This window comes from Microtus pennsylvanicus, chromosome 3, assembly GCF_037038515.1.
Source record: "Microtus pennsylvanicus isolate mMicPen1 chromosome 3, mMicPen1.hap1, whole genome shotgun sequence".
Lineage (NCBI taxonomy): Eukaryota > Metazoa > Chordata > Mammalia > Rodentia > Cricetidae > Microtus > Microtus pennsylvanicus.
The window spans coordinates 62,493,687-62,607,764 of NC_134581.1; the positions used below are offsets into that span (position 1 = coordinate 62,493,687).

The following is a 114,078-nucleotide window of genomic DNA, read 5'->3' on the forward strand; positions in this document are numbered from 1 at the left end:
AGCATCATAGAGTCATGTAGTATGTAGCATCATAGAGTCATGTAGTATGTAGCATCAGGCAGTCATGTAGTATGTAGCGTCAGGCAGTCATGTAGTATGTAGCATCAGGCAGTCATGTAGTATGTAGCGTCAGGCAGTCATGTAGTGTGTAGCGTCAGGCAGTCATGTAGTATGTAGCGTCAGGCAGTCATGTAGTATGTAGCATCAGGCAGTCATGTAGTATGTAGCGTCAGGCAGTCATGTAGTGTGTAGCGTCAGGCAGTCATGTAGTATGTAGCGTCAGGCAGTCATGTAGTGTGTAGCGTCAGGCAGTCATGTAGTATGTAGCATCAGGCAGTCATGTAGTATGTAGCGTCAGGCAGTCATGTAGTATGTAGCGTCAGGCAGTCATGTAGTGTGTAGCGTCAGGCAGTCATGTAGTATGTAGCGTCAGGCAGTCATGTAGTATGTAGCATCAGGCAGTCATGTAGTATGTAGCGTCAGGCAGTCATGTAGTGTGTAGCGTCAGGCAGTCATGTAGTATGTAGCGTCAGGCAGTCATGTAGTGTGTAGCGTCAGGCAGTCATGTAGTATGTAGCATCAGGCAGTCATGTAGTGTGTAGCGTCAGGCAGTCATGTAGTATGTAGCATCAGGCAGTCATGTAGTGTGTAGCGTCAGGCAGTCATGTAGTATGTAGCGTCAGGCAGTCATGTAGTATGTAGCGTCAGGCAGTCATGTAGTGTGTAGCGTCAGGCAGTCATGTAGTATGTAGCGTCAGGCAGTCATGTAGTATGTAGCATCAGGCAGTCATGTAGTATGTAGCGTCAGGCAGTCATGTAGTATGTAGCATCAGGCAGTCATGTAGTATGTAGCATCAGGCAGTCATGTAGTGTGTAGCGTCAGGCAGTCATGTAGTGTGTAGCGTCAGGCAGTCATGTAGTATTAGCGTTAGGCAGTCACATAGTATGTAGCATCATGTAGTATGTAGTGTCATGTAGTTTTGTAGTATGTAGCAACATGTAGTATGTAGCATCATGTAGTATATAGCCTCTTGTTTCTAGCTTCTTTCACAAAGTATGTTTTGTAGTTTAATTTTTATTTTTGCATTATAAGTTAAAATGTTACTGTATTTTTATGGGGTACAAGGTGAGGTTATAATTATGAACATGACACAATAATTAAATCAAGCTCATCAACATAGCCATCATCTCAAATACTAATCTTTTTGTGATAAGAACACGCAAAATGCACTTTCTTGGTGACTTTTATTTGCTTTTTTAGTCAACGCCTCTAGCCTAGGATAGCCCTGAACTTGCCATGTAGTCAAGGATGACAGAACTCCTATTCCTCCTGCCTCCACCTCCCAAGTGCAGGAAGCAGAGGCATGTGCCTCCCCGCCCTGCTTACGCAATGCTGGGAACTGAACTTAGGTCTTTCTGGATGCTAGGTAAGCCCACCACCAACCAAGCCACAGTTCTTCGGGATTCTCTATATCTGTTGTGCCATGTAATCATCACAGGGAAAACCATATTCCTTCTCGACAGGGTGCTTTTGAGACTCATCCATACTGCCGTGTGGATGAACATGTAGATCCTTCTTCCCCTTGCAGTCCTGGGAATGGGACCCATGGCTTCCCCCATGCTAGCTGGGCCCTCCTCCCAGCCCGATACTTTTCTCATATTCTATTTCAGAGCTGGACCATGGTTTTCATGGACACACCACAATAGTTCTTCCCCTGACTAGTGAATTCATTTTTGGTCTTTTGGATTTGTTTCTCTGTAGATTAGGGACATTATGGGAAAACTGCTCTAAATATTCTCACACAAACTTCTGTAGTGGACATACTTTTTTCCCCATTTTTTTTTTGGTTAAATAGTTAACAATGAGGTCACCGAGTCACATGACGGGGGTAGATTTCACTGTTCTAAAACCACTAAGCTTTCCCCAGAGACTGCTATTCTACAGCTAGCTAGCATGCCGCCTCTTTGTTCTAAAGCCATTCTAGAAGGTAGAATGCAGTGTCTCACTGAAGTTTTAAGTTTCTGCATCCCCGCTGACTGATATTATCAGGCATCTGTTTGTACTCTTTTGGGCCATCATATCTCTTCTTCACTGAAGTCTCTGTATATCCATTTTATTTTAGTTGGTTTATTTGTTGTGTATTGTGCTAGTATATTCCTCTGTGACTTGTCTTTTCATTTTCTGACTATAATTCTTGGAGAGCAATGGTTTTAATTTTAGCAAAATGAGATATAACAGGATATTTTTTGTGATGTGGATTACGCTTTATGTCCTATCAAGGAAATATTTATTTAAGCAAAACCACGGATACGTTCTTTTATTTATAATTTTTTTATGTGCATGTGTGTCTCGCCTGAATGTAATGCACCATGTGTGTGCAGTGCCTGAGGAGGCCAGAGGAGGGCAACAGAGGCTCTGGAACTCCAGTTAGGGATGGTTGTGACTGGCCATGTGCATGTGCACTTGCACAAGAGGAGCAAGTGATCCTATGCGCTGAGCCATCTCTCCAGCCTCCTTCTCTATTTAAAAACTGTTTTCTTGAGCACTATTGTAAATGGTGTTCTGCACATTTTGACAAACTATGTTTTCATTTTCACTTAATTAAAATATTTCTAATTATTCTCCTAATTTCTACTTAGAACCATCAGTTATTTTAGAAGCCTGTTGTTTGATTTCCAAACATTTGGAGAGTTTCCAGATATTTTTCTGTTATTGATTTATAGCTTAAGCTATCATGACAGACCATATTTTGAATGATTTCAATTATTTTTTAATTTATCAAGCTTTGATTTATGGCTCAGAACATGGTCTTCGGGAAGTTACACATTCACTTGGAAAGAATGTGGATTTTGCTGTTGCTGGGTGGAACATCTCATAAATAAATTGGTCAGTGTTCTTCAAACTCCCCGTAACCATTCACCCTTTGTGTGCTTGTGCTGTGCTGAAAGAAGAGGGGGCTCTCCGCTCCTTCCTTTAGCTCTGCACATCTTCATTGCCTGTTCCCTGGGAGCCTGTTCTCCAGGGCACAGCCCTCGGGAACTGGTGTTACCTCTTTCTTAGCCTGCTTGTTTATGTTTTTCCTGTCTCTCTCCAAAGTCTACTTCCTCTGACATAGAACTTTTTTTTTCTTTTGACTATTTGTTTACATAAATTTATCTTTCAAGATAGGATCTCCCCACAACCCAAAATGACCTAAAATTTCCAATCTTCCTGCTGGAGTTTGAGGTCACTTTGAGTTAGAGAAGTCATTCATTCTCTCTGTCTGGTGTGTGTGTGTGTGTGTGTGTGTGTGTGTGTGTATCTGTCTGTCTCTGTCTGTCTCTGTCTCTCTCCTGTTGTTCTCCCACGGTGGTGAGTGTTGCTAACTCTTACCCTCTGCGATGGATGTAGAAGCAGAGAATGGATATAGGTCAGTGTGTTTGGAGCCAGTAGGATGCTGCTGGGTTCTTCAGGCCCAGCCTCTTCAGAGATTGTGTCCTTGGTCTCAGAAGGTGGGGTCCCCAGTGTTTCTGCCCCATCCTCCTCCAGTGTGCCTGGGACAGCATTCCTGCCTCCCCTATAGGACAAAGGTCTTAAAAATTTGATCTTGCCTCCAGAGTAGAGAGTCTTGATTCCGGCCTCCTCTGCAGCAGTCTTGGGGCCAGGGAGCACACTGTTTGAGCGACTATGCTAGGGGACCAGTGAGGTGTGGTGCCGACCTTGCTGCAGCAGGCAGCAGCTGGCCAATGTGTGTGCTGCCACCAAGGGCTGCTTCCTGCTTCCCAGCCTTTCTCCTCACACCCGGGAAAGGCCCTCACAGGGAGAGCACAGCAGAACAACTGGCCCCATCTTTCTCAGGCAGAGCCTCTGACCTCAACTCTGACAGCGTTAGTAAATTATGGTTTCGTATGTTATCTGGCTCTTCCTGTTAGAATGTACGTAACTGATAATTCTCCTGTGGTTTTCTACAGGCTAAGAACCATTTTTAACATATGCAAATAATCAAAGGGGTTTTCACACACCACGTGCCCCTTGTGGGTTTTCGTTTCTCGGCAGCCTGAATCATAGTTGCTGTCTCTGGTGTGGTCGGCTCTCACCACCTCCGTACGCTGCTGCAGTACCATGTAGGTGTGTCCTTCGTCCTTGGTAACCATCCTAACTTTTCTCCTTCCTATCCTGCCTTCATCCCAACTACCATGTTTGGCTTGAGCTTCAGAACAAAACCAGTTCTTTCTAAAACTAAAAATGCCAGAAATTCCAGCATCTCGCATTTAACCCAGAGAAAATGACATTTATTTTCCCAATGGGACCTGAACACAAATGTTCATAGCAGCTTTATTTGTAATAGTCCCCAATAAATAAAACTTCTTCCCAAGTATAAATAGTGAAACACCCTGGTTCACCCGCATCCCAGGTTGCTACTTGACACCAACGAATGGGCTAAAGCTACATCTAGCAACTTGGCTTGGGTGGGTGGACCTTCTGAGAGGATGTTGAGTGAAATTGCCAATCCCAACAGGATTCAGTCAGCAAGAGTCTGATTATACACCACTGGGGTGAAATGGCAGGCTCACAGACACAGGTGAGTGAGTTGCTCTCAGCCTGTAGGAATGGGGGAGACTGTGGTGACCCTAAAGGGGCAGCAACTGTAACTGCCCAGCGAGTCAGTTAGTCTAGGAATATGAGTGAAAAGTAGGGCCTCCTGAGTCCCTTCCCCTCCATGACAGGGCATTTTTGAAACTAGTATTATTTTATTAATGCATGTTTGCGAATCCATACAGACCCCAGAACAAAGGCTTTGTCTGCATTTATCCCTTATCTCTAACTGCACCAGTATGACTTTGGTTTTTTCTGTTCTTCTCTCTTTTCTGTAACTCTCACCTGAAACACCCTCCCCTCTGAACAACTCAAGTTCTTTTTCACCCTGCAGTATCCAGAGCCATTTCCCACCCAGTGCTGTTTTTACAGTGAGGACATCTAGGGCTGATGGAGGGGCTCAGCCGCTGAGTGAACCATGCTGAAATGTTTCTTGCTTTTTCTTTTACTTTACAGATACGGGACCTATTCTCTTTGTTTTTTAAAATTATTTTTATTGCACTATACATTTTTCTCTGTTCCCCTCCTTTCCTTCCCTCTCCTCTTCTACCCTTTTCCGTGACCCCCCATACTCCCAATTTACTCAGAAGATCTTGTCTTTTTCTCCTTCCTATGTAGAACCATGCATGTCTCTCTTAGGTTAGGGTCCTCTTTGTTGTCTATGTTCTCTGGGGTTGTAGACTGTAACCTGTTTTGTTTTGTTTTATGTCACTTATGAGTAAGTACATACTGTCTTTCTGGATCTGGGTTACTTTACACAATATGTTTTTTTCTAGATCCATTCATTTGCCTGCAAATTTCAAGATGTCGTTATTTTTTTTAACTGCTAAGTAGTACTCCATTGTGTAAATGTACCACATTTTCTTTATCCATTCTTCAATTGAGGGGAACCTAGGTTGTTTTCAGGTTCTGGCTATGAAAAACAATAATGCTATGAACATAGTTGAGCATATGTCCTTGTGGTATGATCGAGCATCCCATGGGTATATATCCAAAAGTGATATTGCTGGGTCTTGAGGTAGATTGTTTGCTAATTTTCTGAGAAATCATCATACTGATTTTCAAAGTGGCTGCACAAGTTTGCATTCCAACCAGCAATGGAGGAGTGTTCTCCTTAAACCACATCCTCTCCAGCACAAGCTGTTATCAGAATGTTGGCCATTCTGACAGATGTAAGATGGAATCTCAGAGTTGTTTTGATTTGCATTTCTCTAATGGCTAAAGATGTTGAGCATTTCCTTAAGTGTCTTTCAGTCATTTGAGATTTGTCTGTTGAGAGTTCTCTGTTTAGGTCTGTACCTCATTTTTTATTGGATTATTTGTTTGTTTGGGTTTTTTTGATGTCAAGTTTCTTGAGTTCTTTGTATATTTTGGAGATCAGTCATCTGTCTGATTTGGGGTTGGTGAAGATCTTTTCCCATTCTGTAGGCTGTCATTTTGTCTTGCTGACCATGTCCTTTGTTTTACAGAAGCTCTTCAGTCTCAGGAGGTTCCATTTATTAATTGTTGCTCTCAGTGTCTGTGCTACTGGGGTTATATTTAGGAAGTGGTTTCTTGTGACAATGCTTTCAAGTAAACTTCCCTCTTTCTCTTCTATGAGGTTCATTGCGGTTAGTTTTATGTTGAGGTCTTTGATCCATTTGGACTTGAGTTTTGTGCATAGTGATAGATATGGGTCTATTTGCATTCTTCTACATGTTGGTATCATTATGCCAGCACCACTTGTTGAATATGCTTTCTTTTCTCCATTTTATATTTTTAGCTTCTTTGCATGACCGGGTGTTGACAGGCCCAATTTTGCCCAGGTTTTGTGCAGGTGTTGTGTGTTCAAGCATGCAAGAAGCCACGCCATACCTAGAAATGATCATTTCACACCTCCCTTTACCCTTTCTCTAGCACTTACATCATTCCCACCCCTTCTTCCACTACGGTCCCTGAGTTTTGAGGGGGTGATACTAACGTTCCATGACCAGTCATGAGTCCCTGCAGTCATTCCTGACCACTACAGCAAGCATGCTTTCTGACCAAGTCGACAGCAACACAAGTCTGTGGGCATAAGCAGTTAGTTCACTGGACAGGCTCGTCATGTCCTATTAGCAAAACAGCTTCCCCAGACACTGACATTTCTAATGCAGCTTATGAATGAATGAACGTGTGTGCACTGAATATGTTTAAGAACATCAACTGCTTTTTATGGGGTGCTTAAGAGTGTGCCAGGTCCTGTGCTGTCTTTCATCTGTGATGCAGTCTTATTCTTTTTTATTGTTACCTTTTACAGATTTATTTTCATTCATGCTTATGTGTGGGAGACTGTGTGAGAATGTGGGCACCAGGTGCATGCAGAACCCACAGAGGCCAGAAGAGGGCATCAGAACCCCAGCAATACAAGGCAGTTCACAGTTGTGGGTGATGGGAACCAAACCCAGATCCTGCACAAGGGCAGTAAGCACTCTTTAACTTCTGAGTCACTTTCATTCCGGCCTTTTATTTAGAAAGGGTTTCACTATATAACGATGACTGGCCTGGAACTTGCTATGTAGACCAAGGTGGCCTCAAGCTCACAGAGATCAACCTGACTCTGCCTCCCAAGAGTGTTGGAATCAAAGACGTGTATCACCATAACCTGCCTCATTTTTATTTTTTATGGCTTTGCCATGGGGAGGTCATCAGGACCACATATTTACGATCAGTTAAGGAGGTCCCCTCCATGGGCATGCAAAGAGCCCCTGACTGTCTCACGGACCCACATAAATGCTTAAAACCTAAGATAAATGCTTGGTTGTAAAGAGGAAAAACTAAAGAATAACACAAATTCATCAATATTTAATCAAATGTTTATAAGATGTCTCCATTATTAATGGATGTCATTAATTTCATGTCAGCTTCTTCCATTATTAAATGCGGCAGTCATAGGAGTTGCATTATATTTGAAAATGATTTGTAGGGTTAGAAGATACTTAACTCTGTGAATACATCAGGAATGAAAGCAGTATTTGAGGAGGCTGAGACCAGCTCTTAGCTGGATCATCCCCATGGGAAAACCTACAAAACTCACACTGTATTATCTCAAAATGTGTTACACTTGATGTAGAAATCCTCATTTTTAATGTTCATAAAACATGGGGAAATGATCTTTGATATAATTAGCCCACCTCACAAATTTAATCCAAAAACCTGACTAACTAAAGTCAGTTTCTCCTGACTAACTCCTCGCTTCTCCTTCTGCCCTCAGCCCCAGCAAACCCACCCAGGCCCAGGTATAGCAGGGATGTTTGTTCGTTATGAAGATGGGGAGTGGCCAGGCCAGGTGAACTCTCCTGGCTACCCACATTTTCCCTCACTATCCTCAGAACCTTTCCCGCCCTGCAAGCATTGCCTGGAAGAAAATCCTTTTGATCTTCAAGCACCACCAGATGGCGCCGCACACTGCAGACTGCTTACTTCAGGTTTCCTTTGTCATCAGATCAGGAGGCAGAAGGCAGGGAGACCTCTGGGAGTCTTTTCCTAGTTTTTCCTCTTCTAGGTGACTCTGGCCTCTCTGGGGTGACTAGCAGGCTTTGTTTTCATCTTGGTGGCAAGCCTAGTGGTTTGGATACTACAGGGTCTAAAGTCAGCTTAGATGCTACAAGGCCAGTTTTCTTATTCTCAGCTCCAAGGTCAAAGCTAGGATACAGTCTAGGTGCAGACAGAAACCTGTGACCCTGGAGGAGTGGTTCTCAACCTGTGGATCACATACCCTTTGGGGGTCTAACGACCCTTTCAGGGGATCACATAACATATATCCTGTTTATCAGATATTTACATCATGATTATTAATAGTAGCAAAATTACAGTTATGGAGAAAATAATGTTATGGTTGGGGGTCACAACATGAAGAACTGTATTAAGCATCGCAGCACTGGGCACTATCTTCTCTTCTCTGTCTGTTCCCGTCATCTTCCTCCTCCATTGTTCTTCTGTGCTACCTCAGTATTTCTGTCTCCCTTGCTTCTTTCCTCAACAAACCAAATCAACTCTCTTGCATGCATGTACACTGGGGGGCACATTTGTGAGGGTGCACATGCAGTGAAGTGGACACCGGCTCTCTTCCTAAATCTGTCTCCACTGTGTTTACTGAGGCAGGTATTTCACTGAGCTGAGTTCGTCAGTCCAGGCTTGTCTAGGGATCCTGTTTCTGGAGTAACAGATCTTCTCCACCCACACACGCCCTGTTTCTTCATGAGCCCTGGAGACTCAAATTCCAGTCCTCATGATTGTCTGGCAGAAACCATCCACTAGGCCATCCCTCCAGTCACAAGATTGCATCTTATTCAGTCAGCTGACTTTCAAAGCCATTAAATGACAGGCACGACCTGTCTGGAATGCAATGAAGAATTAGGAATAAAGGAGGCAGTCAGGTGTGGTGGCACATGCCGATATATCCAGCATTTGAGATGGTGAGACAGATCCACGAGGCCAAGGCCAGCTTGGGCTACATAGGAAGACCCTGTCTCAAACAAAGCTGGGGGGTGATGTGGGATGTTCTTCTGAGTATGTGTTGCTTTTATTGGTTGATGAATAAAGGTGTTTCAGCCAATGGCTTAGCAGAGTAAAGCCAGAAGGGAAATTTGAACAGAGATACAGAAAAAGAGTAGCCAGAGTCAAGGAGATGCCATGTAAGCTGACGAAGGAGACAGATGCCAGAACCTGACCAGTAGGTCACAGCCTCGTGGTGATACACAGATTAATAGAAATGGGTTAAGATGCAAGAGTTACTTAATAAGAAGCGTGAGCTAATTGGCCAAACAGTGTTGTAATTAATACGGTTTCTGTGTGATTATTCGGGTCTAGGTGGTTGGGAACGAACTAGCAGCCTCCTACTCCAGGGCGGGGTAACACTTGGGCTTGGTGGTGAACACCTATAGTACTCTGCAGTGGGAATGAACCTATAAACTTGAGGCAGCTTAGGCTACAGGGCAAGGCCTACAACAATAATAATCACCACCATCATGTAACAACCCTCTGGGAGCATGACAAGGCCATGTGGAGGAAGATGAAGGAGACACTTCAATGGGGTGGAGCACATTAGGGACAATCTTCACAGCATTTCCCCTCAATCTTTAACAAATTTACTATAATATGACTTTAAGTGTATAGGCTTTTTGCTTTGTTTGCAAGTATGTCTGTGTGCCATATGCATGCTTGGTGCCTGATGCCATAACAGAGTGTCAGATCCACAAGCTTGGAGTTACAGTTGTGAGCAGCCATGTAGGTGCTGAGTATTGGGTCCTCTGGAAGAGTAGCCATGGCTCTTAAGCTCTGGGCCTTCTCTCCAGCCCCCACTTTTTTTTGTTTTGTTTTGAGCCATGTGAATATATCAGCTATCGTGATGGTTTGAATGAGAACACCCCATAGGCTCATATATTTGACTACTTAGTCCCCATTTAGTGGAACTGTTTGGGAAGGGTTAGAAGTGGCCTTGGTGGAGAAGGTGTGCCACTGTGGGCAGGCCATCATGCCTCATGTCTCTCTCTGCCTCTTACTTGCTGATAAGATACTCAACTGCTGGGAAGCATATTGAGTTATAAGCCGGGTGGGGCTATGAGCCCAGTCTTGTCACAACACACACACACACACACACACACACACACACACACACACACACACTGAGCCCAGTCTTGTCACAACACACACACACACACACACACACACAGATTTTTAAATGACACCCAAATACCACATTAGGCACACAATAATAGCTACTCTTTCTAGCTCAGCACAGGGATACAGTAGGCACATAATAATAGCTACTCTTTCTAGCTCAGCACGGGGATACAGTAGGCACATAATAATAGCTACTCTTTCTGGCTCCTCAAAAATCCCTCACAGAGCCCTCATATGTCAGTTCCACCTCATCAGATTGGAGGTGTCAGCCTGTTTCTTCCTTTTGTGCTCTAACAGGGGTGCCCTCTTGTCCTGTCTCTCCCTCTTTTAGTGATCTACTCAAGGAAGGTTCTGTCAGATTCTGCCAGACCCTTTAGGTGTTTCTGTATCCCCTCCCCTGTGGACTGCCCAGTTTGCCTTGTCTTCTGACCCAGGGGCACACTCAGGATACACAAAGACAGCCACAGAAGTTCCCATTTCCTGGAACACGATGTTAATCAGAAGTTCATTTTAAAAAAAAAGGCATTTCAGTTTCAGTTCTCCTTAAGCCATGATCGTCTTTCCTGGAACTGACTGCTCTTCCTGGGAGGCAGTGCTGGCTGCCAAGGTTCTGTGGATGAGGGAGCATGGAAGGAGGCCTGGGTTCCTGTGTGAGCAGCCCTTCAGGGCACTGGCAAGTGAATGCTCACAGGTAGCTAATGGTCCAGTGGGTATAGCGGAATGGAAAAGAAGGGTTCCCTGTTCACTGCTGCTCTAGTCATAAAACCACGAATCGGAAACAACCTAGATGTCCCTCAGCAGAGGAATCGATAAAGAAAGCGTGGTACATTTATACAATGGAGTATTACTCAGTTTTTTTTTTAAAAATGACATCAAGATATTTGCAGGCAAACAGATGGAACTAGAAAAAATAAATAATTCTGAGTAAAGTAACCCAAACCCAGAAAGATAAATATGGTATGTACTCACTTATATCTGGACATTAGCTTAAATAAATAATAACCAAGCTACAATCCAGAGAGGAAAGGCATACAGGGACTTGGGGTGGGAATATATGGATCTCCCTGGTAGGGGGAGGGACTGAAGCAGTAGGTGGGGGGGGGGAGAAAACAGGAGGACCAGGTGAGACGGGAGGGGGATGGGGTTGAGAGAGGGAAGGAGGGAAAAGACAGCTAGAACTGAAGGGCATTTGAGGGGTGGTATGGAAACTGCGGGGGAACTTCCTATAATATATGAAGGAGACCCTAAGGAAGTCTAAATAACGAGGGGTATAGAACTCCCATTGGCCATCTTGTGTCACCAAACAAAGCTTGCAGTGCCAGGGCTGGGTTTCATCCAACTGAGTTGTTGACAAAGAGGGTCCCATGGAAATCCCCGAGAAATCCAGGCTATTGCCAAGACAATAGGTTGCTCTCCATAAACTGGCAGCAAGGCCCCACAAAGACAACGCAACTCGCTGAACAAGGAAGGGTTGAGCTAGTGCCTACAACTCCCGAAGTTCTGAGGTCTATGACCTAGAAAGGTACTAACCCAACTACAAAACCTTGATCTACAAACGTCGCATACATAGGGCAACGGTGACACTAACTGTGTGGGTCTAACAGCTGATGTCTGATGTGACCTGAGGCCTACTCCATGAGATGGAACACTGCTTGGGTAGCCAGGAACCCGAGTCCAGATAACTTAGAGACCTATGGTAAAACCAAATACTACTGGTCTAAAAAAAAAAAAGTAACAATAAAATAACTCCTAATGGCACTCTGCTGTACTCACATGTCAGTGTCTTGCTCGGCCATCATCAGAGAGGCTTCCTCCTGCAGCAGATGGGAATACAGAGACCCACAGCTGGACAGTGTGCAGAGACAGACCTTGGAACACACAGCTCTAAGTGAGATGTCTCTACCAAATCATCCCCCTCAGAGCTAAGGGGACCCTACAGAAAGGGCAGGAGTGGGGGAGACAGAGGACGCCAGGAGAACAAGGCCCTCGAAAACAACTGAGCAAAGCTCACAGGCACTCAGGCTGAAGCAGGAGGCACACGGGGCCCCGGTTTATGCTACGGCTTTCTGTCTAGGACTTGCATAGGACTCCTGAGTGTGGGAACAAGCGGGTCTCTGATTCTTTTGCCTTTTCTTGGGGTTCTTTTATTTTTTTTTCTGTTGGCTTGGATTATCCAACTTAGATATGATGATTTTGTTTTACCTTAAACATATTTTATTTTGTTAAAAGAAAAATTCTAATAAAAACATAAAGTGACATTAGCTGCTTTCTTGGGGATAAAAAAGAAAATGGTTCCTCAATAGCTGAGGGAGCTCAGCAGGAGGGAAAGACTCTAAGGGGCACTGGGTAGCTAGCAGGGCCTAGAGAGGGGCTTTGGAACACAGCCTCAGTGAGAAAGTCTCAAGATGGTCCCTACTGTCTGTGGGACCCACACTAGCTCTGAGGGAATGCCCAGGCCAGGTGGAGAACCTATAGCAATACAAGACAGCATCTGGCACCAGAAAAGACAGAGGGACACACTGTAGGGCCTGGTACCAGTCCAAGGGCCCAGGAGGAAGGACTGGCACTGGCAGCAGACAAGCTGAGGGCTATGGGCTTGGTGTGCGATTTGGTTTTCTCTACAATCCCCTCCAGAACGTTACATTCACTTTTTAGTCATGAGCTGAGGCAGTGGAGCAGAAGCCAGATGAGCCAACAGCCAGGCTGCAAGCTGTATCTCCCTCATCAGCCAGGGAAGCAACCCCGTCTGCTCACAGTGGCTCCGGCTCCGCCCCTGAACATGTTAAGAGCCCCTCACCTTGCTCTCCAGTTAGTTTTTGTACTCATGCCCTACTTCCCTGGTAAATCTGTTCCCTCGCTATAAAAAGAGACAGAGAGCAACCCACAGTCACCTCCTCCTGATGTTCAGGGCTCTTCCCAGAAGGAAGAGCTTCAAATGCCCCGAGAGCCTGTGTCAGTCTCTAGCCTTGGCTCTTGGCGATGCATAGGGCCTTATAGACCTTACTTGCCCCACCGCGCCCCACAGCCAGCTGCACTTCTCCAATGCACGCTGTAAATGCCACATTTATTTGTCAGAGGCTCTCAAGCCTCTAGTAAGCACAGAATAGCAGGGCTCTCCCACATGCTGCCCTGAGCCAGCTCCTCAAGCATGCACGATGGAGCTGGTGGACAAGACCAGGTGTCCTCGGGAGCAGGCCCCCTGAAGAAACAACTCTCCTCTGTCCATGCCCTCCCCTCCTAGCCTGCTCTGGCTTGTCAATAGAAAAGAGGGGCAGCCTGGCTCCACTGCAGCAACCCCTTCTTGGGGGGCTGCCCTCCCCACTTTTCCCTACTCTCTGATCTCCCTGGATGTCAGAGCCACGATCCATGTGCTCTGGTCCTTCCCATGGGTGACATACAGGCTGCTCCTGTGCCTCGTCTGTCCAGTCAAGTTACCAGCTGGGCAGGGCAGGCCGGGCTCTGTCTTCACTCCGTAGCAAGCTCAGGACTAGGCACTTGGCTGGGGATCGAGGGAGCACAGGCCTGTCCAGAGAACCACACAGGTTCAAGTGCAGGACAGCTGACTCAGCACTGACCAGCAACAGTTGTCTTCCAGCCTTCTGGGCTCCTGGCTGGGCTGGAAACACCTTCGGGCTTCAATTTTCTGCAGCCCAGACCAATGCCTCCTTTCCCAAGAGGCTTCTCTGGCTTGGCACCAGGTTCACGGTTAGGCCATGGGTGACAACCAACACTGCTACTTCAAGGCCCTAAGGACAGCCTCCAGCTTCATGACCACAGCTAGGTCACCCTTCACCTTCAGCCGCCCACTCATGTAGGCCCCCAGGGGCCGCAGTTCCCTGCAGAGCAAGGCCTGCAGGTCCGCCTCAGCCATCTCCACCACCACATCAGGGATGCCATCAGGTGCTCCATGTCCCACTCTGCCTTGTCCTGTGGGGAGGTAGCACTGGCATCAGTAAGAGGATACTATGTGGGGAGGAGAGGTAGCACATCCCACTGGGAACAGCAAGCGCTGGTTAGCTCAAGTTCTAGAGCTGGGGGTGTGGCCTAGACTCAACCCCACCCTCCAGACATACAGTTGGAGTAGGCAGGCTCTAATACAGTGGCTTCAGACTTTACTGACTGTAACTGCTTGTTGCTTCTGTTTGCAAATTTATGAAGAGAATGATAATCTTGACAAGTAGGGCGCTCAGTGTAGAGCCTGGGATGCAGCAGGCCTGCTGTGTGTGAGGCTCCTGGCTACCCGACTGAATTGTTCTGCCAATCACAGGGAAACCAAAGCCCCAGCTGTCATTATGGGTTCATTCCAATCAGGGGGGAGGAGCAGCGGATGGTCTTTAAAGGACCAAGGGAGAGGACACAAGCATCTGAGTGGGAAGGGAAGGATGGAGGGGATGGCCACACCTGTAGTGAGGTCCAGGAAGTAGATACTCTGGGTGCCGCTAGGCAAGATGACGTTGAACTGATAGCAGGCCCCAACCTGGCTAACCAGTGCCTCTGACAGGAAGGGTTGCAGGGCAGTGAGAAGCCCCTCAGCCACGGGCTGCTTTGAGCTGGGCTCATCCCCAGCCCCGGCATGAGAGGCAGGCGGCTCCACTTCACTTATCATTTCCAAGGTGTCTACTGGGTCGGGAGGGAGACAGAACAGGTCAGTGTACTGTGAAGGTAGGCATCACCCCGCCCCTTTGTGAAGCTGCTTCTTCCAGCCCCTCATGCTCTGTACAGTTGTATCCTCTCCTAAGCTGCTTCTAGGTTCCCAGCCAACATCCCCAGCCACACCACAGCGACTCTGGCCTGCAGCACCACCTCCTTCCAGCTCATGCAGGACTACAGCTCCTTCCCAGAGGTACTAGGGCCTCTACACACTTGCACACTTGGGCTCTTCTCCAGCCCCCCCCCACTCCAGTCAGCAAAAGGGACTAGAAGAAAAACTGCTATTAAGATAGCGGGTGAGCACTCGACTCCTTACCTGGTCCTGGGGATGGAGCACCTTCTACCACTGAGCTCATGCTTCCCCCCAGCAAGTGGAAGGCCAGCTGCTGGAGGGTGCTGTCCAGGTTGGGCACAGCTGGGCTGTCTTGGGGTGGCTGCAGCACAGCCTCCACTGCCAGCTCTACACGGTCTACCTCCAGGCCCCAAGCTCTGGTCACATCATTGATCTCCAGCTGAGGGCGGTGAGGGAAGAGATGGGAGTCATTTGATAAGGCTTCCCTGAACATCTCTGGACAACTCACTATAGCCACATATGGACATGGATGGAGGTCCCATATCCATACTGGAGAAGCTCCCAGATGGGAATCCAGCAAGAAAAGCCAGCTGCATGGTTAGACAAGAGCTGAGTCGGGGAGGGAGGTGTGACCTCTAAGTAGAAGCAGAGGAGACCTTCTCAGCAAACCCCAAATGGAAGAGTCTAGAAAGTTCCACTTAGATTCTCAAGTATGGAGTGGGCACTGAAAAGAACTCAGGGTTCCAGGCAGCCTCTTCCTGCTCTGCTGGATTTGCTCACAGGTGACAAGGAATCCCAGAGAGGAGTTTATAGACAGGAGGAGGCCAACCAAGCAGACTCCCTTTTGGAAAAGGTACTCTTGGTGCTCTGTAGGCACTGCGCTGAGGGTTGGGAGTGGAGGAGTGGTTTCATACTGCAGGTGAGAGATGAGGGGGGCTTGGCAGGGGTGTGGTGAGGTGAGGGGTTGGGGCAGGGGGTATGGTGAGGGGGGTTAGGAGGGCTGGACAGGGGTGTGGTGAAGAGATTAGGAGGGCTGGACAGGGGTGTGGTTGAGGGATTAGGAGGGCTTGGCAGGGGTGTGGTGAGGGGATTAGGAGGGCTGGTCATGGGTGTGGTAAGGGGATTAGGGGTCTGGGCAGGGTGTGGTGAGGGGATTAGGGGTCTGGGCAGGGTGTGGTGAGGGGATTAGGGGTCTGGGCAGGGTGTGGTGAGGGGATTAGGGGTCTGGGCAGGGTGTGGTGAGGGGATTAGGGGTCTGGGCAGGGGTGTGGAGAGGGGACGAGGAGGGCTGGGGGGCAGTGGTAAGACAGAAGCAGAAGGAGGCCTGCCTTGCAAACCCTGCCAGGTCCCAGCAGGCACAAGAGAGGGAAACAGACTGTGCAATGCATACGGATGGCCCAGGGGTGGGGAAGGCAGGCTCCTGGGATCATGATGGCATTCATGTAGAGAGGACACGCAAGGGATGAAGGGGAGGGATAACAACTATTCTCGTACTGTTAGCTCAAGGTGTCTGTGGATGATTTTGTAAGTTTCCAAAGGATAAAGGGGAGCAGGGTGCACAAACATAAGATTGGAGCATACTACTGTGAGCCCTGGAGCTCTGCCCGGAGGCGGGAGGCAGAAAGAAATGAGAAGGCCCACGAAAGAATCCTGGACTCTGTAGGGCAGGAGATCATGCAGGGCTGGGGGCTGTGAGGGGCTCTGGTGGAAAGATCCAAAGGAGACTGTAGCTAATAGGTGCAATAGGGGAAGGGCTGAGAAACACCTACTGGTCAGACCAGAAAGAGGTCACTGGTGACAGCCAGAGCTATCGCCTAAATCTGAGCGAAGTTCACACTAAGGATGGAGGGAGAGGAACAGAACCTTCTGGAAGGAAGTGAAGAAGGGATGAGAGCTTGAGGAAGGAACCCTTGGGAGAGAGATGGGATCAGGCAGGGCCCAGTATAGGGAAGAACCTCCAGCAGGGAAGCAGGAAGCACAGTGAAGCAGAGATGCAGAGGGTATGAAGGTTCTGCCTGCAGTCTCTCCTGAGAGTAAAGAGGCAGGGTGGGCAGAGAGCAAGGGGTGGGGGCCGCAGGAGGGCAGTGGAGGGTTAAGAAGCTGTTGGCCAAAATGCAACTGGGGAAGAGGCCGAGAAGTAGCAGTTAAGGAAGAGGTGGGAGGGGAATTCACAACCCTGCAGAGGGGAAAGGGAAGTGGAAAATGCACACTTGTTTGAACAGGACTGGAGAGACACAAGGCAGCTCCAGAGAGTTCCTTTGAGCTCGACTCTACCAGGAGATGTAGACAGGCTCTGGGCAATGGACCCTAAGAGACTCTCACATCTGACATGAACTTCTTCCAAACTGCCCCTCTCATGTCAAAGCAGTACAACTTTAAGATCAATCTTATCTTCCCAAAGATGAATTATAACAGGATGTGCTTGCATGAAGAAAGTCTGGTAGCAGCGTACTACCTGAGTTGTGTAGAATGAACACTGCATTGTGGGTAGGAGCAGATGGCCTAGTTCTGGCCCAGAAGTGCCCTTTACCATGAATGGTTCTCAGAACCAACTGGAATAATTTCTGGGCCTTAATGCCCCTCCTCTATTAAAACGGCAAATACTGGCCTCTCACAGTGAAAATGAGAAGCTGAGATGCTGTTGGGCAGGGACAAGTACTCTGTAAGCCATAAAATGCTGCGCCTGGGGCCAGGGCTCGGTGTTAGAATGTTTGTCTAGCATGCCCACAGCCCTGGGTTCCATCCTCAACTGGCATTGCCACAAAACAACCAAACAACCACTGTGCGATGAGGGCCGCTGTTTGGTAGGAATTTCATTCTGCCCCAGTTGGGGGTCGTGGTGATGTTGGGCAAACACTAGGCCACACAGGAGGAGAGGAAGCACAAGTTGGGTATGGGAGGGACAGACCACTGCACATGTAATAGACAGGAAAGAAGACAAATTCTAGTGTACATAATTTTTCATACATGTAGAGCTGGAGACAGGAGACAGACTCAGGAGCCCCGAGTCTCTGTTCTGTTCTAAACAAGAAGATAAGCTCTAAATGAAAATGCTTGTGCAGGAGTCCCAAGCACGTGGCTGCACCCAGAGAGCCCTGCTCCCCTCACCCACCAGATCAGAAACTGCAGAGGGCCCAAGGTGCAGGGCTGTGGTCAAAGAAGCAGTGGAGGGGAAAGCCTCAGCAGCCAGAGGCAGGGCCAAGGATTTCCACTAGGGCACTTCTTTTCAGGACACGTGTGCTCGAGTGTGGGCCCCGGGTCACGTGGGGCCTCACCCAATTCTTTTCAGGTGGTAATAATGTTGGGACATATAGTGAGCCAAGACCCAGAGTAACTCTGTCCTTGTTCAAAGTGAGCTGGCAGAGAGGGCCAGGCCCCGCTGCCAGACCCAGAGCCGCACCTCGTGAGAAGCCACGTACCAGGAGTTGGTCACCAATCTTGAGCCTCTCCATCTGGATCTCTTGCAGCGGCCTCCTGAGTAGGGCCTTGGTCATGGCATTGTGGGCTGTCATTCGAGTAGCTGTGTTTAAGTCCTTCACAGCCATCACGGAGAGCACTGGGTCCCAGATGCGAAACTGGACATCAGCTCCCACAGATAACACAGCCCCATCCTTAGAGGCCAACTGTTTTAGAAGACCATGATAGAGATAACATTAAAAGGGGCAGGGGCTACTGGGGGGAGGGTCAAACTCACTGAGACTACCCAACTTAACCCACTTGCCTGGCAGCTAGTTCCTCAAAGACTAAAAGGTATCTCCAAGAAAGTGGAGTCAGGTGTGGCTCAAAGCCCAGGTATACCCTAAATTCACCATGCATGACCACATTCACTCTGTGCAGGGCAGCTGAGAAGCCCCTCACCTTGCAAGGAGGAACATTGAAGGCTCGGGTTCTCAGATCCACCCTCTGGAAGGAGTCAATGAAGGGCAGGAGAAGAACCATGCCAGGGCCCTGGGGGGTTCGGATCCGGCCCAGTCGAAACACGATCATCCTCTCATAGGTGGGTACGATCTGTTCATGATGGCAAAAGAAAGGGTTTGGAAGTGGTTCGCCTAGGCTGGCCAATGTCAATTGCCAGACCCCCCTCTGCCCTCCTCACTTCACCCTGCCAGTCTAATATTCTTGGTGTGTAGGGTATGTGTGAAGGCCAGAAGCAAACCTGGACCACTTCCTATTTTCTTTTTTCTCTGTCATGAGGTGGTACACGGTAATGCTCTGCTCAAACACACTGGGTCAAGACAGAAAGGACGGACACTCCTGAAGCTGAGGGCCAAAGTGAGCCCGCCTCTCAACTGTCTCCAATGGCTATGCTATCACAGTGACAAAAAGACCACGACACTTAGCTGTGCTTAGACGAGAGAGCCAAGGCTCGCAGACATGCTCGGTGATCATACAGTCCCTCGAAGGAAAGGGCCATGGTCTGAATGCTGTTCTCAGTAACAGGCCATGTCTTAATCAGCACTAGTACTGACTTGACCCAGAGAAACTTTACCTCTGTGGCCTGAAGCTAATCATGACTCATTCTGGGAACTGTTTGCTCTTGGATTCGTTGGGGAAAAGGCTTGGCTGCTCTTACAAATGCCCTGAGCAAACAGCTTCACCACCTTCAGATCCCTGGAGACCCTCAAGAAATAGTTAAATGTAAATTGAGAACTAAAGGCAAGAGAGCCCTGCATCCATGGTCATAGGGCATTTGTTTACGTGGCACTGTAGAAGTAGGATCTGAGTTCAACTCAGTGCTCCCTTCTAGACCACACAAACTCAAAGGCTTTCTAGAGACATCACTGCCAAGACCATGCAAAGAGAAAAGCCTGCCTGGGCTTCACCAGGAGCTGCCAGGGGTGGAACTCAACTACAGCGGTACCTCCCATCCTTTCCCATAAATACCACCACTTCTGTAAAATGAGGCCTGAGCTCCCAGGGCAAGCTGTGTGCTTTTCTTTCAAATGGACCTGAGCGAAAGGGAGGATGACTTGGAAAAGTCATGTGTCTAGATTCCAGGCCTCAGAAAACTCATTTCTCCTCCTTACTGGCTCCCAAGGTGATTCTGGTTAAGTCTGGCCCTCAGTTTATTCATCTGAAGGATGGGAACTGTCCTGGTTTCTCCTGTAGTTGTCATAAACACTATGAGCAAAGAAACGTGGGGAGAAGAGTTTATTTGACATACAGGCTACAGACCTTCACTGAGGGAAGCTAAAGCAGGAAACTGGGGGCAGAACTGAAGCTGAGACCTTGGGGAATAACGGAATGACGGTTACTGGCTTTCCCCGCCTCCCCTGCATGCTCAACTAACTCAGGCCCAACTATCTAGGGATGGTGTCACAGGGGACTGGGCCCTCCTACACTACTCAGCAATCAAAATGCCCCCAAAGACAAGGCCACTGACCCATTTGATGGAGGTAATAATCCCTCAATCGAGGTTTCCTCTTCATAGGCATGTCAAGTTGAGAACTTGACATCATCAGCCTTCAGAAATTGAACAACCCAGCCTTGCTTGTTTCACAGAGCTGTGATAACATTTAGAGGCAAGGGGCCAAATATGGGGAACCCAGTCATCAAAACCCAAAGCTTTCACTGTGTCTCCCAACTCCCCAACAGCATTCAGTCAGCCTTACCTTCAGAGCAAACCAGCCAGAAATGGGGAAGGTGAGCAGCAGCAGCAAGAACCCCAGGAAACTGATGAAGCCATGGCAGAGACAGGAGGGCCAGCTCTCAGGTGCATCTGGGGACAAAAGAGCAGAAGCAACCACAGACTACCAGCTGGGCCTGACAGGGCCACTTCAAGTACAGTGTCCCCAGAGTCTGGGGTCATGTGTATGTTTTGCCTGCCTTCTGCTTCAGAGGCTTCCCGAAGCTATTTAGGGACCACACATCATAACTAACTGATCTCACGTGCAACACCCCACACAAGACTTTACTCTCCTAGGTAAGAGCCAGTGAATCTGCGAACACAATCCGTGTGATTTTTGCTGGACAGCGCAGGGATCAGCCACCCCTTGTCTAATGTGTATTGCCCACCCAAACCTGGAAGAGAACACTTATGCTGGTGGAACGAACGCTGCGGGTGCTAACACATTCCTCTTCTACCAGAAGCATTCTTTCGTGAGATCCTTATGGGGGAAAAGACCTCCGCTAAAAAGGATGAAACAGTCATTGTTCATCAACAAGAGTCACAGTGAAAATGAAGTATCTTACTTCCACTTTAATTCCCTAAAAAGATTAATGTATATTTCAATTCAAGCTGTTTGGAGGGAAGAGCTGGGCAGATGGGGCTAAGGACAAAGATTCTAACCCCTGGAGAACCAAGAATCGAGAATGGGTATTGAGCAGACAGCCACAGAATCTAGGGTGAGCTTGCTGTCTGCTCGCCTCCCAGCCCTAGACAAGGTGAAAAGAGACTGTTCTATCCTTCAGGGAGCCCCTGCCTGCAGGGTTTTCTAAATTCTGAACTCTGGCCTCTTCAGGAATCAACTCTTTGGCCAGCAGCAGTCCTAAAAACAGGAGGCAGAATACTGGAATTTCATTCATCAATGGCAAATCATTCAATGTGTTATCAATACAGGAGAACCACAGAGGGCCCAAATTCTCAAGGTCAGGCCAAAGAAGCCACAGAAGGCTCTGGAGCAAGAAAGAGGCAAAGCTTGCAGGCCTGCCTTTTTGTTCTGTGCATTTTCACCAGTACACAGGAGACATCTGGTCCCTGCGCTGCTACCCTTGGGTGATTCTTTTTCCATTTCTCTGCAGGTGTTTTTAGGCTGCTTGTGGCCTCCTCTGCCTAGAGTTCTGTTTTCTTTCTATGCATGATGGGCTATCCTGAAAATATGAATGTGAAAAGCTGAGATTCGGGAAGATGGGGCTACGCTGGTTCCGAAGCTGCAGCTGGTGGCTCTAGAGGGGACAAAGCAGCAGCATCCCAACGCCTGGTCTGACACCCTCTCCACATCCTATTCCCTTCATGCTCCCTCCTCCTATAGGCAGGGAGGACAGGTCTGGGGGTACCGGCCAGTCCCTTTGCGGTCCGCAGTGCTGCTGGGCAGCCACTCACCGGCCCCCGGCCCCACGCCGGCCGGCTCTGGGGACAAGCACCCCTTCTGCGAACCCAGAAAGCCGAAACTTGACTGCTGGAAACGATCAAAATCCCCTAAGGGCAGCGCCCGGTAGCCGGACCTGCCGAACATGACTTTTGACCAGGTACAGGCCCAGTGCCTCCACCAGGCGCCGGCCCTGCCCAGTCCGCGTCAGCCCCGCCCCGCCTCGCCTCGCGTAGCCTCGCCTCCACCGCTTCCGGCTTCACTTGCGTCGCCAAGGACAGTGGTTGCTCAGCAGCAGGAAGCTGACCGGGTCCGCACCTGCCGTACTACAGCGCCCCCTGTGCTAGGAGGACTGAACTGCGGTCGCTGTTTGGGGACATGGCCTCTAAACTAGAGCTTCTTGAGGGGTCCCAGCCACCTCTTTTCTGATCTTTACCTGGCCTTAAGAAAGGAGGAGAGGAAGTTTGGTTTAAAATAGCTTTACAGGAGCCTTTTCTCCAGAATCAAGGAAATGTCATCTGCCTCACAATACTCCTCCAAACTCAACACACTGACAAATGTGTTTTTACTCCAATTTGGGCTTTTTCCTGGGCATAATTGGCAAATTGATCTTGTTTTGTTTCCCCACAGCCCAAAAGACAGAGCCTGTCATACTGAGCGTTGTACTTGTTTAGTGATGGCAGATCTGAGTCACTGTGGACAAGGTAAAGTCAGAAGGCCTGAACTTTGGTATGAAATAGAAATTCCACGTTCAGACACCTCAGGAAGCATGGCAGTGTGTGGTGCTAGTGGTGATGGTGGTTCTGCTGTTGCTGCTGCTGCTGGTGCTGGTGGTGCTGGTGGTGTGGTGGTGGTAGTGGTGGCGGCGGTGGTGGTGGTAGTGGTGGAGGTGATGGTGGTGGTGTAGTGCTGGTGCTGGTGGTGGAGATGATGGTGGTGGAGGTGGTGGTGGTGGTGGTGGTGGTGGTGGTGGTGGTGGTGGTGGTGGATGTGATGGTGATGGTGGTGGAGGTGATGGTGGAGGTGGTGGAGGTGATGGTGGAGGTGATGGTGGTGGAGGTGGTGGTGGAGGTGGTGGAGGTGATGGTGGAGGTGGTGGTGGTGATGAAGAAGATGGTGGTGGTGGTGGAGGATGTGATGGTGATGGAGGTGGAGGTGATGGTGGTGGAGGTGGTGGTGGTGGTAGTGGTGGAGGTGATGGTGGAGGTGGTGGTGGTGGTGATGAAGAAGATGGTGGTGGTGGTGGAGGATGTGATGGTGATGGAGGTGGAGGTGATGGTGGTGGAGGTGGATGTAGCACAGAGGTAAAGATGGCAGAGTTATCACAGCATCATATTAGACACCTTGATTCAGGTATTTGAATGAACTTGTCTTTCCATGGCTATAGAATGCCCAAATGAAGGGAGCAAATGTACTCCAATGGGATATTGGAGAGGCTGTCAGGAGGCCATTTTATAAAACCAGCAAAAATGAAGCTTTCCCAATCTTGCCTCCCGAGATCCCTGCCACAGCCCATTTCTAAGTCCCTCTGCCTATGACTGCTGTGCTGGCTAATTTAATGTCAACTTGACACAGGCTAGAGTCATTTGACAGGAAGGAACTCCATGAGACTGGGCTGTAGGCTGTAGACATTTTCTTAATTAATGATTGATGTAGAAGGCCCCATCCCATTGTAAGTTCTATAAGGAAGTAGGCTGAGCAAGCCATGGGGAGCAAGCCAGTAAACAAAACCCCTCCATGGGCTCTGCATCAGGTCCTGCTTCTAGGATCTCTCCCTGTTTGAGTCTCTGTCCTGGCTTCCTTCATCGATGGACTACACTGTGGACAATGTAAGCAGATTAAACCCCTTTCCTCTCCAACTTGCTTTTTGGTTATGGTGTTTCATCACAACAATAAAAAGACAAGTTGGTACCAGGAGTGGGGTTTTAGTTAATTCCAGATGTAGTCAAGTTGATGACCAAGAATAGCCATCACAATTCCACCCCTTGTCAACTTGAGATACAATCATGTCTCCCTATGTTGTGATTAATTCCCAAATGAAAACAATAACAAGTCATAATAATGCCTAAACATACTATAACTATCCCATGTATAATTGCAAACACATTATATATTTAACAATGTAATAATTACACCTAACATAACTATTTCTCATACAACTGCAAATGCATTATAAATTTAGGTGACAATGTCCCTGAGGGACATTCTTTTAGCATTTGGAACTTAAATATAATCATTGATATTCTCTTAATTGATGTTAACATAATCACATGAAAAAGAAATTGAGGAATGAAAACACAAATATTTGTATAAAAACATTTTTTAACAAAATATGACAGAAACAATTGTCCATTACACTTGACTGTTCTTGTTTTGATGGCCTAATTTTAAAGGCCAAGAAGTACAGGTCAGCCTGAAGGTATGGACCATTTTCAAGGCTTCTCATAGTCTCTAGGAAGTTGTGTCTCCCTTTAGCCCCTCCCTCATCTCAACTCTTAAGTTTACAAAAGCAGGGACCTGTCATCATCCCTTTTGATCTCTATCATATAGGAACACAGCGTAGGATGGATGTACACAGGGCCAGAAAAATGGGTGGGAACAGATTGAAGCTGGAAAGCCAAAGGCACCGGCCAGTGAGACTACCTACAGGTGTGCCTTTCCCTCGCCCACGGGGTTCTGAACTCCTTTTCCCTTAGAGCTAGCTTTCTGTCTCCTCGCTCTCTCCTCTGCTTCTGGCCAGTCCTCCCCCTGCCTCCCTGCTCTCTCCACCGTTCTCCAAACCCGCCGTCTCTCAAGGCTTCATCCTGTTCTGTCCTTCACCAGTGTCCTCCCACCTGCATCCCACAGCCACTACTCATAAGTCGCCTGTCTCAAGGTCACCAGAGAGACACAGCTGACACCATGTCCCAAAACCTTCACCAACACTCGGATCATTTATACAACTGGTCAGTCTTCCGCCTTATGATTAATCTCCTCTTCTCAGGGATCGTTTTTCAGGAGTTCCAGCTCAGATCTGGAAATGGTCTTCCTTTCTAGATTCTCTTCTCTCTTAAAAGTGTCTCTGCAACCCTGAATCCCGGTACTTTCTACTGCGTGTTCCATTCTCAACTGAGGGATGCCTTTCCAGGCAGACTCATCCCAATACTGGGTCGAAGTCTCCATTTGGGGTGACTTGGTGGTTCTCTCAAAGAGGGGTTCTTAACTAGGAAGGCACAGAGCTGTGAGGTGAGCTGAATAGCTCACAGACAGATCTGGAACAGGGGAATGCCTCTATAGCCAGCCAGGCTCTGCACCTCTCCTAGCTTGCATAACGCGTGTGGCAGTCTCTTCCGTCGTTGAGCAGTCAAACTCGCGATCTTTCAGCTACAGAGCCATGCCACCACGCTGGGCTTGTTTGTTTGCGTATTTGGTTAACCTTTCTGGTTCTACCCGAGGTGGCTCCATAGCTCCCTACTTTTTCTCTTCTAACTCCCGAAGGGAGTTCAAAAACCAGTTCCTCCGCCCCTAGACCCGCCCCAGCCTTGTCTCACTTCCTCTCGGGAGGCGGGCCCTCAGCGGGTACCACCCCGCTGGACAGCTCAGGCTGCTCAGTTTTTTGCCTTAAGTCTGGGACTCCTCTCCCGCCCTCACAAACCCATTCCAGAAATCGAAACTGCACCGGTTTCCATGCAGAAGGCGCCCGCGTCCTCTGGATCTCCCTGCCTTCAACAGGACCCCACCCTGGCCCCCACGCCCACCATGCCTCCTCCGGAGGACCCCTCTGAAGACCATGAACACAACCAAAGCCCGGCGGAGGTACTACTGGGTTAGATGAAGGATTGTTAGGATTTTGTTGGTTTACTTTAATGGTGGAATTGAGAATGAAGGTTTTTATAGAGAAGGTAACTTAGTGTCCTAGAGAGACACCAAGGTCCTGACCCTCCTGTCTGGGCAGTGGTAGGACGGATAGCATAGACTAAAAAGAGGAACCAGCATGAATTAGGAGAGCCGTGGGTATAGTTGTATTGTAATGAGATGGGCCACTTCTACCCCCAGGAGCCTTGTCTTTTAGCTCCTACCTCAGATGAAAATCATCCAGGGAGATGGCCAGTGCAGGAGCCTCCTTTGCCATAGCCTGGAGCTAAAGGCATGCCCCAAACATGACAAAACCATTTACACCCCCTCCCCCCAGCTGTGGTAGCACATGCCAGGAGCAACAGTACTTGAGAAATAGGTGCTGGAGGGAGGTGATAAGTTCCAGGCCAGCCTGGTCTACAAAGAGAGTTCAAGACTGCTAAGGGCGACACAGCAAGACCCCGTTCCAAAACAATACAACAGAAATAGACAAAACTTGGCCCCGACCAAAGTGCTGTCTTGACTAATACCAAGGCAATTCATTTGGCTTCTCTCTCTTTTGATTTTTATAGATTTATTTTATTTTATGCATATGAAGTTTAGGGATATTTCGTTTTTCTTTTCCTCAGCCAGGGCCTCACTATATAGTCTTGGCAGGGCTGAAGCTCACCGTGTAAGCCAGGCTGGACTCAAACTCAGAGACCACCTGTCTTTACCTTGAGAGTACAGGGAGCAAAGGTGTGTGCCACCATGCCCTGCTCATGTGGCTTCTCCTAAGGAAGCCTAGTTCTTGGTTCTCCCTGAAGTTTTACCTCAACTTGTCATACTTATCTCCAAAAGAAAAACCTCTATCTCTTTATTCTTTTCCCTTTCCCCTTCACAAAAGCTTAAATAAGGCCATATTGCCATAATGTTTTAATTATTAGCATTCTATAGCTAAGGATTAACGATACTAGTTAACATTTATGGGTATTTCTCATTTGCCAGGCACTGTACTGAGCACTTTGTGCCCTTTAAACAATAGCTATAATTTCTGTTTCTATGAACTTAACTAGTCTAAATTTCATATGAATGGAATTGCACGATATTTCTCACTTCATGGCATATTTCACTTACCATAATGTTCATCCATGTAATCAGAATTTCATTCCTTTTAAAGGTTGAATAACATTCCATTATATGTGCAGACACGTTTTGCTCATGAATTCATGTGCTAATCGGCACTTGGGTCGCTGTGACTCTTGTGGTTAGTGCTGCTGGACACATTAGTATATAAATATCTGCTTGGGATTGTCCCCCAGTTCTTCTGGGTGTATATGAAAGGTGGAAGTTCTGATCATATAGTAGTTCTGTGTCTAACTATTGGCGACCACCCCCAGCAATTGTGTGAAGTTGGTACATTAGTGTATTACCTGATTTCCAAACTTGAGTTCTTTGAATGCAAAGGTGTATCCAGACTTCTCTCAGGGCCTATTCGTGAGGTTAGTGGTATGTAGATAGGTGCCCGGTAAATTGTGCAGTGAGAGCTGCAAGGCCTGAGTAAATGAAGAATTGGGGTGCTGATAAGCCAGAGCATGATCCAATGACTCCCTAGGATGGAATGCGAGGTCCTACCAATTCCAGCATCCAGCTCAAGGGATGGGATGGGCCGGCAGTGGGGGAATTCTGGGCTTTCTGTAGGCCTCATTTCTCTCTTTGGTTCACCAGCAAACCTTGAAGGAGGAATTCCAGTTTCTGCGCTGCCTGGGCTGCCAGGCCCAAGCCAAGTGCCCCAAGCTGCTTCCTTGCCTGCACACGCTGTGCTCCGGATGCCTGGAGGCACGGGGTTTTCAGTGCACTATCTGCCAGGCGCCGGGAGCCGACCCTCCTGCGGAAGCCCTGGATAACGTGTTCTTTGAGAGCCTGCAGCGGCGCCTGGCGGTGTTCCGGCAGATCGTGGATGTGCAGGCTACGTGCACCCGCTGCAAAGAGTCGGCTGACTTCTGGTGTTTCGAGTGTGAGCAGCTCATGTGTAACAAGTGCTTCGAGGCGCACCAGTGGTACCTCAAGCACGAGGCCCGGCCCCTGGCCGAGCTCCGCAATAGCTCAGTTCGCGAATTCCTCGATGGTACACGCAAGTCCAACATCTTTTGCTCCAATACCAACCATCGCACCCCTACGCAGACCAAGTGAGTGGAGCATCCTGGAGCCAAGGGTGGGAGTTTCAGAGAGCCTTGTCACTCAAAATGGGGTCTGCTGGCTTGTGGTCCCTCCTAATGTCCCCCTGAAATATATAGTGCTGCAGAGTCATCCTTTCGCCCTCACCTAGTATGTCTTTAGGACAAAAGTTTTCAGAGTGCCGTTGCAAGTGAGGTGTAAAAACAGTACGTTTTAGTACATGCCACAGAATTTTAAATGTCTCAAGAGTGGACTCTTCTTCAGGGGTCCCGGGGAATCTCAGTAAGGCTGGATGTTAAGATAAGGGGCAGGTAAATGGTGTCTGGAAAGTTGAAACTGTATCACTGGGGAGCGCTGTCTGAAAATGTCTATATGGAAAGAAGAAAGAAAAGGAAAAGAGAAATTCACTTACAATTATTTTTCGTTAAACAGCATATTTTAATTTTATGTTTATTTAGAGAATATATTTATATGACTCACAAACAAAATGTGTACTAAATAAAAGTGCCATCTCTAGTCCATTCCCATCTGCTTAGTTTTCAACATTTCCCCTCCTCCATTGAGCAGCTGCTATTAGTGATTTTGAATGCTTGTAAGTTTCTTTGTGAATATACGTGCAGGTAGGGTAACTTTATAAGGGCTTGTTTCTGCATTGTTAGCCAATAAGTTAGTATATGATAAATGAACTTTTGATACTCAGAAGTAGATTGCTTGCATACGGTTCTGTCTAATAGGGCTAGTAGTTCTCGGAAAATCAATAGGCAACAGAAAGCATTTCCTCCTTTGGGACACCCCTTAACCTACAGACTCTGTACTGCAGGAGCTCGCTTCCTGCCCAGTCTCAGAGGAGTGCTGCCCCCTGCTGGGTTCCTCAGACTACCCCGGAACTTAATTTGCTTTTCACTTGTGAGTGTTAAGATCCAAAGGCTTTTCTGTCTGTCTATTGGCCCTGGCTGGTATTTCTTCCTTTGTGAATTGCCAGTCTGGAGTCCTGTTTGCTTTGCCATTGAGGAGTTTGTCGCTCTGTAAGAATCTGTTGTGGTATTGTTTCACTTAGTAGGTGGTATTGTATTTAAGAATACCTCTTTAGTTTTAGGCAATCAATCATCAGTCCCTCTCTCTTGATGGCGTATGGTTTTGATGCAGACCAAGGAAGAGCTCGTGGCTATAATCTCTATATGTTCTATAATCTTTCGATATGAGAAATTAAATGAACATCTTTTCTTTTGAGCTGAATCTTGGTTCTTAGGAGGAATAACTCAACTTAGATCTTGATATATTATTAATTTCACTCCTAGCTAGGATATATTTTGAATTATTTTAATTAGGCTATTCTCTGTAGCTGTAAGTATAATCAGCTTAGTATGACGTGTGTATGGTTTCTGCGTTAGATTTTCTTGTCTGTTTTATACTAATCTCTTTAATTTGTAATCTTCAATTTCTTTGAGGATGATAATGCAACCCTTCATAATAGAGGGGATGACTGATTCCCCCCAGTTCCTCAGAAAAGCGCTCATTTTCCTGCAAACTCTATGCCACTTCAAGATTACACATAAGCCAGGCTATCTTTAATACCAGCACTAGGGTAGCAGAGGCAGGCAGATCTTGGTGAGTTTGAGGACAATTTAGTCCACATAGCAAGTTCCAGGCCAGCCAGTGCTACATAATGAGACCTTGACTCTTAAATATTTACTTATAGCCAGGCAATGGTGGTGCATACCTTTAATCCCAGCACTCGGGAGGCAGAAGCAGGCAGACCTCTGTGAGTTCGAGGTCAGCCTGGTCTATAAGAGATAGTTCCAGGACAGGCTCCAAAGCGACAAAGAAACCCTTTCTTGAAAAACAAACAAACAAATAACAACAAAAATTAATTATAATGCTGAAAATTATAAATGCCATGTAAGTAGTTTTTATACTTTAATATTTAGGAATAATGATTTTAAAAAGTCTATACAAGTACAATATGAATTGTGTGTGTGTGTGTATGTATGTATGTGTATATCTGGACTCACATGCACACACAGGTGCATGTGTGTGCTCATGCATGTAGAGGCCGGGGGACAATTTTGTTCTTTTTTTTTAACTAATAGTTATGGAAAAATTTTGCTTTTTGTTTGTTTGTTTTATGTTTTCACCAACCTCAGTGCTACAAATAACTCACAATTTCCCTTTGGCCACAAGCCAAAATAAACCACCCTGGCCTTTGTCATTGAGCTGACCTGTAGTTCATGCTGGGGAGCTTTAAACTGGGGTTAGGGTTTGCCTCAGGTCGTTGGCATGTCTGTGGAGTGGATTGTTTCAGTCTGCCATCATGTCATGCCTGTAGCGCCATGTTCTCTGTTAAGTGTTGTTGTCCGAGTACAAACAGACCCGGCCTTGCATTCTTGGGTATCTGTGGTGGACAAGCAGAAACAGCAGTGAGCAGCAGGGGCTGGCGAGTGACAAGGTCGGGCTGCCTCACTACCTACCCTTCACGCTTGTGTTTTCTCAGTGACTCTGATTACACTGTCTCTTCTGTGATGTCCCCTTGACAGTACTATCTGCTCAGGGCGCTGATATCTAGTGTGTGGGCAGAAGTAAGAAGGAAGGAAGGCTTAAAGGTCTGGATGGACAGAGAGGCAGCGTCTGACTGAGAGTAGCAGTGCCCCTGCTGGAAGGAAAAGAAAGGCCAGGAGGTGCAAGAGAGAGTGCTGGAGAATCTGTGAGCCTTAGAAATTGCCCTATACAGGGATAGGGAAGATGAGCTAGCATCAGACACTGGGGCTTGGGAGAAGTTATGATTTTAGTCCACACTTTCCAGAACGTTCAACCTGCTCATCTTGCTCCTTTTTTTCCATGCGCACCCTCTTGTCATGTCACTGAGTTCCCTGTAGAGTGTTAATAAGACAAAGGAGTATACGGTTGGAAGCTTGCTGCTTGAAGTTATGGCTAGATTCTCTCCCTGCACTCTGGTTGTGTCTCAAGTGGGCAACTTTGGCAGCTGTTAGGCCAGTATCCTCTGCTACTGAAAGCTCAGGTTTTGACCATTTCCCTAATGAAGGATGAATGTAGTCTGTAAGCTACATTTGCTTGTTTAATTTCCTTTAGATCAGTCATACGTATGGGCTCCCATGTATATTCTTTGACAACCTTAGGGTACTTGGGACCAGATACTTTTTCTGTTGTTATTACTGGAAAGGCAGGCAGAACTCTGGGGAAGCTACCCCAGAGATTTTTATGTACCGATGAGGTTAAATTTTGCCTTTTGTACCTTTTGTTCCTGATTATCAAATTTGATAATTTCCTCAGTTTTTCAAATCTGTTTACCACTGCCTTTTGCAATGTCTGGATCTCCTGTCCAGTGTTCTGCTCTAATGCCCTCATTGAGAATTTATTCGATTGCATTCTCATTTCTATTTCACTCCTGTTCATAAGGATTTTTAAAAAATATTTATTTATTTATTATGTATACAATATTCTGTCTGTGTGTATGTCTGCAGGTCAGAAGAGGGCACCAGACTTCATTACAGATGGTTGTGAGCCACCATGTGGTTGCCGGGGAATTGAACTCAGGACCTTTGGAAGAGCAGGCAATGCTCTTAACCACAGAGCCATCTCTCCAGCCCTGTTCATAAGGATTTTGACAGGACTTCTTACCATGTGTTGGGTGTGTTCAGAAATTGAAGTATAGAATCTGGAGGGAAAAAGAAGCTCCTTTAGGAAATTGAGATCTATGAGAGGGGGGAGGGAAGGGAAAGACTGGATCTCACACTGTCAGAGTCTGGAAGACCTGGAGGCTCACCTGAGAGGTCTTTCACCTATAAGTGATAAGGATCTAGGACTCTCTGTGTCCAGATGTTTGAGTCTAAAGTTTTATGGGTCAGGGTGAGGGAATTCATCCAGGGCCATTAAAGTCTGTAGGAAGGTACAATAGTTGTATGGGAAAAAATGGAATACTTACTAATCAAATCAAAGAAGTGTGATGAGGGCCAGGCAATGGTGGCACATTTCTTTAATCTCAGCACTCAGGAGGCAGAGGCAAGCGGATCTCTGTGAGTTCGAGGTCAGCCTGGTCTATGGAGTAAGTTCTAGGACAGACAGGGCGACACAGAGAAACCCTGTTTTGAATGAATGAATGAATAAATAAATAAACAAACAAACAAACAAACAAATAAATAAATGTGTGATGGGATCAGAAGCCCTGCAGAAAGTCTCCAAGACAAGGAGCTGGAATGGTTGGCAACAGGTGACGGAAGGACAGCTCCAGGCGGGAACTATTGACCTCCAGTAGCAGAGCTCTGACCGAGCAGGGAGAGCTGGACGGCTGCTGAGGAGCCAGGCTGACCGTTGCGCTTAGCATTGGGACAGTAGTGAGCAAGCCAGGTGCCTTCTCCTGGCCCTCCTCAACCCTCTGGGAGAAGCCACCTAAGCTTTTAGTGCATTGTGTCTTCTTGGGGCTCATGATGTTACTGAGATCGATGTCTGGTCAGGGAGGAGCACCGCCGGATGGGGGAGGAGCACCGCCGGATGGGGGAGGAGCACCGCTGCATGGGGGAGGAGCATCGCAGATGGGGGAGGAGCACCGCTGCATGGGGAGGAGCACCGCCACATGCGGGAGGAGCATCGCCGCATGGGGGAGGAGCACCACTGCATGGCAGAAGAAAGGCTGCTGCCAGCAGTTGGCCAACATTGCAGAAAGGATAGTAAATGACTCCTTCCCCAGTTTTTAAAACATACTTACCCAGGAAACTTGGCTTCAGACCCAGTAATAACCATACTGCATTTGGTAGGGTGTATGTGTATAAAAGAGATTCTTCCACACACCTGGCCATTGTGATGTATCAGAGGGGGAACAAAACCCAAAGAATTTAGAATAACTCGAGGCAAGATCAGGGTTAGAGTGTTAGTCCCTGGAAAGGCTGAACTCTCTGCTTCAGCGATGGCATTGGGCTTAGCTACTCAGAGATGGGGCATGGAGACTCTGGACAGTGTGGAAGAATGAGAGACTTAATGGTGACAGGCTTTTCTCATTGATTCCTAACTCATAAAATGGAGCTAACTGGAACCCATCTGTCTGTCTGTCCCTCCGCCACTGAATAGTCATTTAAGGAGGCAACAGTTTTCCTTGTGCTGGGCATTGAAGCAGCTGTTGCCGAGCAAATGAGAATCGGTGTCTTTGAGGCCTGAAGGCTGTGCTGAGCACACACTGCAGAGCGCTCCCTAGTGAAGAGCCATAGGCTTCAGAAACGGGGCCAGGTAGGTTGAAGGTTGACTGTGAGGAGGATTAGAGGCAGTTTTTAAATCATACTTGGAGAGGTTTGTTGTGTTCCATGAGTTCCATAAAAAAGAGTTTGTAAAAATGAGTGAGTAATGAGAATCTTCTAGAATGAAAATGGTTGAGCGCTCATATTATAAACCCGGAACAGTGGTCTGGCGCCTGACCCAAGCCTGATTAGATAGTAGATTGTGCCACCAGGAAGGTCTCTGTGTTTCTGTGGCCTGGCTTTTTGCCAAGGCCACTCCATTTACAAAGGCTCTTTCCCCAGGGTTGCCAGAGTATTTCAAGAGCTAGGGGGGTTACATACAGTGAGCCTGGAGTCCTGAGAACAACACACTCAAAGCTGAGTTTCAGAATTATCACCAGTGGGTCGAGTGCTCGGCTTGAAAAGCTTCTCGGAATGCTAGGGGCCGTGCAGCTTGGCCTGTGCCAAAGTCACACTTTCTCAAAGTTCATGGGTGTGTTCTCCTTAAAAGGAAGTCTGATTCCATACTGGTGCTAGGGGGGAAACACCTTCAATGTGTCCCAGAAAAATGGCTACTGCAAAGGAATCAAAGAAAATACAATGTCAGGTATGGGCAGAAACGCGGGCAATGGACAGATTTGTAGCCGGTGTCATGTAAAGCCACAGAACTGAGAGTTCTGAGCTAATTCCACCTTCCTTCCTGCTGTGGTAGAACACCAACCCATCTTCTGAGATATTCTTAGGTGGTGTCTTAATCCTGAACCTCCTGCTAAGACTGTTTCCACTGCCCAAAGGAGATGGAAATGGAAGGTCAAGGAGTTCGTAGGAACTAATCTAGAAGGAGGGCTCAGCGCACCCAGGGACAGAACTGAATGAAGGACTTCTGGCTGCAGACTGCCTTTCCTGCCCTGCTGGCCTCCCCCTTCCCGCTGCCTGTCGCTAGCAGAAGGACCCTGCAGGTTGCTTATTTAGAGCGCAGAGTGTGCTTTCCTTTAGAACTGTACTGTTAAAAGGAAGCATGCTGTTAAAGCAATGTAAAGTTTCATTTTCCTTGAATTTAACAGAAAAACAAATTAGACTTGCCAACTTCAAAGTATGTTTAGGGCCTGGGGATGCAGCTCAGTGGTAGAGTATCTGCTGAGTTTTGTGAGGTCCTGGGTTTGATCCCCAGTCACCATAAAGGGAAGAAAAAAGACAGGAGAGAGAGAGAGAGAGAGAGAGAGAGAGAGAGAGAGAGAGAGAGAGAGAGAGAGAGAGAGAGAGAGAGATCCCTTCCAAAAAGATTCCTCTAAGATCATCTTTTTTGAACCTCAATGCTTAGACTTTAAAAAATTATCGGAGGGGCTGAGAAGATGACCCAGTGGGTAAGAGCACTTACTCCCAAGCCTGTTGACCTAAGTTTGATCCCACAAGCCACATGGTAGGAAGAGAGAAATTACTCTTGCAAGTTGGCAAGTTGTCTGATCTCCACAATAAGCTATTTCCTCTGACCTACACACACACACACCTTTAACAAAAGCTGTTGAAGTCTAACTGTACTGAAGTACTCTCTCTTAGTATCAATGGACTCTAATGCTCAGTTCCCATCCTTGCATCTTTGTTTCCACCTCTACACAGGCCATTTTGTATCAGCACCGTGATCCCCAAATTGTTGTGTTTTCTTTCCTTTTTTCTTTTTGCCACAATGACGACGGAGTCCAGGATAAGTGTTTACTACCTCTAAACTACCCAGATTCTGTGTTTTGCTTGAGCTCTTGACTGAAGAAACGTTGCCAGTAAATATTTTCCTTCAAGGAGGACTTCTGTGTTCCAGGACATTTTCTTAATTAGTGGTCAATGTGGAACCCTGAGTTCTATAAGAGGGCAGGTTGAGCAAGGCAGAGGAAGCAAGCCAGTAAGCAGCACCCTCCATGGCCTCTGCATTAGCTCCTGCCTCCGGGTTCCTGCCCTGTTTGAGTTCCTGTTCTGACTTCCTCCTGTGATGTGCTGTGGAAGCGTGAGCATGCCTTTTAGTTTATTTTTTCAGTGGTTTTTTTTAAATTAATAACCTAACAGTATCACTACACTTTAAAGGAAACTTACATAACATCCTTTGAGTGGGTAACCAACATTAGAACTACCATATATAAGCAAAGCCATGTGATAGTCATTTTTATAGCTTACTTGATAACTCCAGAATTGCTTGTGTTACCTAAGGAATCATTGTCTATTTCGTATAGCACCAGATTCTGTTAATGTTTAATGATGAATTTTGGTCATTGAATTTTGTAACAAATTTCTAACATGGCGTATCTTACACTTTAGAAATAGTCTGCCAAAGCTGTTAAGGTTAGTGTGGCATTCAAGATGGGCATAAGTAAATGACAGAGTTGGCTGTTTTTATATATGTATATATATATATCCAATAGAGTTGCATGCTGTTATCTTTCTCTCTTACTAAATATCCCTTTTTAACTCATGGCCTTAACTGATTATTTTGGATATTTCTTTCTTTTTTTTTGGGGGGGGGGGTTTCTGAGACAAAGTTTGCAGCTTCGGAGCTTGTCCTAGAACTAGTTCTTCAGGCTGGCCTTGAACTTGAGTGTATGCGTATATGCCTGTGTGTGCATGCCTGTGTGTATGTGTACATGACTGTGCGTGCTTGTGTGTATGTGTCTTTGGCTGTGTGTGTGTTTGTAGACTGGAAGTTGATGTAGGTGTCTTCTTCGGTTGTTTTCCACCTTACTTTTTGAGACAGAGTCATGGATTCTGGGGCTCCCTAATTCAGCCAGACTGACAGGCTGCAAACTCCAGGGATCCACCTGTGTCTGCCTCCACCATGCCTTGCTTTTTATGTGAGTGCTCGGAATCCAAACTCAGGCCCCTTGCTTGTGCAGTAAGCACTTTACCAACTAAGCAATCTTCCCAGCCCCCAAATTCATCCTCTTTCTTGCAACATTTTAAAAGATTTATTTATATATTATGTATACAGTATTCTGCCTGCATGTATCCCTGCAGACCAGAAGAGGGCAGGAGATCTTATTACAGATGGTTGTGAGGCACCAGGCTTGGTGCCTTTTTCCTGCTCCCCATGCCAGGACATTGATTGATTGTGTGTTTGTGCCTCTGCATTTGCCACAGCACAGTTGTGGAGGTCAGAGGTCAACCCAAGCAGGTTGGGTTTTGTTCTTCGCCACGTGGGTCCTGGAGCTCTAACTCAGTGGTCAGGTTTGATAGCTCCCACCTTTATCTGCCGAGCCATCTCCCTGGCCCCACTTTTCTGCTTAAAGACTTCAATGAGTTTTTGTTATTTTCTTCATATAAAGCGTACATATTCCTTGCTAGTATGCCTAAGTATTTTGTAACAATTTTGGACTATTGTTGTGAATGGAACCCCCACTCACCCCGATTTGTTTTTTTTTTCCTTTGATGAAACAGAATTAAGTGCTCTCCCTCCCTCTCTCCCTTTTTCTGTCTTCTCCTCCTCTCTTCCTCTTCCACCTTCTCCCTCTGAATCTCCTTTCTCTCTCATTCTTTTAATTCTGGTGTAATACAGTCTTTTGCTGAGTAATTTCTTGTTGACTCAGTAGTTTTTTAGTTAATTCTTTTGTATATTCTGGGAGGAAACAACTGGCCTTCTGCCCTTCTGGAGACACAACTCTCTCTGTTCTTGGCACAGAACCCTGTGTAGATTCCCATCTCACCTCTGCCTATTCCCTAGTGCCAAGCACATAGTATGGGCTCAGTGAGTGTCCCTCAGATGTGGGGGAATGAACCACTTGGCTAAGATGATCATTCCTGCATGATGGATTTACGCTGATTCCAGGTCTACCCTTAACCTCCTCAGAGAGTTAGAGGCTTTGGAAGTTGTGACCTGCAAATGGCAATGGCCTGAGGTACAACCCTCTGCTCCATTGCTGCTCCAGTCTGGCTCTCGCTAGGTAACAGGAGACTCCATGCATGGAAAAGCTGCATGCTTGCAGCTGGTGCTCTTCCCACACTCTGGGCTCTCTGGGAATCCTTTGCTGTCTTGAAATAATAAGCCTCCGATATCTGATCAAGTGCAGAGGCATCATCACTTTGAGTGGTCTGGGGAGGGTGAGGATCAGGGTCTAACCAGTAGCTCTGTTGATAGTTCCGGGTCATGTTGATCTTGGTAACTGAGGCCAGGTTGAACCCAGGTAAGACCTTTCCCCAGAACTCAAATGAGCTTTTTCTTAACATCGGGGGTGAGATAGATTCTGGAATATCTTGGGAGAAGTAGCTGAAAGTGTCTTTCCTGGGAACTTTTGAAGCAATAGCATTACAATGGTTAAGAGCGTGGACCTGGCTCCTCCGTTAACTTCCTGTTGCTGCTATAACGAATTGCCACATGCTCAAAGGTTTACAACAATACAGATCCCTCGTCGTGTCTGGACTTCAAATGTTTGAAATGGGTCTGAGACGAAATCAAAGTGCCAGCAGAGCTTGACTCCCTTGGCAGACTTGGGAGAATCCGTTCTGGCCTCTGTGCTGCCCATGTACCTTGGCACACTTTCCCGTCCATCTCCAAAGCCAACAGGAGAGCGACGCTCCAGCTCTGCTCCCGTCAGCTTCCCTCTCGCTCTCCAGCTGCCCCTCTTTCTTTGATGACAACTCTTGATTACACCCAGATAGCTCAGGGTAATCTCTCAATCTTAAAATTCTTTTTAAACAATCTTTTTTTAAAGGTTTATTTATTTGTGTGTTTTGCCTGCATGTATGCATGCACATGTGTGCTTGGGGCCCACAGAGGTAAGAAGAGAGCATCAGATCTGAAACAGGACTTACAGATGTCATGAGTCACCGTGTGGGTGCTGGGATTCAAACCGGGGAACTCTGGAAGAGCACCAAGTGCTCTAAACTTCTGAGCCATCTCTACAGCTCCAGTAACCTCAAGTTTCTTAATTTAATCACACCTTTTGGTTTGTTTTTTTAAAAAAAATATTTATTTATTTATCTATTTATTTATTAATTACGCATACAATATTCTTTCTCCGTGTATGTCTGCAGGCCAAAAGAGGGCACCAAACCTCATTACAGATGGTTGTGGGCCACCATGTGGTTGCTGGGAATTGAACTCAGGACCTTTGGAAGAGCAGGCAATGCTTTTAACTGCTGAGCCATCTCTCCAACCCCACACCTTTTGGTTTTTGAGACAGGGTTTCTCTGTGCAGCTTTGGTGCCTGTCCTGGAACTTACACTGTAAACCAGGCTGGCCTTGAACTCACAGAGATTTGCCTGCCTCTGCCTCCCAAGTGCCAGGATTAAAGGTGTGTGCCACCACCATCTGGCATAATCACACATTTAAAGTCCTTTCACTTTGTAACACATTCAAAAATTAGATAGAATGGCTACAGAAAGTGCTGCGAAAGTTTCTGTTAGCCTATATATTAAATTGACTAACAAAAACTATGTATATTTATTATATGCACCATGATGCCGTGATATACCTTTTAGAACCTTGTAGTTGTAGAAAAATTCAACTAATTAGAATATCCATGACATCACATACTTACCATTAATTAATATGTTTACATGCATAAAATATCAAGATAGAGATATACATTCTTTGATCATCAATCTATTATTTGGACTCTACTTCATAGAGAGAAAGGCACCCATACGTTAGGCTGCCTAACATGATGTTATGCTATTAAATCACCATTCACACCAGTCAAAAAATAAAAGGGAGAGAGAAGAAAGGCAGAAAGAAAATGCACAAACAGGAAATCACGTCACTGTTTGTGGAAAGGGAGCCTGTTGAATCAAACAATTGTACATGTAGCTATAAAGGAGCTATTAAAAAAAAACATTAGGTTTGTCCCTATGGACCTAAAGGAATGTCCTGAATGAAAGAGTAGAGAAGAAAGTTACCAGGTACTTGTAGTATGGTTTTATTTTTTAAGTACAAACATTAGCCCAGCACTTTGCTTAGCTGTAAGTCTTGGTTTCTTCATCTGTGAAAAGAGAATAGTAAAAGTACCCGGCCAAGGATTGCAAAGGTGGAGTGACAGGCACGGCAGGTGCTCCGGAGTTTGGATGTGGAGAGGTAGGAGGAAGAAACCATCCCATACTCAGCTGAGGCCTGAGTGGGAAGGCCAGGGTCAGAGCTAGAGTTAGGGGATGTTGTTAGGGGATGCTAAGAAATGGCGGGCCAAGCAGGCCTGGTGGTGGTGGTGCATGCCTGTAATCCCAGCATTTGGGAGGCAGAGGCAGGCGGATCTCAATGAGTTTGAGGCCAGCCTGGTCTACAAAGTGAGTTCCAGGACAGCCAGCACTGTTACATAGTAAGAGAAACACTATTTTGAAAAACCAAAAAGAAAAAGAAAAAAGAAAGAAATGACAGAAAGAAAGTGATTTGTTTGTTTTTTGTATGTGTCTGCATTGCTACATAGGTAGGGGAATTGTTACTGTGGTCGGTTTTTTTTAACTTTTAAAAAAAATGTGTGTTTGTGTGTGGAGGGTGCACGTATGCTATGGCACACGTGTAGAGGTCAGAGGACAGTTTGCAGACGTCGGTTGTGTTTTTCCACCGTATAGGTTCTGGGGAATCAAACTCGGTTGTCAGGCTTGCTTGTGAGCGCCTTTACTCCCTGGACTTGCTGGCCCTGTAGTAGCTTTTTATTGTCTTGTATCTTGTGAGTAGATCCGGTATCATAACCATAGCCATAGATACTGAGTAGGGAAAAACAAGCTGAGAAATAGAATGTCCTAAGTGGTCTCATGTATCCGCAGCATCTACTGCCGAGGCTGCGCCAAGCCTCTGTGTTGCACATGTGCACTTCTGGACCGGAGCCACGGCGATCTCCAGTGCGACATTGGCGAGGAGATCCAGCAGTGGTATGAGGAGCTCGGCACCATGACGCAGGCTCTGCAGGAGCAGGAAAGGACCTTTGACAATGCTCACTCGCAGATGCGCTCGGCCATAGGCCAGTTGGAGCACGCACGCACAGACGCTGAGGAGCGAATCCGCTCCCGCGTTCGCCAAGTGGTAGAGCATGTGCAGGCGCAGGAGCGGGAACTGCTCGAGGCGGTGAATGCACGCTACCAGCGTGACTACCAGGAAATAGCTGGTCAGCTGGGCCACCTGGAAGCTGTGCTGCAGCGCATCCGCACTGGTGAGGCACTGGTCAAGAGGATGAAGCTCTATGCCTCCGACCAGGAGGTGCTGGACATGCACGGCTTTCTGCACAGGGCACTCAGCCGCCTGCGCCAGGAGGAACCCCAGAACCAGCAAGTCCAGCTGCGCACCAGCGGCTTCGAGGAGTTCAAGATGTGTCTGCAGGACCTCATCTCCTGCATCACCCCGAGGACAGGTAAGTGCTGATTTCACACTTATGGGCAGCTGGTTTGACATTTAAAGGTCCCATGCTTCATTGCTGCCCCCAGGGGACCGCGAGACAGAAATGATGATCTCTGTTTGGTAGATGAAAGAGGACTATCAAGTCTTAGGTTCCAGAGGACAGGCTAAAAGGATAGGATGATTTGCTGTGGCAGGCACCCAGAGGAGGCACTTTGCTAACTTATACAACTCTGTGGAACAGATGTGACTTTGTCAACCTTGGGAAACGTGGAAATTGAGAAGCTACTGAGCTGAGAACAGAATGTGGTATCATTGCAGCCCACTCTTGGGGTCTCCTAAGTCCCCTACACCCAGGAAAAGAGAAATCAACTGGGATGTAAAGTTAGGAGAGAAGGAGGCCCAGAAAACCTAGCAGGGAGGTACTTGGTCCGACCGAAAGGAAGAACTTTCCGAGAACGAAGCAGCCAGCTGCAGGTCTCTAGGTCCTTACTGGTACTAGGTAGGCTCTTTTGAGGTACAGAAGTGGCAGACCAGCTCCTCCCTCAAAAGTTGTCCTGTCCAATTGGGAGAGGATCCTGGGCCAGGTAGCTTAGACACAAGCTTGGCTCTGAATCAGAATCCCGGAGCTGTGTCCTGTGTGAGCTTGTGGCATCAAGGGGGTTTTACAAAAGACCGAGGATGCACATGTACACCGGCAGGGTTTTTATTGAAAGCTTTTAGAAGTTCAACTTGGAGCAGCTATTGAGGGCTACCTGTACTGGCTCCTGGCAGGTTCCAAGAATAAAGGCTTCCTCCTGGCGCTGGTGGCTATGGGCTCGTAAGGATGCGGTCCTAGAATGGACATGCACTTTGGATTTAGAGTCAGAGTGCTACCTTCCCCTCTGTTCTCGCTGGATTTATGCTTATGGCAGTCAACTCCAGTCTCTCTGTAGAGACATGTTCAATGGTGAATACCCAGGAAAAGCAGCAAGGACCTCCTCCCTGTCACTGTCCCAGCCCAGAATTCTCCTTACTAGACGGCCCTCGTGCTTTCTCTGTTTTGCTTTCCAGATGCAGCTGTAGTCGAGAGAGCCAGACCAGAGGCAGCCAGCACTCCCAAGGACTCTCTTGACCTCAAGCAGGTGAGAGGAGGATGTGTGAGGAGAGTTGGTAGACAAGGAGTTGGGAGTCCTGATGTCCTGTGACAGCAGAGAGAGTGCCTGAGAGGGGACAGCCAATGACTGGACTGGAGCTCTCAGGAGGAGAGTGTTAAGGAAAGCTTAAGGAAGGGCTGGCTGGCTGGTGAGGGTTCCTGAATGCCTGAGTAGCTCTTGATGGGCCATGAGCTACTTCAGGAGGGATCAGACCCAGAGGTGGACAGGAAGTGGAGGAAGTAAATATAAACAATGGCTCTATTGGATGTGACACGGGACATCCCTGAAGCTCATACTGAATGTACGAGCCATTTTTTGAGGCTTGCATAGGTGAACCTCCTCCCCACCACACATGATTCTTGGATTTAAGGCTAGACATCAAGAACTCAATCCCACAGATTCCAGAGCCATCATATACCTAAAAACTCTAGTTTCTTGGGGTGGGAAGACATCCTTAGGTATTCTCATGTTGGTATTCCCTTGGCTGCACCCTTGACTGCATACACATACACATGCCTTTGGGGGCAGGAAAGCCATTCATTCTTGAGGTGGTACCCCCTCCTCTGATTGCTCTGACTTAGTGCTTCCCAGGGTAGAAATACACGGGACTCCTTTCCATTCTCCATCACCAGGTCTCCTCTTATGCAGGGCTCCCCGGAGGCAGAATGAATCATCTCACTTCCTTCCTGCACCTGATATCTTTCACCCCCCCTCAGCTTGGTCATTCCATTGTGTGTGTCTGCATGTCAAGATGTGGGCCCGGGACTTCTGGTGGGCAACAAGGGTATTAAGCCTCTCTGGCTTTGCCTTGGGGTCACCCATGGGCAAAAGATTACTGTGGGCTACAGCAGTCAGGAAAGGCTTCCTGTGGGAGGCAGGGCTTGGAGAATTAGGAGCTCCTAGAAAGCATGACATCTAAGGCCTCCTGCAGAGTTGCAAACCGAGAGACTTGGCTGTGAAGTAGTTTGAGCTTGAACTTTGGCAGTGCTCTGCTTTACAAAACTTCCTGCTTTACACCACTGTCATGATCTGGGTGCTGAGCTTAGTCCTCAGAAAGGGGTGGGTAGCAGTGCATGGGTGCAAAGGTCACGGGAGGCAGGCACAGACCTGTCTCGGGGTAATATAGCTGCTTTGTCATTCCTGTCAAGAGAGGCGGCTCTGGTCCTCACAGCACTGCCTCAGAGAGGGAAATATTTATGACTTTAAAGCTCTAACCCAGTGGTTCTCAACCTTCCTAACACTGTGACCCTCAGGGGCTGGAGAGATGGCTCAGTGGTTAAGAGCACTGGCTGCTCTTCCATAGGTCCCGGGTTCAATTCCCAGCACCCACATGGCAGCTCATAACTGCCTATAACTCCAGTTTCAGCGGATCTGACCTTCAACAGACATATATACAGCCAGAGCCCCACTGTATACCAAACAAATAATCTTGAAAAATATGGTTCCTTGGGCTGGAGAGATGGCACAGTGGTTAAGTGCACTGCCTGCTCTTCTAAAGGTCCTGAGCTCAATTGCCAGCAACCACATGGTAGCTCACAATCATCTATAATGAGATCTGGTGTCCTCTTCTGGCCTGAAGGCGTGCTTGCAGGCAGAATACTGTATACACAATAAATAAATCTTAAAAGAAAAAGAAAGTAAAAAAAAAATATGGTTCCTCATGTTGTGGTAACCCCCAACTATAAAATTGTTTTCGTTGCTACTTCATAACTGTAATTTTGCTACTGTTAGGAATCATAATGTAAATGTCTGTTTTCCAATGGGTCTCAGGCGACCCCTGGGAAAGGGCCATTCTACCCCAAAGGGGTCGCGACTTACATGTTGAGAACCGCTGCTCTAAGACAACTATAAGTCAGTGACTTTCTCCCTGTCTTCTTTAGTACTGGTGGGTAGAAAGTTGAGGGAACAGAGGCAGAGGCACCCAGCCTTGCCGATAGGAATGTCCGGCCTAAGTAGAATGAGAGCCTTTTATATGCCAGCAGCTGCAGTTACAAAGGCAAAGATAAGACGTTTAAACTCTTCGCTCCTGTTTTGAGGATCGAATCTGGGGCTTGGTACATGGTACACAGGTTCTTTATCATTGAACTGCCTGCCCAGCCCCATGTGTAAGTTTGCATTTAAACATTTACCTAAGTACTTTTGGGGTGGTACCTAGGAGCAGAATTGGTAAGTCATGTGGCAATTTATTTCTTTTTTATTTTATGTGTGTGAGTTTTTTGCCTGCACATGAGTGTACCATACGTGTGCACCATACGTGTGCAGTGCCTGAAGAAGCCAAAAGAGAGTATCAGTGCTGGGAACTGAACCCAGGTCCTTTGCGAGAGCAGCCAGTACTTTTAACCTCAGAGCCATCTCTCCAGCTCCTTTTTCACTTTTTGAGGAATGGCCCTGGCTTAATTTAGATACACAAACCCCTGAGCACCAAGTCTGACATGGAATAGTAATAAAGCCAGTATTATATCCATTCTGGCTGATCTAATCCTCATCTACCTACTACTGGAGCTCTGTAGGGGCTACATACTCTTTTAGATACATTGAAGGCGTTTGGCATCTTTCATCCATATCACCTTATGAAGCAAATGCTATTAGCCCGTTTTTTGGAATGAGACTGAGGCCCAGTGAGTTTTAAGTAATTCCATTGTGTAGCAGCTGCTGGACAGTTAAGACTCAGGGATGGGGCAAGCTCACAGGAGGCTGAGCTTGGATTTTCTCACTGCCGTAACTCTACCATTGCTGAGGGAGGTGCTGCCCTCAACAACAGCGAGTGGCTTGTCTCTAGAGGCATGCACGCTAGGCTAGTTGTCAGGCATGTTCTGAGGAGTTGGGCCTTGTGGTCCCTGAAGTATCTTCCTGCCCTGTCAGGAAACTGCTGATGCCAGCTGGGTACCGGCCACCCAAGTTCAGAAGGAGATGACGTCATAGAGGGTTTGGGAAGAACTACTTGTCCCAGTGACTGGAACCAAGAAGCTTACAACTGAGGCAGGTTGTTAGACCCAGGGTTCCTGGCCATTTCTGACTTTCTTGTTACCTGATCTTCTAGCCCAATGAAGTGCAGAGTGCACAGGCTGAAGCCCTGAATATGTCTAAAACCCAGCCTGTGGCCATGGTACAGTCAGTGCCCGGAGCGTACCCTGTGCCAGTGTATGCCTTCTCTATGAAAGCCCCCACCTATCGAGAGGTAAGTACCCCTACTCAACCCTGCCTCATCTGAAGGGCTCAGACTCCATCAACAGTGAGGCATAGCCAGATGACAATCTGGACCTTCCTGAGGTCTTATTTGCTCAGCATGTACCCCTATATTCTCCATTGCTCAGGGCTGCTCCACTAGGAAGCCCCCAATAAGCTTGATCCCAGCCGGGATGCTGAGATAACCAAAGCTGTAAGGCCAACAGAGATGGCTGGCCAGCGGCCATGACCAGTGTGCATGGCAACCCAAGAGAGCTTCCTGACTGCAGAGATTTGGTCAGCATGGCCAAAGAAACAGGAGCAAAAACGTGCCACAAGCCCATGGCACTCAGCTCGGGGTCCTCAGCCCAGCAACACTGGAGGCTCCTGAGTCGCCCCTGTAATCACTGTGCAGGAAGCCTCTCAGACAGTCATCTCCAAGAAGAGGAAGTGCTGCTGCCACAGCGATTGCTCCAGGAAGATGATCAAGATGGAGTCCACAGACGAGGATGAGGACAGGTTGACCAATAGCTCCCCTGAGCAGCCCAGACCCAGCACTTCCAAGGCCGTCTCGCCTCCCCATCTGGATGGGTCTTCCAACCCTGGGAGCCCCATCCAAGAAGAAGAAACCCTCCTGCTCACCAGCAATCATGTAGCCAGCGACACAGGGGAAACAGGTAGGGAGATCAAGCAGGCTGGCCCCTGGGTAGGACCCTCATGCTGTCCTCAGATATCTGGAACACCCTCACCCCACAGCCTGATTCCACCTGAATTCCCACTCACACCTTGCTCTGAGCTGCCATTGAGTATGGAGAGGTAGTTTAGGCTGTGATTCCAGTGTGGGACACCTCCAGTGTGGGACACCTGAGGGACCGTGCCCCAATTCTGACTCCTTTCCTCCAAAACTGCCAGTGCCAAGCACTGTGCCTTGGGAATATATATATATATATATATATATATATATATATATATATATATATATATATATATATACTCCATCTCCTCCTGATGGGCACAGGACAGGGCATCTGTCACCCCCAGCCCACTGGCTTACAAGGACTCTCCTGGGTGGCCGTCTCTCACCCCAGCCAGTGGACACATCAGGAAGGACCTAATGCCTCTACCCTCTCTTCATTTCAGAAGAGCGAATTGTGGTGATCAGCAGCTCAGAAGACTCAGATACCGAGAATCTGGTGAGTCACTCCTGCCTTCTCTCATTTAATGTCCCAAAGGTTGAGCCACAGCAGAGGACTCTCAGGCTCATCTGGCGCCTGGGAAATTTGCCTTGAAATTTTCCAGCAAGGCAATAAAAGCTTAAACTGTATCAAGGAGAGTCTGCAAGTACCGGCTGCATGCTTATTGCAGCCTAACCTTCTTATGGCACCAAGCAAGAATTCCTCTGAAATGCTTGCTAGACTGCTTCCTCCAGGGCCTGGCTGTCCTCTGGAATACCCAAAGATCTTGTATAGAGCTTCCTTATATATTTTCTATCTGCTAAATTCTCTCTGAGGAAAGCTGGACAAGAGTTCATTCCCTGGTTAATCAAAGAGCTGGGTGTAGTGGCACACGCCTTTAATCCCAGCATTTGGGAAGCAGAGGAAGGTAGATCTCTGTGAGTTTGAGGCAAGCCTGGTCTACAGAGTGAGTTCTAGTACACCCAGGACTATGTAGGGAGATCCTGCCTGAAAAACACAAACAAACAAAACAACAATAACAAAATCAGTCCATGAAGGCTAGTGATGGAAAGATTGTGTCTATGGGTAACAAATAATGAACAGGAGATGTCTTATTTACTTTTCTGTGACACCATGACTAAGGTATGTTATAGTAGGAAGAGGTTATTGGGACTTACAGTTTCAGAAGGCAATTCCATGACCATCGTGGCAGAGGGCATGGCAGCAGGCAGGTATGGTGCTGGAGCAATAGTTGAGAGTTCACTTCTGATCCACAAGAATAAGAGCTGCTAACTAGGAATGGCATAGGCTTTTGAAACCTCAAAGTCCACTCCCAGTGACAGGCCTTCTCCAACAAGGCCACACCCCCTACCCTTCCCAAACAGTTCCGCCGCCTGGGATCCAAGTATTCAAACATTTGAGCTTATGGGGAACATTCTCATTCAAACCACCACAAGAACTACATGTAAGAATTTACTTTGTATTAGAAAATGTCTTTAAAGGTGTATTATAATGAAACCAGTGACTCTTCTGTACCTTGTGGTATGTTATTAGAGACAAGGCTATTAAGTGTCCAGGGAAAAAACAGGGCCTGAGTAGAGAGAAAGATTAGATCAGGGTCCCCAAGGTTCTTTCTAGCCCATAGTCTGAGATCCCATTTTGGAAAATATACAAAGCCACTGAACACGACTGCAGCACCCTTTGCACCAACCCACTCCTTCCTGCTGAGCACCCAAAGAGCCTCCCACCCACACTGGACCTCCCACTCCAACAGGGTCTGCAGTCTACCTCAAGGCGCCTCCCAGCCACCAGCTTGGTCTTCCCATCATCCCACTGAGCAAGCTGCCAGCCCTGACCTGAGTCTTCCGGCCAACCTACCACTTGCCAGAAGTTTGCTGCTGTCCTCAGTCAGATCTGCATTTTCTCATACAAAGCAAGGAAAGCCACCTGCCTTCATCACACCCTCGGTGACCTGTATCCCCCAGGGATATTGTGCCCGAACACAGGCCTCCTCTTGTAGCTTAGGCCACCACCCCTACCACCAAAGGGCATCCCGGGCATCCTGCTGATGCCTGCATACCATCAGCACACTCTGATGGATGTGCAGAGCCTTCAGGGCTCTCCCAGGGCTCCCTTGATTTTCACCAGTGGCTTTGCAACTTACTTTTTCTCTCTTGCTCCTCCATGCCTTCTCAGCCTAATGCTTCCTCCATGGGTGGGGCACAGGTAGCCAGTTGCAGAAGGAGGTTGCTTGTTCATTCTCAGCTGCCCAGACCACAAAATAATCACTCAGAAACTATATTAATTAAATCACTGCTTGGTCTATTAGCTCTAGCTCCTTATTGGCTAGCCCTTACATCTTAATTTAACCCATCTCTATTAATCTGTGTATTGCCATGTGGGTGTGGCTTACTGGCAAGGTTCTGTCCTGCGTCTGTCTCTGGTGGAGCTACATGGCTTCTCACTGACTCCCCCTTCTTTCTCCCAGCATTCAGTTTCTCTGTCTAGCCCTATTCTACCCTATCATAGGACAAGGCAGAGTCTTTATTCATTAACCAATAAAAAGAACACATACACAGAAGGACCTCCCACACTAGCCAGTCCCTGCAGAGATTCTAATAAAGTCCCTCTGGAGAATCCCCAAGTTCAAGGCCCACTTTGAAGTCTTTGGAATCTCATTACCACCACCCTACCCACCCAAGAGGCCTCATCCCTACCAGTCCAGGCCTGGGCCCTCTATCAGATGGGCCCCTAAGAACCTGAGCTCTTTCCTCCTCTGTGGCAGCTTTCCACCCCACCTCACTGTCTGCAGTCTCGTGACCAGATATCCCTGCCCATGATGCAGAGACTCTATCCATCCCGAGACCTGCTGGTATGACTGCTCAATAAATACTTGTTAAACGATCTCCATTGTGAACCCTTATTCCACGGCCGTCAGATCCTGTGTAGGATCTTCTCTGTGAGGGCGTTTGTCTTCTCCCTGCCTGGAACCTGGTTCTTCTCTGGGGGAAGCCATGGCTGTCTTCCTCCCATAATTAGGAGCATCCAAAGTGAGAAGCAGGACAAAGCCTATACAGCCCACCTTCTGGTGGCTTTGAGGTCCAGCTTTTAGGATGTAGCTAGCTTTATCTCCCCAGTTTATCTCAGACCCCTGCGCAACTCCCCTCTCATGGAAGGAAGATAGGACCATCTGCCCCCTAGATTTCTTCTCCCCCTCATGCCTTGCTTTCTTTCTGGTTGATTTCAACACCCACCATCTGTCCTACACTCCTTGATGTCTGAAGGATCTTCAGCCTGCCACTTCAGCTGCCAAGCAGTGATATGACCATACTGTGTTCCTTGATACCATCTCTAAATGGACTGCTCTGACGACCACAGCCTCTTGTTCCTTGAGCCTGCAAAACTACCATCACCCCCTCCAGCTGAGGTGGAGACCTGCTGACAGAAACCTCAGGAAGATTCAGGGCCCTGTTGACTCTCTGTTGCCTCCTGTAGGCAAGCTGGAGAAAAGCATACAGGAAGGCAAAGAGCAAAGGGCTTCTGGTCACACTTGTCTACTCTCATTTGGCTCCCCGGGGACACATCTCTGGGCTTCATCCTGGTCCTCAACTCTTACCTTTTGACTGTACGTTTCGCCCTGGGAGGAAACAGAAACCCTTTCGACTGTGGGAATCATGGGTGTCTGCTACCTAATTACAGATCTGCCTGTTGCTATCCCTTCCCTTCTGCCCGGAAGTCTGCCTGCCTGCCTCTAAGACCCACACCTGTGTCTGGCCCAGCTAGCCCAGCCATGGCCCTGTGGGAAGCCTCCCTGTCTCATGCTCATCTGCCTATCTCTTTTGATTCCTCCACTGTCTTCTTGCCAGTCGCCGCCCACTCCCTGCCTCTCCCTTGGCCTGTGCTTCACGCTGCTCATCTCACTTCCTGCACCTCCCACCCTGCCTACAAACCCTACCCATCAGTCCCAGGGAAGCTCCAGGCTTCTCTGCACAGTGGTCCTAGATAGTCCATGCATTCTTGACTGGGTTGGCCTCTTTCCAGAAATCTGTCTTCTCTTTGCATCTCTGGGTACTCCATTCCAAGTCTCCTTGCTCTTGTGAGGGCTGGCGTTCTGGCATTGTCTCTGGACCTTCTTTTCCCTATACTCTGTGCAGCCCGTCCTGAGTAGTTGTTACCCGGAGAGAGCTGATGCCCGTGCCTGCTCCTGACTGCCAGACTAGCATGTCAGGCCCTTCTAGCTCTGCCTAGATGCCCCGTGTACACCTCACACGTTCTCTCTCCCCTCCCATGTCAGTCCTCTACCATCGGCCTAGGCACACAATGTGAGATCCCTGAAGGCCCCTTTTAAGTATGTCTCACCTCTGGCCAAAATGTGATCCTTGCCTTCTTATGGCTTATACTCTTCCAATACCTGGACATTTCTTTCTAGCTCATCACCTTTGACAAAGTTCAAGCTACTACCTGTGGATGGAGGGGGAAGCCCAGGAAGGAGCGGTAGAGAAAAGTGTTCCAGCAGTTTTCCTAAACATTGGGCAGGGTTCAGTTCAGGAGATGCCAGAAGCAGTGTAGCAGATGGGAAGAGGAAGAGGGGTCCCCACTCCACCATCTTTGGGGGTGTCAGGGTCATCAAAGGAGGAGGGAGATACACATTTTAGGCTAGGAAGAGCTGACTAGCTAGAAAGCATTGCTTGTTGTGCAGAGCAAACCTGGGGAGCGGAAGAGAAGAGCCCACTGCTTTTGTGAGTCTACATAAAAATGAACCATTACTAACTAACCATTACTAGGGCCTCTTGAGCATTTCATTCTCAACTCCACAGACCCTCCCAAACCCCCGAGACACTATAGCATACTTCCCTATACATCCCACTTTGCATCTTGGAGGGAGGGACAGTGCCCCAGGCTGTCCAGCTGCACATCCTCGCTGTGGGGCCTTTGTTCTGCCTTGCAATGAGGGGTTATTCTATAGTATTGGCCTGCTCAGGGGCCACCTTTTCCTAGTGAAGCAGTGGAAGTAGGCCCCAGCTTGGCTTGCAGCTAGTTCTGTCTGAGGGGAGAGACTGAGCAGGGAGGAATCCATTGGAAGAGCTCACCCCTACAGCAGGGTCACAGATTTGGAGCAGGAGGCAAGTCCCAGTCTCTTGTAGAGTCCTTGGGATGAGAACTGTTGCATAAGCCCCGAAGGGTGGGCAAGCCCTGCACCTAGCCAGGGCCACTGTTTGGGGAGTCACAGCAGAAGAGATAGGTATTCTCAGCCATGTTTGTGACAGATGACCAGACACCTTGGTAGCAGAAGGACCAACTGGAAGGGGTTCAGCTAGGGGGCAGCCTGTGACAGATCTAGCAACGATGACTGACCGAGGAAGAGAGGTCAATGGGCAGCATCTGGTGCAGAGATGCAGTCACGATATCGATGAGTATGCATATCAGAGAATGTGAGTCAGGCACTTGGCTGAGAAGGTGGAGCTGTTTGCCCAAGAGCAGAGCTGCCCGCAGAAGGGCTGGGGCAGCAGACAGAAGGGTCATAGCAGTCAGTTAGATGGCCTGGTTTCCTAATATCTTTGTTGTGCCTCCAAGGCCTCACGGCTGCAAGAACTAGGAGTTTGTGTCTCTAAACCCCAGAGATGCGTGTGTCTCGCTAAACTGAGGCCGGCTGTAGCTGAAGTTTGAGTGCTGAGAAAGGTTCTTCGGGAACACAGCTCTCACTGAGCACTGACAGAAGACACTAGATGGCTCCTTGAAGCGGAATGCTGGCCTCCCAAAGGATTTGGCTTGTGTCTGTTCAGTTGATGATCAAACACGGAATGAACCGCTGTGTAAACCAAGGATTCTCAAGCCTGGCTGTGCAGTGAGGAGTTGAAGCAATTGCAGATTTCTGGGTTCCACTCCTACAGATCCTAATTGAATTGTTCCCTGTGTAGCCTGGCCTTCCAGAGCTTTTTATGCCACTAAGGCCTGGTCGAAATCAAGCACTGCTGGATTGGGGGATTCACTTGAGCATCTGGGTGAGAAGAATGTTCGCTTGTTTTAAGGGAAGTGACATTTACATCATGGGTGTGATACAGGAGGGACAAGAAAGGCCAGCTCTTGCCTCTGCCTGGGAACAGGGAAGGGAAACTTAGAGCCAACAGTGACACTTAAGTCTCCCATCCCGTCCCTTAGGCTCTCACCATCATGCCACAGTTTCTTAAAGTGTTTTTTGTTCCCTTTGCTGTTCTCATTCCTGGACCAACCTTTCTTTTCTCGGCCCTGCTTCCATTTCATTTTCCCCACTAGCATGTCTCTATCTATCTATCTATCTCTCTCTCTCTCTCTCTCTCTATCTATCTATCTATCTCTCTCTCTCTCTCTCTCTCTCTCTCTCTCTCTCGCTGTGTGTGTCCGTCCCTGTCCTTTACACCCTGTTCTGGTTTTTGGGATAAGATGGAGGAGTGAGGGCTGCAGGTGTGACCAGAGGCTCCCTTGCTGAGCCAGGAGGGAAGGATGCTCTGTGTGCCCTCCCTGTAGGCTCTCCTCTTTAGACATGTCTTGCTTAAATGGTCCACTCCTGCCAGGCTGGCTTGGGATTTAAGAGGAGAGGTGAATAAGGAGTTTACAGCTGCATAACCTAAGTACATGGTGTTCCAGAGAGACCAGCCTCTGCCGTAGTGCATGGCAGTTCTCAGAGATGGGGGAGGAAGGGCTGTGTCCAGGCTAAAAGGAAGACCCAGCCTTTCCTACAGTCACAGCTCAGAGGAAGGGAAAGAGGCATCTTATTGAGACACCCACAGGTTCCCTCAGAGAAGGCCGATTTAGAAATGAGGCTTCCTGCTATGTGGTGTGAAGACGAAGGCGCTCACCAGAAGGTCCAGCTGTGTGTCACTCCAGGTGTCCTGCTCTGGAAGACTGCCTTCAAGGCCTGAAGAGAATCGCCAGAAGGAGATGGAAGTCATTGCCAGGGGTCAGGTGGAAGCATCCGGGGCCACAAAGGGGCTTTTGAAACAGGGAAGATGAAGCCCGTGTGTCATGGCAGTGGTAGCAGAATCCACCGGGCTGGGGAGCCGGCTCTTCAACAGCTGGCGAGAGTAAACATTTCCCGACCAGGGAAGGACATAACCGTGGTGACTCAGCTCTGACCCCCAGTCCATGTGTGAGGATAGACACAGAAGCCCTGAGTAGAGGAAGACACTGGAAGCCGCAGACAGAAAATGACCAGATTCTTGTGTGGGGCACAGAACTGAGTCTACTGCTCGTGCCTAGCAACTAGGAGGATGCCTCCAGGAAGGTCTTCACAGGGAAGGCAAGCAATGTGGGGTCTCTGGGTGCAAGGTGACTGGAAAGAAGTTGGGGTGCCTGGCACAGGACTACAAAATGCATGTTGAGTGAAAAGCAACCTATAGGAAAGCCCAGCTCTGGTTAGCTTCCTAGGGAGCAATACGACTTCTCTTGGCTGAAGGTTTGTGGAAAGCAAGTGGTTTTGGAAGGCTGGGTGATAAACAGCATGGCCAAAAGCAACTTGTGCAGGAAAGGGTTTATTTCAAGCTACAGCTTGTGGTCTCTCATCCAGGGAAGTCAGGGCAGGAACTCAAGGCAGGAGCTGATGGAGAATCAGTGGGGGAATGCTGCTTAATGGCTTGCTCAGCTGGCTTTCTTATACACCCCAGGACCACCTGCCTAGGGAGTGGCACCACCCACAGTGGGCGTTGCCATCTCATATCAATCACTAATTAAGAAAATGCCCTGCAGGTTGCCTTAGTGCAGTCTTTTGGAGGCATTTCCCCGATTGTAGTTCCCCCTTCTCAGGTAACACTAGCTTGTGTCAAATTAACAAAAAACAACAACAACCAGGACAGCAGTTAAACATAACTCTGTCTCAAGCCTGAGATGTTAACTGGAGACCACAGTGGACAGAGGCCTCAGCCCCAGGCGATAACTCCATTGACTACCAGAGCAGTCTGTAAGAAGACAGACTTGGGGCCTTATGTGAGCTCTGTCCCAGCCGTTCCCCATCTGTCCCTCTGCCCTGTCTAATGTCCAAAAGTGGCATTCATAGGCCATTCAGCAGCTGTGCTGTTAAGTAACTTGGTGTATTATCCTCAGACATTCTAACCTGTCGGTAGCCCCAGCTTCTTGGGAAAATCTCAGCGGTAGAAAGAGCCCTTCCCTTCCCTGAGGCCTGGGATCTTTAAAATGGTGTTCCAGCCAGGGCAACCTTGATGCTGAAGAGCCAAGTCTCAGTGTCAGCCTGGGGTGGGTGCCGGAGCTCCAAGGCTCCTCTGTGCAGCTGAGGTATGGGTGTGGAGAGTTGAGGTCTCCAGGATCTGAGGCTCTGAGCTGCTCCCTCCCACATCCTCTCCCAGTCAGGGAACGTGTGTCTGTCTACCTAGATGCGGATTTCAAGAGGCCAATCATTCCTTTCCTCTTTATTGCAAGACACGGTGGGTCAGTGAGATTCTGAGGGCTAGGAAAGCCAGACCCCTGCCACTTCCAAAGAATTGCCGGGGGTTGTGGATGAGACCATCTCTTGTTCCCATTTGTTTCTTCTCAGTCTGCTCAGAGAGGTGAGATTAGGAGCAGATTTATCTCGGGCCTTGCACACCTGAGCCATTGACCTGCCTCCCTGATCTGCCACAAGCAAGCACAACTTGCCCCACCCCCACCCCATCTCAAACTTTCACATACTTATGTCAACACCGTTCATAGATCCGTAGCCCTCACACATGTATCCCCACATCCATACCTGTACATTGTCATGCGCACTCTTGCTCACCTGTATGGTCCTACCCTCTCACATCTCCCTGCCTAAGCCGTGTGCCCAGGCTCACATGTGTGACCCAGTTCACACCTACACACGCCTTTGTGCATCCCCTCTGTTCGGCCCTCTGGTGCACACGTGCCTACACCTCCCTGTATGTGTGCACACTTGTTATAGAGCACAGGCTCATCTTGCCCGGACCTTCGGGCCTCTGAACCCCTGACTTGTTGGCTTTTTTGTGTTGCAGTCCCCCCACGAGCTGGATGATAGCGGCAGTGAGTCCAGTGGCCTCCAGCTGGAGGGCCCCAATTTCCTCAAGGCATCGAATGAGAGTCTCGCTGACCCCCAAGCGGAAGACAGGCCTCTGGTATTCTTTGACCTCAAGATCGACAATGAAAGTGGGTTCTCCATGAGCTGTGCCACTTCTTTCTGTCTTAGTCTCTCAGTACCCAGGAAAAGTGCAGGTAGAGACACCCGTAAGGTTCCAGCAGCCCTTAGCTCTGGCAGGCCATGACAGCCAGGTGGACGGAGGACTCTGACCCCCCGCCCCATGCCTGAAGTTCCTGTGTCTGCCTGCAGTGGAACTTGGCCGTGAGAGGGAGACATGTAAGGCCACAGGTTCACTTCTGACAAGACCTCTACACAAAGGCTGGGAACAGTGTGTGGGCTCACTGTTGACATGTAATCCACCCTTGAGCTTCGGCTGTGATCACACCTTTCCCAAAACAGGCCCCATCCCACAAATGGATACACAAGGGAGGCCTGCAGAACCTAGGCCACAGGGAGATGTGACTCCCTCCTCCTCCTGGGAGCCCCTTGTCTTCCTCGCTGTCATCCTTGCCTGGCCCCTCAGCTCTGACCCTTTGCCCTGGCCAACAGTTATGGGCCCTACCATTGTGGCTAGCTTCCCAGCCAGAAGCATTAAGTATTTGCATAGAACAAAAAAGCCATCTGTAGGCTTCAGGGGGAGATTCCGGGCCATGCTCTTAGGGAGGGGGTACACAGGCCATTTCTGCTGTCTGCAGCCCTGGGTTCTCATCCAGCTGGGACTGATGGGCTTGGAGGTAGGAGCAGGAGAATAGAAACACTGTGGTGTCTCTGGTGGAGGTGGAGGCTGAGAAAACACAAAAGGGGCAGAGTTCCCAGGGTTGGGCATCGGTGACAGGTGACTTTCTGACAGGTGAGTCCCCGGACCCCTCTCTCCCATCAGAGCCAGGCAAGAATTATATATGGAGGATATTTGGTTCCTTCCAGCAGGCTTCAATGTGGGTTCCCTAGGTAGTGAGTGGGTCAGCAGCCTGACCCCTTGCACCCACCCCAGTGCCTCCTGAGCCCTGGAACCTCACCCTGCCCCTCTTTCCTGCCTAGCCCAGAAAATTAGCCAACTGGCAGCCGTGAACCAGGAAAGCAAGTTCCGAGTACTCATTCAACCCGAGGCCTTCAGTGTCTACTCGAAGGCCGTCTCCCTGGAGGTTGGACTGCAGCACTTCCTCAACTTCCTCACCTCCATGCACCGACCCATCTTGGCCTGCTCAAAGCTGTGGGGGCCTGGACTCCCCATCTTCTTCAAGGCCCTGAATGATATTAACAAGCAGTGGGAATTCCAGGTCTCCATCTCCGGTTTCTTAGCTGTGTTGCCTCTCATCCAGGAACGCATACCAGGTGCCAGCAGTTTCAAACTTAGGAACCTGGCCAAGACCTACCTGGCAAGAAACATGAGTGAGCGGAGCGCCCTGGCTGCGGTGCTGGCCATGCGAGACTTGTGCTGTCTCCTGGAGGTCTCTCCAGGGCCGCAGCTGGACCAGCATGTCTACCCCTTCAGCAACTTGCAGTGCTTTGCTTCCCTGCAACCCCTAGTTCAGGCGAATGTCCTGCCCCGGCCCGAGGCCCGCCTCTTGGCCCTCCACAATGTGAGCTTCCTGGAGTTGCTGACTGCATACCGCAACAACCGACAAGAGGGCTTGAAGAGGTATGGTCGCTATCTGAGCCTGCAGACCTTCTCGTCGTCGGCGTCCACCCAGCTTGCTCAATACCTCCAGGCTCTGAGCACCTACATGGAAGGACTGTTGGAAGGGTGTGACCCAGCCATGGCAGAGGGCAGCTCTGCTTCTTTCTCTAGCCAGAGCTTGGCCAAAAAGGCCTCCCAGCAGACCTGAAAGGAAGGGATGCCTGGCTTAGCAGGTGGCCACAGAGTGAGGAGCATCCCTGAGCCAGGCCCTACCCTGCACCGCATCCCCAGGTCTTAGTCTTCTAAACAGAACCTGCTGTTTAGTTCAGGATAGGTGCCCTTTATCTGGGACCAAATGCTCTTTCTCTAAAATTCCTGCAGCAGTCGCCAAAGGCACCCCAGACCTAGCCCCTCCCTTGGAAGCCAGACTCGGGAAGACTTGAGTAAAGAAGGCATGGCCTCTGGGCTCTCTGGTTGGCCCTCATATGGTCCCAGTCACCTCACCTACCACTACCACAGCAGGGGCCTTGCAGCTCTTCCCTGATGCTCAATGTCCCAAGTGATCTCCTGATAAGTCCCCACGAATAACACCTTAAGAAAGAAGTTCTCAAATGTGGGTTGCAACTATTGGAAGACACCTATTTCTGATGGTCTTAGGAACCCCTAACCGTAACTGTAATTTTGCTACTGAGCGGTGTCTCCATTTCTAAGACCATTGGAAAGGCGTGTTTTCCCATGGTCGCGACCCACGGCTTGAGAACCCCTGCTCTAAGGCATTGCTTACCACTATACCAGCAGCCTGTGGGCACCCAAAGTGCCTTTCAAACCAAACTGCCCTTCATGAATTTGGGTTCTCCCAGCTCCCACTGGTCAGAGGCCCAACTGTGTTCACTTTTATTTATTTTGAACACTTCCATTCCAAAGGGGCCTCCTAGCAGCAGAGAGAACGAGAAGCTGCTGCCCCATCCATCCCTGTCCCTGTTTCTACAGACGATTGACCCTTCCAGCTTTATTCTTTGTTCATCAGGTCACCTAGCCCCTCCTTGCGTTCAGCCCTTCCAAGGGACACCCAGTGGGGCACTTGCATCTAGAGCTTGGGAAGGTGAACCTGTGGGCATTACTCAAGGTCCCCAGAATCAGGTTCTCTGGAGTAGGGCCTGCAGCATTAGCAGGTTCTCCAGGTGGCTCTATATGCTGAGTGTCGCAGCTGTCACAGGCCACCTCCCCTCAAAGGGAAGTAGAGGAAGTCCCTGGCTGCGTACATTGAATATGGTTAGGAAAAGGTCAGAGCTCCACTCCAGTATTCTGTGAGATGGGCTGGCTGGCCTGTGTTATTATCTCAGAGTCCCTAGCCAGCTCTGTCATCCTGGGCTCTCAGGCATGGGCAGCAGCTTGCTGGGGCCGCACATAAGAAGCATCCTCACCCTTCTCTATGGCTAGCTGAACTGCTGCTGGCATTTTCCGCCTCCTCACCCTGCTTCCTGCTCCTAGAGTATTTCCCAGATAGCCCAGAGGTCCAGTCTTGACAGTCTCCACTTTCATGTGGGTGATGCCTGCATCCCCACATCTCTGACCCATCCTATGGGTGACCTAGTGTTCTAAAGCATTCTGTAGAAGCTCATCCACACCAGGTGAGGCTGAACTCTGACGGCAATCCACTTAGAGCACTGGTTTAGGTGGGGCTGAGGATGGGAGAGGAAGAGAGGCTGAGTCTATCGCCTGGCTGTAGAGGCAAGGCAGTGCTGGGGCCATGTCTCACCCTCAACCCTCAACCTATCCCTGAACTAAACAGAGCTCACGGAGTCCCAGCCGCACCAGGCTGGCTGTCTTCAGTTGCAGCTGATCATGGATTTATGACAAAGGGAAGAAGGTATCGCCCTGTCCTATCTGCCATTACAGCAATTAGTATGTGAATTTTTTCTTCTTGGTTTTCGGAGGCAGGGTTTCTCAGTGTGGCCCTGGCTTTTCTGGAACTCACTCTGTAGACCAGGCTGGCCTCAAACTCGGAGCTCCACCTGCCCCTGCCCCACAATTGCTGCGATTAAAGGTTTGCATCACCACATATTGTCTGGCAAATATATGCATCTCCAAAGCCTAACGTTCCAATCACAGACTCCACCCAGCCTTCCTTTCCTAGATCCATCGAGCCTGCTCTTCCATGGGGACAAGAGGCTCTCCCAGGCATGGGTGAGCAGGTAATTGCCCAACTTGACTCAGGGAAATCTTTCTGAGTCTGGCAGAGCTGAGCACGCCCTTGTTCAGAGATAACGGCTCTAAGGTTATAAATCCTCTATTTCAAGTAGGGAAACCCAGGCGGACTTTCCACAGGGTCATTCCCAAGGGTGAGAGGCACCAACTTTGAGAACTCCCTTCTAAGGTGAGGTGGGGGCCAGAGACCAGGACCTGTGGACCCTTTGCTTCTGGGACCTCTCCTGTTTTCAAGTTTCTAGAGCGGGCAATAAAATCCTATAAACTGAAATCGAGGGGCAGCGCAGGACACTGGCAATGTGTTTGTGCAATGTCGTTGATATCCTGGGTGGAACTTAACTTGTAACTTTCAAGGCTCAGTGCACAGCATTCTAGTGCCCCTCGGCTGGGTGAAGAGCCAGGCTACAGCAGCAGCATTATTAGACCCGCTTCCTGTCCAGGTGCCCCAGTTCTGTTGCTGGAGCTCTGTTTGACCCTTTGACCAAAAAATATCAAAGTTTAAGTTACTGTGTATGCTACATTTTAAAATCCTGTCAAGATTTACCCTACCACCACTACTAACAACCGAGACCTCATTGGACTACAAGTTAGGGCACTGGAATTCAGTTCTTGCGTGCTTGTGGCCCTGAGCTGGTGCTGTTAACTCCCTGGTTCCCAGGCAGCTCCTTTGTAAATGAGATGATATGTATTGTATTTTTATGTTGGTAGAGGCTGCTTGTTCGTTTCCCAGCTGCCCAGACTCCCGAAATAATCACACAGAAATATGTATTAATTAAAACACTGTTTGGCCCATAGCTTAAGCATATTTTTACCTAGCGCTTATATCTTAAATTAACCCATTTCTATTATTTTACATTGTATCACGAGGCTCGTGGCCTACCAGCAAAGTTCAGCTGGCATCTTTCTCCCTTGGTGGCTACATGGTGTCTCCCTAACTCCACCTTCTTTTTCCCAGCATTCAGTTTAGTTTTCCTGCCTACCTCTATTCTTCCCTATCACAGACCAAAGGAGTTTCTTTATTCATCAACCCATAAAAAACTAACACATATACAGGACTTCCCACGTCATTTTTACTTTATGAGATCTTTGCTAGAACCAATGAGAAGATCAGTTTTCTGATCTTAAGGTCTTAATTCGCTAACACATAAGATGAGAGCTACCACTTTATAAGAAAACCAACAGCAAATCTTAGCAAAATAGTAATATTAATACACACTGTGTTGGGGAAGAGGGCCTAGGTCTGTGGGAGCCAATAAGAGTCAGGTGCCACCTTGTAGCCTCTGAGCAGTAGTTGGCTCTGTGTTCCTAACACCTCCAATGGGAGAAGGACCTGGAATAGAGAACAGGCTTCTCGGAGACACTTGGTTTATCTCTACCCCGCCCCTTTTTGGGGAACCAAAAGCTAGCTAGTTCAAGTTCTTGTGAATGTTCCTTGAAAGTCTGCTTAGCCCAGCCCCAGCCACCTTTCTCCAGCCTGCACAACACTCAGAAGCTACCCAAGTGCTGCTGTTCTGCCACCCTGGACCCCACCATTCCACCTTTAAAGCCTAACCTCTCAGCAGAACCCCCAGATCTTCTAAGACGCCCCGCCCACCGCACATCAGGTTTGTCCAACTTCTTTGAATTCAGGATCTCTGTCTCACATCGCACCCTTATTCTCCCTTAAGGGAATGGCACAGCTAGTTTGTGTAGGGTTCCGGGCTTTAACACCCTAAACATTAAGTCAGGACACTGAACAAGCTCAGGTAGAAGAGGAGCCAAGCTCACGTTACTCCCAAATTCTGTCAGCAGAGGGCGCCACAGCCCACATGTCTGCCCAGAGGTTGCTGTTTGGGGACCATTGCGCACAGCACTCCCGAGGTTAGTATCCTACCCTTAAATTATGCCGACCCTTGGTAGAGTGCTGAGTATTCTTCTGGGACTCCAAGAGGCAGCTTTTAGGCAGCTGACCCATGGAGAACAATTTTCCAATGTTGAGCATTTTATATTTATTTGATGAATACATATATCAGAAATGATATTACCGATCTTGCTGATTTCTGAGGTACTGTCTCTCAGAATGGCACTACATGGAATTCTTTAAAGGTCTACTTATCATCAATATCAAGCAACTATAAGCCCAGCAGGGACACAGGCACAGCAAGCCTGTGAATGTGGAAGCATATGGTCTCATTATGCAGAAATGTTGGGTAATCGGTGAAATTAAGGTGAAGACTATGTTAGGGGGTATGGGCTAAGCTAGCTGTCTGGGGGCATGGGTTAAGCTAGCTGTCTGGGGGCATGGGTTAAGCTAGCTGTCTGGGGGCATGGGTTAAGCCAGCTGTCTGGGGCAAGGGAGGCTGGACCTACAGTCCAGCTGAGGGTAGACGGTAAGGTGTGGGCTTAGATCAGACTCAGGGTCACACTTGGAAGGAAGGTTGGAAGCCAAGTCAATCATGCTTTAGTCTCCAGGTCCTTGTGACCTTAGCAACCGGGAAGTTCTTGAAGCTTCTGAGTAACATGGCACCCCAGTGCATGCTGAATCCCTTTCTGGATTTTAGAAATCGCTCTTTTAGAAGCGATCAGATGGGCCTCTGCTGCAGCTCACTGAACCCCAGTGGGGTCAAATCCCACCCGTCATAGGAGAGACTGAGGCACATGCAGATCTCGCTAGGCCCAGGATGTCCAGGTGAGCAGTCCTCCCAGCTCTCACACGGGGAGGGAGACCGCGTGCTAGACATGCCTTAGCCAGTGGCGAACACAGCTTCACCGCCTCCCAGCCACACTATCTCATTACACCTTTGCCTTCATCCTAGCTATGAACACGGCGAACAGCAAGGCCAGCTCTCTTGCCTATGGCAGAAGTAGAATTGATTCCCACAGGAAGCCCATGTCTAGTATCATTTGTGACCCACACCCCCCCACACACACACACTCCCTACTGCACAGGGTACCTGGCCTGAGCTTAGGAGTAGATTTCCTGTCTCCTTCAGTGGCCTCTGGTTGTCCAGTCTCAGGTGATGGGAAATGCCGGGCCTTTGAAGCTACACTCTCCCTCAAACTTCTGGTCCCACTGCTCAAGTTTATCCTAATTCTAATGTTTTAAAATTTTAGGGCAGCGTCTCTCATCCTCTTTGTTTCATTACCGCCAGCCCCTCAGGAATCTTCTAAGATAATTTGTGTCCTACTTCCCCATCCTTCCAGCTGAAGCTTTCGTGCACGACGTGCTGTGCCTTCTCCAGGGCCTTGCAGATTTGTGGCCTCTGACTGGAGGGTTTCCTTTCATAGGAAGCTGTGCCTACAGGGGGCAGCTAGCTGTTCGCCCTTGTTAGGGGTGTGCAGTTTCTGAAGAGGCCCCCTCTCCAGTTATAGCGCAAGTGAGAAGTGGTAGTGGGGTGCTGAGCCTTCTGTGGGGGTGGGAACATCCAGAGAGAAAGGAAAGAAGATATGGGTGAGGTCTCTGGGACACATCCCCCCCCCAGCATAACCAAAGTCCTACCTGACGGCCATGCTGAGCCTGGGGCTCCCGAATGGTAGGCAGGGCTATCATTTGCTTTGGTGACTGAATCCATGTGTGGGCTCCTGACCCACTGGTCCCAAGTGAAGAAGATGCCTGGGGAGAGGTCTAGAATTTCCACTCACCCTTCCCATCCCCCACACACACATGCACTCACTCACACACACACACACACACACACAACCCTGGAAGTTTGGAAGTTCCTATCCAATTGTACAAAATGTGTTTGTTGTCAAACGAGGGGAAAATCCCTTCATTCTTGGCTCAAGGAACTTCCTTAAATTCAGCTCACAGGAATTCTCTCCAAGCCCAGCTGCCTGGAGTACAATGCAGTTCATACATGTTATAAATATCCCCAACTCGATAGCCAGGCGGATTACAAGCCAGCTAGCTAACCACAAAAAAGAAAAGAAAAGAAAAGAAAAGAAAAATCCCAAAAGCCAGCCAGTCAGACCAGTGTGGTAAGACCAGGATGAAATGGGGCCATCTGTCTATCTAAAACAGCACCGTTGTGTGCAACTTAAGGGCAACACAAAGTACTGCTTCGCTCCTAAAGCTTAAACAAACGCTAACCTTTAGCAAATCAGCAACACAACACAATGACGCACCTACCTCCCTTCTCAGTAAAGAAGCCTGCATGCATGCTGACTCCCAAAACAGGCTTTTGTGCCTCCCCCCCAACGCCCCTCCTCTTTCCATCCCCTCTCCCCTCTCTTTTCTTGTTATAGTCCCAGTTTAGAATCTAGGCGGTTCTATCACCAAGTCCCCGTGACAATGTCCTCTACCCTGCCGGGGGTCACCCCCTTGGTGGCAGGCTGGAGGGATTTATAGCAGCCCTCACCTCCCCTGGGCCCCCACCTGGCTAGTAGACAGCCATCTGCAGGAAGGTCACTTTCTCACAGCGCCGGCAGACTTGTGGGTTGGACGGAGCCCCACCCCCTTACACACATCAGAGCAAATAAATACATCGAGTTTGCAGCTGGGTCTGGAGATAAGGACCGAGGGAGATGAGGCACACATGCTCACATGATAGCTACACAGGAGCTCCCGCTTTCCAGCCCCTTGCGGTCTTCCCAGCAAAGCTTATTTGGAACATTTGAAAGTGGAATTGTGGAATATTGTGCCTGGGGGTGGGGTTGTCTCCTGGAAAGTGACCAGGCTGAGAGACTCTCCTAATCTTGGATCTTGTAGGGACTGACCCAAGGAAAGAGAGCCTATTCAGGTCAACAGAAGGTAGAAGGAATACTTAGCACGGGAGGGGAAACTGAGGCCCAGAAGGGAGACTGATTTTCCCAAAGCCTCACAGGAGTTCAGCAGGAAATAAGTCGAACCTGTGAAGCCCTGATCTTCCTTGATGGTGAACTATGCCTAGCTGTCCTCAGGGTGTAACTACTGAAGCCAACCTTGCCTGGCTGCGGAACTGGCATGGTCTGTAACATGCCCACCCTTCGCCAAGAAGCCTTTCCTTCCACAGCCAGCCAGCGACCTGACTGGAGTTCTCCCCTGTGAGGTTCAACTTGACATTCGGCTCCCCAATAAGTCTTCAACAGTGGTCATGGCTCTGGTCCCGGCGCTCTTGAACTGTGGAGGGGAGAATTGGGGCCATGAAGGAGGGGCACCTTTCAGAGGCCGAGGCAGCCTCCTTTTCCCCTGGAGAGGCCTCATCTGTGCAGTCTCCCAAGTAGAGGGCCTACCACCCTACCACGCTTGGCCGCCAAGGGCATATCTTTGACATGGACCGACCCTGGAAAGGGAGTGGCTCATAGCAGCCACATGCTGGGCCCTTCTCAGCCACCTCTATAGCTCTGCATCCTCTCTCAGATTCAGCCTCCCCTCTACTATAGGACAAGAACCAGCGATGGGGACCTCCAGGCCTCTGGTGATGCTTGGTGACACTGGGATTCTTTCAGCCTGTTTTCACAGCTCCATGGCAGTCCTTCCCCGAAGGTAGTACAGGCTTGCCCAAATTTTCCAGGCTCCTAGAGTCGGGTACAGGCACAGAGAGGAGAATGCGCAGCAGTTTCTGCCCACTTGCAGTCACCAGCCCATGTCTGAGGCCTTACTCCACAGAAGCCAGGCTCCCTTGATTCTCTGGAGATGGGAGGAGCTCTGAGGGGCTGCTCTGCCTGGGAGCTCCTCGGGATGCAGACCCAGGAACCACACCACTGTCTCACTCCCTCTTCCTTTGCCTTCTTCCACTTTAAAGCTTTCTTCTGGGGTATTTCTTAACCAACCGCTTGGCACACAAAACACTGGTTCTGCTTCTAGAAAATGAGCTCCAAAGGTAACAAAAACAGCGAGAGCCTTAAGAGAACCAGGTCCTCCTGCCTTGGGGAATCCGCAGAGGAAGGACTCTGAGTCCCTGTTAAGGGCGGTGCCTCTCCATGTGCTCTGAAGATGCAGGCAATGGTGCACTGAGGGTGGCTGAGAGAAGATGGTATCCTGTTTCCCCTGCCTTGGCCAAGGTCCCAGTCACCAAAACTGCTGACTGATCAGATTCTAACCTCTGGGAGTGGTGCCCCACTACCAGCAGGACTTTATGCTCATTAGAACAGTGTGCATTATTTTTGGGGGGGGGGGAGGAATTAGCTCCCAGGTTCCGAGTGTTCAGATGACCCCAAGAGATAACAGCCGGCTGCGCTGAGGCCACTAAAGACACGAGAGGAGGGATTAGGAGCTCCTTCCAAGGACAGCCTACCACTAGGCAGTCCAACTCAGCCTGAAAACCAGCTGCTCCTAAAGCTGCAGCACCCCCAGAACCAGATCTTGGTAATGGTGGCCCTTGGAGGATCTTGGGTGCATCTAATCCATTCTCCTTGTTAGATTTCTGAGGTAACATAAAGAGACAGAAGGTAGAAAAGAGACCAGTTGGACCTCAGCAGAAGAGACTTTATTTCAAAACAGTAAAGGGCAGGCACTTCCTTGGGAAAGAGGTACCTGCAGGAGGGGAGGGGACACTCGGGGTTTATATAGGAAGACTGGGAAGTTAAATGCAGCTGCTGGGGCACTATGCAGGTGCTGTTTCTCCCTCCTGCATTGTTTGCTCCATCGAGATGAGACAGGCTATTGTGGGACATAGATAGGTTACCTCAGAAAAGTAAAAAAGTCTTGCTCGGGCCCACTGATAGCAGTTTTGAGCAGAACCTGCTGTGACTTCATAAGAATCTGATTTTTACAACCAAGGCTCTCCATCACTTCTAATAAGAAAAAAAAAAAGACCAGGGATTGGGGATAGAGCTCAGTTGGTATCTAGCAGGCACAAAGTTCCAAGTTTGATCCCCAGCACCTGCCTGAATAAGCTCAATCCCAGCCCTCCAGGAGGCAATGGGGTCAGAAATCCAATGTCATTCTTAACTTCATATAAAATCTGAGACCAGAGTCTCAGGTACTTTTCTATCTGTGATAAAACTCTGTAACCAAGGCCACAGACTGTCCTTAGGTTCCAAAGCGGCATGTATTAGATTTCTGAGGCAGCAGGAAGAGACACTGGGTCTGGCTTCATAGAGGAAAATTTTTTTCAAACAGTAAAGGGCAGGCACTCTCCTCTGGGAGAACGGTTGCCCGGATGCCTGTAAAGGGGACACTTGGAGTTTATAGAGGAGGTTTGGTGACAGGGAGCCACGTGCAGAGTCTGGAGTCTGTAAATCTGCAGTCTCTACTTCCTGTGTTCTCCTTGTTAGATTTCTGAGTAACATCAAGAGACAAGGCCGATTTATCTCTAGAAACTGCCTTGCTCTGGCCATCCATGCAGCTGATTGTGAGTGACTGAGTTAGGCCGTGGCAACGAGGGGAAAATGGCTGGATTTTCAGCCAAGGGGTGGGGCATTTAAACAAGCCTTGGGGGAACAGGAATTTTGTTGGTCAGGTTCTGGCAGAGTTTATTTAAGGTTTATTCTGACAGGATCCGCGGTGGCAGACTGGAGGCAGCAGAGAAAGAAGCAGAAGCCGAGAGCTCACACCTTGAACTGAAGCAGGAACAGAGAAAACACTGGAAATGGTGTCTTTTGAAACCTCCAAGCACAGACCCCCGGTGACACACTTCCTCCAGTAAGGCCACACCTCCTAATTCTCCCCCAAAATAGCCACCAACAGTGTACCAAGTAATCAAATGACTGAGATTTGAGGGGACATCTCATTTAAGCCACCACAGCTAGCCTGAACTGCATGAAACTTTCTCAAACAAAAACAAAACCCAGTCAGACAAATGAAAGAATGGAGTAGCAGCAGCAAGCCCTGGGCTCCAAACCCAGTGGCAGCTTCGCAGTTTTCTGCTTCCTCCAGGTTCTTCTGTGACCACTGGTGCACTCTTCCTGTTTGTACCCCAATGGTACAGTGCCTCTTTCTTTCCGCCATGGACGGGTGACAAACTCAGGATGTGAAGTCATGTAGGAACATCTTTGAGCTCATAAACATATCCTGCTCATAAATATACAACGTCTGCTGCTACCAAAATAGCTTTGGATCCCAGCACAGGCATTTCCAAGAACAGACTCCCATCCTTTCAGGAATTCTGTGAAAGCAGAGGATCTTATCTGTATGCCCAGCAAAGAGAGCTCCCCAAACCTGGTTACACACACTGCCCTGATCCTGATCAGGACCTCTACTGCTGGTCACAGATCGTGGACAGACCCACCTTATCTCCACATAAATAGGGACTCTAGATCATTATAGCTATAGTCAGTCACTGCAATTCATTCTTCTATAATCTTAGGTTACTCTGAATTCACAAATCTTCAGCTCTTCTAGTGAAAGGGCATCCTGCTTGTGGGGAAACTTGGTATTGACTCAAGACTAGATTACTCTAAGCCAGTCATTCCATCTCCTTGGCCAGAGATTGTTTTAGATAGAGATGGGACATCCTAAACTACTGTGTGCCGATAGGATCCCAAAGAAAGGCATGGCTTTGGGATAGAAAAGCAGTCCTCTATTCACTAGCCAAGGGTTTCTGAAACTCTCTACTCATGGCCTCTTTACACCCCTCAAAATTTTTATGTGTCTTCATGTATGTATATAGATGTACAAATCAAGTATCATTCTGATAGCAAACCCAAAAGAAATTTATCTTAAAATAATTCTTAGATAGACAGACAGACAGACAGACAGACAGACAGATAGGATGAATAGGTAGGTAGGTAGATAAATAGATAATTTATTAAAAATGGAAGCTAACTTTTATGCAGATGAATGTGCTTGCTTATTTTTACATAAAAACTTAAATCTTGACATCACAGATAACAGAGTATCTTCAGTGTTTTTCAGAGTTGATTGGCATAATACTAATGACAGAAGTCTATTCAAGGCCAATTTTCCTAATTGTTAAAAGCGCTGTCTTAATCCCAAGCCAAAATTCACATAACATTTTTTAATGTAACTCCAGTTAGGAATTCAAGCAGCAATCTTAGAAATCAAATATTCTAATCTAATACAATCCAAAGATACACTAATTTGATACTTATACACTGAGAAGTGACTATAGAAAAATGTTGCCTTTTTCTTCCATGATTAAAACATTATGTTTCTATAAGAACAGAAAACTCTATGCGAAGAGTAAAAAAACCCTGTAGTTCGTAACATGCAACAGTCCTCAATGTGAGCCAAGGTGTTTCCGGTGGCTTTTGTTCATGTTGCATGTCAGGATGGCTCGCACAGAGCATGGTGTCTCTGTTGTGTTTAGAACCAAGCCTTCAGGGAAGCTGCAGGCTACCACAGGGGCAAGCACCACTAGAAACTTCATCTAGGAGAGGTTTATTTTGTAGTCATCTTGATCGTTGTACGTTCAGAAGTCTTCGGCTGTTGCCGAAGTTTTCACTGCTCACATATGCAGCTCTGTGACCCCCACAGGAGGTCACAATCTATAGCTTGCTAGGCTGAGCAGCAGCCTGTTAGTGGTCAGCATATTGTTGTGCTCCTGTCGGAATCAGCTAAGGACGTCAGTGAGCACAGCCAGTTATCCTGATAAGAACAACAGAAGAGAAAAGGCTTCGGGGCTGGGGGGCTACTGGTGTGGCAGAGGCACAGAGCCAACCTTGAGGCCAGCTTTGCTTCCTGCTTTAGAAGATGACACAGTTACTGATCTCTACCCTTTGAGGTGACTTTTGTTATTGGCAAACAGATCCTGCACAAACCTCTCCCCCAACATCATCCTGCCACTCATCTCTTTTTAAGAAGATTTATCTTAATTACATGTGTGCATGTGTATTTGTGTGTGGAGTTGTGCACATGAGCCTTGGTACCCCTGAAGAGGCCAAAGGCATCAGATCTCCCTGGAGCTGGAGTTACAGGTGACTGTGAGCTGTCCAATGTGGATACTGGGAATTGAACTTAGGTCCTTTTTTTTTGGTTTTCGAGACAGGGTTTCTCTGTGGTTTTGGAACCTGTCCTGGAACTAGCTCTTGTAGACCAGGCTGGTCTCAAACTCACAGAGATCCGCCTGCCCCGCCTCCTAAGTGCTGGGATTAAAGGCTTAGGTCCTATTCTTAACCTCGGAGACATCCCTCCAGGCGTTAAATTCTTTAATTTTTAAAAATTTTTATTTGTGTGTATGTGTGTGCACACACTAATCACAGTGGCGCATGTACAAGTAAGGAGACAACTTACAGGAATACATTCTGTCCTTCCGTCATGTGGGTCCTCAGGCTCAGATCATCTCACTGGGTGGCAAACACCTTTCACTGCTGGACCATCCTCCTCCATCACCCATCCTTCCTTTCCATACTCTCAGCTGGACCATCCTCCTCCTCCATCACCCATCCTTCCTTTCCGTACTCTCGATCACACTGAGTCCTGCCACAGGGAGGCTGATCTCTCCTGGGGGAGCCAGCGCTGCATTGGTGAAATGGGGCAGCTAAACATGCCACACCTTGCAAAGCGAGTGCTGCCTCTCCCAGGAAGCACTCCCCAGAATCAGCAGTACAAATGCGCACCCAGACGAATCACATGAGTCACTGCCAGAAAAGCCATTGTTAATTTTTATGGCAATGAATGGTCTTGCCAGCATGTTGAGCTAATTTAATGAAAGCACTGGGAGGAAGGTCATGGGCTAGATCTGGGTTTGTTAATAATGCCAGGCTTCATTTGAATCACTCCAGAAATCCGTCCCCATCGCCTCCAGCGACCTGCCACAGGTTGCTCTTTTCCTCAGAAATCAACAGTCTTCTCATACACAAATGTGGGCTCTCTTTTGTTTTCCTCTAGAAAATAATTAAAGTCCCAGAGCTCAATAAATACTTAAAGAGAATGTGATTTTAATTAAAAAGCCTTCTGCCGATTCTGTAGTAGCAAGTCTCTCTTCCCAGGCAGGCACGCTGGTGACAGCCACATGCATCACAATCTGCTAGGGATGTGAACCCAAAAACCTGCACAAATAATAGCGGGCAACTCTGACTCTCACAGAGGGGACAGGTGGTAAAAAAAGATGGCCAGGGGCAGAGCCAAGCTCTTCTCCCTGTGGGAGAAGCAAGACATAAGCATCGGGAGTACATGTAGCAGTGTGTTCATCATAGGCCCAAGTCTTTAAGACAACAGTAGTGACTGATTCTATTCAGCTGTTGGTGAGGAAACAGTATCTGCTCCACCAAGCACTAAGTGCCACAGACACAGTACTCTGTGGTGTCTTGGATCGTTTAATTCTCACAGGGAAACCTGTTCTCTCATCTGTGCTCTTTCTAAAGGTGTGTTTATTTTTATTTCATAACTAAGGGTGAGTGCCTTCTTGTATGTCTGTCCACCACATCTGTGTCTGGTGCCTGGGGAGGCCGTGAAGGGTGTTGAACCCCCTGGAACTAGAGTTACAGAAAGTTGTGAGCTGTCATGTGGGTGCTGGGAGTCCAACCCTGATCCTCTGCAAAAGCAGCTAGTGCTCTTAGCCACTAAGCCATCTCTCCAGCCCCTGTCTGTCCTTTGTTTCTTAGAGACAGAGAGGTAAAGTCAGGAGCCCATAGCTGCTGGGTGATGGAGCCTGGCACTGGGAAGAGAAGGGATGGTATAGAAACAGGGCCTAATAGATAGACCCTTAATTTCTACCTTAATGATAAAAATTAAGAAAGCAAAGAAGAAATGCTTGCTGGAATCTCTGTCCTGTCTGTGTGCGTGCATGCGTGTGTGTGACCTTGTCAGCTTGCAGGCACTGTACAGTGCGAGGCAGTGAGTTCCAGAGCTTCTGCCTGGAGGAGGCTGTGGGGAAGGTCTATGGAGCAGGCTGGTGTGCCGGGGATGTCTGGATGTTTGATGCCCTGACTTTCTTGTCTTTGGAAGCTCTTCCCACACACCTTGGCCAGTCCATTAAATCACCCATGAGCCACATTAAAACACAAGGGTGCATAACTGAGCAGTTGTTGCAGAATCATGCAGACATTACCTGTCCTAAACGTTTAATCCAACATCTATTACTTCAGTTTTCCCTCATCCCCCCCTCACTTAAGGCCAGCAAGTTTATTATGTCAGCTCAGAGACATTTTAGAAGCCTCTGGCAAAGAACTGAGAGGCAGGGACAGGACTGCAAGAGAGGTCAGCTGGAAGCTTTCTTCCCGGTGTAAGGACACTCGCACCAGGAGAAATGATGCAAGGTTGGACTCTGGGTAGTGGGAACCCACTGGGCCACGAACTGGCCAAATCTGTGTTAAAATAAGGAGGCCCGATTGTGTTTCCATGAGGCGCAGGCTGGAACTTTAGAATTTGGTTAAGTGTGCCCCTCTATAGCTTTGCCCAACAGCACCGCAAAGCCCCAGGCGGAGCCCTCTTTGGTGCCCTGGCCCACACCTTCAAAGGCCACTGCTCTGCCTCTGCTTCCTGCAGGCAGTATCAGCAGGGGGCGCGCAGGGACCAGGATTGGACCCCAGATCATTGCGGACCTAGCGCTGGGAGCAAGTCCGTGGAGCCTTCGTTTTCAGGATTCCCACTATCTGGACTGTCTGGATACTTAAGGTTGAAGTTAAAGGTCAATCCGCAAAGCAGTCCATGGTCTTCTGCTCTCGGCCTCTGCGTCCATCTTGGTTCAGGACTGCAGCTTGGTAAAAACCTTGTGCCTGAACTGGGCAGCTGGAGCCCTCTGTTCGGCAACTTTGTGTCGGCTCTTTCCTTTCACTCCTACCGCACTCACCTGATTAAATACCTGTTCCGTTAAAAATCAAAGGCATAGGCAGGGGTTGGAGGTGGCAGCTGTTTCTAGGCACCGGCTTTCCTTCTCTAGGTCACTGTATCACTATAACGTTAAAAGCAACGACGGTAATTCTGGGCGGTGCCAGGGCTCTGCACGCTGCCTTCTAGCCGAGCTCAGTGGTTGAACCAGGAATTGCAGCTGCCGCCCCAGACTCCGCCGATGCTGATAGAGGCGACTCCGGCTCCAGCCTTGTCGGGACCAGCACTAGGTTCTTCAGGGTTGAAGACGGGGTAAGGGTCGTCTTCTCCCCCAGTACAAAATCGGGCAATAGAAACATATTTGCCAAAGAGTGGGTGGGAAGCCGGGGTCCGCAGGAACAGCATCGGAGGCAGCGTGGATGCCACGCCCTTTAAGCTGTCTTGAGGGTGCTGGAACCGCCCTCTCCACAGCAAGTCCCCTGTCTTCCGCGCCTCTGCGGGAAAGAAAGCCAGAGTTCCCAGAGCTTATGCAGACTTTGACTGGGCACGTCCTTGCAGTCCAAGGAAGTCTTGAGGGAGAGCTCATGAACCCATTCTCTTCCAGCTCTCGGTCCTTTTGCTCCTTCCAAGTTATCCCTCGGCCGCCTTGCGTCCCCTCCAAACTCCAAAAGAGCTGAATAGAAGTGAAATTGGATGAGTGGATCCGAGGAGCGTCCACACTTTGCATCTTCCTCTCCCCAGACCAGGAAAGTCCCCAGGACTCTCTATTCCAGAGTACAGAGTCTTAGTCGCTCCGCTGCCACACAGCAAGGCACTCCCCTCAAGGTTGCTAGGACATGAGCGGTACAACAGGACATCCCCCTTGCTTTGCAGACAAAGAAGTCGCTGCCAGGCCGGCTGTTCTAAACCTCTAGGGCCTTGGTTCAGGTTCAAGCTTTAATTATGGACTCACATGCTGAGTCCCGGGCAGGGAGGAGTCTCGTCTCTGCCCACTCAAAGACATCTTCCCTGAACTGCCTTAATCGCCCTCTTCTGGGACCATCTGTGGGGTTTCCAGACCTGAGCAGGTGTGATGAAGTTCTAGTTTCCGAACTTGGGTGGGATTGTGCTGGTCCCAGCAGTCGGTAGTCTGGAGTAGAAAAGAGGGAGGGACCAAAGTGTGCACACACTAGTATGTTCATATTTAATTCACAAAGGAACCTCGGAAGCTCAGCCCGGTGGTCCCTTTAGTATTCTTTCTGTATCTCTCTCCACCACCCCTCCTCAGCTCATTAAAATGCTTAACACTCAGATTGGGGTATTGATCTTCGCAGAGGCCCCAAACACACTGCCATCAACCCAAGACAGAAGGCTGACTCTTGTGAGGACTGGGGGACCCCAGGATTACAGTGCTTCCAGAAATAGTGGAGGTGGGGAGTCTACACGTCTCTCAAAAACCTATTCCCCCTTACCAGTTCTGGCTAGCAGCTCTGTTTTCTGGGATGCCATAGGCAGGGGAGTGAGATGGTGAGTTTTAATCAAAATCTTAGACACTCTTCAAATCCTCCTGCTTATGGCTAAATGAAATGCCCAGGGTTTGCCAAAGAGAACAGAGAGTCCGAGAGTCTGCTGAGGCCAGCTGTTACATGGGGGTGTGAGATGGCAGGGCGGTGGTTGCTGCCTAGGCTTTAATAGAAATGTGTGTGTGTGTGTGTGTGTGTGTGTGTGTGTGTGTGTGTGTGTGGTGTATGAGCATGCAGGGGTTGATGGTATGCTTGCTGAAGATGCTTTAACGGTACTGGGTAGTGCGTTGCAGGAAATGCTCCCCGTCTTAAGTCCCTAGTCCACAGTACTCAAGAGGAACAGACGCTTTAGTAACCATCCCGGTCCCCTGTCGCCACTGACAGTGGCAACCTTAGTGCCCTATTAGCCTGCAGCAAGCAAGGGCTGAGTGGGACACCCCAACGAGTTCAAGCTAGGAGCTCGGACAACACCTACAATACGGTGAGCACTCGCTGGCCCACGGACAGTGGAGTGCACGCACTGGTTTTGCCACAAAAGACCTGGCGGTGGAGTTCCAGTTAAAGAGGCTGGGCAAGGTCTGTGATGGGTTTGGGAGGTGGGAGTCTCTTCCCCCTCGCGCACCCTGCAGGGTTGCACCTTCTCAGCTAGCCTGTTAGTCTGGCGGGGATTGGGGGTGGAGGGGAAACCAGGGTTTGTTTCTACCCAGATGCAGGCAAAAATGACAGGGAGGGTGAGGCGCTCTGCTAATACTATCAATTATGCATCGTGTTGAATGTGGCTTCAGGGAGGGGGAGGCTAGCAGCCGGCAGGAGGGAAAGGGTCCGAGCGAGCCAGGCAGCGCAGTTCAGCTGGTCCCGCTGGAGGTCTTTTTGCATCACTGCTTGCTTTTGGGAGGAAAGAAAGTGTTTAAAGGCAAAGACACGCCCTCTAGTCCTATGCCTTTCTTTCTCCCAAATTCTTCAAAGATGGTTTGTCTCACGTGTTGCGGGGCGTAGAACGGCTCGCATTCAATTAGCAGCGAAGCTCGCGGGCGCTGGCGGGACGGGCGCGTGAGGGTGAGTGAGCGCGGATATTTGTGTGCGCGCAGAAGAGAACGGTGAGTGTTCGAGTGAAGGTGCGCTTGTGAAAATGTGTGTGAAGGTAGCGAGAACTCAGCGCATTGACGTGTCTATTACATGTTGATGGGTATTTCTAACCTGTGAAGGTCGTGTGGAAAGGCGTGTGTGTGTGTGTGTGTGTGTGTGTGTGTGTGTGTGTGTGTGTTGGGGAGGGATTTAGAGGCATAACCAGAAAGAGTGACAATGTCATCGAGTGTGTAAATGTTGGGGAAAATAGGTTATAGAGCTGCGGTGGGCAGGGAAGGGCTGAGCCTAGGGTTGTGTGCTTATGGAGCCCCTTGATATGGGGTGTGGGGGGATCTCTACGGCTTTAACAAATGCGAACGCAGCACGAGGTAGGAGACTGAGCGCGTTCCCGCCGAGCCTGGGGACGCGCAACGACTCTCCAACCTGCAGGCAGTGAGAAGTGGGGCGAACAGATAAGAAAGAAAAAAAAATGAAGTAGGACTTCAGGGCGAGGGGGAGTTCTTACACGGACCTGCTCGTTTTTCCCCACTGCCACAGCAACAGATGCCAGAAGCTCCCTTGGACTGTCACCTGAGTCTGGAGAGGGGCTTGCAGCCAGAAGGAGGCACAGTGCAAGTCTGAGAGCAGCAGGTAAGCGGAGGAGCGACTGACTCCACAACCTCAGCCCACAGGGTAGGTCCAGCCTAAAGCTCCTGCCAGCGTGGAGGACCCTCTGTCTGGAAGGAACAGGGAAGGGAGGTGCCTACCTTAGGAGCAAAAGGGACAAGGGGACCTGCTATTCTCAAAGGCAGACATTGGAGGGGTTCCGCCAAGACTGACAGTAATCTCAAGTTGGGCCAGGAGTCTGTGTTAGAGAATTTGTGTGGCTGGAGATAGAAGATACACCCAGGTATCTTGAGTCTGTGGAGAAATGTAGAGAACCTTGAGCTTTCTCCAAATTTATTAGCGAGAGGCTTGTCCCCTTAAAGACATGTGGTGGTGGGGGTCTACCTGAGCTCTGTGGAATACAAAGAGGAATCTTTAGTGACTGGCCCCACAACATACTCTGTCTAGGCGTGGGGGAGGATTTCTTTCCTAGATGGAGGAATACTTAAGCAGTTGTGGCTCTCCCCTGAGGGGAGCTGCAGCCCGGCGCAGGGAAGCTAGGAGGCTATAAGTGGGTGGAGGCTACCCCAGAACCCACCCCACACCCCACAAGTTCTCCATTTTGCTCAAATCTGCTCAGGGTTTGGTCTCAGAGGAGGGCAGGGCTGCACCAATGTCCCTGTGTGGGGGCCAGGTCATGTGAGGACTTGTGTCCTTGTCTCTGTCAGATTTCAGTGTGAACAGAAAAGCACATTGCTTCAGGGTGGAGAAAGCTGTGGCAAAGCTGCTCTGAGTTGAGAGAACAATGAGGTCTTGGGGTGTATGGTGTGGATGTCTGGGTGCCCATGTTTTTGTGTCTATGTAATTCATTGTGGACAGAGTCCCAGGGCCAGTTGGCGGCTGCAGGGAGATGCCTAAGCTTCTGTTTGCACTGCCACTGCCTGTAAGGAAGTGCGTGAAAGTGCTGTGCATGGGACAAAGGATTCCAGAGAAGACAGCCAGTCGTGAAGGAAAATCTTTCTGCACCTCCATCCATTTCACCGGGTTTAATGAAGCTGCAGAAAGAAGGCTTAGCGTGGGACTCACTGCAGACCACAGGCATTGGACACTTTGGAGGGGACAGCTCCAGCTGAGGGAACAGATGGGGTAAGGGAAGCATGCTCCATGCCCTCTGGAGAGGCAAAACAGGGTCCTGAGAGCACGCGTTTATTAAATCTGTAGGCTTTTATCGAGCCGCATTCGTACCTAAGCTTTCTGGAGCCTACACAGGTTTAGAAGATAGAGTTTGCTAGGGGAGAACATAAAGCTGTGGCGTAAATGACCCCTCGTCACCTTGACTTTTTCAGGAGTCGTGATGGATTCCTTCGGAGCCCTGTGTTTGGCCTGGGCTTTGCTAGGAGTAGCCAGAGCCTGTCCTGAACCTTGCGCCTGTATAGACAAGTACGCCCACCAATTTGCAGACTGTGCCTACAAGGAGCTGCGCGAGGTCCCGGAAGGACTGCCAGCCAACGTGACCACGCTTAGTCTGTCCGCCAACAAGATTACGGTGCTAAGGCGGGGGGCCTTCGTCAACGTCACACAGGTCACTTCGCTGTGGCTGGCTCACAGTGAGGTGCGCACGGTGGAGTCAGGGGCATTGGCTGTGCTGAGTCAGCTTAAGAACCTCGACCTAAGCCACAACCTCATATCCAACTTCCCTTGGAGCGACCTTCGTAACTTGAGCGCGCTGCAGCTGCTGAAAATGAACCACAACCGCCTGGGATCGCTGCCCCGGGATGCACTCGGCTCGCTGCCCGACCTGCGCTCTCTGCGCATCAACAACAACCGGTTGCGTACCCTGGAGCCTGGCACGTTCGACGCACTGAGCGCGCTGTCTCACCTGCAACTCTATCACAACCCCTTCCACTGCAGCTGTGGTCTCCTGTGGCTGCAGGCCTGGGCGGCGAGCACCCGGGTCTCCTTACCCGAGCCTGATTCTATTGCGTGCGCCTCGCCTCCGGAGCTGCAGGGCGTGCCGGTGCACCGCCTGCCTGCCCTGCCCTGCGCACCTCCCAGCGTGCGTCTGAGCGCCGAGCCGCCGCCTGAGGCGCCTGGAACCCCTCTGCGCGCAGGCTTGGCTTTCATGTTACACTGCCTCGCGGAAGGCCACCCCACACCCCGGCTGCAATGGCAACTTCAGATCCCGGGTGGCACTGTAGTCTTAGAGTCACCGGTTCTGAGCAAGGAAGAAGATGGAGGAGATAAGACAGAGGATGGGGAGGGTGATGGAGATGAGGATCCGCCTACACAGACTGAGGCACCAACCCCGACTCCTGCACCTGCTTGGCCAGCTCCTCCAGCCACCCCGCGCTTCCTGGCCCTCGCAAACGGCTCTCTGTTGGTGCCCATCCTGAGTGCCAAGGAGGCAGGCATCTACACATGCCGTGCACACAATGAACTGGGTACTAACTCAACGTCAGTGCGGGTGAACGTGGCTGCAGCGGGACCGCCAAAACACGCTCCTGGAACAGGGGGAGAACCTGACGCGCAGGCCCCGACCTCGGAGCGAAAGACCACTATTAAGGGCCGTAGCAACAGTGTCCTGCCCTACAAGCCTGAGGGCAAAACCAAAGGCCAAGGTCTGGCCCGGGTCAGCGTCCTCGGGGAAATCGAGGCGGAACTGGAGGAGACAGATGAAGGAGAGCAGGTGGGAGGTCAGATCCCTACAGATCCGGAGGGGGAGAAGCACTGTGGCCATGGGGACCCTTCTCGGTATGTGTCTAACCATGCATTCAATCAGAGCTCAGAGCTCAAGTCGCACGTTTTTGAGCTGGGTGTCATCGCGTTGGATGTAGCAGAGCGTGAAGCTCGGGTGCAGCTGACGCCTCTTGCTGCGCGCTGGAGCCCTGGGCCAGATGGTGCTACCGGAGCGCGGCGGCCTGGAAGGCGGCCCCTGCGCCTACTCTATCTGTGCCCTGCGGGTGGTGGCGCAGCGGTCCAGTGGTCACGCGTTGAGGAAGGGGTCAATGCCTACTGGTTTCGCGGCCTGCGGCCTGGCACCAACTACTCTGTGTGTCTGGCACTGGCGGGCGAGGAGTGCCACGTGCAAGTGGTGTTTTCCACCAAAAAAGAGCTGCCATCCCTCCTGGTTATCGTAACAGTCAGCGTGTTTCTCCTGGTGTTGGCCACCGTGCCCCTGCTGGGCGCCGCCTGCTGCCATCTACTGGCCAAACACCCGGGCAAACCCTATCGCTTAATACTGAGACCTCAGGCCCCCGACCCTATGGAGAAACGCATCGCCGCCGACTTTGACCCGCGTGCCTCCTACCTTGAGTCTGAGAAAAGCTACCCTGCCCGTGGCGAGGCCGGAGGTGAGGAGCCGGAGGAGGCCCCGGAGGAGGGTCTAGATGAAGATGTGGAGCAGGGAGACCCAAGTGAGGACCTGCAGAGAGAAGAAAGCCTGGTGGGTTGCTCGTTGGTGGAGTCTCAGTCCAAGGCCAACCAAGAAGAGTTCGAGGCTGGCTCTGAGTACAGCGACCGGTTGCCCCTGGGAGCAGAGGCCGTCAACATCGCCCAGGAGATAAACGGCAACTACAGGCAGACTGCAGGCTGAGCCCCCAGCACGCCTGCCCTGCCCACCTCTACCATGGGTACCTTGTAGCCTAGGGACGGCAGGACTTTCTCATCCTCACGGGACCCCATCCCACCCCCAAGCCTCCTCTTTAGCCCTCCCTAGGCGTCACTACTAAGGATTTCCAGGAGTGGGCCGAATTCAGTGGTCTCTTGCTAGTCACCGTCATCCTCTTGGCGGGTTTGAATCCCCACCCCTCCCCAAAGCACAGAGACAGGCGCCTACCTCCTCTCAGACACCACCCACAGACAGAGAAAAACCGTCTATGCCTTCCATTCCTCCGCGACGATGATGATCAACGAAACCCACCTCTCACCCCCCGGGTGGGAGGCAAGGGGACCGCGCTAGTCGTTCCCTACATCTGCTGATAATAATGGGGCTGGTTCTGGGCTTTGCCCGCGATTCCCAGGACAGGTTCCCAGCGTGGAGCGCTGTGGCTCTCACCTCGACCCCACTCCGCCTTTTCAAGGTTGCATGTGCCAGAAGCCGGCTAATTTTTAGTCTCAAAGTATCTTCCCTACAATGATCCAAATCCTCGCCTCCCTCCATCCCTACTCCCTGCCTGCCCCATTTCTGTACAATTGGAGCCAAGCTGGGGTTCTGGGACGCCTTTCAACTCAACGCACTGATTTTCTTATTTTCGTTGTTATCAAAAACAGCGACATTCATGGGTCTGGTGCTAACACAACCTTCCCAATGTCTGGGAAACTGGGTGTGAGTGTGTCAGGTGTGAGAGTCGGAATCCGTTTTCTTCTGTCTTTCTCCTAATTTCAAGTGCTGCGGGGCCACGCACCCCTTTTCCTCGCAGGGTGCGAGCTTGGTCCCCAGCCAGTTTCGTTGTCAATGTCTTGCAGGTGCCAGGGGCTGGTGAGCAGCGCGTCAAAGTGGCTCTTACAACTCCAGGGGGTCCGGAGCTTCATAGAAACGCGCTGGGAGCGAGGGAGCTAAGTGTGACTCCCCGGGCACATAATAAGAATTCTGAGGTTGCCTGACTGGAGCCAGAGCACTGGCAGCAGCGGGTGCGGAGAGGAGGAGGGAGCCCCTGGGTCCCCTCCTCCCAGGAGAAGTGAGTTTGCCCAGCGTGTAGTCCCCACCGAGCGTGGGCTGTAGAAGTCGGTGTCCTGTAAAGCGTGATGTAGTGTAGGGGGGCCGAGAGGGCGGGCGGGAGGTGGGCGAGGAAGGTGGGAGGGAGAGGGCGGGAGTGGCGCGGGGACTCGGCGGGATCAGTTTTTAGTTCTAGGAAAGCGGTCGCGCGCGGGGGAGGGGGGGCAGAAGGGGAGGAGTGGCGGAAGGGGAGGGGTGTGTTTCAGGCGTCTGGACCTGAGCTCTGGCTCTGGGCGAAGTGCAGCACAAGCGTGGGTGGCCCCGCGAGGAGTTGACTCCGGAGCCCACGTCCTTTTCTAAATACTTCTGTATGTAAACTGTCAATAAAGTAATCAATTTAAACAGGATTCGGTGACTTTTTTGTGTCGGGGGAGGGGGAGATCGGAGTCTGGTGGGAAGTTAGGTGACAACAAAGGAAAGCGGCTGGAGATCCGAAGAAGGAAGCCACAGAAGCCGCACTTTGGGTTTCCTTTTGTTTTGACCGATGGCCCCTGCTCTGGGAGCGTCCAGCTTCTGGGTGGAAAAGTGAAATCACATGGGGGTGGAAGGGAGCTGTGAGAGAACGACTTTCAAGGAGTGAGAGGCTGGCATCTGTGTGTGTGCACGCACACTTGCGCTGGAGTAAGCACGCTGTTCTCTTGGAGTAGAGACTGTTAGTGTACCGGGATCTCTCTGTCTCGGTCTCCCCTCACCCCCTCCCCCGTGTTTTCTGTTTCTCAGCACCAGCCTTTGAGCTCTCTGGGAAGATGGGGGATGAGCAAGGAAAAGAAGAGGAATTCATAGAGCTAGGACTGCTGTGGTTTGCAGAGGGAAGTCACACCACACATTTCAGAGCAAGCAGATGATTGCAGAAAAGGGGCGGGGGAGGCTGTCTAAATCTCATTCCACAGAACAAGCTGAAGTCAGTGCTGGTGCACGTGTGTGTGTTTCTAGGGTGGGTGGGGGGTGCTCAGGCAGTGCTGGGCAGCTGCTAGGGGTTGCTGAGGTGCACGACAGAATCAGGCCTGAAACCACACCGACTTCACTGTTCTACAAATGGAGCCCGGGAGACAAGGAGCAATCAAGGCCGGGTGCCATGTTCCTGCTCAGCCAGTGCTGGGTTTGGGCTTCCTATGGGTTCAGCTGTGCCTGGAAAGGGCAGAATGTTGTTGGGAAGGGAGGTGGAAGAGGAGACAAATGACATGCGAGGAGAAGATAAAACTTCCATCCTTCCTAAACCTCTTTGCTTCCTTAGGTACCAATCTTCTACTTGGACCAGTGTAGGATGCAGCACAGGCCCAGATCAGACACCAAGCATGGCATCCTGGCCCCAGGCTCCACTCTGACTTCCTAGTGAACCCCTGCCCTGCAGCCCACTCAATGCCAAGCATGCCATCTTTTAAGAAGGTTAGTTCCTTGTCCGGGTAAGGACAAGAACTGGCTTAGTTCCCAGGACTGGTTCAATGATCAGCACAAAGGATTGCACCTGCATAGAGGTCTAGTTGGGCCAGCGAGTGCACAATGTTTTGGTCTCTCCATGTCCTATGGGAAATAACTACTTCCTCTTCCTCCCTGTCCCATGGATTGATTAGGTGTTCTCTTAAGACCTCCAGAAAGCCCAAGTGCTCAGTGGAGAAGGAACAGAGGAAGTTCAGATTCAATCCTTTGTCTGGACCAAGCTTTTAATCAGATGAATAGACACTACTCAGCTAGACTTAGTTCTCCCTAGGGGGAAGGCCTGCAGGCTCTGCCCCTGGAACCAAATAGGTAGGTAGGTGCCAAGGCCAGGCATCAGGGTACAGGGGCTTTTTGCTGGCTCTGCACATAGATAGGGCCCTCGCAGAAGCGCTCTGTTTTCTGTTTAAATGTTTGCACATGCGTAGAACAGTCCTTAGCGTATGCTTTCCCGCTAAAGCTCCGTGTCAGTTTTTTCTATCGTTCGCACCTCCTCGTTCCCTTTGCTGTCTCACTGGTTGTTCTAATTCAGAACCCACTGCAGGTTTAACTTGCGGATCCACCTGTCCGTATCCAGTGCTCACTATTTAGCCACCACGGCCACCCAGGAACCAATTTTTGAGCAGCCTTTAAAGAGTGTCTATGCGGCCACCCATTTAACTTGCCTTCGCCACTGACTTTGCCCCTGTGAGGACTTTGTCGGGGAGGGGGCTTTGAGATGCAGTTTCACCTCTATTCCCCACTCCATGCCACAGCACCTCAGTCCGTTTATTGTCTTTGAGCACCTCTGTATGCTTGAGGAGCTGGGGTAACTTGGTTCCCCTAGGGTGTGTGGTCATAAGATGTATAAGGATATCATGTGAGGATGGAGTCTGATGAGTTGGAAGCCTCTGTGTGTGTTTGTGTGTGTGTGCACATACGTGTGTACACTCACGTGGAGTTTTGTGTGGAGGGACCTGGAAAATGGTCAGAAAATGCAATATGACAGCAGGGGCCTCAGAACTCAGAACATCATGTCAGGAGCAATAATTCTTTGCGCTATAGAAACCAGACGCCCAGGATGTGGCCTTGAATTCAATCAGAAACCTGTCTGCAGAAGGTGATTTGAAAGGAGGCCCCCACAAGTGTTTCCTGGGGATCAGCTAGAATGAAAGCCATTCCGAGGACCTTTAGTATGAAGGAAGAAAGGAAGGCAGGGCCCGGATCCTTGTCCAGGGCATGCAGCCCTCCATCCGTGATAGCTGAGGGCAACCAGAGCTGAATTCATGTCTTGACAAACAGAGGAGGCCAAAGTGTGGAGGTCGTTACTTCCTGACACGGATGAGAAATGTCATTTCCCTTCTTGGTTCTTGGAGAAATGCTTTTCGGTAGGTGGAGTGTGTGTGGAGGGGCAACTTGCTGTGGCTCTCACTCGAGGTTTCTTAACCAGAGAGCTCGGGTGTGGCTCTTCGGAGAAAGAGGGCAGAAGGCATGACTTGCAGTCGCGGGGGCAGGGGATACCACGCCAGCATCAGCACCAAGCAGGAAAACTGGGAGGTTCTGACTCGGAAATGAAGTGCAGATGCCCGGGTGTCAGGACAGAACAAAGGCTCCATGAAGAGACAAGACTTTGCCACGTTTGATCTAATAGCTGCCTTTCTCTTCTCTATAAGCAACATAAAGATATTGGCAGACCAAGCTGGGAAACTGGGATCGGAGGAGACAGGGCCATTCCATTTGTGACACGTCAATTAATTGATTGTGTTTGAAGCACACCCACCTCCACCTGTACATTTAGTGACGCGATTTCCCCTCAGGGCTCCACGGGGACTAGTGTCACACTGGAAACGGGAAGATCTACTGTGACTGGCCTGGAGGACAGATTGCGTTACGAAAGTCCCGCAGTATTAACGTGTAGTTCAAAATATGCCCAGCACTCTTAAGAAGACTTGACACTTAAAAAACCATTCGCATACCCCATGCTGAGTAGGAAAAAAATGGAACGAACTGGGTTGAGTCAGTCAGGAAGGTTTTAGTCACCCGTTGGGAAAGTGAGCAGCTTGAAGGCGAGCCGCTTTCGAAACTGTGCTTAGTGGGTGTTCTTTGTTCGGACGAGTGAATGTGAGGTTAATAACTAAGTAGTCCATATGGAGCAAGGAGAATAGAAATGCCTATATTTTTATCAACCATTTATGATTTGAACTTACTCCCTTGTGTAGGGAGCAATTTGGTTTTGACAAACTAGATGCATTTTCTCTTAGAAACACTCTTTTGAACCGGCCCTCTGATTGAGTCTAGAATCCATCCAAAGTGTCCAACCACTTAAGAGAAGAACTGCCAGGGCCACAGAAACAAGGGGAGAACTGATCAGTGTTGAAGTGGAGAAAGGTAAGGGCAGGGACTTGATTGCCAGATGTGTTTTACTTTCGGTGACTCGCTAAGTGTTCAGACTGGATAGTCTAGCCCTGTTTACCTACTATCAGTCCAAATAATAATAATGCCGTTAATTACCAAAGCTGGCTGAATGGTCACCATATTTCCACATTCCAGGCCCATATTCTGTTTTGCAACAACATCTTCTTAATCCTTACGGCAATCCTATTATTCCAGTAGGTGTGCAAAGAAACCGGAGAACAGAGAGGGTTAGTAATTTGTTGAAGGTCACACAGCTGGTGGTGTTCAGGGTTGAGGTTTGTCTGGTTCTCTGATCTGTCAAATCAAACCACTCATGATTCCCCTACTAACTGACTTTTACAAAAGATACTATGCTCTATATGTTAAATTTACTGGTAGTTATGGACTTAGCCTAGGAAAAGAGTTTAATCTTTCTCTTATTTCTCAAAATAGCATTCTATCCCTGACAATAAAAGCAATGCCCAATGTCCACTTAAGTCCAAGGCAGGAGGAGTATGATGTTTGAGGCCATCCTAGGATACACATTAAATTTTAGGCTAGCCTGAGTGGCATAGCAAGACCTTGTCTACACACTCCAAATCAACTTCCTTCTCAGGCCGCTGTTGCTGCTCCTGATTTCCCACTGTAGCTTGCCGGTCGGACCCTATTGCTAAAGACAAGATGTACCTTGGTCGCAGCACAGAGGGAGATAACCTGGAAAGTTCTTCCGTATTGACCGCCATGATACCAAACTTGATGTTCCAGGTCTATGGGGGAGAAAAGTCCCCAGGGGACTCAGTGATGCACTTATGAATGCACAAGAGCTGTGGTGACTTGCACAAGCTCTGGCTAAATATCAAAATGAACAAATAAAGAAATTTATTCCCTGGCAATGCTGAAGCATGCATGCACAGCCCGTATATGGTGGTTCTGCTGAACTTGTCCATATTGGGTGTCATGGTCTAAGTTGATGAGGATGACTGACCAGGTCTCTTCCTCAAGAGAGCACCAGATCTCATTACAGACGGTTGTGAGGCACCAGATGGTTGCTGAGAATTGAACTCAGGACCTTTGGAAGAGCAGGCAGTGATCTTAACCACTGAGCCATCTCTCCAGCCCGGTTAAAAATCAAGCCAGTTGGGTAATTCCAGAATGAATGGAGGAGCAACTTATGAGGCATTTGATGGATGTTGGGGGGGGGTCATTTTTCTTTGGGGGCTGCCCATGCTTATACATACAGCACTAACTGGACTCAGTGTGTGATGATTAAGAGGAGGAGGAGATGCTGGGGGAAGTCCAGAGTAATGGAAGGGGGTAGTTGGTGTAGATATTATCAAGAACGAATATAAAATATTCTTTAAAAAGATAAACATGAAGTTTCTGCTTGAACTAGCACCGTTGTGTTGTTACTGAGAATGGGATTGTCACCTCTTAGGGAATTGCTTGGCAGCATACAGAACTTAAACCTTACAAGCTAATGTACCAGTTTCACTCTTGAATATACACCCAACAGCTATGACTAATTTATGTCCGCCAAAAGAAGAGCCTCTGGTGTACATAAACACACTAATGCTCGTAGTGTCTTTCTTTGAAATAGTCCCAAACAGTAGAGTAGAGGATTATTATATGACAATTTTAGCATGTGTATGCGTGTATGCGTTTTTTTTGCATGTGTATGGCACAAATGCACATGCAGAAGACCAAAGTTCAAGTCTGGTTCTTCCTCCATTACTCTCTACTTTATTTACTGGGACAGGATCTTCAGATTGAGCCCAGAGTTTACAGCTAGACTAGTTACCCAGTTTATTCCAGTTAGTTCCTGTGTTTACATGTGTTGGGGTTACTGGCAGCCACCCCTCTTGCCCAGCTATTTATGTGGGTTCAGGAGACTGATCCCCAGCCCCCATACCTCACGTTTCCATTGAGCCCTCTCCCCAGCCCCCATACCTCAAGTTTTAAAAAAGTAAAAATACTACCTTGGGACTGAATGTGGTGGCACATGCCTTTGATAAATCCCAGCACTTGGGAGGGAGAGGCAGGCAGATTTTTGCGAGTCTGAGGCCAATCTGGTCTACACATCAAGTTCTAGGCTATCCTGAGCTACATAGTGAAACTCTGTCTTGACCAAAAACAAAGCAAATCAAAACAACTAAACAAACAAACAAACATATCCTTGGGAATGCAGCAACAAAGTCCCTTGTGCTCCCTTCTGATCTGCCCTGTCCAAGACAGCACCACCAGCCACAGGAGGCTGTTTTAGCATGTAGTTAGTTAAAATGAAGTACAATCAAAATGTCAGTGCTTCAGTCACACCAGACACATCTCAGGTGCTCACCAGCTACGTGAAGCCAGCAGCTGCTATGATTTGGACCGAAAGGATAGAGAAAACTGCTGAAATATACAGAAATGGGTTGAAAATAAAGTATGACTTCCCCAGCCAATGAAAGCCATAGTTAACACTTAATTTCCTCTAGACTGTTTCTAAGACACTATATTATATTGCATGAGTAGCCTATGAATGCAGTTTGTCATAATACAGTGAACACCACCTCCCTACTCGGGGAGCTCCCACGCGGTTCTGCACCCCAAAGCATCCCCACCTCAACAGATTTCTAGGGCTTCTCTCTTCCTCATCTCTAGCTATGGTGGCCCTAGGATATTGTAAGACAAACCAGATGGTGGCCAAACACAGCACTGATAGGTGCCTCTTCCACTGAGTGTCCCCAGAGCAAGGGACCAGCTAGAGATCCAGCAGAGCTGTTTTGTTTGCCTTGTGGCCTTTTTTTCCTTCTTCATTTATTTATTTATTCATTCATTCATTCATTCATTCATTCATTCATTCATTCATTTATTTATCTCACTAGGTAACCCAGCCTAGCCTCAAGATCTCTACTTCTCCTGCTTCCTGAAGGCTGAGCTCTCAGGCATGCACAGCCATGCTTTACCCCAGCAATTGTGACTCTGTGAAGACTATGGGAAAGGCGCCTATGGCCCAGGGTCAGACTGAAATAAGCCCCACAAGGTGGAGTGTAGGAGGCGTGCAGGCTCAGCGAGCTCCTACCAGGTGGTCTTTGGCTACCTTCATGAGTGCCACCAAAGAATTCTGGAGGCTGCTGGCTCCTGTTGTACCCATGTGGCAATTCTCTCTGTGGTTGGTACGTAGATTAACTGACTGTCCCGTCACTTCATCCTCCTCCCCATGTTTACCTTTGAATACAGTTCCTAATTCATAAATTTTTAAGCTTTCGTCATCTGAATATACATGTGTCTAGCTATTAGTGCCTCTTAAGTACTACTCCTACAGACCTCTGAGTCTTGATAGCTACTGTTTGCGTTGTCACTTAGTCTTAAATATTTCATTCCTACAAGATTTGTTCTTGGGTTCATGAATAATTTAGGTACATGCTTTTATAATTTTAAATGTATAGTTTTCTGTCATTTTAAAATCATGTCTTTAATACTAATTTCAGTGCCTCATTGTCACGGAATGGAGGTTGTATATTGCTCATTATTTGGTGACATGTTCCAAGGAACAATACATAGCAGATTTCTGTAAATGCTCATTCAAGTTTGAAAAGAATGTTTGTCTTGGTCCTGGGAAGATGGCTAAGTCACTAAAATGTTTGGTGTGCAAACATGAATACCTGAGTTTGTTCCCAGAGACCACAAACAAAAGCCAGACATGCCGGCGTGCCTTTGTGATCCAATGCTGGGAGGGCAGAGATGAGCCTGTCCTTGGGGCTCAGTGGACAGCTATCCTCGTTTTCATGGAGACCTCCAAAGCAGTGAGAAACCCTGTGGCCAAAAAACCAACAAAGCAGAAGAAAAACTACTGAGGAACAGCATCCCAGGTGGTCCTCTGGCCTCCACATACACACATGTGCCTGCAAGACTGTGCACACAAAAGAACATTTACCGTGACCTTTTGAATTCGTGATTTTCATATGCTCACTAGGTTTGTTATGTTATTGATTGGTTGTTCTCTAATTTTTAGTGTGGTGTGCTTGCTCGACCCATGTCTGGGAGAAGTATTTTAGAATTTTCTTCGTTTTCCCTAACGACTTTGTGGATGTTGCACTGTATGTTCTCGAGGTCCTAGCGTAGGAGGCATTGCTCCTTAACCAGCAAAATGTACAGAAGACACACAGCCACCAAGAGAAACACTTGCTCAGCCTTCGCCCAGACCAACACACATAAGATGACCAGCCCCGAGCCACTGCCTCCTCTTCCTTGATCTGCTTCCCTCCCCCACAGGTCCTTAGCCGGAACTGGAACTTTGTGTAGTGGAATGGCACACTCTATGTCCAGCTTCCGTCGCTCCTCATTCATGTCCGTGGGATTCACATGGGTCATCCATTCTTGCTGTTTTCATTCCCCCATCCTACGGCTGACGGACGTTGTGCTGTTTCCTGGTTGGTGATATTACAAATAACTGCGATTAATGTTCCCCTTGTGTCTTTTGAGAAATTTATGCATTTCTGCAGGAGTGGGATTTTAAAGCTATCTGATGTGTCTATGCTCAGCTTTGGTAGAAACTCCTAGAGTTTTCCAGAATACATCGTTTTAACTTGCATCAGCCTTGAGGGTCCTTACTGTGGCTCCTGTCTGCTTTGAGCTTTAGGAGTTCTGTTGGGATGGTAGGAGCACTGTGTCTTGATTTTAACCGCCTTTATTAGCTGGTGACTGATGAACTGTGGGTGTTCACTGTCCATCCCATTATATAAAATGCGCACTGTAACTTCAAGGCCAGTCAGGACTACTTAGGGAGATTTTTGTCTCCAAAACACCAAATTTAAAAAAAATTAAAAATGTCTTTCTTCCTTTTTCATTTGGTTGTATCTGTCTTTTCTTTTCCTTTAATTTTGTTACCCTTGTTTAGCACACACATGCATCACAGCTCACACTGGTGCAGGAAGGCATGTGGAAGGCATGTCTCTATTTCCCATGAGAGCTCTGGAGAGTCAACTCAGGCCATCATGCTTGGCCACACGCAAGGCCTTCTCTGCCATCTGAACCATCTTTCCAGTCCCCTCTTCTCTTTTGTTTTTAGGAGGGGTTCCATGTATTATAGGCTATAGGCTGACCTCCAGCTCCGTATGCATCCAGGGATGGCCTGGCAATTCTGATCAACCTGCCTCCACCTCCCAAGTACCAGGAGTGCAGGCATGGACCACCATACCCCATTTGGTGCTGAGGATAAAGCTGGCTTTTATGCACAGGGCTTTGTGCACCCTGGGAAACGCTCCACTTTCTCTGCTATATACCCAGCCCCTGGTTATCTTGTTCTTACTGTAGGAGTCAATTACATACTCTGGTTATGAATCCTTTGTATTTAAAATGTCTTTTCCTTGTCTCTGATTTCTTTTTTTAATTTTTAAATGATGTCTTTTTATGGATCTGGCTTTCATTATAGTGTACTCCAATTTGTCAATTTTTCCTCCCATGGCTAGTACTTTTTCAGCCCATGTTTAGGAAATTTTTGCCTAAGGTCTTCAAAATATTCTCCTATTTTATCCTAAAAGCATTATTTGACATTCATATTCGCAGCCCATCTGGAAGTCATTTGCTGTGTGTAGTGAATGGAGCCAATTTTCCCCCATGAGAATCTTAAGGTGGCCCAACCTTTTAAGAAAAGAAAAATCACAAAGATGATCTTTTCCTGATCTGGACCCTTTAACCCTTTGTCATTAGGTAGGCAGCGTGTCTGCATGAGCTTCTCCTGCTCCCTCCTGTCTCCAGCCCTGCTTCTGATGCCACCGCCATTCTCTGATGCTCTCTTCTGCATCCCTCTCATACTCACCATAATCCTGTGATTATGCTGAGCCCTGGACAATTTTCTACTTAAAAACCAACTGGCAAGCCTCTTTGCAACCTCAGTTTTACCCTTTGTCATGTAACTTAACACTTTCTCGCATTTTGGGAATCGAGATACACATCTTTGCTTGGTTGCTGCTTGTTGAGTAAGGGCCTCCTGTACCACTTTTAAGCTTAGGATGGCTTTGAACTTCTGATTCTCTTGCCTCTGCTTCCCAAGTGCTGAGATCACAGGCATGTGCCACCATGCTTGTTGGCTTATGTTTGTTTGTTTGTTGTTTGTTTTTGACCCAGGATCTCACTGTGTAGCCTAGGCTGACCTAGAAATCACTGTGTAACCCAGGCTTGCCTCAGACTTGTGATCCTCCTGATCTGAGATTACAGGTTGTGGGGATCCTTGTCACACTTATTACAGTGAGTGTGATCCAGTTTCTCTGAATCATCACCAGCACTTGGGGTTGTCCTTATTTTTGGTAGGTGTGTACCAGGACCTCGTGGTGGTTTTAACTTTCCTCTCCCTAGAGGGTCAAGATGTTGGGCATCTTTTTGGTGTTGTGGTATGTGCTTATAATCATGAGCACTCACCACTCAGGAGGCTTAGGAAGAAGAACCTTGAGTTCAAGGCCAGCCTAGGCTAAGAAACAAGACCCTGGCTCAAAGACCAGATGCCCAAAGAAGCCAGAGGTATTGGATTCCCTCTGTTATAAACTGCCTGACATGGGTGCTGGGAACCCAACTCAGGGCCTCTGGAGAAGCAGCAAGTATTTCTAACTTTCTGACCTCCATACATATTAATTAATTTTAAAAAATAAAAACCTTGCTGTGTGTATCTGATGAATGTCTGTTTCTCTGTGTGAGTGTGTGTGCACAGGCACACGACATGGCGTGTGCGTGGGGGTCAGAGGGCAACTCTCAGGAACTGGTTCCATCTTTCCTGTGGGTCCCAGCTCAGCTTGTCAGGCTTGCCACGGAATAGCTGGACTCAGTGAGCCATCTGGCTGGCTCGAAAGACCGGTCCTAAAATAAAGCCTGCTCAAGCCTGCGGTCATTTCTAATGGGATTGTTTATGATGTGTTCAGCATTGAACTTGGAGAGTGTCTTACAAATCCTGACCACACACTAGCTGGGCACTTGGTTTGCAAATATCTTGTCCCATTCAGCAGCTTGTCTTTTGATCCCTTTGCCCAATCTTTCACAGGATAAGTCCTTTTGATTTTTATGAGATTAAATTGACCAAGTTTCCTTATTTTTGATGTCAGGTCTAAGAAGTCTTTGTCTAGCTCTAGATCCTAAAGATTTCCCGTCTGTGGGTTTTTTTTTTTCCATTAAAGATTTAAAGTTATAGATTTTATCTACATTTCTGACCCATTTTCAGTTGATTTTTGTGGAAGGCCTGCGGTATGGTGGAAAGCGCTGCTCATTGGAAAGCCATCTCTCCTTCACTGAGCTCCTTTGTGTCTTTGCTAGAAATCAGTTGGGCAGGTGTGGGTGGGCCAGCTTCCGGGTGCTCCAGTCTGTGCCACGGAGCTCTGAGTGTGATCCTCCACACTGTATTGATTGCTGGAGAAAGTAAACCCAAATGTCAGGTGCCGCGATGCCTCCCACTTTATTTTGCCTACCACGAGGCTATTTTAGCTACTCTGAAGGCAGCGTCTGCCTTTATAGATTGTAGCACAAGCAGTCTGTTTACAGAAGGGCTTGCTGAGCTTTGCATAGAACTGTGTTAACCCACAGACATCTTTACTAACGTGAACCTCAGAATCCACAAGCACGATATTGGTTTTCCATTTATTGAAGTCACCTTTGATTTTGTAATTTTTCATTACTACAGACTGTATAAAGTCTTAGTGTGTACATATGAGTGTATGTATATATACGTATACAATATGTGTATATAATACACACACACACACACACACACACACATATATATATATAAAATTTCCTTTGGAAGTGATTATAAAATGTATTGTAACTTCAGCCCCAGGAACTCCATACCTCTGGCTTTCAAGGGCATCCAAACACAGGCACATATCCACACACAAGCACAAAATTAAACATAAAATACAATCTAAAAATAATCTTGGCTTCAAGAGGAAACCCAAACTAAGATGACCACTTTTTGTAGTAAAACATACATGAGATAATTTTCCAGATATTGTGCTTTATTTAGAACCAGAGTCCAAATCACTAACATCAGATTGTTAATGCTCATTGGGGTTCCTAGCAGTGAGCATTGCTTATCAAGTAAAGATGGAGCTCGCAGGGATCCGCCTGCCTCTGCCTCTGGAGCGCTGGCATTAGATGCGTGCACCACCACTGCCCAGAGAAACTTTTAATCTTTTGATGGATGGCTTGAGGGTTTATGAAGGTATCATGTGGTATTTTTTTGGTGTGTTTTGAGTGATTGCTTTTGTGAACCAGTTGGTTTGTTTTAATTTCATGTGTTTAAAGAGAATACATACTTTCTGTTGGGTAAACTATTTTAGACGACCTTTAAGATCAAGCCACTTAATTACCCCCAAATCACTCCTACATTTGCTTATTTCCTGTCTGACCTGTGGACTTCTGGGAGATTTACTGAAAATCTCCCACTTTGGCTATCAGGGTGGTGCAGACCCCAAATCCTAGCTCCTTAGGAAGCGGAGACAGGAGAATGTCAAATTCAAGGTCGCCTGAGCTACAGAACAAGTTCAAAGGCAACTTGGGTAAAATAAAACGTTTTGTTTTTTTAATATTGAAAAACTGGGGAGACGGTTCTGTTGGTACAGTGCTTACTGTAGAAACACAAAGACCTGAGTCTGATCTACATAACCCAAGTAAAAATATGGAGTGTGGTGACGTGTGCTGGTAACCCCAGTGCTAGGGAGAGGGGCACACTCTAGCCTAGTCATCCAGCTCAGAGCATTGAGAGACCCTGTCTCAAGGAAGTTAAAAAAGAAAAGGAGAGGCGCTACAGAGGCAGCTCAGAGGTTAGGAGCTCTTGCTCTGGCAGAGGACCAAGGTTCAGATACCAACACGCACAAGGTGGTTACAACAGTCTGCAACTCCAGTTCCAGGGACCCAACACCTTCTTCTAGTCTCTGTGAGCATGTGGTGTGTGTGATTCCTCCCTCCGTAAACATACACACACTGTACACATACACATACTGTACACACACACACTGCAAATGCACAAGAGAACATTAATACAAATAAAATAAAAATGAATACATTTTGTAAGAAAAGCTTTAAGAGGAAAAGGAGGATAACAGCTGAGAGGCCCTGAAGTTGTCTCCTGAGCTCTACACAGAACACCCAGGAGCATGCACAACACATACAGACCTCTTACTGGGTTTGCAGATGTATTTTCTTTTACATTTCTGCATTTCAAAGCTCTATTGTGTGAATTCCTAGGCCCGTGACATACCAGGGGGCCACAGTGTCTGCTCACACCTTCTGCTGTGTGTGATTTTTACCATAAATCTATTCTTTTTTTCTACTGTTAAGATTGCAATTTTCATTTTCTTTGTTTTATAATGTATGCCTAATATATCCTTTTCTATTATTAAAATTTATTTTTAATCAAATATTTCTCTAAGGAAAAATTCAGCTCTTGTGCCTCTCCTCTGATTCCAGTTCCCCAGGGCAACCATTCTCAACTTTTCCCTCCTCTGCTATTTCCTACCATATTAAAAAAGACATGCTTTCCTGAATTGTTTTTTTTTAAGTTTTGAATTTGACATATTGACTTTCTGTGGAGGTTGAAGCATTAACTCTCTCTCTCTCTCTCTCTCTCTCTCTCTCTCTCTCTCACACACACACACACACACACACACACTCAGCGTCTCCCTCCCTCCTTCTAGTATAGTTACATCGCAATTATTGCTGCACTCGATGGTCAAGGTTGTCATTATGATAATTAAGCAAACATTATTCACAGCTGGTCCGCGCATAGATCTACACTCCTGTTTCTTTTTATACAACCTTCTGTTCTTCTTGAAGTTGATAATTACCTTGTTCTTCTTGCTTGCTTATTTTTTTTTATTTCTATTACTGTCTCCAATTTGCTGCAGAAGTAAAAATGTTGGGGTGCTGGATGTTTGATAAACACCCGTCTTCAAGGTTACCAGGCAAGTACATTACCCACTGAGCCATCCCTTCAGCCCCCACTCTGTCCTTTAATGAGGCAGGTAAGGATTCTGATTTGTAAGACTTAGAATAAATGTATGTAATCAAAAGTAGAAAATTATGTATCACAGAAATGTCTTTAATCTGAGAAAAGAAATAACAACAGATTGCAAGTTTTGAATATTTACAATGAATACAAATTACAAATTTGCTAATTTAGAAAATTAACATTAAGTTGCATGACACACATTTATAATAATTTATAATTTTTCCTGTGTCTTAGAAACTATATTTTTAATGGTTTCAGTGTTAGTCAAGGTTCAGTTAGAAGCAGATCCCACTAGGTAGACATATTTCTGTCTGTTTGTCTATCTATCTACCTATCTATTTATCCATCCATATGTCTGTTTCCAGGCTCTGACAACTCCAAATCATTGAAGCTGGTTCAGTGTGCATTTCAGGGCTCTCATGCTGGAGATTGGTGTATGCAGAGTGTGAAAGGAGACGCAAATGTAAACTAAAGAGAATAAGGATTAGCTGGAACCCAAGAGCACACACTGGGACCCCCAAGGACAGATGAGAACTCTTTCTGGCTTTGATAATGCAGGCTTCTTGCTGGAGAACCCGGTGCCCATTTCACATAGCTAATGCACACCTGGCCCAGGTGTCAGGGACACCAACGAAGGATCTTAGGGGAAACTGATCATTTTCAGATTTGCTGCACCAAGGAGGTGATCAGGAAAGAAAGCACCCAGACAGGCTGCTATCTCTCTTCCACGACCTTCCAAAATGTCTCTGCCCACTCCAACTAAAATTACTCCAGAAGAGGAACTCTAAGAAACAGCTCAGCTCAGCCTAGTAAGCTGGCAAATAGCAATGACTCTGTTCTGTTTTGGTTTTGTTTTCCTTCTCGGTCCTAGGGGTTGTACGTGGAGTCTCAAGCATTCTGGATAGGGTTCCATCACCGCGCGACATCTCCAGACCCCACCCTGCAGCACTTTCCATAGAGTAAACATAAGAGACTGAGTCAGGCTTCTCTTTAGCATGTTTGACCGAGATCCGTTATTATTAGTAGAGACTCTTAAGATGCATGTCTTCATACATGTCAACGTGAAGTTTCTTTTGTGTTTGCAGATTTTGTTTTTGTTTTTGTTTCATGTAGCCCAGTCTCAGACACTCCAGAGAACCAAGGATGACCTGGAACTCCTGATCCTCTTGCCTCCATCCCTTGCATGCAGAGATTCCAGATGTGTGTTTCACTCAAGACTGTTTGTAGCCTTGGTTGGTCTAGAACTCTATGTAGACCCAGCCGGCCTCAAACTTGCAGTGATCTTTTCCTATCTGTCTGTCAAGTGCTGGAGTTACAGGTGTATGGCATCACACCCAGGCACTACTTGAAAGGTTTTGTGTTTTAGGTTATTATTTACTTTTATGCATGAGTGTTTTGCCTGCATGTATGTATGTGTATGTACCACATGTGTGCCTGGTACCTGCAGAGGACAGAAGACAATGAGACAATGTTGGGTCTCCTGGAGTTACAAACAGCTCTAAGACAATTTTGGGACCTCAGGTCCTCTGCAAGAGCACAAGTTCTTTCTCTCTTTTTTTTTTCAATATTTATTTATTATATATACAATGTTCCTCCTGCCTGTACACCTCCATGCCAGAAGAGGGCACCAGATCTCATTACAGATGGTTGTGAGCCGCCATGTGGTTGCTGGGAATTGAACTCAGGACCTCAGGAAGAGTAGCAGTACTCTTAACCTCTGAGTCATCTCTCCAGCCCAAGAGCACAAGTTGTAGCAACTACTGAGCCATTTCTCCAGTCACCCCCATGTGTGTGTGTGTGTGTGTGTGTGTGTGTGTGTGTGTGTGTGTGTGTGGTGTTTGTTTCTTGATTTTTGCTTCTGTTTTGAGACAGGGTCTCACTATGTAGAGCAGGGTGGCCTTAAACCCTCAGAGCTCTGCCTGCCTCTGCCTCTGTCTCTGCCTCCCAAGTTCTGGGACGGAAGGTGTGTGCCGGCACAAGCTGCGTTTTTACTAGCTACAGTGCTGTGTCCTGTACACATGGACCAATACTATTTCTGGATTCCCACTTAAGAAGCACCCTCAGGGGCTGGAGAGATGGCTCAGAGGTTAAAAGCATTGCCTGCTCTTCCAAAGGTTCTGAGTTCAATTCCCGGCAACCACATGGTGGCTCACAACCATCTGTAATGAAGTCTGGTGCCCTCTTTTAGTCTTCAGGAATACACACAGACAGAATATTGTATACATAATAAATAAATATTTAAAAGAAGAAGCACCCTCAGTTTTAATTAATGGTGTTGATGGGCTTGGAATTCTAGATTTGAGGTCGTGCTCCCCTAGTACTTTAAGGTGTTGGTTTATTTAGCAATTCAGCATACATTTTTGATAGTGCAAGGCTTGGCTTGACTAAGCCTCAGTGAGAACCGAGCACTTTCTGACACACTGGCACACCAGGATGGTGAGAAGACAGATTTTCTTCATGCTAGATATTGTCTCTGCGCCTCAGACTACACACATTGATGCCCACTGAGTTGATCCAATGGGCAGGGGAACTCTCCTAGGCATCATTTGATAAGAGACCAAGACACTCATTACCAATAGCCAGCCATGTACTGAGGACACCCGAGACTCTCTGGCCCACTGAGTGGTCAGCTGACAACAACATTATGGCCAGCCTAGCAAGGCCAGCAGTATTGCCTGGATGGCCAAAGCCATAGAATTTCAAAAAGTAGAAAACAAATCACTTCCATCTGAACACCAAGCTTTGTGAGTGTTTGTCACATGGTAATATATAAGGAAATACTCGTGAAGCATAGCTAATTGGATTTAGAAATCCAGGAGGAATGCCTTTCTATCTTGGATAACAATGGGGTAATAATTTACTATGCTTAAAGATGTGTTGATGGATTTGGAACACTTGGAATTTTCTGTCTACCATGCCCCTCCCACCTTTTAAAACATATGATTGCACTTCCCCACCCCCACCCCATCAAAATCTGTATTGCAACACATCCTGTGTCTGTTCTTTTGGCCCTTTCTTATTCAAGAAACAAAGGAAGATGTTGGAACTGGTTTCCTCGTTTTTCTCTGACTATTGGATGTGCTTCAGATATAATTAGGTTCATTTTCCCCTCCACCATAAGGGAACTACTGCTGAATGGCCTAGAAAACTAGGAAATACAGAATAAAGCAATCAGAATCTCGGCAGGAAGGGAGCCCCGTGGGTCTGTCTGTACGTGGGTGTGTGAAAGGAGGGTTCCTAGAATGAGGTTGAGGACCATAATCCTTCAGCAATCACTTTGTCTAATCAGCTACTCATCCGACACTTGTGGCGAGCGTCAGTTCCCAAGGTGACCGCCGCCCACAGCAGCCTGCTTCTCACCCACTTTGCCTCGCTTTGACCACTCTGCTGACTCCAGGCCCTGCTTTCTTCAAGCCAAGGCAAGCATAAAGAACACAGTGGAATGTGACCACTTATCAGTTCCTCCTCGGAACTGGTGGCCACAGCTGGGTGCCCCTGTTGTTTCTCTTGCTTCTTCAGCTTCCCTCCAGAGATTTTGCTCCTTTCTGCTCACCCCTTCTTCACCCTAAAAGAGCACCATCTTTTTCTTATTTGATCCTGAGACTTCTCAGATTTCTTAGATGGGAGTGTCTCTCTTTCCAGTAATGTCTTCCTCTTTAAGCACAGAATTGTTTTTAAGTTGACAAATGGTGTTACAGTCACTGTTTTCTGGGAATGAAAATGTGGATAATGTCAGAAAGCAGTGGTGTCGGAGCCTTCCGGCCGGGGCGCCATAAGATTCCACGTTCTTTCCTGGAACTTAACCATAGCCAGTATTTAAGGTATTCACCTTAAAATGAAGCAATGAATGAAAGGAGGGAGGGAGGGCTAGAGTCAGGAAGGGAGGCAGGAAGGAAGGGCTTTCTGGATTTAATAGACAGAGAAGGAAGCTGGGAGAACTGGTGCCTGGTCCATCCTTGCCCCAGTTTGCAGCTGTCACCGCTAAATATTCTGGAAATTTATCCTGCTGCAGTAGATACGAATGCAGTCATTAGGAGCCCAAGGTTCAGTCATCCTCTTAGAACTCTCTCTCTCTTCTCCCCTCTCTCTCTCTCTCTCTCTCTCTCTCTCTCTCTCTCTCTCACCCTTCTCTCTCTCTCTCTCTCTCTCTCTCTCTCTCTCTCTCTCTCTCTCTCTCTCTCTCTCTCTCTCGGGACTGAATGAGTATGAAAGCCTCACATATGCTAGACACTGAGCTACACCCCCAGTGAGCTTGTTAAATTTTACTTCCAGTCACCCAGGATGGTGGCCTTGAACTCATGCTGCGGCCCAGGTAGGGCTTTGAACTTTTCTCCTCTTCCTCCTTTGAGTAGCTGGAATTACAGGCCCAGCTGAAGCGGAGCTCTCAGACTTTGCTGTGCTACAGCAGTTGGTGACTGGTTGACAGTAACTGAGTCCATATGGCTAACTGTGACAGCATCACATGAAGCCAAAATAACTGCTCAGAAATAAAAGAGATATATTTGCCAGTGACTCAAGGTCCTTGCCTGCTCTTGCCTTGCCTTTTCCATATTAACTACCTCATCCAGGTTCTTGCCACAGTGTGTGTGTGTGTGTGTGTGTGTGTGTGTGTGTGTGTGTGTGTGAGAGAGAGAGAGAGAGAGAGAGAGAGAGAGAGAGAGAGAGAGAGAGAGAGTTTCAGCACTTGGCTCATCCTGGTGACAGGCAGGAAGTTGAGCTAAGCCTTAGCATTCTTGAAAAAGCTAAGTCAACGAAAATCTTCACTTCCCCCTCCATCCCCTCTCTCCTCCCAGTCCCAGCAAGCAGACTGTTCCTAGCCCTGGCAGCTTAGCTGTATCTTTTCTCTTTATCACTCCTGACCAGCTCTGCACTGTTTCTGGATTCATACCTGCCCTTTAACAAGCCAGGCATCTCTGCTAGCTTCCTGGTATCCCTAATTCTTCTCTGGAAGCATGGGAAAATTTTGACATTGCTCAACAGAACCAATGCTCTGGGACAAAGGTCTTTTATCCTGTCACTTGTATTATTTTAATAAAAAACTGATTGGTCAGGAAGTATAGGTGGGGTGACCAAGCAGAAAGTAGAGGTGGGCCGACAAAAACAGGAGAATTCTGGGAAGAGGAAAGAGTCAGTCTGCAGTCCTTACCCAGAGGTAGAGGACACAGATGAGAATGCCTCGCTGATGAAAGGCACCAAGCCACGTGGCTAACACAGACAAGAATTATGGGTTAAGATGTAAGAATTAATTAATAAGAAGCCTGAGCTAATAGGCCACCCAGTTTATGATTAATGTAGACCTCTGTGTATTTCTTTGGGACTGAATGACTGCAGGACTGGGTGGGACTGAAACCTCTGTCAACAAACCAACATCCCACTTGTGGCAAAATAATAATATTATTAATAATGATAATGATAATAATAATAATAATAACTAAAATCAGAATGGGCAAAACAAATCGGGTTGTTGCCGCTAGCCGCATGCATCACATGATCTTCCCCACTAAAGTAACTTAGTCTTTTTGGGAAGCTATTGTAAGCTTGTATGTATCTTTAAGTATTGCTGTGGTCATATTTTCTTAATATCAATGAGCACCTCTCCCCTTTGGTTAAGAAATCATTTAGGTCCATTTTTATATGATTACCCCTTCTCTGTCAATGCAATTCTCCAGTAAAGGAAGGCACTTCCCTTTCAGCCAGGTGATCTTTGGGGTTGGGCTACAGGCCAAAGATGTCTAATATCACACTGGCCTTACTGTGGCTAGCCTATGGCTTGATGGCCCATCTTTCCTAGCAAAATTTTTCAAATACAAGCTTCTTCCTGCTTGTTCCCAGGCTGGCACATGGCACAGCACCAATACAAGCCAGGGAACTAAACAGAACACTGACAACAGAGTTGTCAGATCTGTGTGCCCAACTGGATCCCTCTACATGAGGTAGGCTGCCTCTTAGGAGTGGTATCTGCTTACCTTCCTTACCCTCATTCACCCCTAGTGGGGAGTTTTGTACTGGTGGAACCCCAAGATCAGGCACAGCCTACAGGACCCTTTCTCTCAGTCACGTGTGAAGCCAGGACCTGCATGATTGCATCAGCTCCTACTTCTCCATTTGCACGGCTGAATAGCTGAGCATCAGTCTGGAAAAGTCACCCTGAGAGCTAGCTCCGGCATAGCGAGGCAACATACTCCTGCTGTGCCCCAAGAGATGCTTGTCTGCCCTTCTTGAGAGGGGAGGGGTGGAGTACAACCTGGCTGTGTGCTGCAGCCCTGCCCCTGGCAGGGAGAGGTCTGTTTACTGATACGGAAGTGAAACTCGGCCATCTAGGTTGAGATAGTTACATCTACATCAATTAAACAGGCAAACTAGAATCCATCAGGGGTTTTGGGGTCTGTCAATAAGAATGGTACTAATGCCCTGTTGAAAACGGCGGCACATCACACCAAGGGCCTCTCCTTACTGTATTGCTTCTCTGATGCTCTGGGAACCGGAGTAAAAGTCAAAGAATTCACAGCTGCAAATTACAGCACTCTGTGAGGGAACGGAAGGGGACCTTCCGATAATATCTGGGTCCATCCTTCCTTGGCTTTGGGAGTTGTTTCAGCAAACATGCATGCTCTAGCCTAGTAAGCCATGGGTTTAGTTATGGCAATAAAGACTTGTTTACCATAGCTCCTAGGTGTTTTCATCTGAAAAGTTGAAAGTTTATGCTGCTTAGCGTTTATCAAGTCTTTACAAACTGAAGTCACCTGAGAAGATTGGCCTATGGATCTGTCTGTGGGGCATTTTCTTCATTCTTGGCTGGTGTGATTGAGGCTACTGCTCTCTGTGGGTGGTGGTGTGCCTAGGGAGGTGGGTCTGGGTTGTATAAGAAAGCAGGCTAGGCAAGAACAAGGCAGTAAACAGCATTCCTCCACGCCTTGCTTCAGTTTTTCCTCCGGGTTCCTGCCCTGACTTCTTGCAATGACAACTACAAAGTGGTCAATGAGACAAACCATTTCCTCCCTCTTGTGGCTTCTGGCGAGTGTTTTACCCCAGCAGGATCCTGGACACTGCAAAAACTGTCAGCCATGGCACAGCACCTGTGATCCCAGCGCTTGCTGGGTGGAGGCAGGAGCATCAGGAGTTCAAGGCCGCCCTCTGCTACCCAGCAAGTTTGAGACCAACCCGAGCTACATAGGACCCTGTTTAAGAAAAATAAAATAAAATAAATAATTGGCAACTTATCCGAATTCAAGCTAGAATTTGCTCAGCTATCCGTATTTTTGGCAAGGGGTATAAGTATAAACTAAAAGCTCCACTCAGTCTATAGAATGCGACCCAAGAAAAGTTTAAAACTCACCTGCTAACTGTTGCTGCTCCTGTTACATAATACTGAAAAGACGTGTGATTTTATTCTCCGCGAGATGATGCTTTCACAAATGTGGTCTGTGCTCACTTTTCAGTCTGCCCAAAGCATGCAGAAGCTCTGGGTGAGATTTTGTTATTTATGGAAATAGAATGACATAGCTTTCGGAGACATATGAACACGAGATGTCTTATAGGAGAGATGCTAAAACACGGGCCTCCTGCGAGTCAGCTTTCCAAAGTGTAGGCTAAGGGAAATGTCCTTCTCTAGTGTGGAAACACATGGGGGCGAGGCTGAGCAGAAAGGTCACTGCCAGATGGAAGTGATGTGCTGCTTCTTCAAGACTGTTCCGTGGTCTGAGAACCCAAGGGAGGAACTGACAAAAACTCATCTGCTGGGAGAGAGAGAGACAGACAGAGAGAGAGAGAGAGAGAGAGAGAGAGAGAGAGAGAGAGAGACTGACTCTTGGAAATAAGACTCCTTTGGAACCAAACAGCAACAAAATCACCAGAGAAGGATACCTATGTTAATAGGACTTTTTCAACCCCTTTAGAAAATCTGTCATTTAATTAATTTATTTATTTAAAAAAAATCAAGTTGCAATGCTAGACACCACCATGGCATATTTAACACTATATTTTTGTGACTCTCCTCCTGCCCCATCTCCCTCAGGCCCTGTTACCTCGTCCCTCTCATAGCTGCTGCCCAACTGTCCCCTCCATGTCCCATGTGCCCTTTGGCTCTCCTTCCGTCCTTCCCACTAAGCCATACTACCCTCTCTCGGCTGAGTGTCTAGATTTTCTGCCTTAGGCTTCACTTAGGCTCACATCTGTTATGCGTTGTAGGCTGAGATCCACATGTGAGGGAGAGCACTCGGGTTTTGTCTTTCTGAGTTTGGGCCACCACATGTGGTGGTCAGAATAAGATGCGCCCCAAAAAGCTAGGGCATTGGAGTACTTAGTCCCCGGCTGGTGGCTGTTTGGGGAGGACCAGGAGGTGTGACCTTGTTGGAGGTGGTGTGTCACTGGGAGCAGGGCCTGAGCTTTCAAAGGGCTCATACCACTTTGAGTTAGCTTCTCTGCACCCCGCTCATGGTGTGAGATGTGAGCTCTCAGCTGTTTCTGCCTCCTCCATGCCTTCCTCCACCCTCATTGACTCCAACCCTCTGGAACCGTAAGTCCAACTAAGCACTTTCTATGATAAGTTACCTTGGTCATGGTGTTTATCATAGCGATAAAAAGTAACTAAGACACCTCATTTAAATTTACATTTTCCAGATCTATCCATTTTTCTTCAAGTTTCATTTTTCTTTACAGCAGAATGAAATTCTATTATGCGTATTTTCTAGATTTTCATTGCCCGTCCATCTGTTGGGGGACACATATGGTGGTCCCATTTCCTTGTTGCCCTGAGCATAGGAACAATAAACCTGAATGTGCAAGTGTTTCGTGGTGGGGCATGGAACTCTTTGGCATCCCAGAAGTGGTATACCCAGGTCATGTGGCAGGTTTAGTTTTAATATTTTGAGACACCTCCATATGGATTTCCATAATGGATGTACTAATACACATTCCCACTAACAGCGAATAAGGATTCCTCTTTCCCCACATCCTCGCCAATAATTTTTTTTTGTCAAAAAGAAACCTGCATTTTATTTATAACCCAGTTTCAGTTTCACACTGAATGACTTCACATTTTGCATCCACCTTCCTGAATCAAGAGGCTTCCCTTAGACGACACCAAGTGTCCTTGAGGCACTTTGGGACAGTTTAGACACAGAGAGATGGATAGCTTGGATGATGAATTTATGGATTTGGAAAAAATTCCAATTGACAAGCAACTGGTCAACGAATGAAGCTGGTCTAAAACAAGCCTTCAGAGACAAAGAAAATGGGCATCCTCTATAGAGAGATGGCCACAGGTCTAAGAGCCTGGTAGGCAAAACCCTGGAAGTCCTGCTCCGATGCTCTCATCAAGAGGACATTAGTTTGATGTCATCACGCAGGACGCAGGAGTTAGAGCTGCACACGATAGTGAATTTTACATTTACCTCTACTTGTGTTCACTGCTACAGGGAAGATGGATTTCCTGGGTGCCATGACAAGCAAAGAAGTACTGTTAGACAAGGAGCTGGAAGACTGGAAGTCTCTACAGAGAACATGTGGGTTTTGTTTATCAAATGTATGCTTTGCTTATTAAATGTGAGATTAGTTCAATCTGTCCCATTGTGTTTATATTTTCCCTTTTAGAGGTATCACATTTATGTATTTTAATTTTATAAGAATTAGTCTGAGTGGGGCGGTGGTGGCAAATATCTTTAATCCCAGCACTCAGGAGGCAGAAGATCTCAATGAGTTTAAGGGCAGCCTGGTCTACAAAGTGAGTTTCAGGACATCCAGGAGTGTTACACAGAGAAACCCTGTCTGGATAAACCACAAGAAAAGAATTAGTCCGTAAAATTTAAACAACCAGAAGGAGTTATAAAGAGATTGCTATAGAGGATAGAATCCATATCAAAACACAATATTTTTCTGGGCTGAAGAGATGACTCAAGCTGTTACGAGCACTGACTGCTCATGCAGAAGACCTGGGTTTGGTTCCCAGCACCTATATGATGGCTCATAAGTATTTGTAACTTCAGTTCCAGGGGATCCAATGCCCTCTTTTGGTCTCTGAAGACACCAGGCATTCATGTCGTACATATGCATACATGCAGGTAAAACACTCATACACAGAAATAAAGATAAATAAGTCCTCTTAAAAGAAATGGTGTTTTCTCAAATATATTATTCAACTAGCTATATTAATTACAATTGACAATTATTATCTGGTCCTATTGCTTTGCTTAAGTAACAGCATGTGTACAATGTTATTAATATGTAATAATACATATTATATACCATATGTTTGCTATGTATAGCAAACAATTTAATATTATATAGCAAATAATATATAATATGTAATTCCAAATCAATATCTATTTTCACATTTTTATGATCAAATTCAAAAAGTATAGAGAGAGCATGGCATGGATTGTTCTGGATTTTCTTTCTTTGAAGAGACCACTTTAAGATTTTTTAAAATTGCATTTTAAAAATTTGTGTGCATGTGCACAGATGTGCATTAAATGAGAACTTTTGGGAGTTGGCTCTCCTTTCACCTTGACAGCTCCAGGGATCAAGCTCAGGTCATCAGGCCTCCCAGCAGGTGCCTTTGGCCCATTGAGTCATCTTGCTAGTGGCCCTGCTGTTGTTGAGACAGAGTTTTACTATGCACCGCTCAAATGCTTGGTTACAGACATGTGCCCACACATGCAAGGCTCGTTGTGGCCTGTCATTTTAAACATGGGTGACCCTGCTCCATGCACCACGCCTCTGAGACATCCTCAGGCTGCTGCGCAGATTGGCAGCTTCACCCTTTCTCCGTTGTTTCTTTTATCTGTTTTCTAGGTGATGGACATTTGTGGTTTCCAGTGTTTGCTAAGAATGTGCTATATTGTAAGCATTGCATACAGGTTTTTGTGTATGCGAATGCATTTTCATTTTTCTTGAATCCTGAGAGTAGACTTAGTGGGTTGCATGGTTAGTTTTGTTTTGTAAAAGCCTCCCACATTATTTTCTGAGGTAGCCAGAGCTACCCACCATTCCCACCAGCAATGTACAGCTAGCTCCGAATCCTGCTCATTTCAGACTTTAAATTCCCTCAGCTGTTCTTAGAGCCTTACACGGTCATTTTGACGGGCACTCACAACTGTTTGTCTCCCACGGAGCCGAGACATGAAGAAAACAGGGGGAAAAGTTCTTCCCATGGAGTTGAAGAGCAGGAACAGGTGTGGAAAAGATCCAAGGAATGTGCGTGACATTGGGCAGAGCTGGCTTTGACTGAGCAACAGTGTGGGGGTGACGCAGACTCTCTCCTGTCCCCCAGAGCTCCCCGGGAGCCCTGAAAGTTCCCTGTGCATCAGAATGGAATAAGAAAATGGGCTCTGGGGATGACTCTTGCTGGGACAGTTCTTCTCAGGGGGTGACAACTGAGCTCTACGAAGGCAGCCATCACTCAGCCCCTCCTTTCTGCCAAGAACCCACTGACCTCTTAAGGGCAGCCCAAAATGCTTGTGAAATGGACGGAATGAACGGGTGAGTGGACTGGAGTAAGAGGCGGTGTAAGCTGTGTCCCCTGTCACCCGTTAGTGGAAATCACCGTGTTCTTTCTGTCTGCACAAAGGCCTCTCTGCTCATCCTGCCCTACCTGGTCATTTTGCTACCACTTCTCACACCTGATCCTCCACACGCTACCTTGCCCTTTCATCTCACAGGTTCCTCCTGCCTGCTCCATGTGCCTCACTCCCACTACCATCGCCATTTTCTTCTAGCCGTTATCTGCACTGGATGACTGACTCCTAACTTCTAGCTCTTATTCCACACCCAAACACTTGTATCTTCTCCTCAACACACACAAGAGAAAAGACACCAGACTATCTGGTCTTCCTGCCTTCCAGTTCCCACTGATTCTTTGAAGAGTTCAGGATTTGGATCAAGTGTCTTATGTCTTTGATCCTGCCCTTTCCAGCAGAGACCAATCCAGTCTGTATGGCTCCTCTTCAACATGGAAGGACAAGGACTCGAGACATGACTTTGGATTATGGCCCCCTGCTTCTTTTGTTTAAAAAATAATTGTGTTTTTATTTATTTATTCTTTGAGAATTTCATATAATGTATTGTGTTCATATTCCTCCCCTCCCCAACTCCTCCCAGTTCATTCAGTTTCTATTAGCTGACTATTCCTAGAGTGTGGCTGATACACCAGGTGTCTCAGTTACTGCTCTGTTGCTGTGATGAGAGACCATGACCAAGACAACTTTAATTGGGGTCTTGCAGGGATCATCATGATCATCATGGCAGGGAATAAGGCCCCAGGCAGTCAAGCACGATGCTAGGGCAGTAGCTGAGAACTCACGTGTGACCCACAAGTTGCAGGCAAAAAGAGAGAGTGAGACTGAGCCCTGTGTGGGCTTTTGAAACGTCACAGCCCACCACCAGTGACAACAAGCCCACACCTCCTAAGCCTTTCCAAATAGTTGCACTAATTGGGAACCACCACACTTTCAACCTATGAGCCTACCATCCCCATTCAGACTTCCACATCGGTGTTCCTCCACTGAAGAAAACTGACTCTCCCTCTTCTGGCAGCAATCAAAATGATGGTAGCCTCAGTGATGGGTGAGATTCACTGGGAGTTTGCCTGGCTTGAGTTTTCCAGGTCTTATGTATGCTAGCACAGACTTTGTGGGTTCATATGTGCATCTGTCTTGTTGTGTCTAGAAAACGCAGTTTGAAGTTATACTACCTCTGCAATCTTTCCACCTTCTCTTCCACACAGATCCCTGAACTTCGAGGAGAGGGAGGGATGCCATGAAGACCTTGATGTCTTTTATTCTCTGCACACTGATAGCTGTAGATTTCCGTGTTAGTTACCATCTACTGCAGGAAGACATGTCTCTGATGAGGGCTGAGCAGCGCACTGATTTATGGGAATAACAATAAGTCATTATGGGTTTCATTGCTATGTCCGTTTAGCAGAATAACAGCACTAGGTTTTCCTCTCCTGCCCACTAATGCTTTTTTTTTCCTTTTAAAACAACAGAATTTTGGGGGTTCTAGTAGGAGTTTCTGAGGGGTTTGTCTTTTCACTCCTTACACACACACACACACACACACACACACACACACACACACACACACACACAGTGTTGCCAGCCACAGCTGACCCTGCTCACCATCACACACCCAGTCTTCGGATCTTTTCCTCATCTGTTCTTGTTGAACCTCAAGTTCAAGGCCTCATTGACAGTGTCAGGTATGGAAACCATAAGGACTTTTGAAAAAAACGTGTGTTGTGCCCTGCTTTGTCACTGAGAGGAAGTTAAGGAATTCTTTAACCTGAACCTCATTGTTTTTTCCTCTAGAATGGGCACTTTTATTAAGTGCTTGATTTTGTGGTCCTAAGTTGTACAGGCTCAAATTAGATGTGACAAGAACAACAGATAAGATTTCTGGTAATTCCCACTTTGAGTGAAAAAGAACAAAAGGGCTGGGGACATAGCTCAGTCAGTAGTTGTAAAGTGAACTCAGATCATGAGGACCTGAGATTAATCTACAGAACCCACAACACACACACACACACACAAAGCTAGGAGTGGTTCCAGTGCTGGGGAGGCAGAGACAGGCAGATCCCGGATGCTCACTGGCTAACCAACCCAGGGAGAGACTGTGTCTCAGAAATAAAAACAAGGTGGATAACCGTGAGCAGCTATAGCTGAGGTTGTCCTCTACACACATGCACAAGTGCACACCTCCACACATGCGCACCTGCTCACACATGAATATGCACGCACACAATAGTTAAAAAGATGGATGCAAAGGATAAATTGTTTTCTAATTCTCATTTGTCAACATCAAAACAGACAAACAAACAAACAAACATCAAATAAACAAAACAAACCTGAAAGGACTCCTAAGGCTGTTAAAGGAATTGCCACTGGGCCAGCCTAGTGGGTCACACGCTCTAGAGAGAGGGTGGATAAGCAGGCACAGCAGCTTATAATCTTAGTCCTAGGGAAGTAGAGGGGGAAAGATCAGTAGTGCAAGGTCGTCCTCAGATAAATATGCAGTCAGAAGTCTGAATATGAAGTCTAAAGACTGTCAGAGAGAAAGGGAGAAGCAGACAGACAGACAGAGACTGACAGAAAGAAAGACAGACAGTTAAAGAGTCACACACACATGGGAGAGAGACAGACAGACAGACACAGGGGTGGGGAGAGAGTGAGAGAGAGGACACACTTGAGGTTCAATAACCCTTGAAGGCTTTTTTAAAAGACCTTTTGGGGTTTTAAAGCGCTTCCAGTTGCCTGAGAAGCAAAAACATTCGCATGTCAATACGGCAAGCAACCGGGCTATTCTGCACCAGGTGAAGCCAGCACAAGGAACTGCACACAAAGACAGCGTTATTTTTAGCATTTGGTGAAGGCCCACTCATTATCCTCTTGACAATAAGAATAAAGAAAGCAATTAGAACTTCAGGTAGCTCAAATATAAGGCACACGAGACCCACATCCCTCCAAGCAGCTGACGGAACTGAAAGACAACTGAGCAATCTGACCTTGATGGCATCCCAAGACTGGGTCTGGAGGGAAGGGAACGTAATCCTCGGATGATCTTTGGCCCAGCAGTGGCAATGGACTGTACTCACATGAACACAAGAATATAATAGCAGGTTATTGATTTAAAAAAAAAGCAACCATTAGAGTCTGTGAACAAATGCAACCATGTACTTGTGACCTCAGAATCATATAAATATTACAGTCATTTACAATGCACAGGTAAGACTACAAGCGACTTAATTATAGGAGAATAAAAGGGAAGAGAGAAACGCAAGTCTCTTGGAGCAGAAAGCCTTAGAGCTCCCCAGCTCTGGAATGGGAAGTGCCGCAGCACACACCTGTATTGCTTAATGTTCAATGTGACCAATAGGACAATCAAGGATTATTTGCTTATTTGTGTGTATGTTGATGCGTGATGCATGTGTGTGGGTATGTACTTGCCGTCAGGGTGGCGGTCATAGGATACCTTGCTGGAATCGGTTCTCTCCCTCTATGGGGGTTATGGTGCTTGAACTCAGGTTGTCAGGCTTAGCAGCAAGCACCTTTATCTACTGAGCCATTTCACCTACCCCAAGAATATTTTAAAACTTTAATAATTTTTTTTATTTTATTTTATGTATATGGGTATTTTGCCTACCTATATGACTGTGTACCACAGACATGCCTGGTAGCCTCAGAGGTCAGAAGAGGGTGTCTGATCCTCTTGAGCTGGAGTCACAGCAAGTTGTGAGCCACCATGTGGGTGTTGGGAATTGAACCAGAGTTCTCTGAAAGAAGAGCCAGTGCTCTTAACTGGTGAGCCATCTCTTCAGTCCCCTGACCTCATTTTATTTTAACTAGCAAAATGAGAAGGCTTAGGGAGGGATGAAAGAGGATTATATAAGTGAAATGGAACCTTAATTTTCATAGATTGCTTCCCACAAGGATAGACCCAAAACTAGGTGACTGAAATGACATAAATGTATTGTATCACAGGCCTGAATGCGAGGGCTATACAGTCAAGAAGTCCTCAGGGCTGGTTTACTCTATGGGCTGTGGCAGGTGGGATCTGCTTCCTGCCTCTCCCTGGAGTCTGCAGATTGATGGCCACTGTAGGGCTTTCTTCCCACCCTTGTGTCTTCACACACTTTCCTTCTCCATCCAAGCATCCCAGTTTACAAGCACTAACTTTGAGTTTGGTCTTCTAGCTGGGTATTTGTCAAGGAGGGGGAATAAAAGCTACTAGGCAGCTTGCAGGGTAAGTAACATATTTAGTCAGCGATGTGGGTCTCCACCTTGCCAGAGCCCTGCAGCTTCTCTGTACAGGACTGTGGCATGTGACCGCAGTAGAAGTAAATACAGACCCCAAGGGACAGTGACTCCCCTGTGGAGCAGCAAGAGGATAGGAAGGAGGAGAAATAAGCCTGGGGGGGGGTTCAGTTGTAAGCATCTCTGTTTGATTTCTCTTTTAGCATTAGCATGCTCTACTTCCTTAAAATTTAGGAATATTATTTGAGCTACCATGTGTTTTTTGTTCGTTTCACTTTTTACTCTTTGGGGGGCCCACCACCCAGCTCCAAAATAAATCACATGGACACTTATTCTTTCTTATGAATGCCTGGCCTTAGCTTGGCTTATTTCTAGCCAGCTTTCTTAACTTAAATTATCCCATCTACTTTTTGCCTCTGGGCTTTTATCTTTCTCTGTATACCTTTCTCTACTTCTTACTCCATGGCTTGCTGTGTAGCTGGGTGACTGGCCCCTAGAGTCCTCCTCCTCTTCTCCTTTTCTTATTCTTCGATCTCTCCTCCCAGATTTATTCTCCTGTTATTCTCTCTGCCTGCCAGTTCTGCCTATCCTTTCTCCTGCCTAGCTATTGGCTGCACAGTTTTTTATTAGATCAACCAGGTGTTTAGGCAGGCAAAGTAACACAGCTTCACAGAGTTAAACAAATGCAATAGAAAAGAATGCAACACATCTTTGCATCATTAAACAAATGTGCCACAGAATAAACAAATGAAACACATCTTCAACTAATATTCCACAACAACCTCATGCTTCTTTCTCTGAGCTTCGACACACTCATTAGGTGTACTGCATGCAGCCCTACCTCAGCTGCCACCTTGAAGTCTCTGCAGCCAGTGCCACTTCCCCAGGCAGACTAAATACCATCTTTCCTTCTTCAGGGCAAGTTCCCTTGGGCTGAATTCAGCGCAGCTTTGTTGCCCTGCCCTGCCCTCCCCTCCCTCACCCAGCAGCTCCATCAGATTTCCCTCCTGCTTCTGTCTCCAGCCTGGCACTCTATTCCCCTCTGCCCTGTAGAAGAAATACCTGATGCCCTGTATCTCCTCACAACTTCCTGGGAGAGAGAAACCAAGCTCTGTTTTCAGGAGCGTCTGGTTGCTGATGCGGGATGCAGTGTTGCATGGAAACAGACTGTAGCCTGACCTGTTAGAGATGAGCATGTGCCAGCTCTGCCACATGGTCCTCTGCTGTTAGCGAGAGGTTGGCCTTTCTTGAAGCTGTCCCCAGCTTTTCCCATCACAGGTCTCCATGTTCCCACCTCTCCTGACTCTTACTGTGTCCCCACTCCCCCTCTTCTCCCTCTCTCTTCACTGCCCCCAAGCCTCTATCCATCAAGTTCATTCCTTTCTCCCAGCCCAGCAGATGGTGTGTTCCTTCCCTCCCATTCCAGGCTTGGCTTTGCCACAGAGCTAAACTGTTGCTCTCACCCACACATAATTCTGGCATACCCTTCACAGACCCATGTAAAGATCAGGAGATATTTGCTCTCACCCACTTATAATCCTGGCATAGCCCTCACAGACCCATGTCAAGATCAGGAGATAAAAATTGCAGGGGCCAGTTCTCTCCTTCCACCCTGTGGTCCTGGAGCTCAAATTCAGGTTGTCAAGTTTGAGGATGGGCATCTTTACCCACTGAGCCATCTTGCAGGCCACTAGGCCTGTGTTCTTGAAATCTTTAGGACCAGTGTGGATGTCTTAGTTAAGGTTTCTGTTGCTGTGATAAACACCGTAACCGTAAACAACTCAGGGAGGAAAGGGTTATTTCAGCTTCCAGCTCTCAGGGCACATACCATCACTGAGGGAAGTCAGAGCAGGAACTTAAACAGGGCAAGAATATGGAGTCAGGAGCTGATATAGAGGCCATGGAGGGGTGCTGCCTAAGCACTTGTTCTTTGTGGCTTCCTCAGGCTGCTTTTGTATAGAACCCAAGACCCCCAGCCCAGGAATGGCACCACCCACAGTATGTTGGGCTCTCCCACACCAAACATCAACCAAGAAAACACCCCCACATGATTACCCAAAGGCCAAGCTTGGGGAGGCATTTTCTCGATTGAGGTCCCCTCTAACTTGTGTCAAGTTGACATAAAACTAGTCAGGACAGTAGGGAAGACCAAAACAACTCTTGTGAAAAGTGTCCCTGTGAGTTCTACTGCTCAGAACATCCCTGAGGACAGAAGAGAAGATTATAAGCCAGCAAGGGTGGGCCAGGAACAGGCAGTGACAAGGAGGCCAGTGGCACAAAAGAACTGGGTTGAGGAGTTCCTGGTGACAGAAGATACCTGGGCAAAGGCTTTCCACTAGAGGCCGGGTGAGTCTGTGTTCTGTCACTCGGCGACTCCTGAGCATTTACTGAATGTCAGGCCCTGAGGGACAGCAGTGAACAGAATCATGTCCCCACCCATGCGGGGCTCACACTTAGATTGGAGAGATAGACAAGAAATATTTAGAAAAGATTAGTGGGGAAGGGTTGGAATGAACAGAAGAAGCCCAGCGACAGAAGGCTGTGTGTACAAGGCAGTCTGACAGGCCCTTTCTGGGAGCCTTTGAACAAATCGCAAAAGGCAAGACGTGAGTAAGCCTTGCAATAGACGTGTACAAGGACCGAGAGTGGCAATGAGTGAGCAGTAGCCAGGAGCTGGCCAGCCACAGGCCCACGGTTTCCAAGGTCAGAGATCCCAAAACAGGAAACACTCCCGCTTGAGCGTTGGGGAGAGTCTTTGGAAGGTGAAGAGGAAACGGGTAAGTCTGTCCCGTGTACACGGCCTGGCTAGAATAGGCCTCCAGGTAGAGGCAGGCACAGTCGAGAAAACTGAGTGTGTCCTACATCCCCTATCCGTACTCTTGAATATGCACACCGTGGGCTCATGCTGGCTCCAGTGCACACACTCACACACATGTACACAGGAGCAAGCAGATGCAGAAAGTTGCCACGGGCTCACCTTTCCCATGCATGCCATGTCATGGACAGCCCAGGGTTCTCCATACCCCATCTCTTCTCCCTGGAGACCCATTGGTGTGGGTCAGAGGTCAGCTCTGCCCTTCAGTGGGGCACTGTGACATGGTGACAGCGTGCTTCTATTTCAGACTCCAGCCCCTTTCCATCTCTTCCCAGGCCTGCCTCCTCCTGGTTTCCTTTCTCCCTGGATCACCCCAGCCCCCAGACAGACACCCCATGCCTCAGGCTGCCTGTGACTTTCTGTTAACCTTTCTCAAAGACATTTCCATTCCTGTTTCTGTTTCTCTCCCTGCTGGCTCTGACCCATCCCCCACTCCCTCTCCACACCTCCATTTTCTCTTTGGGATCTTTTTTGCTGCCTTCCAGGAAAAGCTGATGTGGTCTGGCATGGTTCAGAGGCCCCTAAAGGCCTCTCTGGGCCAGGGGCTTCCGGCTGAGCAGCCACAGCTGGTGTGGGACTGGCCGCCTTAGCTGGAGGTGGCGGGACAGGAGAGAAGGGGGAGTGGGAGGAGGAAGAGAAGGCCGAGTCTGCAGAAGGGAAAAGGAGAACTGAGACCCAACCAACTGTCTCCATCTACTGAGGCTGTTTAGATGTAGCAGTGACAATCTTGCATCTGAGAAAGGCCAGCAAGCGAACCAGAGCTGACCACTCTGCAAGCTGCCAGAGAACCCTGGGAGCTGGGACTGGGGCTGGCAGGAGGGGACGTTCTTCCCTCTCCTTTCCTCCATGCCCCTCCTTTGAGGGCTGCTGAAGACAAAGATGTCACGGGGGCTTGTGGATCTGAGGAAGGTTCTCCAATCTTGTGCCTCTGGGCAACAATCAAGGTTTCACGGATCTTCTTAGGGCCTCTCCCACCTGGGTAAGGATGGCCCCAGTGGTGGGCAGGAAGCTAGCAACAGGCTGGGGGGAGAATGAGGCCTACTGCGTTGTATCCTCTGGTGTGGCCTTGGCAGGAAGAGCTTCATCTGGGATCATCAGTGGGGTAGGAAACAGTTACTTGAAGAGGTTGTGTCCTGGAACAGCTATGAACTACCCCAAGTGCCCTGCATGTAAATACACAGTATTTACATACAATATTACATATTATTACATACAATATTACATAATATTAATACATACAATATTACATAATATTATATACAACCCCAGTATGTAAATACACAGAAGGTCATTTGGGGTCTACTCTGACCAGTCGCCCTTTGGTGGCAGAGGAGACACTGCTCTACCCTGATGGCCTTAGCTGTTCCTGGATTAAGGCAGAGTTTCCAGTGACTACACATATGGTCTCTTCTGCTTGGGAGGGCCACCTCCACTTGCTTTTCCTGCCCTCAGCCTCCAGGGCTGTCCTGAAATGGAATTCTGGGGACTGGTGTTTGGCTACCACCAAGAGCTTTCCTGGTGGGGAATGAGGAGGCCAGGACTGCTGTTCCTGGGACAGTTAGTGTTGGGCCCCCATGCCTGAAAAATGTGGCTTCCTTGCGTTCTATACAGCTTTTCCTGAAGTGCCTTCATCGTAAGGAACTTTCCTTGGGCATGTTTCTCCCCCCCATCGGCCTAGAGTCCCATTTGTGCCACCTATAAGAGAACAAATGAACCCTAAAATACTTTATTTTGTGACATCTGATGACCCACCAACTCATTAATTCACCCAAGGGCTTCTGGGTACCAGGTTCAAGAACAGCCTGCAAGACAAGGCACCTCCCCATGGCAGAACAACTGACTGCAGCTCAGAGCAGCGGTGGGAAAGGAAGGCCACCGAGTTAGTGAGGAGAGCATGCCAGACTTGTCTTTCTTTCTGCTTTTATTGTTTTGTTTGATTTTGTTTTTGAGACAGAGTCTCTCTCTACACAGTCCTGACTGTCCTGGGACTATGCAGACCAGGCTGGCCGCAAACACACAGAGATCCACCTGCCTCAGCCTCCTGAGTGCTGGGATTAAAGACAGGCACCACTTGATTTCTCTTGTCTGTGCCGGAAGGAAGTAGTCCCAAGAGGGGTCAAGGGTAGGGAGGTTGATCTGTGCTTAGGTAGGTAGGATGGGGACTGTGAGCTCCTTGTGGGGGACCCGCAGGTGGGGCTGATGGCATGGGCTTTGTTCAGTGTGCAGCTGTGTTCTAGGAAACCCAGGGAAGCCTTCATCACTGGGAAGTTGCCCCTGACAGATGCCGAGGTCACAGACTCCCCTTCTTTGTTAAATCTGGATACATAAGCCTCTACTCTCTGCTTATTCCACCCAATTCAGGACTTGCGGCCAAACCCTTCCACAAAATAAGCAAGGTGGGAGGAAGGGCTTCCTGGGGGCAGGGCAGAGAAGTGCACAGCTAAAGGAGTTGGCAGTAGCATCCTAGCTTCAGACTTGGTGTCTACAGGCAGCACTCTGGGGTCCTCAACAGTTTCATAGCAGGGAGGGGGTTGAGGAGCTGGAATGGGGCTCCTTGTATACTTTCAGTCAGTGGCAATTCCCAGTTCCCCTTGGCCTTGCTGAGAGGGTAAACTGAGTCACAGCAGACTCTCTATCAGGTTAATGGACAGGAAGAGGAAGCATTGGTGAGCATACGGGGGAGATGGAGAGGTTAAATGCTGTAGAGGGCTGAGCGGTCCATGCTAGGAATTTGTTTTCTGGCTCCTTACTTCTGCGTCCACTCCAGATCCTTTGGCTTGAGCTCTTCCTTGCTCCTTTCCTATCCCATTCCTTCCTGTTTAGAGAGAAAGGTCTTATTCCCTCCCCACACGACAGAGCTGCCCCCCTCAC

At 48.1% G+C, this 114,078-nt stretch overlaps 3 protein-coding genes across 15 annotated transcripts; 2 read left to right on the plus strand and 1 right to left on the minus strand.

Annotated features, from left to right (window-relative positions):
- Window positions 1–11,057: 11,057 nt before the first annotated feature.
- Stoml1 (stomatin like 1) lies at window positions 11,058–22,215 on the minus strand. 3 transcript variants are annotated; one of them, XM_075965725.1, is made up of 7 exons: window positions 21,985–22,215; window positions 20,555–20,661; window positions 18,801–18,950; window positions 18,362–18,565; window positions 15,186–15,381; window positions 14,621–14,839; window positions 11,058–14,146 (listed from the first exon to the last, which is right to left on the minus strand). In XM_075965725.1, exons 1-7 carry the CDS (start codon window positions 22,115–22,117, stop codon window positions 13,953–13,955), a joined length of 1,203 nt encoding a protein of 400 aa, XP_075821840.1. In that variant the 5' UTR covers window positions 22,118–22,215; the 3' UTR covers window positions 11,058–13,952. The 3 variants fall into 3 exon arrangements, with proteins under 3 accessions (XP_075821840.1, XP_075821842.1, XP_075821841.1); XM_075965727.1 differs by having other exon boundaries at window positions 13,264–14,146; window positions 20,555–21,071; window positions 21,985–22,128; XM_075965726.1 differs by having other exon boundaries at window positions 13,818–14,146; window positions 14,621–14,836; window positions 21,985–22,202.
- Window positions 22,216–25,509: 3,294 nt separating this feature from the next.
- Window positions 25,510–58,197, plus strand: Pml (PML nuclear body scaffold). 4 transcript variants are annotated; one of them, XM_075965728.1, is made up of 9 exons: window positions 25,530–25,765; window positions 27,512–27,972; window positions 39,919–40,499; window positions 41,537–41,607; window positions 44,660–44,797; window positions 45,200–45,461; window positions 45,925–45,977; window positions 54,437–54,653; window positions 55,558–58,197. In XM_075965728.1, exons 1-9 carry the CDS (start codon window positions 25,637–25,639, stop codon window positions 56,343–56,345), a joined length of 2,700 nt encoding a protein of 899 aa, XP_075821843.1. In that variant the 5' UTR covers window positions 25,530–25,636; the 3' UTR covers window positions 56,346–58,197. The 4 variants fall into 4 exon arrangements, with proteins under 4 accessions (XP_075821847.1, XP_075821843.1, XP_075821845.1 ...); XM_075965730.1 differs by having other exon boundaries at window positions 54,437–54,587; XM_075965731.1 differs by having other exon boundaries at window positions 54,437–54,587; window positions 55,563–58,197.
- Window positions 58,198–71,156: 12,959 nt separating this feature from the next.
- Islr2 (immunoglobulin superfamily containing leucine rich repeat 2) lies at window positions 71,157–78,844 on the plus strand. Of its 8 annotated transcripts, none has more exons than XM_075965737.1 (3): window positions 71,157–71,228; window positions 74,042–74,134; window positions 75,436–78,844. In XM_075965737.1, the coding sequence occupies exon 3, from the start codon at window positions 75,444–75,446 to the stop codon at window positions 77,679–77,681; it is 2,238 nt and encodes a 745-aa protein (XP_075821852.1). In that variant the 5' UTR covers window positions 71,157–71,228; window positions 74,042–74,134; window positions 75,436–75,443; the 3' UTR covers window positions 77,682–78,844. The 8 variants fall into 8 exon arrangements, with proteins under 8 accessions (XP_075821852.1, XP_075821853.1, XP_075821849.1 ...); XM_075965738.1 differs by lacking the exon at window positions 71,157–71,228 and adding an exon at window positions 72,404–72,422; XM_075965734.1 differs by lacking the exon at window positions 71,157–71,228 and adding an exon at window positions 72,629–72,994.
- The last annotated feature ends 35,234 nt before the right edge of the window (window positions 78,845–114,078 follow it).

Excerpts from the sequence above, each read along its gene's own strand:
- Islr2 (XM_075965737.1), top strand. The coding sequence starts at position 75,444 with ATGGATTCCTTCGGAGCCCTGTGTTTGGCCTGGGCTTTGCTAGGAGTA.
- Stoml1 (XM_075965725.1), bottom strand. The coding sequence starts at position 22,117 with ATGTTCGGCAGGTCCGGCTACCGGGCGCTGCCCTTAGGGGATTTTGAT. Across the intron at positions 15,382-18,361 it reads AGATTGGTGACCAACTCCTG|CTGGAGATCAATGATGTGAC; the intron begins GTACGTGGCTTC and ends CACCGCCCTCAG. Across the intron at positions 14,840-15,185 it reads TGCTCCATCCCCAGGACCAG|TAGACACCTTGGAAATGATA; the intron begins GTAAGGAGTCGA and ends CTCCCGACCCAG.
- Pml (XM_075965728.1), top strand. The coding sequence starts at position 25,637 with ATGCAGAAGGCGCCCGCGTCCTCTGGATCTCCCTGCCTTCAACAGGAC. Across the intron at positions 27,973-39,918 it reads CGCACCCCTACGCAGACCAA|CATCTACTGCCGAGGCTGCG; the intron begins GTGAGTGGAGCA and ends ATGTATCCGCAG. Across the intron at positions 54,654-55,557 it reads AGTACCCAGGAAAAGTGCAG|CCCAGAAAATTAGCCAACTG; the intron begins GTAGAGACACCC and ends TTTCCTGCCTAG.